Source organism: Lissotriton helveticus, chromosome 5_1 (genome assembly GCF_964261635.1).
Source record: "Lissotriton helveticus chromosome 5_1, aLisHel1.1, whole genome shotgun sequence".
NCBI lineage: Eukaryota > Metazoa > Chordata > Amphibia > Caudata > Salamandridae > Lissotriton > Lissotriton helveticus.
In genome coordinates, this window is record NC_136065.1 from 388,533,886 (window position 1) to 388,678,064 (window position 144,179).

The 144,179-nt window shown below is 43.3% G+C and overlaps 1 protein-coding gene across 1 annotated transcript; it reads left to right on the forward strand.

Annotated features, from left to right (window-relative positions):
• The first annotated feature begins 32,024 nt into the window (after nt 1-32,024).
• On the forward strand, nt 32,025-115,112 carry SH2D5 (SH2 domain containing 5). The gene is made up of 10 exons (XM_078642574.1): nt 32,025-32,154; nt 71,679-71,914; nt 83,109-83,189; nt 87,613-87,687; nt 93,387-93,533; nt 96,682-96,912; nt 100,161-100,332; nt 102,250-102,367; nt 105,414-105,573; nt 108,117-115,112. The coding sequence occupies exons 2-10, from the start codon at nt 71,837-71,839 to the stop codon at nt 108,327-108,329; spliced, it is 1,275 nt and encodes a 424-aa protein (XP_078498700.1). The 5' UTR covers nt 32,025-32,154; nt 71,679-71,836; the 3' UTR covers nt 108,330-115,112.
• Nucleotides 115,113-144,179: the final 29,067 nt, after the last annotated feature.

Here is a 144,179-nt window from a genome sequence, read left to right on the forward strand (position 1 = left end):
GGTGTCGATAATTCCTTTATAAAGGTTTTAAAAAACTCGATTGGAAATCCGTCCTGCCTGCAGGCTTTCGCCCCTGCGGAAACTTTTATAGAGTCTACTCTTTCCCCTATACTAATTTCAATCCCAAGTTCATAAGCCCGATTGGCCGAGATCTTCGGGATTTCTATGTTAGAGAAATACTCCACTATTTCATCCTCCCCCACCGGATATTCGGTGGTATAAATACTACCAAAATGCTCTAAAAAAGCCTTTTGAATCAGATCATTATTCACTAATTCTTGGCCACTCGTGGGATCCTTAATTTTAGCTATCGAGGCTGACTCCTGTCTCTTCCTCGTGGAATTAGCCAGGAGCTTGCCCACCTATCCTCATACACCCTCTGCTGGAAGGTTCTAGAACTATTAATTTCTTCCAGGATAAAAAAGTCTCTTAGCTCTGCCTTTGCTTGTACCAATTGATTTGGGTGTAGACGGAGCTGAAGGGCGTATTCTTTATCTACAGTTTTTTTGGAGCATAGATATTTTTAATTTCCTCTCTTTAGCCAAGGCCGATGTAAAAGATATTATCTGACCGCGAGCCGCGGCCCTAAACCCCTCCCAAACCGCAAATGGTTCAGCTGTATCGTTATTGATTTTAAAATATTCCGCAATCCATGCCCCGAACCCAGTTACCCACTCCTGGGTCTGAAGCAGAGTACGATCCAGCTGCCATCTGGATTGGTCTCTGCTTCCTGCGCTAATACTAACTTCCAATTCTACCTTCCCATGATCGGAAAAGGGATTGCACCCAATAGATGAATCTAGGGTCTGGATGGATCTAGATATAAAAAAAAGTCAATCCTGGACGCCATCCTGAAGCGATGAGAGTAGCAAGTAAAGGACTCCCCATCTGGATTCAACAGGCGCCATGGGTCAATAAGTTGGTATTCTGACATTAAGGCGCCTAAAACTTTTTTGGTGTTAGGTTTTAATTGTTTCTTGTTTTTATTGGAGGTATCCTTTTTTAGATATTGTATAAAGTTAAAATCTCCTCCCGTAATAATCTGCCCAGGAGCCCCTCTCAGAAAATCAAAGATTTCTAAGATACTGGAGACTTCATCGGATATCTGCCCATAATAATTGATAAAATTCATCACCTTTCCATGTAATCTGGCAACAACCCATAACCATCTCCCTTTACGATCCCTTTGAATTTGTATAACTTCCCAAGGAAGTCTTCTGGAGAAGTAAATGGCAACACCTCTCTGGGCGACCCCTGCTGCTGATGCAAAAAAAGCGTGGGAAAAGTATCTTGGAATAAATAGATTAGGAGCATTTGATTTTAAGTGGGTCTCTTGGAGAAATAACACATGGGGATTTTGGGAAACTGCCCATTTTATAAGAGCGCCATATTTCTGTTTGTTTAAGACACCATTGGCGTACACTGATAGAATACCACATGTATTCATTTCCAGAAAAGACATTTTCTCAATTTTACATTCTCGTATATGAATAAGTATAAACCCTGCCTGCACCTTCTGCTCTTTTTAACTACTTTCCCCCCAATCCCCCGTGCCCCCCAACCCCAGATGGATCCCCACCCCCCCCTGAAATGTGGAGCCTTCCGTCCCCCCCACGCTAGCCACATTTCACCCCTTCCTCCTGACCTGGGCGTCTTCTTGTTACACCCTGCGTGACCCTGAAACCCCCCCCCCCAACCCCCTCCAGCAAAAGTGAACTACATCCTATTTTCTATTATTCCAATAGAAGGGTGAATCAAATACCTAATACATAATACGTATATAATCAAACTTCATAACACCCTCCTAAACAGAGCTATATACTTGCTCAAGCATTCGATCCTGAAGAGATCTCCTTGAGGAGAGATTGAGCCTCCTCTATGTCAGAAAACATATAAAACTTTCCCTTCACCAGGACCTTTAGTTTTGATTGATGAGCAATTGAAGCCTGCGCCCCCTGAGATTTAAAAAGATGAAGTATTTTGACAAATTCTTTCCTCCGCCGTGCTGCCGTGGCAGTCATGTCCGAGAAAATTCTGCATTTAATTGTCTCAGTTGCTGAAAATTGTCGCTGTTGGAGCGCCTTTGATAGGATTTTTTCCTTTATCCTGTAGTCTGCTAAATTCATCAAAATAGTTCTAGGACAAGTCGAGTTTGCGAATCTCTGTGCCTGAACCCGATGGGCTCGCATGATTGTTAAGTCCCCCTCGAACTCCGGTAATACTTTTTGGTGGATAAAGGAGTTGACCCATGAGAGCATATCTGACCCTTCAAGACCCTCAGGGACCCCCACTATCCTTAGGTTGGATCTACAAGAGTAGTTTTCTAACTCCTCGAGTTTATTCTCAAGTTTGCTTTCCAACATACTCTTTTTACTGGCTGTCTCTTTAGCTTCTGCTCTGGCTTTATTTATATGGTCCTCCAGAGCCGAGATCCTTTCCTCCGCCTCAGGTAGTCTATTAGGAAGTCCTGACATCGACTCTTCAAATTTTTCTAGTCGGGAATGTAGGGCGGCTATTTCAACTTGCTGATTTACTTTTATCTCGCGGATCTCATCGAGAATTAAGTTTAACATCTCGCGAATATCGAGCTGGTAGTTAATTTCCTTATCCAAGCTATCACCTTTCCCCTTAGCCTGGACTTCTGGAGTTACAGATGTAACAGACGTAGATGCCCTCTCTTGCTCTGATATGACTAAAGGAGATTCTGTAGCTATACGCTGACTTCCCTCCTCATCTGAGCCCAGGGAGCTTGGAGCTGCCATTAATGCCCCCTCAGAGTTATCTGGTGGGCATAATTGAAGAGTTTTTGACTTTAGCTGTTTTGACTGTGTTACCCTCTCGGGCGATTTTGGCGGAGAATTGATCTTATCGTGCACTACCCCAGGTGGGGGGGGGGCGAAACTAGAGAAAGGGCTGATGCTCCAGAGTCTTTTTCCAGCTGGACCATGGATAGTTGAGGAGCATGAGGAACCTTTTTAACAAACAAAGGAAACAAGAGATTCTGCCCGTTTTGAGCTGGTTTGGGCAGAGCTGCTAATGGAGAATCTGTATCTGCCTCTATTGTTACCACGTCTTCCTCCACATTTTTTGAAGAAATTGTAATATTTTTAATTTCCTCTACACAGACACCAATCTTTGCAGTTTCTCTAGCCCTTTCGTTAGATGGAGAGGTTAAGGAGACGTGAAGTTCGTCTTTTGAACTTTCTTGCGTTTCTATCGTTGTATCTTGCCCCAGAGCTGGTGAAGCCTTGTCTCTCTCTTTAGCTGCCAGCCGTGCTGCTTTTCTAGCCAAGGCTAAACGAGTTTTAGTGTTAAGACGTGTCGCTGTTTCAGCCTTGGTAGTTTTATTAGGCTCCTCACTGTCCTTTACTTGCTTCCCCATTATCCTGACAGCAGGCTCAAAACTGGCAAAAAAAATTGCTTTGGCAGTCTATAAAGGCAAGATTTAGCGATAAGGGTGATGAAAGGGGCAAAAAAAAGACGAGAGGAGAAAAAAACACCCAATGCCCCCTTTATATCGCCCCTCCTTGCCTCACCATGCTTTCTTAGCAAAAGTCCAGCCCGTGTTATCTCACTTGCCAGGATCCTTTAGGAGTTTTTCCAGTCGAGAATTAATCACTGGTCCTTATTGCTCCAGATCCAGTCTCTCGCCGTCCCTCTATCTCACCACTGCAAGGCGAGGCAGGAGCCGCTGGAGCACTCAGTCAGCCGGACATCAAAGCGTGTGGGCTGCCAGATTCTCGCAATTCCTCCAGGGCGCAACTGTGCAAACATGTACTGTGAGTTCCCCCTCATGGAAGGAGTTAGGCAGGGGTGGCATGCGGCACCAATTCACCATCGGCCCTCCCGCCCCCCAACCTGCTTCCTAGAATTTTTATCAAGTTCCAGATACTTGCGGAGTCTCCGAGATGATACAGGGAGAGGTAGTCCACAAGAGCTCTTTGAAGACCATCTGTAGTTCATCAGCAATCAGTCTCTGCAACTGTAAATCAGGGGCACCCCTCCAGAAGACAGTACAGGCTATGCAGGCACCCCTTCCAGGTCCACACCTAGACATGGCATCCTAAAGGTAGAGTGCAGTGTAATCACTGGTGGGGTGAAGCCAGTCTCTTGCTCCCCCTCCGAGTCTGTGCTAGGGGAGCTTGACATACAGGAGCCCTTCTCAGAGTCAGAGTGTCTCAATGCCGCAAAGGCATTAGCAGTCTCGATGGCCTCCAGGTGGCCCTACAGTGCCAGCGCCTTCATGGGTTCAAACGCCTGCCACAAGCTGCAGCGTCTGGGTCTTTTCCTGAGGCCTGGGGCGAGTCAAGGGGGTTTCATTCGTGCCTGCTCTGTGGGTCTCCAACCATTCCTATAGAGCTGGTGGGGTATCAAAAAAGAGCGCGTTGTCATCCACTAGTAACTTAAGACGAGTGGGGAACAGCAGCATGTAGTAAACATTCACCTCGCAGGAGTGCCGTTTTTCCTCCGTGAAGGAGGCCCAGCACCGCTGCACCACCATAATGTAGTCCAGGTAGATGGCCACTGGCAGATTGTCCACCTGAACCGTGCCTGCTTCACGAGAGTGCTGCAAAATGTGTTTCCTGGCCCGATAATGCAGTAGTTGAGCCACAACTGGATGCAGCGGGCCTGTTGTTGGCGTGGCCAGCTTGGCACATGGTGCACCCAATCCAGGGTGAAAAATGGTAACAGATTCAGTGGAGACACAGCTTACACAAACTAGGTCTCCAGAAAATGAATCATATCCTGTCCCTCCACCTTTTCAGGGAGGCCAACTATCCTCATGTTGTTCTGCCTGCTGCGGCCCTCCGCATCCTCTACTCCTCATTTAAAAGTGCCTGCCCTCCTCATAAGGTCTGTCAACTGCGCCTTCGGAGCATCCAAGTAGGGAGGAACCGATGTCACCGCCGTCTCAGTTTCTGCCACTCTGGTGCTCAATTTACGATGGTCATCACGCAAGATCCCCTGAACCACCACGAACGTCTCAATCTTGTGTTCCAGTTAATCTCTAGATTTATTGATGGCTTCAAGGATTTGAGCCAACCTGGTGTCTGGTGGTGTCTCCATGGCTGGGGATCTCTGCCGCCCCACCCGGAAGGCCTTCCTGCAGTGGCCCGGGCACTGGGCCAGGTCCAGCACCCATAGTGGACTTGCGCAGTGGTCGAGTGCGCCCTCATCTCAGCCCTAACCGTAACCCTGTGTGGCACCCCTCTATTAGGATGAAGGAGAGGCTCCATCGCAGAGGCAATGGGGGAGTCTGGCCCCCACCCTTGTCAGACCCAGACCCTAGAAGCAGGAAGTTTGGGGTGCACCGGCTTGTCACAGTCAAGCTGAGGTGGGCTCAGGCTCACCTGCACTAGCAACCCTCGTACAGCAGGCAGTCAATCAGGGTCCCCTGGCCGCAATTTCCCTCCGCATTGGACTCCAACGTGGGCCCCCGTGTGTACAGGAGGCGCTCCGCTGCAGATGTTGCTCTCCTGCAAGGTCTGCACAGGGTTCATGGTTGGGGAAGACCCCTCAGTGTTTATTTGTTAGGCCTCTAGTTGGTAGCACTGCAGTCCACGACCAGTGTCCCATCTACATGTCATTCACCATCTATCTCAGGGGCCCAGAGGGGTCAAGCAGACCAAAGCCCCAAGATTTGAAGGAGGGGCTCCTCACTCCTTCAGTGGAGCCCCCTCTGTCTCCGTCACAAAACCGGCCCCACAGTGGGCCACCTGCCACTCCCCCAGGCACCTCCATGCGGGTCTCTGCCTTCCAACTAGGGCCGCTCTTCGGCGTCGGCCCGAAGCAGCTGGTTGCCACTTGCAGGTCACTGTGTGTCGGTACCGGAGTCCCCCACTCTCTCTCAGGGAACTCCGCCGATGCCTCCAGCCTCCAGCCTCCAAGGCACGTGCGCAGTCACTTGCTCGGGTTTGAACCCCAGGATGAGGCTCAAGTCACCACTGGGCCCCTTTGCATCTTGTGGCCTCTGCCATCTTGAGGACTCACATCTCTTGTGGAGGGGTGTCACCTTTTCCTCTGCGCGCGCTCTCCGCTTCTCTCTAGGGGCTCTGCTACCCAGGAGAGATGTCAGAGCCCCTCCGCCTCTTCGCCCGCCCCTGTTGGACTGTCCGGTGCTCCCGATGCTGGAGGATTCAGAGCGGAAAGTGTCTCTATGGTGCAGCCATCTTGCGTGGTCACTAGCCATGCCCCCTCCATGCCACACAAATCCACTCCACTCCACACACTTCCACTCCATGCCACACAATTCCAATCCATTCCACACAAATCCACACAGTTCCACAGCCCACCAATCAATTCCACTCCACCTCATGCCACACATTTCAATTCTAAACAAAGCCACACAATTCTACCCCACACCACACAATACTACTCCCCTCCATGCAATGCCATTTCACTTGATTAGAATTGTATTTGTATAACGCTTACTACCCCCAACAAGGAGTTGAAGTGCTTTGCGACATGCCACTTCACTGCTACACAATTCCACTCCACGCCCCACAATCCCACTTCAGTCCACACAATGTGAGTCCACTCCACACAATGCCACACAATTCTACTCCACTGTCCTCAATTCTACTCTACTGCACTCCAAACCATAGAATGCCACTCTATTCCAACAATTCCACTCCACTTCATGACACCCAATGCCACTTCACTCCATGCCACACAATGACACTTCACTCAATTTCACACCATGCCACTCAATGCCACACAATTCTACTCCACGCCACACGATTTCAGTCTAACTCATGCCACACAATGTCACTCCACGTCACACACAATGCCATTCCACTCTACACAATTCCACTCCATTCAGTTCCACTCCACTCCACCCAATTCTTCTCCACTCCGTGCCACTCCACACAATGTCACTCCATTCCATACATTGGTACTCCACTCTATTGTATTGTATTGTATTGTAATTGCATTTATATAGCGCTTACTACCCCTGACGAGGCGTCAAAGCACTTTTTCGTCGGGTAGCACGCTACTCCGGGACCCATAGACGATTAGTGTTGAATTAGTATAGTGAAACATGCAAGTACATTTTAAGTGGTGGATAGGTTAGTCAGTTATTTAGATTTGGAATGATAGCAGAAGGATAGAGGAGGACAGAGGTTTGTATTTATTTATCACTTATTGACGCATTCAGGAAGCCTATAAAGGATTAGTGGTGAATTAATATGGTGAAATATGAGGTAATTTCAGTGGTGGATATTAGTCTGTTTTAACACACAGGTCTTAGCACAGAGCAAAGGAGAAATTTGAAGGGAAAACAGATTTGTCACCAAGGAATGAGAGGGACAAACTACAGAGGTTGGACTGCAAATCCCACAATTCAACACGTTAAATGCAAGCAATCATGGGCAGGGAAAACCACAAGTTTAAAACACAAAACAAGTGATAACATGCAATCACAGGCAGGTCAAAACTGCAATTTTAAACTGTAACAACCACATGCAAAGACAGTAATCACAGAAAGGGAAAATCGTTTTAAAACAACTTTTGTTTTGGGAAGAGACAGCACTAGTCTGTCTCCTTACCACTTCCTGGACACTGCTCACTGCAATCTGGGGCACAGGTAGGCTGCAATTCACATGATGGAGGAGAATGATTTGGGGTGCACCCAGAAAGGCCTTGAGGGGCCTGGGCACGTGTGAGAGGAGGGCTCACACTTGCCTGGTAGCTGAAAAGCTAATGGTCTGCTGGCCTGGGGGTGGGGGCTGGGGAGCTGCTTCTCCTGTTCAGAATCTCCTAGGAGACAGAGAGGCTCAATCCACACTTTGGACTTCTACAGGTAAAAGCTTCACTAACTCGAAATCTAACAATACTGTTTGAATAGAACTTTACTCCCCCTGCTGGCCAAAAAACGAAGTGCACAGGCCCTAGTAAATACAGTTTAAACAGCTCATAGAAGCACCCAATGATGTAGAAAATCCCTGTTGCTGGGGGGGGGGGCAGGGGGGCTGGCCTCACTGGCTTGTGAACACAAAATGGTGGCTGGGGGTGCACTGTTTTAACACAGAGATCTTAGCACAAAGGAGAAATTTGGAGGGAGAACAGATTTGTCACCAAGGAATGAGAGGAACAAACTGCAGAGGTTGGACTGCAAATCCCACAATTCAACACGTTAAATGCAAGCAATCATGGGCAGGGAAAACCACAAGTTTATAACACAATACAGGTGATAACATATGTAATCACAGGCAGGTCAAAACTTCAATTTTAAACTGTAACAACCACATGCAAAGACAGTAATCACAGAAAGGGAAAATCGTTTTTTTAAACAACTTTTGTTGTGGGAAGAGACAGCACTAGTCTGTCTCCTTACCACTTCCTGGACTCTGCTTACTGCAATCTGGGGCACAGGTAGCCTGCAATTCACAAGATGGAGGAGAATCTATGAACCTATATATCTACCAAGCTATATATCAACCTACCTATATATCTACCTACCTATATATCTACCTACCTATATATCTAACCAACCTATATATCTAACCTATCTACATATCTAACCATCCTATATATCTACCAACCTGCCTATATATCTATCTACCTGCCTATATATCTACCTACGTACCTATATATCTACCAAGCTATATATCAATCTACCTACCTACATATCTAATGAACCTATATATCTAATCAACCTATATAGCTAACCAACCTATATATCTACCAACCTATATATCTACCTACCAATATATCAACCTACCCAACTATATATCTACCACCCTATATCTACCTACCTATATATATATAATCAACCTATATATCTAACCAACCTATATATCTACCAGCCTATATATCTACCTATATATCTACCTACATATCTACCTACGTATATATCTACCCCCCTATAAATCTACCTACCTATATATCTACCTACCTATATATCTAACAAACCTATATATATAACACCAACCTATATATCTACCAAGCTATATATCAACCTACCTATATATCTACCAAGCTATATATCAACCTACCTATATATCTACCTACCTATATATCTACAAAGCTATATATCAACCTACCTATATATCTACCTACCTATATATCTAATGAACCTATATATCTAACCAACCTATATATCTAACAACCTATATATCGACCTACCTATATATCTACCTACCTACGTATATAGCTACCTACCTATAAATCTACCTACCTATATATCTACCAACCTATATTTCTAATGAACCTATATATCTAACCAACCTATATATCTACCAAGCTATATATCAACCTACCTATATATCTACCCACCTATAAATCTAATGAACCTATATATCTACCAAGCTATATATCAACCTACCTAAATATCTACCTATATATCTACCCACCTATATATCTAACCAACCTATATATCTAACCTACCTACATATCTAACCATTCTATATATCTACCAACCTATATATCGACCTACCTATATATCTACCTAACTATATATCTACCTACCTACCTACCTATATATCTAACCAACCTATATATATACCTTCCTATATTTCTACCTACCTACATATTAAATGAACCTTCTTCTTTAGTCTTTATTTTTCACCATAAAAGACATTACAATGATCCATTAAAACAGTTAAAACATAATTATACTTTACAAGTTCGTTCAGTTCATTCAAGGATTTCATCACATTATTATATGTTATGGTCACTGGGCGGCCTTAATACATTTTGTCCTCAGAAACCACACGGCACCTAAGTACTTAGCTACTGTAAATACGATATGTTTCGACAAGTCTGTTTTGAGGACTCTAAAAGCGACTAGACAGTCTGCAAATTCCAGGTTTCTGCACAGAGGGGCGATCCATTTCTTGCGTATCTCACGATATACCGGACAAAAAAAGATTATGTGGAGCTCAGACTCCTCAGCCAGTTTGCAAGCTGGACAAACACTATTTAGATGTTCGCTCCACTTACTTGTAAATACTCGAAGTGGGAGGGACCCATGTCTCCATTGTAGGTAGAGTTTCCTAAGCAAGGAGGGATATAAGTTATCTAACATTGGCTCAAAGCTGTAGATGTCCTTGGTGCATAAAAATGTCTCTGTTAATGTCCCATGGTTTTGGCAACGGTACAGTGCCATTAGTTTGCTATCATAATATACCTTTGCCAGTGTCTTTTTGGGGAAGAGTTGGCAGGTGGATAAGGGGTCAGACCACAGTTTCAAAAGACCCAAACCCTTCAACTCTGATTTAATAAATTTCAACCATTTAATTTCCCCCGCATTGGGCATTGCAAGCACCTCCTGGAGTCCTTGTCTGTAGCTGATAAGTTCCGGAACTGACCATAACCTACACCAGTATGCCAGCGGTCTAAAAGCCAGTTCTTCGTCAAGGGGTCGCAATCCACCTTTATATCTAACCTACCTACATATCTAACCATCCTATATATCTACCGACCTATACATCTACCGACCTATATATCTACCTGCCTATATATCTATCTACCTGTCTATATATCTACCTACCTGCCTATATATCTACCTACCGATATATCTACCTACCTATATATCTAACCAACCTATATATCTACCTACCTACCTATATATCTAATCAACCTATATATCTACCTATATCTCTACCTACCTACCAGTATATCTACCAACCTACCTATTTATCTACCTACCTACCAATATATCTACCTACCTACCTATATATCTACCTACCTATAGATCTACCTATATATCTAACCAACCTATATATCTACCTACCTACCTATGTATCTAATCAACCTATATATCTAACCAACCTATATATCTACCTATCTACCTATATATCTACCTATATATCTACCTACCTATATATCTAATGTACCTATATATCTAATCAACCTATATATCTACCAAGCTATATATCAACCTACCTATATATCTACCTACCTATATATCTACCAAGCTATATATGAACCTGCCTATATATCTACCTACCTATATATCTAATTAACCTATATATCTAACCAACCTATATATCTACCAAGCTATATATCAACCTACCTATATATCTACCTACCTATATATCTACCAAGCTATATATCAACCTACCTATATATCTACCTACCTATAAATCTAATGAACCTATATATCTAACCAACCTGTATATCTACCATGCTATATATCAACCTACCTATATATCTACCTACCTATATCTCTAATTAACCTACATATCTACCAAGATATATATCAACCTACCTATATATCTACCTATATATCTACTTACCTATATGTCTAACCAACCTATATATCTAACCTACCTACATATCTACCATCCTATATATCTACCGACCTATATATCTACCTGCCTATATATCTACCTCCCTACCTATATATCTACCTACCTACCTATATATCTAACCAACTAATATATCTACTTACATACCTATATATCTAACCAACCTATATATCTACCTACCTATATCTACCTACCTATATATCTAACCAACCTATATGTCTACCTACCTACCTATATAGCTAATCAACCTATATCTCTAACCAACCTATGTATCTACCTACCTATATGTCTACCTACCTACCTATCTATATATCTACAACCCTACCTACATATCTACCTACCTATATATCTACATACCTATATATCTACCTACCTACCTATATATCTAACCAAATTATATATCTACCTACCTAGTTATATATATACAAACCTACCTACATATCTACCGACCTATATATCTACCTACCTATATATCTACATACCTATATATCTACCTAACTATATATCTACCTACCTACCTAACTATATATCTAACCAACTTATATATCTACCTACCTATATATTTACCTACCTATATATCTAACCAACGTATATGTCTACCTACCTACCTATATATCTAATCAATCTATATATCTAACCAACCTACATATCTACCTACCTACCTATATATCTACCAACCTACCTGCATATCTAGCAACCTATATATCTACCTACCTATATATCTACATACCTATATATCTACCTAACTATATATCTACCTACCAATATATCAACCTACCCAACTATATATCTACCACCCTATATCTACCTACCTATATATATAATCAACCTATATATCTAACCAACCTATATATCTACCAACCTATATATCTACCTACCAATATATCAACCTACCCAACTATATATCTACCACCCTATATCTACCTACCTATATATATAATCAACCTATATATCTAACCAACCTATATATCTACCAACCTATATATCTACCTATATATCTACCTATCTGCCTACATATCTACCTACGTATATATCTACCTACCTATAAATCTACCTACCTATATATCTATCTACCTATATATCTAACAAACCTATATATATAACACCAACCTATATATCTACCAAGCTATATATCAACCTACCTATATATCTACCAAGCTATATATCAACCTACCTATATATCTACCTACCTATATATCTACAAAGCTATATATCAACCTACCTATATATCTACCTACCTATATATCTAATGAACCTATATATCTAACCAACCTATATATCTAACAACCTATATATCGACCTACCTATATATCTTCCTACCTACGTATATAGCTACCTACCTATAAATCTACCTACCTATATATCTACCAACCTATATTTCTAATGAACCTATATATCTAACCAACCTATATATCTACCAAGCTATATATCAACCTACCTATATATCTACCTACCTATAAATCTAATGAACCTATATATCTACCAAGCTATATATCAACCTACCTAAATATCTACCTATATATCTACCCACCTATATGTCTAACCAACCTATATATCTAACCTACCTACATATCTAACCATTCTATATATCTACCAACCTATATATCTACCTGCCTATATATCTATCTAACTGCCTATATATCTACCTACCTACCTATATATCTACCTACCTACCTATGTATATATCTACCTACCTATATATCTAACCAACCTATATGTCTACCTACCTACCTATATATCTAGCTACCTATATATCTACCTACCTACCTATGTATCTAACCAACGTATATATCTACCTACCTATATATCTAACCAACCTATATGTCTACCTACCGACCTATATATCTAATCAACCTATATATCTAACCAACCTATATATCTACCTACCTATATATCTACCTACCTACCTATATATCTACCAACCTACCTACTTATCTACCGACCTATACATCTACCTAGCTATATATCTACATACCTATATATCTACCTACTTATATATCTAACCAACCTATATGTCTACCTACCTACCTATATATCTAATCAACCTATATATCTAACCTACCTACATATCTAACCATCCTATATATCTATCAACCTGCCTATATATCTATCTACCTGCCTATATATCTACCTACCTACCTACCTACCTATATATCTACCTACCTATATATCTAACCAACCTATATATCTACCTACCTACCTAGATATCTAATCAACCTATATATCTAACCAACCTATTTATTTAACCAACCTATTTATCTACCTACCTACCGATGTATCTACCAACCTACCTACATATCTACCGACCTATATATCCACCTACCTATATATCTACCTAACTATATATCTACCTACCTATATATCTAAACAACCTATATATATACCTTCCTATATTTCTACCTACCTACATATTAAATGAACCTATATATCTAACCTACCTACATATCTAACCAACCTATATATCTACCGACCCATACATCTACCGACCTATATATCTACCTGCCTATATATCTATCTACCTGTCTATATATCTACCTACCTACCTATATATCTACCTACCGATATATCTACCTACCTATATATCTAACCAACCTATATATCTACCTACCTACCTATATATCTAATCAACCTATATATCTACCTATATCTCTACCTACCTACCAGTATATCTATCAACCTACCTATATATCTACCTACCTACCTATATATCTACCTACCTACCTATATATCTACCTACCTATAGATCTACCTATATATCTAACCAACCTATATATCTACCTACCTACCTATATATCTAATGAACCTATATATCTAACCAACCTATATATCTACCTATCTACCTATATATCTACCTATATATCTACCTACCTATATATCTAATAAACCTATATATCTAACCAACCTATATATATACCAAGCTATATATCAACCTACCTATATATCTACCTACCTATATATATGCCAAGCTATATATCAACCTACCTATATATCTACCTACCTATATATCTAATTAACCTATATATCTAACCAACCTACATATCTACCAAGCTATATATCAACCTACCTATATATCTACCTACCTATATATCTACCAAACTATATATCAACCTACCTATATATCTACCTACCTATAAATCTAATGAACCTATATATCTAACCAACCTGTATATCTACCATGCTATATATCAACCTACCTATATATCTACCTACCTATATCTCTAATGAACCTACATATCTACCAAGATATATATCAACCTACCTATATATCTACCTATATATCTACCTACCTATATGTCTAACCAACCTATATATCTAACCTACCTACATATCTAACCATCCTATATATCTACCGACCTATATGTTATGTTATGTTATGTTATGTTATATGGGACTTTTATAGCGCAACGGCTACTCCAAAGGAGTGTCCCGGCGCTTTATGCTCCAGACCTTAAGAGAGACTAGAGAACATAACAGTAAAAACAGAAACCAGAAAGGGAGAGGCACACTAACCAGAGAACAGCCAGGTCTTTAGACCCTTCCTAAAGACAAGTAAGTTAGATGTGGCCCGCAAAGACAGTGGTAGGGAGTTCCATAGCTGGGGGGCAAGGAATCTAAAGGACCGACCGCCCAGTCGGGCCCTCTTTATACGTGGCACCACCGCCAGAGCCAATGACTCCGATCTTAAGGATCGTGCAGGCCGGTAAAGGTCCAGCCTCTTCTGGAGGTATTTTGCACCATTGGCATGCAGGGCTTTATGGGCTAAGGTCATAGCCTTAAACATTATCCTCTTCCGTATAGGAAGCCAATGGAGGGATAGAAGTAGGTTTGAGGCACTAGTACGGCGATGCAGGCCAAAAATCGCTCGTGCTGCAGCGTTCTGGGTCACCTGCATGCGCTGTAACAAATATTCTGGCAGACCCAGATACAGAACATTTGCATAATCCAATCTGGATCCAATAAGTGCCTGAACAGTTATCCTGCGATGTTCCTCGGAAAGTAGGGGAAAGAACTTTCGAAGCATCCTGAGGATCCCGAAACACGTTCCTGTAAGAGTAGCCACCTGGGATTTGAGCGAAAGCTCATTGTCAATTTTAACTCCCAGGTTCTTAGCCCATTTAGATGACTGAGCTGGGGGGAACATGTCAGCGGGCCACCAACCATGCCAATCCGGTTCCGATGGGCATCCGAAGAAAAGTATCTCGGATTTATCCGAGTTGCACTTGAGGCTGTTAAGTTGGAACCAATTAAAAACAGCCCCAAGGCACTCACGGATACTTTCCCCATCGAAATCTTGGCTCTTACGGCAGGTGAACAGAAGCTGGGTGTCGTCAGCATAAGAGACGATCCGGGCCCCATAGGATTCCGCCAATGTCGCCAGAGGGGTCATGAGGATGTTAAATAGAGTAGGGCTCAATACTGAGCCCTGAGGAACTCCGACTCCCAATGGCGGCATTTCGGCAGATCCAGACGGGACCCAGATCGTCTGTCGGCGGTTGGCTAGAAAGGAGCGAAACCAATTGAGCACCGTCCCCCCTAGACCGATGTCATGTAGCCTAGTGAGGAGATCCCCATGGGGGACGGTGTCAAACGCCGCCGACAGGTCTAACATGACTAACATCACCCTGCCTCCGGTGTCCAGCACCTCCTTCACAATCTCAGAGACTTCCAGGAGCGCCGTCTCGGTGCTTAGGTTCGATCGAAAGCCCGATTGGGACTCATGGAGCAGCTCATTAGACTCCAAGAAGTTGGAGAGCACGCTGTGAACGTGTTTCTCTAAGATTTTGGTAAGTGCTGGAAGAAGCGAGATCGGCCTGTAATTGGATGGCACTCCTGGGTCCAGGTTGGGCTTCTTAATGAGAGGAATAACCATAGCCTGTTTCCAAGGAAGAGGCAAAGCTCCCTGACTCAGGGAGAGGTTAAGAATGGGATTGGCTAAGGGGTTGACAACATCTGCCATTCTCGCTAGAAATTTTGCTGGGCACGGATCACGCGGTGAGCCCGATTTAAGGTTCCTCATCAAAGCTAGGGATGCGGATACCGTAAGGGGCGGGAAGTCTAACAGGACTGGGCCCGAAGTCGACAAAGGAACTGTCTCGATCGGCAAAATCTGAGGATCGTCTATTGATCTAGGAGGAAAGGAGTCCTGGATTTGCCTAATTTTGGTGGTGAAAAAATTAGCAATGGTGTTAGCCCAGGTCTCGGCCGGGGCATCCTGAGCTGAGGGTAAGCGCGGAGTGGTAAATTCTCGAACAATTGCAAAGATCTCCTTGCAGGAGTTTGCTGCTTCCTCAATTCTTTTGGCCAAGTAGCATTTCTTGCCCTGAAGGATTAAATCATGATAGGATTTCATCATGGATTTATAGATCTGTTTAGCCTCAGTATCATAATGGGCTCTCCATGCCCGTTCGGCGACTTTACATTGTCTACGGGAATGGGCCAGTTCCTCCGTAAACCAAGGGGCCGAGATCCGTTGGGTAGCAGATCTAGGTGGCTGTAATGGGGAAAGTTCATTTAATCTAGCTAGGAGCCAGGATTGCAGACTCTCAAGGTCATTATCCAGATCACCCATGTAGGACATATCTACCTACCTACCTATATATCTACCTACCTACCTATATATCTAACCAACTAATATATCTACTTACCTACCTATATATCTAACCAACCTATATATCTACCTACCTATATCTACCTACCTATATATCTAACCAACCTATATGTCTACCTACCTACCTATAGAGCTAATCAACCTATATATCTAACCAACCTATGTATCTACCTACCTATATATCTACCTACCTAGCTATATATCTACAAACCTACCTACATATCTACCGACCTATATATCTACCTACCTATATATCTACATACCTATATATCTACCTAACTATATATCTACCTACCTACCTACCTACCTACCTACCTATATATCTAACCAACTTATATATCTACCTACCTATATATCTAACCAACTGTTGTGCTTTATGTTATCTCCTTGCTTCCTGCTCAGCCAGTATGTATGTGATGTCTGTATGGAATGTTGAATGTTGGATGACAGAGTGAATAGAATGTTAGTGTGCCTGGTGTGGATGTGGAATGACAGTTGATGAGAGAGGGCTGAGCAGTGACCATCCTGTTCCTGGTGGGGTTTTCCTCCTGTTCATCTTACTTGAAATAAAGAGCTTCAAGAATCTACCTGACCATTTATCATTTCATACACTACATTTTGGCGACGATTGAAGAACTCACAGCGTGCTACATCCTATTTACAAGGTACCTTCAAGCAATACAAATCTAAAGAGAAGAATTCAATTAAGGTAACGAACTTTTAAATTTCTGCAAAGAAGTAGACAGATCGAAAGGAAAGGGAGAGAGAAAAAGGTGAAAAGATAAAGGAAGCAAAGAACCAAAGTAAAAGGATAAACCATAATACATGGCACATATTCCCTTTTCTTCACAAAAACTTAAAGTGCAAAAACATAGAGAAGAAACCTTACTGCATTATACATATAAACCTTACTGCATTATACATATAATGGGAATGCACAACTTTTACAAAGTAAACTCAATGCTTAAGCTTATCAATAATAACGCTAATGCGTATTCATATCTGTACTACGTTTTGTAACCTGTACTTTAAACTTGTACTTATCAAATCAAAGAACAATGCATTCTAATACCTGTAATGCACCATAAACTTGTACTGTATAATAATTCGAGAAATAAAAGAATAACGCGTTTTAATACCTGTATAGCACCATAAACTTGTACTGTATAATAATTAGAGAAATAAAAGAATAACGCGTTTTATCACCTGTATAGCACCATACACTTGTGTTGTATAACACTTAAAGAAATTGAAGCATAACGCGTTTTAATACCTGTATAGCACCACATACTTGTACCTTAAAACATTTAGAGAAATTGAAGCATAACGCGTTTTAACACCGTATTAACTAAATATTAAAGTTTGCACTATAATACTTGTAATGTAATCATTAATCTAATACCACATACTCTTAATACCTGCGCTTAATTAACAACATCAAATGAACATGCGTAAAGGGTGAAGCAAGGTTAAAATAAACATAAAAGGTAGAATTAGTAAGTAGGCGTGCACACCTATACTGAATAGAAACAAATATAAGGAGACCAGCTCCAATACTCGCAACTGAACTACCCTAATGATAAAACTTAGTACCCCTTAAAATGTTTAGATTGGCCAAATCTAAACATATAACATGCACTAATCACCCACTTATGTGATGGAGAAACTATGAATAAAAGCGCCAAACACAGTAAACATAACTGCAAAAAACATAATACTAGCAAATACAATTGTGGTGTATCTCTAAAACTGCCAATATTCAATGTAATGTGGTTTCAGTATAAACCTTGAATAAATTATTTCAAGCATATTTAGAGTAATATGTAATCATTATAAATTAATATTCATGTAAGAAGATCAATAAACGTATGTAGAAACAAATCATGTGTAACGTCCATATTTTAAACAACCTTTGCTGAAATAGATGTATTTTACCATTGTCAGCTATGGACATGTTTAGCTCATCTTGTAGGAGTTTAGTATCTTGTGGCTGTCCAAGGGTGGATGTGTTCGCTTACCTAGACTCTCGGTTAAAGTGTTCCACACATACACGAGGACATGCTTAAAACGTTCTTTGAAAATGAATTCCATTTCTTGTAACACCATTACCATTGAAACAGGATGATCACAAAATGGATGCTCACGTCGCGTTGTGACGTCTCCTTTTTGCGCTGACAAACAGGTTTTTTCGAAACACTGGAAGTAGATAAATAAATACATTTGTAAATAGAGCAACCAACGGCTCCTTTAAACTTAACAAACTGAACGCCTCTAAAATATAAGAGCACTAAATAAAGTGGTTCAGCACAGTACTAACGCTTTTAACACAATGAAATTTCTGAAAAATGGCTAATCCTCGGATGCAAACCTTATACATAAAATCTAGAAGCAGTATAATTCCTCGTATAACACTGCATAACTCCTTGTATAAATGAACATCTTCCGCAAAATAGAGCACAGCACTGCTCTTAAAACTAACTTGAAAAAATGGAGCACCTCAAAATTGAGCACAAAATGTGGCTCCGCATAATACACATCCAATAAATCTAACACTAGGACAACTAATTCTCTGAAAAGAACACCTCAAAATAATTTGAGCACATTTGTGGTTCACAACAATAAAAGAAAATGCATGACTCCTCTCAGTAACATATATGAACCCCTCTAAAATTTTAGGGTACTCAGTAATGTGGTTCATTAAAAGTAAGAAATAATGAATTTGAACACCTCAATGGAAATTGAGCACCTAAATGGTGGTTCTGCACAAGAAAGCACTATGGCTGATTTCATAAAAGAAATTAAATACCAGAAAATTGAATTAAAAACAACGGGGCACCTCAACCTAAGTTGAGCATAAGAATGGCTCCCTCCATTAAAGATACTAACTCACTGTAGTATTATCATCAATATATAAGCAAAATTCAAAACAACTGAGCACTTCAATGTTAATTGAGTATATAAATGGCTCACTACCTTAAAGAAATCCAACACACTTGTATACACTTGAAAATGTTTGCACTATAGCACACATGTAACAAACATGTGAGAATTACCAATAGCGTAAAATTTCAACATAAATTGTGCACTCCTTCTAAAACGCATACCACCTCCCTCAGAAAATGAAATACAATAAATTGTTAATTTCCTTTAAGTAATCAGATGAATAAACAAACTCCGGTGAGCGATCTCTCACCCGGGTTCTGCGCAGAAGAAAATTAATAATTCATAAAATGTCACCTGTTGCAGAACACAAGAAATTGCTGGCAAAGTTACTCTTCATTACGCTGCATTTGTGTTTAAAACACAGCACATATACCACAAGACTGATAGTGACTCTTTGTTCCGTACATCTATAGTTTTCACTTATTCCCCTTTTTAAAAATTTTTTTTTTAGAGACCGAGCACAGTTGTTATCATCAAACTGATTAATGTGCTCTGTTTATAATTACAATGTTACTATAATACAGTTTTTCTTTAAGTACAATTTTACAATATTACAATTTTACAGTATTGTTTATTCCCTTGAGATAGGGATATGTTTTATTTACAAGGGTTTATTTTGCTTTACAAGGCCTCTACACAGGGATGAGTGTATCACATTACTTGAATATTTGAGTGAGTTTATCTCATTACTGGAATGATATTATTTACGAGTTAGTACTTATATATACAGGTCCTTGTAATTTACTTTTATATGACAAGGTTAACATTACAGTTTGATGAGTGTATCTCATTACTTGTATGTTTCGGTGAGTGTATCTCATTACTTGTATGTTTCGGTGAGTATATCTCATTGCTTAATATCTCATTTCTTGATGCTTTAATTTTACGGGTGAGTGTATCCCGGTAATTGTTATTTATGTGAGGTGTCTTCTTTGTTGAGTACTTGTTGTCACGCATACATTTTTACATTCTGGTTATGGTCCAGTCAAGTCTCAGCGCCGGTTCGCTGTTTACTTAAAGGGCTCTTGTTTATCCATCTTTCTTTTGTTGCCAATGATTAAATCTCTTACACATAGGCGAGCCTGAGACGTCAGATGCACTTATGTTGTGCGTGTGTTTCTTTTCTTCTTTCTTTTTGCTTGTGACTTTTTGTCTCTTTCTTTGTGGGCATTTTCTTGGCACAGGTCTGGTTTTACCTTCCTTTGAGAGAAATGGGGATGGTGTACGTGCCATTAAGTTGCTTATATTTCGTTGTGCTCTTATGCAGTTGAAAATCAATAACACATATACTCAGAAATTTCGAGTGAAATAAATGAGAGGTAAAGTGCAATGGGAACTGTCATTGAAGTTCAAATAGCTCTCGAGCTAGCATGCGTGAAAGGAATGGCTTAGAGGAAAGGATATTGACAGCGCACGCATCTCTCTACATTTAAAAATAAACTATTCTCGTTTTGCAAGTTGCGCACACATCTCTCTGTATTTGAAAATATAAACTAACCTCCGTGCTCGTCACGTACTGTCTCTGGCACCTGTTAAGCCTTCGGAAAAGTCAGTTACTCTAGGAGCTCCTTACCTGGCTGTCTTCAGAAGGTTATGATGACGCAGTGGAACACTCTGAGGGAGTTGGCGATTGTGCTGCGTGCATCATCGGGAGACAGTCAGTGATTCTTTCTAGTTCTGTCAGCACGTCATCTTTGTGCGTGTAGATAACGTCTGGATCAGAGGTCAGAGTTTAACTCTTTGTAAAACATGGACATTGCCTGTCTGGAGCTATGGAAAAGAGAATTTCTACAATTTTGGGACCTTCATGAGCAGTTTTCACGTAACAGTGTTTAGAAAAAGGATAGTTTATCTCTTCCACAGAAAAACGAGTCATTTGAAAAGTGAACAGTATTGATTCACCAAACAAGGTTATGCTACCATCTAATGGTTTATTTTAGTATTTAAATTTTATTTCTTCATTGACTATCCCAAGGTTTCCTGGAACTTCTACTGTTTTAAACACTGCACTTATTTAAAAGCTGTACTGCTTATGATAATTTTTACAATATTGTACTGCTTATATTAATTATCCATGCAGAAATTTGTGTAAGTGAGACTGCAGTCATGTTTACATATTTATACAGCAATACATTTATAATGTTCTACATTTATACAGATATTTAAGTTAGGCAGTAGTGTTTGAATAATTTATACAGCAATTCAAATAAGCCTGTATTACGTTTTATGCTTTATACAGCGATTCAAGTCTGTATTACTTTCAATGCTTGGTACAGCAATTCCACTAAGTCTGTATTACTTTTAATGCTTTATACAGTAATGAGTCTGTATTGCCTTTATGATTTAATTAATTGTTGTTATTTACATGGTACGAATTTAGTGATGCAAATTTAGCTTCATAATTGGTGCTTCTTGTGATTGCTGGTACTTTAAGATTAAGGATATTCTTCGTAAGGTTGTTCAGAGCTGGTCTCTATACTTATTCAGTATGGAGTGTGCGCGCGCCCTTCCTACTATTTTTACCCTACCTAATCTTTTCACTTAGCTTCAACTGTACCTTCTTTGCAGTTAATTTATACATACATTGGTACTATTGCATTTTACAATTTCGACACCAACCTATATGTCTACCTACCTACCTATATATCTAATCAATCTATATATCTAACCAACCTACATACCTACCTATATATCTACCAACCTACCTACATATCTACCAACCTATATATCTACCTACCTATATATCTACATACCTATATATCTACCTAACTATATATCTACCTACCTATATATCTAACCAACCTATATATCTACCTACCTATATATCTACCTCCTATATATCTAATGAACCTATATATATACCGCGCTATATAACAACCTACCTATATATCTACGTACCTATATGTCTAACCAACCTATATATCTAACCTACCTACATATCTAACCATCCTATATATCTACTGACCTATATATCTACCTGCCTATATATCTACCTACCTACCTACCTATATATGTACCTACCTACCTATATATCTACCTACCTATATATCTAACCAACCTATATATCTACCTACAGTTATATATACCTACCTACCTACCTATATATCTACCTACCTATATATCTACCTACCTATATATCGAATGAACCTATATATATATACCAAGCTATATATCAACCTACCTATATATCTACCTACCTTTTATGTCTAACCAACCTATATATCGTTATGCGTTATCAAAGCTTTATTCGACATCAGTCATAAAAGCACTTCCTCCCTAGTACTATACATAAAAAAGGCTAATCTATATACACAATGTTAAAACAAGAATTATACAGTTATAAGTCGAATACAATAAGCTTTTAACAGAGTTTGGATCATCATTAATTATACTCATAATTGAAAAAACTTTGTGGGTGCAAACTACAAATCTTCACAGCGTTTTTCCTAGCAAGGTGCGTGTTCGGATGGCCCAGGCCCAGCCCAAGAACTTTGCGACTGCAATTGCAAATAATGGAGAACCATCAGTCTCCAGTATTCTAAGTGCTACCACTTGGCTACTCGTCCCCATATTAAGGCAAAGAGGTCTTATCCATTTATGTCTTGGATTTACATATAAGGGACAGCAAAACAATATATGGGAGACGTGCTCAGATTTATCTTTACAAAAGTAACAATGTTCATCCCATGCTGTGGACCATTTCTTTTTAAACATATTTACTGGGAGAGATCCAACTCTAAATTGGAAATACAGTTTCCTGTCGTATGGTTTCTCGATCAAGTCCCAATAAGCTTCACACGATGGAATCATTTTTAAATCCAGAAAGCGTCTCGACAATGAACAATTATTACCATTGGCAAAGATTCTATAGTACGCCATCTCCCAATACAGCCGTTTTATCTCGATCTTTGAGGGAAAACAAGACACATCAGGATTGCCCCACAGGTGGTCTAAATTTAGCTCTGATAGTAACCCTCGTAGGTCTTTTAACCAGGCTATTTTATGAAACTCATCGAGCGAGACAACATCTAACAACGGTGTAGCGTAATGGGCTAACTCCGGGGTTACCATTAGCCGTCTCCAATATAGCAACGGGCGCAACTTTGCTATGTCCACAATATTTTTCCTACCAAGGTCCAATTTTAGAGGTACAGTAGGGGTACTTTGCGGTGCTCCCACCAGACCCCTGAGGAACTTGTTTTCTATTGTGGTCAAGTTTGCTAGGTTGCCAAAACCCCATAATTCTGAGCCATATAGACTGGCGCTGATAGCTTTCATTTGGTATATCTCAAACACACAACTTATCGGTTTCGTTAGGGAAGCTTTGTGTTTTAATAATAATGCTCCTGTTATTTGGCTGAACTTTAGGGCTGCGGTGTCTAGGTGAGACTTCCATTTCATGTTCCCCTGGAGTGTTATTCCCAAGTAGGTAAAGGCATCTACTTGTTCAAGAGGTATACTTTTGTAGGTGATAACCCCCCTGAATGTTGTTCGACAATTCATACACATAAACTTTGTCTTGCTGGTGTTTAATTCTAGGCCTCGCAAGTCGCAAAACTCCCCAAAAGCATTAACCGCCTTTTGAAGGCCGCTTGGGGTGCGAGATAATATCAGCGTGTCGTCCGCAAACATAAGGACGGGGACACGCGAGCCAGCAATTATTGGGGCATCTGAGGGGGACTTTTTCAAAAAGTCTACTATTCCATTTATGTATATCGAAAATAATGTAGGCGCAAGGACGCAGCCTTGTCTCACCCCACGCTCTACCGGAAAGGGCTCGGTTACTTCTCCCTGCGACCCCCATCTAATTTTAGCATAATTGTTTTCATGCAGTCGTACAATAAGTGTGAGAAGTTCCTGAGATATCCCTTCATCGGCCAGAACTTTCCAAAGCTTGTCTCTGGGGACCAAGTCAAAAGCTGACTTTAGGTCGACAAAGACAGCGTACAGAGGGCCATTTTTTAGGGTGACGTTCCTCCAATATAAAGTAATGAAATAAAATACCTGGTCTATTGAGCTTGTCAGGGGACGAAATCCTGCTTGGTATGGAGACAAGATGTTGTTTTCATCAATCCATACTTGAAGTTTGTTCTGGACCATACGGCCCATCAGTTTCTGGGCAGAGTCTATGAGACTGATGGGTCGATAGTTACAGGGGAGTGATTTATCCCCCTTTTTGTACACAGGTATTATTTCTGCTCCTTTCCAGGACAGTGGAACCTCACCACCCAATGCCAATGCATTGGCAAGACAAGAAAAGTATTTACACCATGAGTTCCTATCGCTTAGGTAGACATCAGCCGGTATACCATCCATGCCAGGCGCTCTTCCCCTTGTTACACAATCAAGGGCAAGACTAACATCGTTCTCGTTGAAAACATTGTGCTTAAAATAAACACTTAGTGGTAGGTTATCACTGGGTAACAGTTGGTTGCGAGCATATTGTGGTTTAAAAAATGCTATCCAGTCATCGACGGCAACATGGTTTTGAGGAGAGGCAGCCTGCCCCCCACAACCCCACTTTACCTTGGACCAAAATGATTTTGAATCTTTAGCCGCACAAGCAGTTCTAACCTCGCACCAGATTTCCTCATCCCACGTCTTCTTTGCCTGCTTTTGAGCACGTCTGTAAATATCCCTAGCGTCTCTTACTACTGCTGCATTCCCCAACCGGAGTGCTCTACTAAGTTTATGGCGTGACTGTCTACAGTTTTTATCATACCACCCCTGGCAGATTTGATGGTTTTTACCCTTATTGCTACTTGCTGGTTTTAAAAAGAAGGTTTGTAATCTAAAAAAGAATTTGTTATGGGCCTCCATCATAATATCGCTAAAATTGGTGTTACATAAAAATGAATTTATACGATCTACTTCCTCACCTACTACTTTCTTAAGTTCGTCAAACTTCCCCTCATCCTCCACTAGCTTCCCCCACTTTAGGTGGCGCTGATTGTTAGAGCTTACTAAATCCAAGGTCACTCTCTCATCCTCTAGACTACCCCCCCCTTCCCTCTGAGTAGGGCTTGAAATCCATACACAGCGGATTATGATCGCTTTCCAATCTTTTCACTACGGACATATCTACCAGTTTACTCCAAACCCTGATATCTATCAGGAAATAGTCGATTCTACTGGATGCCCGCCCATTATCAAACGTGTTGTTTCCAACCCGATCAGAAACTGTGCGACCATTTGCCGCTCTAAGCCCCCTGGCTAAACAAAGGCTCTTCACTTGAATGGCAACTGTACTCCATTTCTTAACTGTAGTGATCTCAAGCTGTGGGATGCCCCATTTGCAATCCTCTTCTTCGGCAAGAAATTTATCCTCCTGGCCCAGGGGTTCAAAGGTGGTATTTAGATCCCCCCCAATAAATATAAACTGGTCTGTGGGCAAGGTTTCTAACTCCTGTTCAAGGACCTTTACTACTTCTGAGGGCTTTCCCCCTTTGACCCCCCTAGCGTATATATTAAAAAGGGCAAGTTCTTCAACATTATTCCATTTGATGATAGCTGATAAAATATCCCCACTTGGGAGCATTTTTTGTCTGGTCGTGCAATTCAATGATTGACGAATCCAAATCAACATGCCTCCTGAAGGTCTACCTTTACCATTTGACACTGCAGGAATGAAGAAATTGAGATACCCCACCCGATGGACAGGGCTTACTGACCAAGTTTCCTGAAATAATATGATATCATGCAGATCGATAAAGGCACACCATTCAGTAGATGACATTTTACTCACTATCCCCGCAAGATTCCAAGAAATAAAGGGCAGCGGTGGACTATCATCAGGTGAGCCAGTTTGGGCAGAACTTGAGCAATTACTTGAGGATATAACTTCTGAAGGTACTCTAAAAGGGGTAGTACATACTTCATCTAATCGGAGTTCAGATATTGGGTCACTGCCGTTACCCCGAATTAAGTTACTATGCTCTTCAAGGTCAACCAATCTCGCCCCACTTTTCCTGGTATTATATGTTAGCTTACAATTGCTACGGTGTGCCTGGGCTGGTGGACCCTCTGTTATAATGGTATCATTATCTACTCTCACTTGGCTGTAATGTCCTGTCCCAATATATTGCTGTGTGAGTCAATCGCACTCATTTAAATTTGAAAGGGCGGTGAATCTGTTTTCTAGGTTTATGCCCCAATCACATCTCCGGGCACCACCAATCCCACTGCCACCCCCACCCCCACCACGTCTACGTGACACTGTAGTCCATTTTGTCCTTAAAATACTGGGTCTAGCAATAAGACCTCTCCTACTATAAAAGAAGTCGAGTGTAAGGGGGACAATTTCCGCTGTTCTGCGTTGGGGGGGCAGAAGATTGGGTAAGATTTCAGGCAACACCTCCGGGTCTCTAAAATGCAGTACAACACAGTCGCCTGCAAATCTCTTTGGGCGGTTGCCTATCCATTTTACCCTTCTCGCATTTGACAATTCCTCTGATAGTATATGTTTACCCCGATCAGAGATGTGCATGTTATTAGACAACCAATATAGAGCTTTAGTTTTAAGTGATTGAGGAGACTCTATCTGGCCCTGTTTCAAAATTGGTACATTGGCTAAAACCAGGATTAAAGGGGAAGCTTCAACAATTAATTCCATTGGTCCTATTTCCTCAAGAGGGTCTTCATTGGCCTCTTTACTAGTCAATGAATCTGGATGGAGGCCGTTATTTATTGTTGGGGCTGGGGAAGGGATGGGTGGTTGTATATGTACCAAAGTGTCCCCATTTCCTTTATTTCTATCTTCCCTAAAATTTGTGTGCTCTATTTTGTCTACTATCTTGTTTGGCAGTTCCCCCACACATACATTTGTGTTTGTCAAAAGGTCCTCCAGCTTGTTAACCTTATCAGTAAGATGGTCGATCTTAGATAAAAGTGACTTGATTAGCCCTTTCATTTTCTGATCAAACATGCCTAATAGTTTTTTAATATTGGCTTCATCCCATTGCATAGTACCCTCGTCTTCAGCCCCCATATCTTCTATACTATTTTTACGCGGAGGGGTTAAGAGTCTATTCTTGCCAGAGCGTAGACCATCGCGCCTGGGTTTATCCTTCGTAGGCCCTTTGGCCACCCTTGGTGCCGGGACTGGAGTGGGGCTTATGGTATTAACTTCTACTAATACTATATCCGGATTTATGCCGCCTTGGGCAACCTCTTCCACTTTGCTCGATGGAGATGATGGGGAGGTATTATCAAAAAGGCCCTCGATAGTATGCTGTGAGAGTGCAACTATTTCACTAGTGTTTTCTAAATCAGAAATGTGTACTTGGGATGGGTCAATTAGATTAGTACTAGCAGTTGGGCTCATCCCCAGGGAGGCCCTTCTATTATTATTTATTGTAGTGACTACTTGGAATAAATAATTGTCCATGGTGTTTGCGGGAGCAACAGCTTGTTTTTGTTTGGACATACCAGTAACAGCTATAGTCACAGACTACGTTGACCCACCGCATGCAACAAACCACCACTAACGTCGGATTACAATATAGCCCTAAAGTCCTTCAAGTGTAAATAATTGTCTAGGAATTTCCGCCTACAGCGGTAATGACTTACAGGTAATATGGGCAGCGTTCCTGGCCCAGTCCAGTCTCTGTCGGTCGCGGACTGTCGCAGACTGTCCCGCCCTTTTCCCGGGCTTCTCCCGGTCGCTCCCGCGCAGCGGGCTGGTCCCTCCAATATGTAGAACTATGGGTAAAGGGGAGGGGTAGGCGGGGAGAGCAGCCCAGGTGCAGCTGGTCCGGCCGGCGGTGCTTCTGGGACAGGTAGTCCCTCGCCGGCAGTAGCACTCCGCTCGCAGCTCTGCCTTTCCCTCGTTACGTCCAAGCAGCAGGCAAACAGGAATCCCGGTAAAGTTGATCCAACGAAGCGGGACCCGCGCAGCGGGTTCCGCAAGGAGTAGGCAAGAAGAAAGGCGGTGAGTTAAAAATTGCCTCACTGCACTGCGACCTCACAAAGCAGCAGAGCGACCCAACGTGTACTGAAACTCTCAGCTTTTACATCCGATGGGGAGGGGTAGGCGGGGAGAGCAGCCCAGGTGCAGCTGGTCCGGCCGGCGGTGCTTCTGGGACAGGTAGTCCCTCGCCGGCAGTAGCACTCCGCTCGCAGCCCTGCCTTTCCCTCGTTACGTCCAAGCAGCAGGCAAACAGGAATCCCGGTAAAGTTGATCCAACGAAGCGGGACCCGCGCAGCGGGTTCCGCAAGGAGTAGGCAAGAAGAAAGGCGGTGAGTTAAAAATTGCCTCACTGCACTGCGACCTCACAAAGCAGCAGAGCGACCCTATATATCTAACCTACCTACATATCTAACCAACCTAAATATCTTCTGACCTATATATCTACCTGCCTATATATCTACCTGCCTATAAATCTACCTACCTACTTATATATCTACCTATCTATATATCTAATCAACCTATATATCTACTTACCTACCTATATATCTAACCAACCTATATATCTACTTACCTACCTATATATCTAACCAACCTATATATCTATCAACCTATATATCTACCTACCTATATATCTAACCAACCTATATGTCTACCTACCTACCTATCTAATCAACCTATATATCTAAGCAACCTATATATCTACCTACCTATATATCTTCATACCTATATCTCTAATGAACCTATATATCTACCAGGCTATATATCAACCTACTTATATATCCACCTATATATCTACCTTACCTATATGTCTAACCAACCTATATATCTAACCTACCTACAACTCTAACCATCCTATATATCTACCGACCTATATACCTACCTGCCTATGTATCTATCTACCTGCCTATATATCTACCTACCTACCTATATATCTACCTACCTACCTATATATCAACCTACCTATATTTCAAACCAACATATATACCTACCTACCTATATATCTAATCAACCTATATATTTAACCAACCTATATACCTCCCCCCATATATATCAACCTACCTACTTATATATCTACCAACCTACCTACATATCTACCGACCTATATATCTACCTACCTATATATCAGTACCAGTCCACTCCACACAATGCCACTCTACTCAATGCCAATCAATCCCACTCTACCTAATGCCGCTCCACTTAATGCCACTCAACTTCACTCGACACCACACAGTGCCACTCTAATTCACTCAATACCACTCCTTGCCACAAAGTGCTACTCCACACCACACAATGCCACTCCTGTACACACCACACAATGCCGCTCCACTCCATTCAATGCTATTCCACTCTATTGTAATTATATATATTTAAAACACATACTACTGCCCCTGACAAGGAGTTGAAGTGCTTTGCAAAATGCCAATCCTCTCCACCCCACTCAATGCCACTCTACAAAATGCCACTCCACACAATTTCACTCTACTCCACACAATGCCACTCCACTCCACACACTACCACTCCACGCTACTCCAGTCCACTCAACACCACACAATGCCACTCCACTTTATGCCACTCAATATCACTCTACTCCACTCAACACTATGCATCTCCACTCCACACCATAGTGTCACTCCATGCCTCACAATGCCACTTCATACCACACATTACTACTCCACTCCATACAGTGCCACTCTTCTCCATGCCACAGAATGCCACTTCACGCCACACAATACCACTCCACTCCCCGCCATGCCACACCATACAATGCCACACCACTCCACACAGTTCCACTCCACTTCATGCCACACAATGCCACTCCACGCCATGCCAGTCCACACAACTCCACTCCACCAAAGTTAATAGATCGCACATAGGCGAGATCTATTGGCCTTGCCAATGCTTGTTATCAATCCTAGTCTATTCCTCTTCCTTTAATATGACCTGCACAATAATCTATTCTACTTGTCTCCTTGTGCATACCATTAGTGCCAGTGCTGTATTGTTATGGCGCAGTGTGCATCTGCCTCAAGGTCAGAGACGTTTTAAGGCATGGGCAGAGTGGGCTCTGGCCCAGGGCCCCAGTCTTTCAGGGACCACCTTGATAGAGCCAGCTCTGTTCTGCAGAGAGTCTTGCCCTGATAACCTTGAATAATTAATCAGATTGTTTTAAATACTGATATGCTTAAATTTATTTTTTATGTGGATAATGTGTGAGAGCCTATTTCAGACATTTTGCAGAGAAATGTTGGGGCAGATTTACAAGAAACTGACGCATTTGTATAGATGCTTCAGTTTCCCTGCGCCAGCCTGTGATACCCTTGTGCCACGATAGAAGCGCCGTATTTACAATACGGTGCACCATGGAGCAAGGATTGACAGATGCGTCATAAATTGTGACGCATCTGTTGCCACAAAAGTCACTTATTGCTGAAGTTGTGTCCCAAGCACGACACAACTCCAGCAATGCATGTTTCAGCCTATTCACACTACACTGCGTCACTCCTTATGCCTGCTTTAAGCAGGCGTACGGTTTTGACGAAGTGGCATCCTAGAAGTGATGTAGTGAAATCTTGTAGATTTCACTGCGTCACTTTTACAAGGCTTTCCTGCGTGGGAACGCCCACCCTGCATTCATTACACCCGACGTAGGCATTTTTTACACCCCCGCTGCGTCACAAACGTGACACAACCTCGGCGCAAACGTGTAGCAAGGGGCTTGTAAATCTGCGCCGTTGTGTTTATGCTTCATGCAATATCCATAAAAAACGATTCTTTTAGATAAAAACAGGATCTCACATTTCAGAATTGAGAGTGTCACAGAGATTATTTGCAGTAATGTTACTGAGCTGCTGCTGTGTTACATTATTGAAAACCTAAGTCACTAACCCTGAATATTAGATTTAAACACATTTAGAATTTGGACGAGTGTGCCTGTGCACTGTCAGTGACCTGGCCAAAGAGAGTATAAAAGAGCTGAAACTGGATCATAAATTCAAAGCTGTTTTGAACAGGGGTTCCCAAAATACGTTCGGCCCTGGGCCCCCCATAAGTCTCAAGTTGTCCCTGCTCAAGGTGCCTCACAAGAGGACTCCAAATGACAGCAAATTACCCCAAAAATGTCCTGGTTGCTAGCGTAAAGGACGTGCCAAAAAAGAAATCTGAAATTTTGCCCGGGGCCTCGGAAATCCTTGCACTAGAGATATGTAGAGCGTCATCCTATTTGACAGACAAAAAAGGGCGTGAGAAGGGAAAGTCATGTCTACCTAGGTAGGGGCGGGTTAAAGTAGGAGGTGGGATGTCGGGGGGCGTTTCCACCCACGGCTCTGACTTCCATTTAGCTGCCATTGCAAGGGTGAGCCAGCCCTTCCCCTTCAGGGAAAGATATCTCAGGTGTACGAACAGGAGGTGGAAGAACCGAGGCACAGAATTTACAACGGCAGGTAACCTTTCTTATTTGCTTGTCGGGAAAAAAGCATCAGCATGCCAAGGGTGGGCATTTGAACTTGGGCTGAATATTTCTTTCAGAGGGATGAATAAATATTCTCAGTGCTGTTATTAGGCGGCGTTCCTTGGTGAGTTATGTACTGTTTTTTATGTAAAGATTTTCGAAGTACTGCCACTCTTACCAGAGCTGATGATTGTCAGAGTGCTTCACCGGGAAAGAACTCAGGATAACAAGTGTTGCTTACTTTTTACATAACAATGCTAAATAAAATTCAATGAACTATTGTAAAAGAAACGCCCGTGGAAAGGGAGCGAGAACAAACAAAAGTAAAAAAAATATACGAATGCATTTGCCTATACAAAAAAGTAAAAGTGAATCGTCCCGACAAAGGCATGAGAAATAGGTTAACGTAACAAAGAATATTTTAGGAATAGCAGTAGATTCAGAATTTGAATGCTTTTTAGTTAATTCTGAAACTGGAGGAGTTGAGCGACAGATAGAGGTGCGAAGGGGTTCCTCCTGCATTTCACAGGTTTGAGTTGTGATGACAGACTGCCTTCACCCTCTAAACTGCTGACTCTAACATGTTTATCCTTCAGAGGTCTATGAATTGAAAGCATCTACTTGGGGAATATTTGTATTTACAGCACTGTGAAGAGGCAATGGCTGCTGTAGCGAGAGCTATGTAAATTAGTAACACCAGACTACCTAGCTGCAAATGTGCCTCAAATGCGGTTGTATACGGTAATGTAGGGAGTGCTGGAAGCTTAATTCGTTGCTACTTCAATGTATGTATAGTGTGGGTTTGCTCTTCAGGACAGGGGTCGCATTGTTGAGCTCAGTATTGTGTGCAACTCGCACTGCCCAGCTTTGTGCGCATGTGGAAAAGGGTTCAGACTTGGTGCCCATACGATACCAGACCTCTCTGCAGACACTGCATGTGCAATGGTAATTGCAGCGGCATGTCATTATTCATCTTCGCTCTCGTGTTTATCGGTTCCAGTAGTATCTCAGGTCCATACTGATGTAAACGCAGTATATCGTGATGGGATTAATAACACTTCATTTTAGATACATTTAGAACGTAAAGGGCCGCGTTACTAGTTCCCAGAATATACATTTGTTGGCTAAAACGTCAGGGCTGGTCGAAGGTCGTCTACGGTTTGATATCTACTTGAAATCCTTCACTCAGCAGACGGCGCGAGCGCCCGGGTGCAGCTGGCTCATCCTCGTGGCTGGCTGGGCTCCAGCATGTGGTCGCGCGGTGGGACAAGCTCCAGCGCGTGCACCTCGTGACGTCTGAGCAGCCCACGACTTCCGGTGCAGCCAGGGAGAGTGCGTGCAGGGGTTGGGATGGGTTCCTGCGCCCCTACCACCACTCCCCGATGACGGCGGGTGAATCAGCTATGGTGCCTGACACCCCCGGACAGGACCCGTTTCCTTGAAGTGTCCTACTGTGCCGCAGGCGGGGTGGTGGGTAGGGGGTGCCGGTAATTCATTAACCCTTTCTGTTTGCGTTCTGACACATTATTGTAACAGACTATTTGTAACGGGAAAAAACTCCTGCTCTGTACAGTGGATGCCTCACCCTATGCGTGTGCTTTGCATGGCACAGATACTGCATGTTTGCAGGGTTCAGTTACACTCCTCTCTCCTCTCTTTCTCCTCGAGCTTCTGTTCTTCCAGGGCCTGCCGGCCACAAGGAGTAACGCGCATAAAATCGATGACCTCGCAGATATTCTGTGGACTCTTAAAGCCCTTTGTGTATTTTCTGTTGCGCGTTGCATAGGTCATTTTCCATATTTTTACTTTGCATAACATTCAAATATTGTGGCATTTTCATCATCCGTAGAAGAATGAGATGCGATAGTAGAGCAGGAGGCTCTGTCGTTTGAGAAGGAGCAGTGTTTTGAAGGTGGGAATGGCATTGCAGATAAGATGTTGTATGAGGTTATAAAGCATACTTTAAAGGTAGGAGAGCAGAGTGGGTCTGGGAGAGGCAGTTTTTAAGTGTGAGTTTTGGTGATATGTGAGGGTAGAAGGAGTAATTCAAAGGTGTTGGGCAGTTTAAATATAGGATGGGTTAATAGAAGGCAGAGATAGTAGGAGTATGGAGTAGTTTGGGTGTTGAAGGGGTAATTATATTTGTATGCATTTACTGATCTAGCACGTTCTAAATTCAGTACACTTGTGAACAGGTTTACCTAGATTCACGCTATGCAACTCTGTGCAACAGATCTCCCTTGCACAACCAAAATTAGCATTGCATTGTATTTACTGCCCATTGTGCCACAATGATGGCATCAGCCACACACATGGAAATAACTCTGTTATTTGTGACAATAAAAATGATTTTTCATTTATGCAAAGACAGAGAAACAATACTTTGCATGAGTTTTGTGTTTTGAGTAAAGCTTTGAATACAATCTTTCATGCAGACATCCTTCTAAGGGAAAATTGGGCACTGTGTGTAATTTTAACAACTAGTAGCTTTGAAATATTTTTGAATTTCCCATTGTTTGTGCTGGGCTACGCTGGTTTGTATGGCTTTAGTTTAGTTGATATGACTTTGCTTGGAGTTCTAGGCCTGTTGGTGTGGTTCCTACCCCATTACACCCACTTTGCAAGAATTCTAAGGGGTTTTGTGCTACGCGACTAGAATTAGATTACTCAACATTATGTTGTAAATATATATTATAATTTTTGAAATAATAAAAAGTAAGATGAGGGAGGGTGAATTCCAATGTCAGTAAATAAGACCAGTTCTAGAAATCCTTGGTATAGTGAAAGGGAAGGGTCATGGGGTATTGAGGCTGACATTGTGACATCAAAGATTTGCTCAGGTAAAAAGGGTCATGCTGAGCGCGCAGGGTAAATTGATACTGGTAGACTGAGTGTGGTAGTAGTAGGTAGGAAGTGGGGACAGTTTGAAAGTTGGAAGTATTTAGAGGTCAGGAGGGATGTGACAAAATATAGAGTAGCTTGGGTGCTGGAGAGGAAGTTGGAAGGGAATAGTTTAAAATTGGAGATCGTTTCAGCATTGGAGGGGTAGTTTGAAGGTGGAGTTCGCATGAAGGTAGGGGTCATTTGTTTGAAGGGCTGAATTTGTTCTAGAAGGTAGTTTAAAAGTGGGGATACTTTGACTGTAGGCAGTTCTTTGACAATAGGGAGTAGTTTGAGTGGAGGGGTAGTCTAAAAGTATGGGGTAGCGAGAAGATGGAGTGGGTTTAGTATAGGAAAGGTTGTTTTGGTGTAGATTGGGTGAAGGAGGCTAAATTGAAAGGAAAGGGATTATTTTAGCATAGAAGTGCTAGTTTGAAGGTAGAAGGGGACAGTGTGAGGGGAGATTGAGGTATCTGATGGTTGGGATAGTTTAAGGGGCAGTATGGGGTAAAAGTGCAATAGCCCTGGCTGTGCATTAGTGCTTTTTAAAATGAGTTTTAGCCACACTGCAAAGCATCTGCGCTGCTGTAAAGCATGGCTACTAAACATTGCCAAAGCAATAGCTCTCATAAGCAAGACCTTTTGGCTTTGCCTGTGCGTGTTTTTTTATTACAGGTTCAGCTCAGCAAAGTAAGTCTGTACTGAAGTGGACATTTACAGCTGAAGTGTGAATGTGGCAGACAACACCAGTGTGTTCTTAGTAACACACATAAAAAGAGCGCAAGGGTGATATGAAGGTGCAGAGACCTTGGCATCACTCACGTGCTAATGCGAGAGAGATGTTTGTGAGGAGAGGCAGATGCCATGATTTCAGGACTCACATTCAATTACTTTGCTTTCTAAACTTTTAGGAATATTGAAACGAGGCACCTCGGGTGCAGTTTATTTTAATATTACATTAGGAAACTTCTATTACTATACTTTCCACTATTCCTTCCACAGATTTCGTGGGTTATCCCTTCCTAGTCTACCCCCCCCCTAAAAATATGAAATATTTCTGTAGATTTTCACATATTTTTTGCGGGTATGGGGCTGTCTCTAGTGACGGATGCAGGGTCAAGGCTGTCTCTGTGATGGGCCACAGGTCAGATCCCCTTCTGGCCTGGGTAGGTCAAAACTGCATTTTTCACATTCTACTGCATTCTCTGGCCTGACACTCCAGCTTTTTAATATGCTTTCCGAGCACTGACAGTCTTTAAAAACTCACAATACTATACTGTAGTGACCATAGGCGACACTGAGTTGGTGTTGAATGCTCTGTGTTGGGTGGTAGGTAGGAGTAGAATAATCACATTGCTCTCTCCTGGGATGAGGAGGGGGGGGGGGGGGTTCAGGTTATGCAGTACCTCTGCGGCTGGGGCAGTTGAGGGCTCCTTTGCTCTCTCATGGGAGGGGCATGAGGGATGGTTTCTACTGAGCTCTCATGGTGGGCTTGGGTGGAGTGAGAAGGCTTCCACTGCAGGGGGGGGATAGCTTTCAGTGATCTAGTAGGTTGGCTTCTAGGGCTCCGTCCTGGGGGTTGAAAAGATGGCTTCCCCAGCTCTCTTATTGGTGGGGGAGGGGAGGATAGCTTCCCCAGCTCTTCCCTGGGGCAGGTGTATCTATCACTTCTCTGTCCTGGGGCAGAAGAATCTACCACTGCTCTCTCTGGGGCAGGGGTAGCTACCACTGCTCTCTCCTGGGGCAGGGCTATCTGCCACTGCTCTCTCCTGGGGTGGGGTATTTATCATTGCTCTCCTGGACAGGGGTATCCATCACTGCTCTCTCTTGGGGCAGGGGTATGCTCTCTCCTGGGGTGGGGTATCTACCACTGCTCTCTCCTGGGGTGGGGGTATTTATCACTGCTCTCTCCTGGGGCAAGGGTATTTATCACTGCTCTCTCTTGGGGAAGGGGTATCTTTCACTGATCTCCCCTGGGACATGGGTATCTATCACTGCTCTCCTGGGGTAGGGGTATCCATCACTGCTCTCTCTTGGGGCAGGGGTATGCTCTCTCTTGGGGCAGGGGTATCTCCCACTGCTCTCTTCTGGGGCTGGGGTATTTATCACTGCTCTCCTGGGGCGGGGTATCTACCACTGCTCTCTCCTGGGGCAAGGGTATCTATCAGTGCTCTCTCCTGGGGCGGGGAATCTATCACTGCTCTCCCCTGGGGCAGGGGTATCTACCACTACTCTCTCTTGGGGCAGGGGTATTTATCCCTGCTCTCTTCTGGGGCACTGCTCTCTCTTGGGGCAGGGGTATTTATCACTGCTGTCTCCTGGGGTGGGGGTGTCTTTCACTGCTCTCCCCAGGGACTAGGGTATCTATCACTGCTCTCTCTTGGGGCAGGGCTATTTACCCCTGCTCTCTCCTGGGGTGGGGTATTTATCATTGCTCTCCTGGGGTAGGGGTATCCATCACTGCTCTTTCTTGGGGCAGGGGTATGCTCTCTCTTGTGGCAGGGGTATCTCCCACTGCTCTCTTCTGGGACTGGGGTATTTATCACTGCGCTCCTGGGCAAGAGTATCTACCACTGCTCTTTCCTGGGCCGTAGGTGTCTATCAATGCTCTCTCCTTGGGTGGGGGTATCTATCAGTGCTCTCTCGTGGGGCGGGGAATCTATCACTGCTCTCTCCTGGGGCAGGGGTATCGATCAGTGCTCTCTCCTGGGGCAGGGGCATCTATCACTGCTCTCTCCTAGGGTAGTGGGTGGCTCACTCTGCTCTCTTGGGAGGGGAGATGACTTCCACTGTTCTCTCCTTGGAGGGGTGGTGGTGGATATTATTCATTGCTCTCTCTTGGAGGGGGTGAGATGGCTTCCACAGTTCTTTTGGATGGGGGCAGTGGTAGCTTCCACTGCTCTTTGGGGGGGGGGGGGCGTAGTTTTCACTTCTCTGTCCTGAAAGGGGGGTTAGATTGCTTCCACTGCTGCCTCCAGAGGGGCGGGAGGGGAGAGTTTGGTGGCTTCCATTGCTGCCTCCAGATGGGCGGAGGGGAGAGTTGGGTGGCTTGCACTGCTGCCTCCAGAGGGGCGGGATGGGAGAGTTGGGTGGCTTCCATTGCTGCCTCCAGAGGGGCGGGAGGGGAGAGTTGGGTGGCTTCCATTGCTGCCTCCAGAGGGGCGGGAGGGGAGAGTTGGGTGGCTTCCATTGCTGCCTCCAGAGGGGCGGGAGGGGAGAGTTGGGTGGCTTCCATTGCTGCCTCCAGAGGGGCGGGAGGGGAGAGTTGGGTGGCTTCCACTGCTGCCTCCTGAGGGGCTGGAGGAGAGTCTTGGGTGGCTTCCACTGCTGCCTCCAGAGGGGCGAGTGGGTTGGAAGGCTTCCACTACTCTCGGTATAAAGAAGCCAGGAGCACCTGGACTTGCAGAGATGAGGCACTTAGACAACAGGTTCAGGCAATATATGGAGCTAGGTGCACATTGCCAGGCGGTGTTTAGGTAGATTGTGGATTAAGGACAGGCTGTAGAGCTTGAAACATATGGACAGACTGTGCAAAGAGCATGGAGCTGAAGAGAAGCTTGGTCCACACAGTGTGATGAGTTTGGAGCGCCTTCTGGATAGACAATTAGAGGAGCTTTGAGCACCTGGACAGCGAGTGAGGGGGAACGTAATGCACATGGACAAATAATGGCTGATGTTGACGCTAGGTACTGTTACCAGGCATTTCCAGGGTTTGGCTTTGAAACAGACAGTACCATGTGAGAGGGGTACAGAATTAAAGAGAATAAAACCAGAAACTTTACTTATGAAAATGGAACACAATCAGAAAACACCAGCTATGCTTCACTAGAAGCGCTTGCAAAAAACACAGTTGAGGGACAGAATGTAGATTTGTTCAAACTCTCCATCCATCATCCCCTTTTGTATCGCTTTGTTCGCCCTAAGTGTGGCAGGGTATACTCAGACGTGAGTCCCTTGTTCACTTGGCCACTGGATTCAAGATAGCCTGGCTGATGAGGATTATGAATCCGAAACCGGTCCCAGGATGCTTGTTTCCGGTCCAGGGAAGACATGGCTTGGCAGTTCGGGCTGGACTGTTCCCATAAGGCACAGGGTCAGACTGATTTGCATATAGCCATGTATGAACTGGGGTGGCTGAGTGAACTAAAGATTGGTGATGGATTAAACCCAGATCAGTTGACTGGGGGTGAGTGTTTGATTTGTTCAAACTCTCCGTCCATCATCCCCTTTTGTATCGCTTCACTAGAAGCGCTCACAACCTGTTCCCAATGGTCTGACACCGCAGTCTCTTCCAGGAGATTGTGGGACTCCATTGATGTATATCTACAGAAAAAGAGCCCTCCATGATCCCCACTCTGAGATACCTCCCTACCACCGTTTGCATCTTCACAAATTGCTTTCCTCACAGATCCTCCTACTAACAAAACTTGTTTAAACGGTTCCAATTCGCCTTGAGCCAACCATGCCTTCCTCTGCTATATCCCCCTATCCTTATTATATCTTTTGTATCCTTTACACAACTATCTCTATTCCTCTCTTAGTTTTAAAAATTCTTTATCAGTTGTTATAGTCGGTAGTAACTGTTCCACACATGTTTAATAGTTTACAGGACATGCTTTTCTTGCACAGTGCTTGATTCAGTTGTGTATAAGCAATTACACCTAGGCTCTTCCAATGTAACTCTTATATGTCTTTACTAACGAATTTGGCTTACTTTTGGGACTTATATCATCAAAATCAGCTATGATGTTTTGTACCTATGCTAGGCTGTAATTCGCTCAATACATTTGTTTTAAATAAAAAAACACTCACATGGTAAGACTTATTCATTTTGTGTGTGTTTACCTAGCATTAACAGTCTGTCTAAAGTCCAATCTGCGGCCCTTACCTTCAAAGAATACAATAGTCTGTTTCATTGATTTTATTTTTATTAGGCAGTAGGGCAAATATTTGTTACAAAGTATACACATTTTTCCTTGTCATTAAAGCACAATTTGTAACTGTTTTCCATTATGTTTATTTGTGTGCCCCCTAAAAGACCCTCACTACAAATACTAATATAACAGTGTGAATTTGAAGTGGAATCCGGGAGCTTCTCTTGGCAGAGCTCTGTAGTCATGTAAGAAAAGACTCGTGGAATGTTTCATGCAATTTTACATATTTTATTCTGAAAGAAAACAGTTCTTCAAAAAGGCCTGTTTGGCTCATCTGTTCCTCCATCTGTTACTGAGCTTCTGTTGCCTCAGATCAAACGGGCGCTAAACTAAATACAGCTGTGATCTCTGAGCTTCTTCCAAAAATCTATACATAGCCATGGAAATCTGTGGAAGATGGGCTGTGTGTTTTTGCAATTCCAGACAGTTTTAAATCTATCTATCTATCTATCTATCTATCTATCTATCTATCTATCTATCTATCTATCTATCTATCTATCTATCTATCTATCTATCTATCTATCTATCTATCTATCTATCTATCTATCTATCTATCTATCTATCTATCTATCTATCTATCTATCTATCTATCTATCTATCTATCTATCTATCTATCACCTACTGGTGGTCGCCAGTAGGTAGTTATAGTTAGAACCTAGTTTCCATAGGAAAAGCGTGTGTTTGATTTACCAATAACTTTGGCGCTGTTTGACGAATCTTCACGAAATCTTCAAAACTAATTGTTCACTCAGGTCAGCTCCTGTCTTGATTCGTCAAGGGGGGCCGAGAAAAAAAGGGAGGTCCCAAAACATGTTTTCTCCATGTTAGTTTCCATAGGAAAGTGTAGACACCGATACAGCCTTAACTGCTGAACGGAATTACCCCAAATTTGGCAGAGGGATAGCTCTTGGTCCAGAAAGCACGCTTTTTTAAAAATGGTGCAATTCCGGTCAGTAGTTTTTGAGATATCTAAAGATTTACAGATATCGATATTTGAGGATTGTGAAATCTGATTGTCTGAGCCCTCTGAGCATAAGCTTGCCTCTGATTGTCTGCCAACACTTCAAACTAGGAAGTGTTGGCAGCCATCTTGTGCCTCGGACCGAGGGAGAGGGAAAAAGGTAAGAGAAACATAAAAAAAAGAGAGCAGGGTAGAAACACCCTTACCCCCCAGGCCTGCTCAGGGGGGTCCCACAGGGACCCCCAGGCCTGAAAAAAGCAAATGTGTTTTTTTACATTTTCGGCCGGGCCGCGCTGGGTGCAAAAATGAAAAAAAAATGAAGCGCGGGCTCTTGCACTTCGTTTCTAAAGCCCCCAGGTGGGCCAGGTCACGGGGGCAATCCTTAATTCTGTAGCAGGGACCACCACCTTCCCGGCGCTTTATCATTTATTCGCGGAGGCACACGGCCCTCCGCAGTCCCGGGGACTACCAGCGATGTCATCAGTGATGTCTTTTGAGATGTCATCACTGATGTCACTGACCATGTCATGTCATGAGTGATATGTGATGTCATCAGCAGTGCATTGCGCCGGCGCGAGTTATAGTTAGCTCTACTAACTATAAAAGCCACATTTCTCTATTTTTTTTACGATTGAAATGTCCAACTAACTATAACGTCCCTGAAACCTGTGTTTTTTTCAGTGAATTTCTAAGGTTTTTTAAAAGCTAATTTCTAACTATAACGTCCATGAAACCTATGTTTTTTTCTGTGAATATAGCACCGCGTCAACTTGTAAAACAAAAATGGTATGGTTTCGAGAAGAGACAACGCAGCGCCCCCCTGGATGGTTAAGCAATACTCACCTGAGTGCGAGACTATGCGGGGAGAAACCATGCGGCGGTCTGTAATGGGCCGCTGCGTGTAAGTGACTCAAGCTGTAATTTTTAAAACATCGCTGCCTTTGCACCATGCACATCGGAGATAAATGCCTGCCACCACCAGACTTCACGTTTGGGACACCACTTGGTGTTGGAGGAAGCAGTTCACTGTACCTGCAGTCCCAGTGGGAGACATGAAAACTCCGACATGGATCACCAGATGGATGGGCGGCGGTGCAAGCCAAGGACAGTGGGCCAATCAGAGATCACCATGCTGACCTGTTAAAATCACGAGACCCTTGGCTTTATGTTATTCAGAGCAAAGCGGGCACTGAAGAAAGCCATTAGGATGAAACGCGTCTGCCCCAGTGTTTCGCTATTTGTCAACAACAGAGCTGCTTGTAATAAAAATGAACTTGAGTCACCGAGCATGTGTCGGACCTGTCCTTTTGGGATAGGAGTTTGGTGTGGAGATGTCAGACGGTTTGCAAGTACCGTCTTGCCGGCACGCCTTTCGGTCAGGAGCACCGCGTCAACTTGTAAAACAAAAATGGTATGGTTTCGAGAAGAGACAACGCGGTGCCCCCCTGGATGGTTAAGCAATACTCACCTGAGTGCGAGACTATGCGGGGAGAAAGCATGCGGCGGTCTGTAATGGGCCGCTGCGTGTAAGTGACTCAAGCTGAAATTTTTAAAACATCGCTGCCTTTGCACCATGCACATCGGAGATAAATGCCTGCCACCACCAGAATTCACGTTTGGGACACCACTTGGTGTTGGAGGAAGCAGTTCACTGTACCTGCAGTCCCAGTGGGAGACATGAAAACTCCGACATGGATCACCAGATGGATGGGCGGCGGTGCAAGCCAAGGACAGTGGGCCAATCAGAGATCACCATGCTGACCTGTTAAAATCACAAGACCCTTGGCTTTATGTTATTCAGAGCGAAGCGGGCACTGAAGAAAGCTGTTAGGCTGAAACGCGTCTGCCCCAGCGTTTCGCTATTTGTCAACAACAGAGCTGCTTGTAATAAAAATGAACTTGAGTCACCGAGCATGTGTCAGACCTGTCCTTTTGGGATAGGAGTTTGGTGTGGATATATATATATATATATATATATATATATATATATATATATATATATATATATATATATATATATATATATATATATATATATATATATATATATATATATATATATATATATATGGTATTAAGAACTCCCTGCTGTACATTATAAGAATATTGCAAGTCATCGAGGAGTTCCATAGCCATATAGAGGAACTCCAAACTATATGTTTGTGTGTGTTTTGATACTTTTAATGCACAAAAATAGTGGTCTAAAAAGCAAGCGCGTAGCTTCAGGGGTGCTTGTAAGGGGTGAGATACCCCTTAATCATTTCTTAGTGAGGTATTGGACTGGAAATATCAGTTGATCAGTTGTCTGCAGCACCAATGTCATTAAGTCAGTTTTGCTGCAGACCGGGTAAAGGTGGGTGAGCTAATTTATTAACATTGATAGCTGGGCCATAACCAAGCCAAGGGAAGGCTTAGCTCTAACAGCCCGTGAACAAGCAAAACAATGAAAATAGTTGTAATGTAAATCATGCAACAAACATCAAGCAAAAAACGTTATAAAGTCACTTTGAAATAAAAAAAAGTGTATTTCTTTATTATGTGGACGTGAATCATTCATATTCATTCATATATTCTTTATTTTGGTTCAAAATAAAACCATAAAAGATGCATCATCAATATACACATACAATTGTAAAATACATGGGACAATTCCGTATATAAATAGTAGCACCTCAACATGGTAGGGACTGAAAATCTGAATCAGTAATACATTTTCTGTACCAAAAAATACTATTAAAATATTTAAATACATTAAAACTTAGACATAGAAGTTTTTAAAGAATTAATAAACTGTGCACATAAGTCATTATTTGTTATTCTAACCTGAACATGTGTATGGTTATATAAAATGTCAATGTTATTTCCACATGGTCATACCAACTCAAAATACTTTTCTATGCAAAGATAAATTCATAGTTTAATTTTAGCATTAAGGCCATAAAGTGTATGTGCGTATTTACAGTCAATCCAACTTTAGCTCTTATAAGACTCACATTAAATAAAAACCTACTGACACTAAAAACAATTTTTGGGGAAGTGTCTGTTTTCAATATTCTTCCGTGTCACATTATTACTTAAGAGTGTATCACTGCATTGAGAGGCATTTATAAAAAGGGATAGTTGTAAAACTTAAACTTAATGATATCCATGCCTGCCCCTGCTCTGACGACAATGGCACTTGTGAAATCAGAGGCAAGTCAGTTGTCATGTGCACCCTGTATGTGGGTTAAACAGAAGGTTTTTGTACTGTGAACTACCTGAACTCGTGCATTTGAAGGTAATAATATGTGATAACAAAAGAAAAGGACACTGAAATCAAATATTTGCCTAGGATCATACAGTTTGTTCAAGCGGGGAAGCTGGGATTAGCCCCAGATTTTCCGATTTTCCATTGTGCAGTTCAGTTACAAGATTGATGACTATTTCTCTTACCTGTTTTACTTCAAAGGTCACTCCTTTATTTATTCTTGGCACAAGAGGTTAGTATGTGAGGGCATGCAGATTTCACATGAAAGGTACGCTTTTTTTGGGCTCCAGAGTCCAAGAGGACCTCGAGATGAGCCAGAGCCAGGCATCTGGCTCGCGTTTTAGTTACTCACCCACCTCTAGAACTGGACCAGGGAAAACAGAGTGATCCACAAAGATGTTTTAGATTTCGAGGGAGGGCTTGGATCTAATTTTGGCCTCTGACCACCATTCACTCTGTATCAGTGTACCACCTGCAGGTTTTTAAGTGGTTTGGGACCTGCCAGTTCTCACATGTGGCGCTAATTAAAATATGTCTTTGAAATGGGTCGCGATTTATTCCTAAATTAATGCCCTTTACAGGCAAAAACAATGTTTGAATTGCCAACAGTGACTGTAGAAAATCTTGAGGTAATCCATAACGGCGATGCAGTCCCTTTTTTCGTTTAATCTTCAATTTAATTTGCATTCCCTAAGAGTATTTGTCTTTTTCCATTTGTTGTGTTTCTTTAGTTTTTTTCATGCTACATAGTATTATTTTATATAAAACGTTTTGCCTTTAGGGATCTGGGTGAGTCCTGATTGAGGGTGTGTGTTCATGATGGGACACAAGTGACAACTCTGGGGAGCAGTTTTAAGGTAGTGTGGATTTCTCACAGTGCCTGTCAGTGAGTCATAAAGGTGATCAGACATCATCCACATGCAATCCTTGGCCTTTCTGCAGAGCACTCGGAACAATGGTCGCATATGAGCCAATAGTAATTATGATTTTATTGGAAAGTGAGTGCAGGAGGTAGATTAAACCTTCTACATTCACCAACACTAAGAATGCCACCACAGCCACATAATTAGGAAAGGTAGATCAAAATTTAACAGCCGCTAGACGCCGAGCAATGGACAATTGTACACACCAGAAGAACAAGACAAATTGCAATGTTCTTCAACACACAAATCCACACGCATAATCTTGATATTTTTTAATTTGTGATATAATTTCTATTAAAAATGAGAAAGAATCAGGGATTACTGGTTCCTTGCTGTGTAGATCACCAGAGTGTACAAGGGCTTTATGTTACAGGTAGTTTCAAACTTTCTTTTCCTCAAGTTATAAGTGCCTTATGTCATTACACATTGCTAGATATTCTGCAGCATTTTCTACTATTTTGCAGTTTTCACCTAGCCTGCTCTCCCTGATTCATCTCCACAAGTGTGGTCTGCTGCAGGATTAGGTATGGGCAGATGTTACCCTCCTCTCCTGGGCCTCCCTACTCTAAATACCTGTGAGAAAGAACTGGTCTAGAGTGGATAATATTGCGGATACTATATCACCGAGTCCCTAAAATGGCTGGCCTTATTTTTCCACATATGTGAAAACTAATGCCCCCAACCTAATTCATTACCACTGTCCAGTGGCCCCACCTCACTGTCCTTTTTAGTTGGGTACATCTCATTGCTTGTTGGATAATCTCACACTACTCTAACATTGTTAACTAAGCTATGCTGCAGCTAAAAAAGCGTTTTCACAGGGAACCGTGAAACATAGGAAATATTTATTTTTACCTGTGAGATGTAGAAAACATCTCATTGTTATCTGTGCAAAATATGGATTTCAAAATCATAATGACAGCTCTCAAAACCACTCTGCAGAGCTTCACCACTAGCAGCGCCACAGCAATCTGTTTGTGACTAGGCCCCTCGGTGTTCAGGGGATGTCTGTTTCACACCTGCTTTGGTCAGATGCCAAGAGTAGAAGGAAAATAGATGCTGGAATGTTGATACCTTTTATAAAGCTCCGCGAATCACTGAGGTCGACTCAGAGCGCCTAGGGAAATCTGGAACCATGGAACAGAGTGACCGAAGAGAAGCAGGAGGGACTTGATAGCAGGAGAGAGGGGGATCCCCAAAGCACAAGTTTCCGGTGGATGGAGGGCCAGCGCGTGGTCGGTGGGCGGTGTTGGTGTCTGAGACAGATACGGTAGGGGGAGTCAGACTGGAGGAAGGGTGGTGGCGAGAGGCCGGGTGACGGTAGAAGGAATCCTGTATACGTAAAGTGTGTGAGCCAGTAAATAGGTTATGGGTGTCTATAAACCTTTATTATGTTATCTGATGGCCGAATGCTGGCGTCTTTACAAGGCCCCAGTTTCCGGCGCGTATCCTGCTGTCCCAACGAGTTTCTTTTCATCGTCCGGCCTTGCTCTCCTGAGGGAGGCCGCGCACGTCACGGGACGAGCCGCAGATAAACGGTGAGCCAGAGGGGGCGTTAGGATCTCCCGATGACTGAGACCTGGTGGGACGGGATTATAATCCCACCTGTCCTTCTCGGACTAATCCCGCACAGTGTAGACTCCGGACCGGACCGGCGAGCGTCGCCCTTCGGTCTCTCTCCAAGGTACAAATGTCGTCATCTGGAGGACTCTGGGACAGGGTGTAGCGCCGAGAACGGACAGGCAGGTGGAGACTTCTAGTTTGAGGGAAAGTCAGTACATCATTCATTCCAGGCCGAACTGTTTTTCAGGTTTATTCAATGTTTATGTTGACTTCCTGAACATATGTAGTGCTGCACGGCAATTGGGGGACAAGTGTAGTAATGTTGCAATTTCAAGGACAGTTACTCGACTTTCTCTTTTAGATGATTTTCGCAGTTTGGGAGGAGAGAGGTGGATTTTTATCAGAGAGATCTTATATTATAGTATTGATTACATTTACAATGATGATTGATATCAGGTCGATTGTTTTGGAAATAGCACAAACTCCTCTAGGCTCTTGAACTGTGTCCCCCTGTGCAGTAATACTGGTTTGTGTGGAAGGCGATGGCTATGGAGATAACCCTTAGTGCATCCATTTAACCCCCTGTCCTGCTGAGGGCCCCCTTCACACCAGGAGTTAAAGCAGCAGTTCTTCCTGTAGTCTCAAATGCAACTTTTCTGTTTTTTTACTAACAGTCCAGTTGTACCACCTCCAGATTTTTAAAACACATTTATTAGGCCATTCAACTTGTCTTTTATGTTATTAATATGAGGCAGCGCGAGCAATTCTTTGAGTAGAGGCTGCACCTTTAAAGTGGCAGGGCAAACACTTCTCACCATGCAGTGAGCAGACCACGCTTCAAACAGTACCAGCACTTCTCAGAATGGCTGCTGTACCTTTAATGTGAGAGTCAGGACTTTAAGTGGGCGAACAAATTGAAGGATCTCTAAAAGGGGCATGGAAAACCTGTGAAAGTGGCATGGGCAACACAATTAGGGCCATGGCCTAAATCATGACAACTAGAATTGTGTGCTTAATACATTCATAAAGTCACATTCAACAAATGGTAATAAAATAACAAAAAGGTATATTTATTTACTATAAACAATAAAAACAAAAAAGCATATACAAATCTAGGAATATAAATGTTGCATTAAGATACCTTTATGGTTAACTGGCAGCCGTGCTGGGGTGCCTGCTCTCTCTCTCTCATCAGAGCTAAATTGATGGCAGCCTTTTCTGAGTCCATGCTGCCTTTTCTGGTAAACTATCATTTGGAGCAATGTCCTATGTTTTCTGTAGTCTTCCTTGTTCGATGCCCAGGTCCACATTCGCCTACAGTTGTATCTTCAAGAGCAATCTGTTTTTGTTTCGTGTCGGTAGCTATCCGCTAGTAATGGGCTCCATAGATCAACTAAAGGCATCATCGAAGCACTTTTCTGGGAGAAAGCTGGGGGTAGATTAGGGTCTGTCTGTAATTTGCGGGTTCAACTGTTTGGTCCTGCTTTAGACAAACTGGATTTACACACTGAGTGGTAATCATACGGACACTGATGAGAAATGTAGTTAATTATCTGAGCTGTGAGACCTGACTTAGATAATAATAGGAGAGGACAAAGAAAATTGGCAAACCATTAGGTAGTGCACATTGTCTTCAGAATAAAAAGTCCAATATGTTTTATTGTGTTTACAATACCAACGTTTGCAATTAAATTACCGCTACTGTAAATAAAATGTACACTACCAGCTTAGAATATCTCAAATTGTAATTTTTTTTTTGCAGGGGGAAACAGGTTTTCACTCGGCCCCTTCCTCACCACCTCTACCCTTTCCTTAGTCCCTTCTCACCATCCTCTCTGCCACAAGACCTCCTGCCTAATAACGGCATTTAGTCCTAATTGCTGTGAAAATGGTGCCTTTTCTTGACTCTGTTTTGTTCTGCAGTGGGTGGGGTGGAAAGGCAGAAGGCAGATGTGGAGGGGGGGGGGCATGCATAGGGAAAAGAGACAGGGGGAAACAGTTGGTCCGCACAGGACAGTATTTGTGGCCCCCAATGAGCCCTGGCAGTAGAAATAAGGTGCTACATTTGCCCAGTGACTTGCATAAGAAAAATACATGTTTTAAGATATATAAAGTAAATAAAAAGAGAAACGTCAACTTTTGTGGAAATGGTCGGAAGCTTCCTCCCTAAATCGGGGAAAGTTGGCAATTGTTCGTACAACTTATCAACTCTTTTCTGATGGTTCAAATGCATATAGGCTACTCACAATAATTTTGGAATCATATAGTGGTTAGAGGTCTGCAGCTTCCAAGCACTGTATATCATGGATACTGTTATTAAAGATGTAAATGCCCATTTTCCATATGCAAATCAGTCTTGACCCTGCTCCCCATGGGAACAGTCTAGCCTGGACTGTCAGGCCAGGTTCTCCCTGGACCAGACACAAGCATCCAGGGAACTGTTTCTGGGTATCAACCCTTATCAGCCAGGCTAGCTTGAATCCGGTGGCATAGCGAGCATGGGACTCATGTCTGGGCATACCCTTCGTAGTTAGGGCAACAATTTAAAAAAGCACATGTGATGGACAGAATGCTGAATAAATCAGTCATTCACCCCCAGTCAAAGATCTGGGTTAAAACCATTGTTTTTTTTGCTTGCCATGCCATTCTGTGACTGGGGGTGAGTGTCCCACTCAAATAGGAATTAGTAACATAAGGTGAAGAGCTACTTTTTTTAAGGTATTTTCTAAAGGAAGCTTCTGATTGTGCCTTTTGGATTTTTAACTGCAATATAATTCAGATATTGGCCTTGGGAACCAGGTAGCTGAGAGAGCAGCCTCTAATTTTGGCTTTGTGGAATTTTGGGACCAGAGCTAACATAGCATCAGATTGTCTCAAACTTTTCACTGGAACATCAGGTTTAATCAAAAAATGAAGATAGCGTTGACCAGAAATTGACAGAGCCTCGCAGCTATAGCAAAGGGGTTTAAAAGCAATTCCCTTCTTAATCGGAAACCAGTGCAGGTCTCTCATGCAGGCCCTGAAAGAGGCATATCTAGGGAGTTTCAGCAATAAAAATGCAGCAGAATTTTTGATGCTCTTTAGTCTATTGAGTCTCGCTTGTGAGAGCCCAAGATAAAGGGCATTGCAACAATCCACCCTCAAAGTAACAATAGCCTGGATGACAGTTTTCTGGTCCGATAAAGGTAAGAATACCAGAATTTTCTTAAGGACTTATAATATCCCAAAGAATGTTCCAGCTGGAAGATTTACTCCGTGGTGAAACAACAACTTACTATCTAGCCAAATGCCAAGATTTGTAACTTTTTGTTTTGGTGACAGTAAAGGGTGCATACTAGTGGGCCACCATGCGGGAGACCAAATATCAGGCTGATTGCACAAAATCAGTGCCTCGGTCTTCCTGCTTTTCAACTTTAGGCAGTTTTTGTCCATCCAATTAGCTACTTCCGAAACACACAGATGCAGCTGAGAGACAGTATTGCTCCTGTTGTGAGAGAGAGTGATGATCAACTGCGTATTATCCGCATAAGTAATAATGGTAAAGTCGAAGGTTTCATTGACATGAGCCAAGGAGCGGCCATAAACATTAAAGAAAGTTGAACTCGGAGATGATTCCTGAGGGACTCCATGATGCAACGCAAAGATTTTTGAATTAAAAAGTTTATGAAAGACCTGAAATGATATGCCTTGCAAATAAGAAGCAGGCCAGAGAAGAGCCTCATTGCAAATTCCACATTCCCACAGTCTTTTTAACAGAATAATATGGGATACTATATCAAAAGCAACACTGAGGTCTAGCATGTTAACTACCGTATAGCCGTCTGAATCCGGGATATAGCGCACCGATTCAGTGGCCAGTAGTAGAGCAGATTCAGTGCTGTACGATGGGGGGGTGGGGGGGACCGACTGAGTCCAGTGACACACATTTTTACTTTCTAAAAAGTTGGAAAGTTTCTTATTTGTGTATTTCTCAATATTCTTAGAGAAGAGAGGTAACAGCGAGATTGGCTGATAATTCTCAGGCTTAAGATGATCAAGAAAAGGTTTCTTTAATAATGAGACTACCATTGCATGTTTCCAACTCTGGAGTACATAGATAGTAGGAAAAGAGCAATTCAATAGGTCTGGATAGATCACTGTTTGACCATGCTCCAAAATAAACGGGACACAGGGTCTGGGGGTTCCAGATTTAACAGAAGAGCATAAAGAGTCTATATTGGCCAGCTCAATAGCATCAAATTTCAAAAGCCTAGCGGTATCATCAGCTGTAATGACCCAAGAACTCAGACCTGGAGAGTTAGTTGCTTCCGTCGGAAGCAATTAACATAGATGTTACTTACTTTTTCAGATAAAAAGAGAGCCAAGGTATTGTATCTCTCATCCGAAGGTGTAAAATGGCAGAGGAAACTGAAGAAGGTGAGGTTAGAGACTTAACTATAGAAAAAATCTCTTTCAAGGTGTTGGTTGCCATTTGGATTTTCATGGCAAAAAATTATCTGCGAGATAAGATTACCTAATTTAGTGATGGTAGACTTTTAGGGCTGCTAGATAATATAATTTAAAAGTTGGCTCATAGGATTCACGCCATAGACTCTGAAGGCATTTACATTTCCTCTTCATAGCGAGTAAATCCTTCCCAAAGCAGCAGTCCGAAGGCCTCTTTCTGAGAGATAACCACTTAGTAAGAGGGACGGTTTGGTTTAAGGTTCTGATAACCAAGCTATCAATTGCTTTGCTGGCCTTGTCCATATTCTGGTCTAAGGAGGGTTATCTATTATCGAGCATTTAACAAAAGAACTCAGGAACAAATTTAGTCCACTGGCTCGATCATACTGGCAGAGGGGCAGAGCCAGCCGGAGCCCCACTAAGACGTACCATGATAGGGATAGCGGAGTGATTTGACCAGGTCAAAGGAATAGAGTCAGTAATCTCCAAAATGTCTAGATTAGAAACGACCTAGTCAAGAATATACCTGGACCTATGAGTGGGGCAGCACACTTGTTGAATGAGTTATATACTCTCTAGAATCCCCCATCAACATTTTTACCACCGGGAAGCTAGTGTAAACAAAGTTCAAGTTGAGATCGCCTAATAGTATAACATTAGAATATTGGAATGCTAAAGAAATTATAGCATCAAGTAAAGATTTAACAAAAATAAGAAGAGAACCCAAGGAACGATAAGTCAAGGCCCCTGACAAGGTAACGTTTTTGATAAGTTCTAGTGAGATAGAGGTTATTCCGCAACCATCAATGTGCAGCTCAGAAAAGAAGCAGTGTATCCCCTGTTTAAAAATAATAGGTATCTCGCCCCCAGTGTTGGCCGATTCGGGTGATAAATACACTAGCTTGATTCCTCATGGTATTTGTTTAGTTCTATTACCCATAGACGACAACTCGGGTTTCGTAGATTTAGACTACGTCATTTAAATTTCAGGACATTACTTATGACTGACAGTGTATTAAAATATATAAGTTACTGATAGTTTAATATGACTATATTATAAACTTGCTTAAAAAGAATACATTGTAAAGCAATGTGTTTTAATGTTTTTTTCCCTTGCTGTGGTAGGCTGTGCCTAAAAGGAGTATATTTGAATCTGAGATAACATCACGTCAGCAGGGTTTAGTCCCTTCACTTCTCAGCACAGCCTCCAAACTGTACATGGGATGCTACCTGTACTGGTCCATAGTGCTGCTATTCTGTTAATGCAAAAGTGACCACACTTTTAAGCGGCCCTTGTCTGCTTTCAGTGAGACAGTATCCCACAACCTATTCTCTGCCAAGAGACTTTTTAAAATGTGATATTACCACTTGTCAGCAGAGCTACTCTGTTTTACTAGGACAGTTAACCCCTTCGCTGCGGGGTGTTCCCCCCCGCTGTGTGGGGGGAGGGGAGCCGCGCGCAGCGCCGCCGTGCCTGGTGACGAGCTCAGCTCGTCATGAGGCGCAGCGGAGCTGCCCTCATAACGAGCTCAGCGCGTCACGGCCACATCCGTTTTTAGAACGTTCAGCACAGCTGGGAAATTAGCCTCGTGTGCGAACGTTCTAACGGCCGTGACGAGCTCAGCTCATCATGAGGGCTGCTCCGCTGCGCCTCAAAATAAATGCGCCCAGGGTCTGCCACAGGCCCACTTGGCCGGCGTGCCCTAATCATTAAAAAAAAAATAATGCCCCCTGGATTCATCGCAAAGCCCCCTGGGTGGCAGTCCCTAATCATTTTGAAAAAATGCCCCCAGGGCCTGCCGCTTGCCCGTGGGCGACGGACCCTAACCATTTACAAAAAATAAATGTCACCTGTGGCTGCGGGCCCAAAACTTGATAAACATGAATGAACCTGGGTGCCACCAGAATGGCGGGCACAAGGGTGCAATATTCTTTATCAAGTTTAGGGCCCGCCGCCCACAGGGCACGCGGATGCCCAGGGGGCATTTATTTTTTCATCAAATTTTGTAATTTTACGGGTACTTTTTAAATAAGTGCGGGCTTTTTACAAAACTGCCAATTTTGCCATTATTTAGCAAATTGCGAAATCCTGAAGGGTCTCAATAGTACTTTTAATGGGCCTGTGTAGTACTTTTACTGGGACTGGAAACCGATTTACGAACAGCCCAGATAATGTAAGCACTTCCCAGCAGGGCTGTCATACGTTTGTTCATATAGGTCTATAATGTATCAACAGGGCCACTATACTTGTAATGCACCACCTACTTAGCAGGTCTAATACACCTGCTAACAGGACAGCATCAGCACTTCACAAAGTGACATATCGATGTTTACTAGGATAGTAGCAGTATTTCTCAGGTGTACACTGCTGCTTTGGGGCAGAGGATTCTTGGGCTTTTTCCTACACCCTCAGTACAGTTAAACTGATGGTTGGCTCACTGATGTGTTGCATCACCACGATCCGCCACAGGCTCGAATCATGGCAAGTCTGATTCACCCATCCATCCTTCTGAGGTCTGTAAACTGAGTACCATTAAACTAGGCAATATTAACATCTTTTGTTTATTGTGCTATACAATGGCAGAGGTGAACTATAAAGTGCAAACTAGCTTCATTTTGAAACAGTGTTTAAGGGATGTCATCTGTTGATCAAGGACATTATTTCAACTCTGATATTCGTGACCAGCGACAAGAAGAGGGGTGGTGAGACCGAGTAAGGCTGCCTTGCTGTTTTTGATCTGAAAGTAGTGTTTTTCTCACTTCCCCTTTCCATGTGAAATGAGTTTTTTGACATCACTATTAGACCGAATCACAGGAAGTGAAAGAGCGAAAGTCGCACCTGTGTGAGACTGCTCATTTCCAGCCAACCAATTATACCCAGACTCTTCATGCTCCAGCTTTACCACTGTTTTTGCTGCAGCTTTTATTGGACGACTCAGTCATTCTTTGTATTTTTTTTTACTATTTTGGATAATATCTGTTCTGCTGAAACACTTCCTGTTCTTTCTCTCTCCTTATGTGGACACGTAATTACTATTCTCAATTCTGAGCCTGTTCAGTTTCATCTTGTATCGGCCATAGTACAATATTTCCATCTTTCCCATTTTCTCAGTCCTTCCCTTTCTCATGTTTACATCCTTCCTCTTCTCATATTCCCCCATTCTGCAAATCTCATATTCCCTCTCATGTCCCTCATCCTTACCATTCTGATATCTTCCCGTCCTTCCCACTCTCATTTCCTCGGTTTTCTCTTTCTCATTGTCCCCAACCTCCCCTTTCATATATGCCCCATTCTGCAATTTTCATATTCCCTCTCCTTCTTGTATCCCTTATCCTTCCCATCTTCATATCCTACCATCTTTCCCACTCTCATATCCCTCGATTTTCCCTTTTTCATAGCCCTCAACCTTCACCTTCTCATGACCCCCATTATACCCTTTCTTATATGCTCTGTTCGTCCTATCACTCACTATCCTTCCTTTTCTCATTCCCTCCTTCCTTCCTGGTATATTATCACTCTTTCCCTGTCCTTTCCATTCTACTATCCCCCATCCTTCCCACTCTAATATCACCCATCCTTCCTATTCACATATCCCCATCCTTCCCACTCTAATATCCCCCATCCTTCCCACTCTAATATCCCCTTCCCTCCCATCTAATATCCACATTCTTCCCATTCTAATATCGCATTCTTCCCACTATAATATACCCATCTTTCCCACTTAAATATCGCCATCCTTCCCACTCTAATATCCCTATCCTTCTCACTCTAATATAGCCATCCTTCCCACTCTAATATCGCCATCCTTCCCACTCTAAGATCCGCATCCTTCCTACCCTAATATCCCCATCCTTCCCACTCTAATATCCTCATTCTTCCCACTCTACTATCCCCATCCTTCACATTCCAATATCCCCATCCTTCCCACTCTAATATCCCCATCCTTCCCACTATAATATCGCCTTAATTTCCCATTCTAATATCCCCATCCTTTCCACTCTAATATCCCCACCCTTCCCATTCTACTAGCCCCATCCTTCCCATTCTACTATCTCCATCCTTCCCACTCTTATATCCCCATCCTTCCCACTCTTATATCCCCATCCTTCCCACTCTTATATCCCCATCCTTCCCACTCTAATATCCCCATCCTTCCCACTATAATATCGCCTTAATTTCCCATTCTACTAGCCCCATCCTTCCCACTCTACTAGCCCCATCCTTCCCACTCTTATATCCCCATCCTTCCCACTCTCATTTAAAAAAAATATCTTTATTGCATTTCTTTTTTTCTTTGGTTATACAAACATGTAAAGGTTATTCAGAATTGCACTGAGTCATATATGGACATACAGTGCTAAATGGTATATATGGTTGGGGTTCGCAATACAATTACAAATGCAAGGCACATTCATTTTTTTCTTTATACAATATTGTAGTGAGAACAATATCGCAATATGTCCTTTGCATCCCTTGTCACTTCTGTAGTCACAGGTAGTGTCGCCAATGTGCCACACAGTCGTTAAAAGCACGGCTGCATCCAGTTACAGTGGTCAATGCTCAGGTGTATATTACTTTGGGGCGGCTCGTAAAGGGTAACCTCCTCTTGCAACCAAGGGGTTTTAGGATTGTGCTAGTAAGATATGTGTATTCCAATCTATCAAACTATTAACTTAACTAAAACTGCCATCAAGAACTTATCACAGCTGGGTCGGGGTATGTACGGCTTATACATGTTGCGATCCAGTAGCTCGCTGGGGTAGCGTGTCGGCTCGTGTGCGCAGTCAAGATCCTAGATCAGCAGGTGTGCGATTAATACCATGGGTGTTGCTCATGTCTGTGAATGCTGGCTGTGCCATAGTAGTATTATAAGTCACAGCTGGTGCATGAGATATAATACATCTACGTGTCTCTGGCTGCAGTATTCTCATTAGCTTCCTGTGAGGAGGCAGTGCTGTCTACTCTGCCTCCTTGTGTGAATGTCGTGAGGATGGTGTCCCAGGACTGCGCTATACCTATTTATTTTGTCTGCAGAGAGATATGCCCTCTGTATTATATAAGTTTGTATGAGTTTACATTTTGAGCTCCTTGGTATGTATGAGGGGCTGGCGAGTATTATGTTCCATTCCTTCTCTGTCCATGGTTGTCCTCTGTCTGTTTCCCACCTCTCCTGGAAGCTCTACATGGGTTTGAGTGTATGTGTGAGTAGAGCCTCTACTAGCCAGTGTACTATATGCGCGCCTGCACCCATGATATGCAGGTACTGCGCAAGCAGCAAGTGTGTTTCTGGCTCAGTCGTTATGTCTCCCCACACTATTGTCTAGGACCTCACAATGGAGTTATGTAGAATGAATTGTCCTGCTGGTAAATCATAGTCCGCTGTCAATGTCTCGAAAGAGAGAAGTGAGACATTAGTGTAAAGGTCTCCCAGTGTTTCTAGGCCAGCCCCGTGCCAGCGCGCGAGCGCCCCGTCGGGAGTGTCCGTCCTCCCCCTGGGCATCCCTGTGAGCGGTATCAGTAGGGCATAGGGGATCACACCCCGGTTAAGGTTTAGACCTCCCTTATAGCACCTGTGCGCCAGCGCCAGGTATATCTGGGGTGGGCGTGGGAGACGAGCAGTTGGGTGAAACAAGTGGTAAATCGGAGATTTAGACGACGACTGCTGCGTGTCAGCTGTGTCATCCAACCCTGCCCCGCTTAACCATCTCGTTACCCACTGTAGCTGGGCCGCTAGATAATACAGTTCCATATTTGGAACTGCCAGCCCTCCATGGCTGGCGGGGGCATATGATTTCCACAGCACAACCCCGGGCCTGCCCTTATTCCAAATTAGGTCACGAAACAGGCATTCCAATTCTCGAAATATTTTGGCCGGGATATAGACCGGGAGGTTCGAAAAATAGTATAGCAGTGTTGGTAGTAGTATAATTTTTGTCAGTGTTATGCGGCCCATGACACTTAATGGAAGGATCTTCCAAAAGTGCTCCTGAGCTCTAACCGCAGAGATTGCTCTAATTAGGTTTCCTTCCAATATATCAGTGGGGGACCTATACATAAAGATGCCAAGATAACGGAACGTGGTTTTGTGCCAGGCATGGGTGGAGTTATTTATAGACACGTTTATTTTTGCTGTACTATCGCTAAATGGGTAAGCTCCCGATTTAGCCCAGTTTACCCGCAGTCCTGACATTTTCTCAAAGTCCTTGAGGGTATCTGCTATTGTCGTGGGGATAGCGCGTAGGTCTTGTATGTACAACAGTAGGTCGTCTACATATAAAGAGACAGCAGGTATTCCGTCTCCCAATCGTATGCCCCATTCGTCACCAGCCTGTCGGAGTACCGTTGCTAGTGGTTCCGTGGCTAGGGAGAAAAGTAATGGGGACAGGGGGGAATCGTGTTGCGTGCCACTTCTCACCTGAATAGTGTCTGAAATAAGGCATCCTGTCCGGACTCTGACAGTTGGGCGTTGATAGAGTAATTGGAACATACTCATGTAGTGACCTCCTAACTCGTATTTACTTAACAACGTTGCCAGGTAAGGCCATTCCAGGTAATCAAAAGCCTTCCTCAAATCTAGCACTAGACAGCCGGATTGCGGCCATCTATGAGGCGCTTATTTCTGTACCCTCAAAAACCTACGGATATTGAGGGATGTACTTCTAGTGGGGACTACACCATTCTGGTCCGGGAGAACCAGCGTTTTTACCAACGGGGCTAGGTGTTTGACTATTATTGACGCAAAGATTTTATAATCGGTGTTTAAGAGGACTAGTGGACGCTAGGATCCTAGGGATTCAGGGTCTCGTCCGGGTTTGGGGTGAAGGATCAGCAGTGCTGCGCTTTGTGTGTCAGTAAGAGTAGAGTCGTCTACAGAAGCCTCATATACCTTCAGCAACTGTGGTGCTAGTATGTGTGCATAGGCATTGTAAAACTCTGCCGGTAGGCCACCTGGCCCCGGCGTCTTACCGTTTGACAATGAAAATATGCTCTCCCTAACATCCTCAAGGAGAATAGGATCATTCAGTTCCGCTCTCTGTTCGCGAGTGGTGTGTGGTAGGGCAATCTCCGTGAGGTAGGCCTGCACGTTAGTTGAAGTGGCCTGCATGTGGGACTTGTCGGCATAGAGCATTGTGAACTTGCGGTGTATGTTCTGCTGTGCGTATACTGTAACACCCTGTGGAGTGCATAGTGATGTCACCGGCGATGCCGCCTCATCTTGGCGTATCAGCCACGTCAGTAATTTTCCCATTTTGTCCCCCATGTGGTGCGCCCGTGCTGAGTGCGCTGCATAGTTGAGGCATCGGAGCCGTTCTAACAATCGAGCAGGTTCCTCCCTATTCTGTGTTAGCAATCCAGCGAAGCTCTCGAACGCCTCCCTCTCACTAGCTGCCAGTTTCTTCTCTACGATGGTAAGATCTTTTACTAGCTGTAAATGCATTCCTGCCTGTGTTCCCAAGCAGTGTCCCCTTGTGACCACCTTGAAAGCGTCCCACTCTAGTAATGGTGCTGAAGCTATGTCTGCATTTTCCGCAAAGTACTGTGCTATTGTAGTTGCCAATAGGTCACGGAATGGTGCGTCAAGCAGGGTGTCAGGTTGTAGGCGCCAGATAGGTATCGGCGGCGTGCCGCCCACCCAATCTTGTTCCTGCACATGTGGGTTATGGTCCGAATGTGTCCGTCCCAGATGATGCGCTGCCGAGACATTCGATAACAGGTCGTCAGAGACCATGAATCAATCTAAGCGTACATGGCGGCCATGCGCTCCTGAATAGTAGGAGTACTTTCTATCTTGTGGATTTCTATGTCGCCAGGCATCTGTCAAGTGCCATTGCGTTGCCCAGTTATTTAGCACTTTCATTGCGGCATGTGTGGTTGTGCCCGGTAGGTGGGGGGGAAGGAACGGTCTAGTGAAACATCAAGGACGCTATTGTATTTGCCTCCCAACACCATGGGGGTCTCATGCCAGGCGGCCAGCTTATGTGACATGGTTAAGTAAAAGGAGGCCTGGTCAGATTTTGGCGCATATAATGACGCAATGACCACCGGCCTGCCATCCAAAATGCCTTTCACTACCACATAGCGTCCCTCTACATCTATTAAGGAATCCATGATTCGAAAGGGAGTCCCTGCCCGCACCCATATCAAGACTCCTCTAGCAAACGCTGAGTCGCCTGTGGCATATAGCTGCCCTCTCCATCTCCTGTGCAGTTGCATCACCTCTGACTTAGGCAAGTGTGTCTATTGGAGGAAGGCTGCTTGTATGTGATGTCTTTTGAGGTATGAGTAAACGAGATACCTGTGCGAGGGACATCCTTCCCACTCTAATATCCCCATCCTTTCCACGCTAATATCCCTATCCTTCCCACTCTAATATCCCCATCCTTCCCATTCTAATAGCCCCATCCTTCCCGTTCACATATTCCAATCCTTCCCACTCTAATATCCCCCATCCTTCCCACTCTAATACCCCCATCCTTCCCATTTTAATTTCCCCATTCTTCCCATTCACTTATCCCCATCCTTCCCATTCTAATATTCCCATTGTTCCCACTCTAATATCCCTATCCTTCCCATTTTAATATCCACATTCTTCCTAGTCAGATATCCCCATCCTTCACATTCTAATATTCCCATCTTTCCCAATATAATATTCCCATCCTTCCCACTCTAAAGTCCCCATCCCTCCCACTCTAAGATCCCCATCCTTCCCATTTACATATCCCCATCCTTCACATTCTAATATCCCAATCCTTCCTATTATAATATTCCCATCCTTCCCATTCTAATATCCCCATCCCGCCCACTCTAAGTTCCCCATCCTTCCCATTTACATATCCCCATCCTTCAGGTTCTTATATCTCCCCTTCCTTCGCACTCTAATGTGCCCCATCCTTCCTGTTTTCTTTTCCCCATCCTTCCCTTTCTCATATGAAATTATACTTCCTGTTCTCATTTTATTTTATTTTTATTTGTGTAATTTTATATAGTGCGGACATGGCCCGAAGGTATCAGAGCACTTTACAGCAGTAGCATGATACAAGGGTACGGAAAGTTACAGTTACAATAATAACGTTCAGATATATTGCATCGGTAGCGGCGACCACGACAAAAGCAGCTTTTGGACAAGAACGTACACAGTTAAAGCATTGATTAAGATGGCCTGCACACACAATGAGGGTAGTTCAGCTCCTGGATAGAGTACTTAGATAGGGTCTAGGGTGATTAACACAGGTGTTCATCAAATAGGAGGAGCTTGAGGTCCTTTATGAAGGTGGCTATTCAGGTTGTTAAGCGGAGGGCGGGAGGTAAGGATTTCCAGATTCTTGTGGCATGACCAGAGAATGACAGGCTCATGTACTGTTTTTGGCTGAAGGTGGGGGGTTCCAGGAGCAGGGATTGGGCATATCCCCCTTTGTCTTATTCTTCTCTATTGGCCTATCCCCCTATCTTTCCCATTATCATATACCCCATCATAATATCCCCCGTGCTTCCCTTCCTCATATTCCAATCTCATATCCAATTCACATGTCTCAGTCTATTGCGTTCATGTATCCACCATATCCTCAGACCTCCAAACTTAGAAAAAAATCATTATGTGAAGAGGGGCGGATCATCACGTCAAAATCCGTCTGAGAGGCACTTCGACTCCCCTCGCCCCCCACAAATCTCACTGGCATTTCTACTCCACTCACCCCCCACAAATCTCACCTGTTCCACCCCCCATTAAAATAAAGGCTTGCTGAGGCTGCCACTACTGCCCTGGGGTGTGTTAGAGCCTCCAAAGACCAGTCAGAAACCCACCGTGTTGGATTTTCCATCTCGCCATCCCTGTCACTGTGTATTATCTAGGGTCGGGCTGGCCTTTGGGCAATCAGTCAGTGCCCAATGGGCTGGTCTCACAGATCAGTGTGTGGGCCTGTTTTATGGCCAGGTATTACGTTTTTTTCCTGTTGATTTTCCTGTTACTGCCACTAGTATTGCTTGCAGCAGACACAATGGATACAACCTCCCATAAGTTGCAAAGTACCCAGACAGCGTGCCTTGATAAGTTCAAAACTGGCCTGCTTTGCAAATGTGGGACACTTTTTCAGCTATCTGGGTACCAATGGGGGCCACTTTTATTTTGGTGTCCAGGCCTATTTTTCGTCTCAGTCCGACGCTGGTGATATCGGCCACATGAAGGGAGCCAAAATCGTGTGACACGGTGTCTCGACTTAGTTTGCAGGTCTACATCCTTCCTATTGTCATCTCACACAAGCCAACCCTTTCTTGTATCCCCTATCTGTTCAGTCCTCACATCCAGGATGCCCCCTATCTTGAATCCTGCAGCCCTCACTTACTCTTCTCATACCCCTATCCACTATTTGTCCCTGTTTATTTAGATTAATGGTATTGGTTCAGTCCTGTAACTTGAGGACTCTTCTGCTATTGCCCAGCTCTCATGTGTGGGTATTTAAAAAACCACTAGAGAAGTGGCTCCTCAACTCAAAGTCTGATTTAGAATATCTGACGTCCTCCCATCATGACTCAGCGCCTGGATTTCCTCATGGGTGACAAGCAACGCTTTACAAACACACCTTAAACAGCTGCCTTCTGCTAGCCCTTGTGGCTGTTCAGCATTTGCCATCCGTATGCTGCAAAGGACCGAGGGGCTTATGTACAAGCCCCTTGTGCCACAGGTGCATACTTTTTCCCATATAAAAAGTGACGCACCTGCGGCGAAGGGGCTTGAAAATAAGCCCACAAGGGTTTTAGATTTCAGGTTCTGCTGAGAGTCCTGAACCACTACTAAGGAAATCAGCGTGCCTATATATAGGATATGTATAGAGCCCAAATAGAGTCAAACAATATTAGACAACACTGGGCTAACAGTAGGACATAATCATAATAATTCCAAGGATGACATAGTTACAAAATGTCTATTTTTTTATTATTGTCATTCTTATAGTCCATTAAATGTTATCAAGGTTCACAGAGTGAAATACATAAATAGATGAATAATACATAACAAGTATATATACCTAGGTCCCACGCAGAACATTCAATCAAACAACACTCATTCAAGGTTCCAAAGTTACATACACCTTCATTCGTCACTTTCAATCAACAGCATTCTAACAATCATACATATTGCTAAAACAATCAAAAATGCTATACAGCCAGATGTTATAAGTATTGAGGGCTCTCGTGTATCCTCCCAATTATGGATAGAGGCTGGATACAAATACACAAAGTAATTCATCACCAATGCGCGTTTCGGTGTCACGCCAGGGGGGGCTACACCTTCATCAGGGCGATAAATATATAGAGAGTGTGGGACACACAAGTAGAACCTTTGTTCAAATCGTACACTGAAGGTTTTAAGGAAACATACCATATTGAGACCAGCTCAATAGGAAAATATCCAAGAGAATGTATGGGGAGCAGGCTCCAGACGTCTCAGAAGATATCAGACTCAGGAAGGAGCAAGTGCATAGGGAAGTCATCAATCAATATGCTATTCTGTGTGCGTTTTAAATAATCCAATAAGGCTCTACAATACCAGGATATAATCCATGCAATGCAGTAGATGGGGGTTCTCCAGCGGCAAACGGGCGGTAGGCTCCCGGATACCATTTGTGGTCCCCCTTCTTATTGGTTGTGCTGAGAGTACTGTCCAGGCTTAGTTGACCTGGGTGGAATAGGAGGGGGGGTTTACTTGTGGATTTTAACGCTTGAAAGGTTTGTCCTTGCAGACGTGGCTGTAGTGGGCCGGGTGGTGGGTGCCCCGGTGCCCCGTGGTTGTACCGCTTTGTTCGCCATAAGTTGGCAGGGTATGCTCTGACGTGAGTCCCTTGATCACTTTGCCACTGGATTCAAACAAGCCTGGCTGAAGACGGCTGAAATGCCAGAAACCGGTCCTAGGAAGTGTTACAATGATGGAAGGTCCAGAGGTGGTAGGTTTCAAGTAGGTATTTATTGAGATACAAGGTGATGTTAAAGCCAGGATGTAAAGTAGGTTAGCAAGTATCCTTGTAAATATGCCCCACCAGGAGCTGTCCTCCTGGCAGCTCAGCCTTCAGTCACCAACTGAATCTGTACACTCATCCAACATTCTATGACATGTACAAGATTCTACACAGGGAGCAGGGGAAGAAAGAGAATAAAGAAATACCCATACAACAGGAAGCTTGTTTCCGGTCCAGGGAAGGCATGGCTTGGCAGTTCGGGCTGGACTGTTCCCATGAGGCACAGGGTCAGACTGATTTGCATATGGCCATGTCTGAACTGGGGTGGCAGAGTGGGCTAAAGAACGGTGATGGATTAAACCCAGATTTGTTGACTGGGTGTGAGTGTTTAATTGGTTCAGATGCTCCGTCCATCACCACCCCCTTTTGTACTGCAAAGAGAGCCCCGTTGCGTTAAATACACGCACACTGGTTTAGTGGTTAAAGGCAAAGACTTCAAGTGGTCGTGCGGCCGTTTATTTCTCCCCTCCGGGGTGATACAGAGTGCAACTTAGTATAGTGTGGGCCGGGTGGCTCTCCCACACTATAGTGGTCAACTGCTTCTTGTAGCCATTTTGGGGGCGACGCGAACAGCTAGAAGAAAACCTCGCTCGGTAGATAATTGTATTGCTCAAAATAGTGTTGATGAGTTATCTTCCGGGACATTTTTAATCGCTTTTCTTCCGGGCTACTTTGTTTTTTTCCCCAGCATTGAATGTGGCTGGCCGGATGACACGTTCTACATGTTCACTCCTGTTCTGTCTCCTTTCAGTATGAGATTCGTTGCGGTACAGAAGTTTTACATCACATGTCCCATCTTTTAGGCAGCCTCTCTTTAAGTAGCGAAATACATGTTTCCGCCATGAACCCATGGGAGGTTCCTCTTATAAACTGTTGACATTCACGAATGTATCATTAACTTACAATCACTTCTACCTGTAGGAACAGTGAAGTCTGACCATTGTGTTCTGAATGCTGATATTTGCCCATAGACAAGCGAGTGCAGCCTAATATGCTCACTTGTGGTAATATCGCCACCTTGTGGATAAGTACGATAGGCATAAAATGGTGGCCATTATGTTCAAATTCTCCCTAAATCCCAGTTTGTGTCAAGATTCCATTGTACTCCTAAAAATGCTGTCAGAGCAGGTGTATGTCACGGGGGACCCCCACATTCTGTTTTTTAATGTTCCAAATAATTTTTGGATCGAATTGTGCCAGTTGGGGATTTTTAAATAAACTTGGTCAGTAATGTTGGTAATAGAAAAGCTTGAGGAATCGTCTCAGGAAGTTCTTTTGAAAAAATGATAACAAATGATGAATTTTAAAACTAAGGAGCTTTGGCAAAAACCTAATTATTGTCTTTTAAAGTACTTTTGGCCAGCAACAAAGGCTGAAACGTGAGGGGAAATTATAATAAAGTGGGGATCAGATTAACAAAGGAAGCAAAAGTGCGGGCCTGCACGTACATTTCCTACTTTTTGGAATTCACGAATGTTCAAAAGAGTACGCATGTAAAGCTGCACCAGAAACAAATTTCCAGGGGTATACCTAGGAAGGTCACGTGATCAGAATTTGCTTGTCTCTGTGGGCCTCTATCGAAAGCACGAACGGAAGCATGATTCGTCAAAACAGTGTTTATTGAAAACCCAATGCATTTCGGGCTTCTTGAGCCCTTTTTCAGGAGTAACTGCAATAACTGTAAAGCAACTCTATCCTCATCGCTTGTAGCGAGAAAATGTGGAGACCGTGCAGAGCTAACAAGAGGACGACACTCACTGACGTGGCCCCAGCCCTACAGGCCTGTCTCCCCTCAAACCTGTTCCTGCGAAACCCCGGCGTGTCCAGCGGACAGCAACTTCAAAAACCCCGGAGGACCTGCCTGCATTCACTTTCCAAGCTGTTTCTCCTGTGAACACTGGACATGTTTAATTTGCAGCCTCTGGTGCCAGCCAGAAACCGCAAATCCAGCCCACTCTGCACCCGCCGACCCCGGCCCGTGCTTGAGTGAACAAACACCACAAGGAGGTCCCCCCCGGCGATCCTGACCCGAGATCTGGGTACCCATGACCTGGCGCAAGCCTCCAGATTACGCCTGCAGCCTCAATCCATAGGACCACCCCCTACAGCGACCAGAGCATGTAAGAAAATCCGACGTCCCAAGGCACCTCTGAACCCGACGCCCCACGGCCTTGTGTGCCCAACCCAGCGGTGCCTAACCAACCCTCTACATCCCTACTTGCCCCTCGAAGTGTTGGTCGCTCCAGGAAGATCCTGGTCCCCGAGCCTGCAGTGGTTTTTTGTCCCGGAGAATCTCCATTGAAATCAACAGAGCGCCCGACCTCCAAACAACACCCTGCACCCCTGTTGTGCTAACTTGGTCCCCCACTTGCCCTGAGCTTAACCCTAGGATCTTTGCTCCCACACCCCTTGTGGCCTGCTTGCCAGCAGCTACCAACAGGAGCCCCCCTATCCTCCATAGGATAACATTGGGTCTCAACACTCTGCACCCGGCCGTCCGAGTGCCGCTGAGGGTGCAACAACAGTGCATCATTTACCCTGGGAGACCCCTGAGTCTAACCCCAGAACACTAACTCAAAAGACTGATTACTTACCTCAAAACCGATAACTCATTTTTCCTCAAAGGATAACATTGACACTTTTTCTCCCAAAACGTTTCTAAGTATCAACTTTTGAAAACTACAAATATTCCTTAAAAATCAGCCAAATAACCAAAACGCATTTTCTTAACTGTTTTCAGGAAATGTCCCAGTGCTGAATCCAGGATCCAGCACTGAGTAAGAAAAAGTAATGATAACCTAACTTACCTGCTAAGTGAATTACCTCCCGTAGGATAACATTGGTGATTCATTGTGAAAAAGTTTCTAAGTGTCAACTTTTGAAATGCAATAATATTCCTTAAAAATTGTTCCTTTAACCAAAACGCATTTACTCATCTGTTTTCAGGAAATGTCCCAGGGCTGAATCTAGGATCCAGTCCTGTGTTAGCAAAAGTAATCTGAAAAGTAATTCACTCTATTTTGCTTAAAAAGCCCATTCAATTGAATGTACTATAACTGCAATGTGTTGCAAGCTGCTTTCTTAAAACTGTAACCAAAACCCGTACAAGTTACACAAATATTTTCAACTGTGTTCATACAATTATTTACTCCTGAAAAGTATGTTTATGCTTACCTGTAACAGGCTCGCTTGGTTCTAAAAATAAAACAACAGTATACTTTTTTTTATAAAACAATTGACCTGGCTACCACTTTAGAGAGTAAGGTCCTATCTAACTTTAGCCTCTGCCAAACCTCTGGAAACCCTTGGACTCTATACACACTGTACCTCACTTTGGTACAGTATATATAAAGCCAGTTTCTTGCACAGATCAGCTGATTTGTGGAAAAGTTGGTATGGTCAGTAAAGGAAGGAAATCCTCTTTCTCGACTGTAGGCCATCGGATTAAAGACACAATCACATTCGCTTATAAGAATTCAGGGTGTGAACTTCCAGCAGATTTCAGGCTTGCTTTACCAGAGGGATGGCTGCTTCATGTGCAAAATGGGATGATGTCCCAATATCATACATTTGTGCAGCTGCTACCCAGACAAATTATTTTACGTTTGTGATATTAAAAGATTAAGAAGCAGATAGTAACAGATTAAGAAGCATGACCTTGTTTTCAGAATTTTCTTCAATCAAATGGTTTGCTGTGGCATTCCTGCAGTGGTTAGGAACTGGGCAAGGAGCGTTAATGAGGAGGTAATGTCTGGATTACTTACTGGTACTCTTTACTTACAATAAATCCCTCTCACCCAAACGTTTAAGGAGAGGATACAGGGAGCTTGATACAATCAGGATTTTCGTATGGTCAACTTCCTTTTAAATAGTTAAAGAGCAGGAATAAAAAAAAAGGTTTGTTTTGAACGGAGGAACATGGAGGAGTTTCTTGTTTGGTGGCCTCCCATCTGCAGCAGTAAGTACTGGGACGAGGAACGTGAACTTAGAGTATTGAACATTTCTGGTTAGTAATCCAGACATTGCCGGGAAGTCTTTACAACTGATCCGCTGGTTTAGAGCACACCTACCTACCTTTACTCGCTTTTCTATTTCATGCTGGATTACCTTTAAAGACTGGAGCTCTTGGCTGCACTGCTGTACATCCTTCTAATTGCTGGGACTACAAACCATTGAACCATTGTAGGCAATCTATTCTCTGCATAGGTCGAATTTTCTGTACTGTTGCTGCCAAACCGTAAGGTTAAAACGATCGGAGGTGGGCAAGCCAGAGAATCAGGCGCGGTGCGTCCATTGGGGCGTGGGGGCATAGACCCCCGCCCGCAGCCAACTGCAGCTCCCTCGCATTTATGATCTGAACTTACTTAAGTTCAAAGACGCGAGCCAAGGCGGGAGAACTGACAATCATATCAGTCAGCATGTCGTCAGACCGCCCACCCCCTTCAGAGGCTGAAGGGGGTGGTCGGTCTGGCGTCATGTTGATTGACATGATTGTCACCCGGCAGCAACACAAGTGTGCATGAGTGGGGATGGAGGGTGAATTTTTTACCCGTGCACACTCATGCGCACTTGTGTTTGTGCTTTTTTGCGCATGCCCATTAGGAGCCCTTCGGACTCCTAATGGGCGTGCTGCGGGCGAAAAGTAACCTGTGCCCCAAGCCAATCCTGGCGCTGCAGCAGCGCCAGGATTGGCTGAGAGGGGCTGCCAGTCCACAGTCCAGTGCCATTTGTGAAGTGATTGAAGGCGCCAAGAAGGGGAGCAGAGCAGGTGGCGTGGTCCCGGACCGGCGGCCTATGAGGTAAGTTTTGTTTAAATTGTTTTATATAATTCTCCCCCTCCCCCCCGCGTGACATTCCCCCCCTCCCCCCGCGAACCACGACTGGTGAATTGTAGAAGAAGATGTACATTGACGCCGCGTGCAATTCCTTCCCCCCATCCCCCCATCCCCCCATCGTGTATTGCGAGCCGAGAGTTGGGGCCTTCATTCTGCGCTAACTTTTGAGATTGCTCCATAGGTACTGATTTTACATAAGCAGGTTTGGAGAAGGCCAAGGTGGGGTCATGACTCCTTGTCAAAAGGTTCCCACCAGATTAAAGAAACAACAAGCGATCGATTTGTAGCTGCGCCACCTGCGTTTACAAATATCCATTGTCACCCGAACTAGCTGTTTGCGCTTAGAGAAGCAAAAGTAAAGTTCACCCATGGTGTGTTTGTTCGTTTGCTATTTGCTGCTGCTTCTGGTGTTTTTTTTTTTTTTTAAATGTGTGTGAAAGGTGGTGTGCACAGGACGCATACATAATACCCGTCCATTAAAAACTGACAAATTTATATTTTACGCATGTAGGCGAATAAGGTTGAAAACGCAGAGCACAACCCGTTGTTCTCCCCTTGCCCAGCCTAGCCTGCCTTCCCTGGTGTCTCATGTCGGCTTGGTGGGGAAGTTTGTTAAAAACCGGGTGTTGCATTACGCAGAAAAAATATTATAGAGTCACTAACTTTTTCACAAACTAGATTTTGGTGATTTGAGGTTGGTGGGTTTTTGGTGCCTTCCGTGGAAGTACAGCTCGAGATTTATTTAAAGTCTTGTCACAGTAGTGCAGTGCAGAGCACAGATTTCTGATGATTAGAAACGTAGCTTCCCTCTGCAAAGACCCACATAAAATTTATGACATTGAATTAAATTACATGTGCTATTTACACATTTGGAAAAAAATACCCTCATTTACGGCTGCCATTGCAACAATAAGCCCCCTCCCACCTGTTGCATATTGATTTGCAGCTGGCCGTGCTGTTATTTCTCAACACCAGAGCAGTTTAGCGGCAAAGCAATTCCTGCAGTGTTCGTATATTGTTTTTTCTGTCTCTCTCCCCCCTCTAGGCCCATTTTATTTTCTGGAATGCCCTATGCATGTAGTGACCTCTGATCTCAGTCGGCGTTGAGACCAACAACATTCTTGTCTAGGGAGGCCTTCAATCTGAGGCCTTACAAGAGGTTTACAAGTGATGTCTCTCCCCCTTAAGCAGCCTCCATTAAAGCTGCAATTTGTTTGCCTGTTTGGCCAGGAGAGATCCCCCCGAAGGTGTGTCTGCAGTGTTCCATGAATTACCCGGCGTGCACCTTTGTACTTGTGGGTTGGACATACTGGGCCTCATTTATGAGGCTGTGCGTCACTTTTGCGCCGCCGGTGCGTCACTTTTTGTGACGCACCAGTGGCGTAAAAAATGCGCCTTGTTGCGCCATATTTACAAAGTGACGCATCTAGGTAGATACGTCACTTTGTAAACCCCTGCGCCACATTATACCTGCGCCAGGTATAATGTATGCAGGGGGGAGTATTGACGCAAGAAAGGGTCGTAGAAGTGGCGCAGTGAAATCTATAAGATTTCACTGCGCCACTTCTAGGATGCAAATGCGTCAATATCTTACGCCTGCCTCACAGCAGGCGTAAGACTGACGCAGGCCCTTTCACATGGGGCTTGCCCCATGTGAAAGGACGCATTGCTGGAGTTGCGTCACTTTTGTGACACACTCCAGCAATGCGTCACTTTTGCACCATACAGATACGTCAGAAATACTGACGTATCTGTACCTCCTTGCGCAATGATGCGTCATACTGTAAATATGACGCATCATTGGTGTCGCAAGGAGGGTGCAATGAAAAGTGACGCATCGCTGTTTTCGTGCAGCGATGCGTCACTTTTTATAAATGAGGCCCACTGTGCTTTTGTAAGTAACAGTACTGAGTCATATTAATCTTAACTCGTTGCTATGGTTGGCTCTCCATTACCAGCGCTCCGATCAGAGCCGCCATAGTTCAAGCTAAAATGGATGGGCAGGCCTGGAAGATAAACATGCATGTTGTCAGCTAGTCCTTTAGACGAAATCACTATAGCTAACTGTCCAAATTGATAACTATTACAGAAAATAATTGTATGTCTTTTCATTCTGCGCAGCCTTCTGTGCTCTCGACTTGTCTTGCACGTCTCAAGTGCTGTTTTTCTCATTGCGCTCGCTCGCTGGTGTGCAGCATGCCAATAATTTTACGCCTCACCACTTTCAAATGTCACCAGCCACCACTGCAGAGAACTCATAAGAATGGACGAGCCAGAGCCGAGTTGGGGGACCAGCTTGACAGTAGAGTCAAAACACAAGCCCAGCCAGCAACAAATATCATAAAGTCAACACACTTTCACTTTCTTTCTGCCTCCATGTAGCTATCTGTCTGGTCTTTCTTTCTCTTTTTTTCTTCTCGATTTCTCCCTCTGTCTCCTTTTCTATTTCTCCTGCTGCCTCTATTCTTATCCCAATCTTTCCTCTTTTTCTAGCTCCCAGCGTCGGCTAATCTTTCCTTGATCCTGGGCAAATCAGCGAGTGGAATCTACAGAAAATAAACAGGGGCCGCATAGGGCCCGTTCACTTTCTTTTCCTACTGTTGTCTTCGTGACCCCTGGGACCATGGGCAGCAAGGGCAGTGCCAATTGCACTTAACAGCAGGCCTAATTCAAGACCATCAAAGATGATGGCTCTGGTACATGTCACAACAGGCAGTGCAGTGCAGCGAGAATGTGTCCAAATATGGCGCGCTCACATTTGGGATGCCTGTTTTTCCTTCAGCAATGAATAGGCAGACCTAATGTTTCGAAATATACACTGTTCGCCTGGGGTAATATATTTTCTTATAACAGTAATGGTGCCATGTTAACTGATTCACCCTGTTTGTCTAATTGAACCCAGAGGTTCCTTGCATGAGCAGGGACATGTTTTCTGGATGAGTTTAACATTCGGGAAATTAGAAAAGAAGAATTTTGGCAGGATGGATACAAATCCTGTTCCTGAGCCGTGTCTGCTCTGGTTGGAGGCCTGGTACGCTCTTGCGTCATACTACTTTTTGTGGTGTATATACAGGAAATTTGAAGGTCTGAATTAGAGCACACTGCCATGGGGTGAGGGGTCACTGCTACTGTAACGTTCGGGGGTGCAGGATTGAGGTACAGTGGCTGAGTTAGCTGTACAATCTCACAGCAGAAGCCTGGTGCTTGGGTGAGCAATTGGGTGAATGGGTAGAGCTCTGTTTCGGTCTCTGAACAGCAGGGGGCGGTGCAGATCAGATTGTATATGCTTTTACAAGAGTTGTCCGGACCGTGGCCTCTTAGTGCAATCTCCAGGTGTAATCGCAGCAGGCGTTGTGGGTTAAGGGAGGCTGAGGAGAATTAGCAGATCTTTTCGGATTTAAGAATTGGCCGCGCCTGTGTGTGTCTGTGAAGGATGTCTGTTTGTCTTTAGTGTCTGTCTTCCCGTAAGTCTTCCTGTGTTGGCCGAACTCCAGCAGGCGGGCCAGAGGGGGCTGAGAAAAGATGGTCCCAGAGGGCCGACCGTGGGCCTATTTGTTACTCCTTCCTTTAAACGGGTAATTCATAACTGGTTGTCGAAGTCCTGCGTGTGCACCTACGGCAGGTAGACCACAAACAAAATGTGTGTGTAGATTAATCGTAAAAATTGCATAACTATGTTTCACCGCTATGGTCCTGTCCTCCTCTTTTCAATCATCAGGCCAAAAGTCGTGTGACGTCAAAGCTGCCGTAGGAAGTGGAGGCCGTTGCGTGACGTCAAAGGAGTCGTGTGACGTCCCCAGAGATATGTGACGTGGAAGCAGTCGCGCGACGTCGACGCAGCTGGGGCATGTTGAAGTAGTCGCTTCGCACTGTAGGATGAGGCGGAAGGCCGGGAGTGAGTGCAACGGGAAAGGCCCCCTTCCGAAAGCCCGGGTCGTCACCAAGTTTACAGAGGTAAGTGCCCGTTGTCAGAGACGATTAAGGCATGGGCAAGGTGGGCTCTGGCCCAGGGCCCCAGCTTTTCAGGGGGTCCCCTTATAGAGACACCTCTGTTCTGCAGATAGTCTTGTCCTGATGACCTTCAATAATTCTTAAACAGATTGTAATAGACTCTCGCACATCACCCATATTCAAAATAAATTAAAGGAAAATGGAATTTGAAACAGGCCTTTTGCAGAGAAATGTTGCGTTTATGTTCCATTCTTTCAGATCAAAGCAGGACCTCACATATTCATATGTCACAGAGATTATTTTCAGTCATTTTAGTGAGCTGCTGCTGTGTTACAATATTGAAAACACACCTCACTATCCATAAATATTAGATGTAAACACATTTAGAATATGAACTCCTGTGCCTGTCCACTGTCAACGACTTGGCCAAAGAGGGCATGACAGAGCTGAAAATGGATCCTCAATTCAAAGCTGTTACGAACAGGGGCCCCAAAATACGTTTGGTCCAGGGCCCCCAAAATCCTTAAAATGTCCCCGCCCGTTGTACGTGGATTCTAGGGACACAGAGCCGCCAGAGTGTTCATTACTGTTCAATGTATCTGATGTGCAGTTTGTTGGGATTCTCAGTCCAGATCTCAGACTGCCCTTCACCATCACAGCTGGAAGAAATTAAATATTGAATAGCAGCCTCAGTTAAATATATGCGGACCAATATAGCCTAGGCGTGGAGTCACGCCTCACCTCAGTCTTATGATTAGAGGCCGCTGCCGCTCAAAGGCCGGGGCTGCTGATGTACAGTGTGTAGGGCCGGTACAGCTGCTGCCTTGTCAGATGCCGCTTGTGCGGCCCATGTGGGATTTATTGCTGAGTCAGACAAAGGCAGGCGCTCCTGGCAATCCGGGTCCACGCTGCGGCGATTATTAGACTAACAGTTGGGAACAAATCAGCGAATACCAGCCGAAGCGACTGCTACGGGATTTGCTTCCAGAAGGCTCAAGTTTTATTACTGTATTTCAGGAGCAGCCCTGACAAGAACCCAGGTCAATGTGTGGCGTGCAGCTCCAATCAAACAAGCATGGCCAAAGTCAGTAGGTCTCACCAATGCGAGAGATATTGGCTTTGCCTTTGTGTTTTCACCCATGTTTTACACCAGCTACTGTTCAGCATGGCTAAAAGTTAGTGGCGTAGAGGAGAGTGGCCTGGAATGGGGTGGAGTGTCATAGAGTGGAATGTGGCGTAGAGTGGAGAAGAGTGGTGTAGATTTGAGAAAAGAAGAGTATAGTAGAGTGCAGTGGCCTAGAGTGGAGGGGATTGGAATGGAGGGGAGTACAGTGGTATGGAGTGGCATAGAGTGGAGTGGAGTGGCGTAGAGTGTCATAGAAGAGTGGAGTGGCATTGAGTAGAGTGTTGTGGAAGGGTGTAGACTGAAGTAGAGTTTAGCAAAGTAGGGTGTCATGGAGTAAAGCGTTGTGTAATGGCGTAGGGTGGAGTGGCTAGAGTGGAGTAGAGTAGTGCTGTAGAATGTCAGAGAGGAGTAGAGTGTTGTAGAGTGTCATGGAGTGGAGTGAGGTAGAGTCATGGAATGGCGTAGAGTAGAGTAAAGTGGTGTAGATAAACTGGTGTGGAGTATCATAAAATGGAGTGGAGTAGAGTGTTGTGGAGTGGGGTAGAGTGGAGTAGTGTTTTCCGAGTGGCATGAAGTGGAGTAGAGTGTCGTAGAGTGGAGCAGTGAAGAATGTTATGGAATGAAGTAGAGTAGAGTGGCATAGAGTGGAGGGGCGGGGAGTTGAGTGGAGTGTCAGAGTGGAGTAAAGTGATGTGGAGTATAGTAGAGTGAAGTTGCATAGAATATAGTAAAGTGGCGTGGAGTACCATAGAGTGGCATAGAGTAGAGTAGTGTCTTAGAGTGGAGCAGGCCCGGACTGGCCATAGCGGGCACCGGGCAATCCCCCAGTGCGCTGCACGGGTGGGGGCCGGTTTTGGGCCCCTAGGGGCCGATATTGGTACAGGGCCGATTTAGCCGCAAAATCGTCCCTGTACCAAAATCGGCCGAAAACCAGCCCCGGAAAAGAGCTCGGTGCCCCAGCCTCTCCCACCCCTCTCCCTCGCACCGAGAGTGTGTGTGTGGGGGGACGGGGGCCGAGCGCTTTGCCAGGGCCGGTTGTGGTTCCCAGTCCGGCCCTGGAGTGGAGTATAGTGTGTTAGAGTGACATGGGATAGAGTGGCGCAGAGTGGAGTGGCATAGAGGACAGTAAAGTGGAGTAGAGTAGAGTGTTGTAATGCATTCTAGGAGTTTTAATGTTGGCTTGTTTCAATTAAACTAACACTATGTTTTGTAGAAGCAAAGCACGTGACTAGAACATGGTGTCAGTAGAGCAGCAAGAATGCTATGACCCAGGTGCAAGCAAGGAAAATGGTAATTTTGACTGCTGTTGGGACATGCGCTGCCGCAGACTCAACCTAACAACCGCAGAACCGTTCTCATGGGTTAAGCTGGCCTAGTTAGTGTATATTCTAGGTGGTGGACTTGGGGGCATCTTCAGCGTAACCAGGATCCAGAGCCGATTTAGCTATACGTGGTGGTGGAATCTCCCGCCTGCCTAAGGTAATAGAGCTGCCACCATGTACGGTGGAGTTAACACCATGAAATACCATTCTGGAAATGTTAGTGGGTGTTTAGGAAAAGAAAAGGTCTGGTGTCTTTAACATGCTGGAATATTCCACCCTGCAGACAAGGGAGGTGACTATCTACCTTCACTTTGGAACTTCTATGCACCAACATATGTATTAGCCTGCTTTCGGCTGGGACTGAGTGTCATTGTGGATTTTCCACCAAAAGGGAGGAAATCCAAAACCCTGACAGAACTAAATATGGCAGATTTGTAACCACTGCCTTAGAGTAGGTTTGAAGCCCCCACTGGGGGGAAGGGAACATACAAACCAACCTCAACATCGGACTGAACGTGGCCAAATGATGTGGATGGGTTTTTGTTTACCTGATATTTTCAGGGTCTGTTTTGTTTTTATTCTTATGGTTCTACCCTGCTGACGACATTTAGTCAACGTTGTTGTGTCTTTTAAAAGATCCCAATGTTGGAGAATTGTAATCCAATGGATCCAGCCCAGGCTGGACTCTAATATTTGAACTCTGTTATGGGCATTTTAGGACAACCGTGGGGTGATTTACATTATTGTGGAGCCCGAATCGAATTATTTTAAAGTCCGGGTATTTGCTTACGTAGGAGAATGCTTCGTTGGTTCTGCATGAAATCTCTCTGCAGTGTTCATGTGTTCCTGGCGCGTTTCACTGCCCCTTAAAGCTCTTGCGAGGACTTCCCTGTCAGCAGAAACTATGGTGAGCGGTTTACACCTGCAGGAATCCCAAGACGTGCGACCCCTGCTGGCAGGCTGCGCAGGAGGCGTTTGCGGGAATGTGAGGAAGTCGAAAAGAATGTTCCTTGCTTGAGTGCAGACCAGAAGGCGACGGGCTCCCTGGAAACCTAAAGAACGTGTTATTAGCATGAATATTATATCGAGTCCAGAGTGCCTTGGGATCAGGATGAAAGGGCTGTCACTTCCAAATGCCCAGCCTTTTAACAAGTCAGTCCTCATACCCGTTGTGAGGTTTTTGCCCTGTGTCGGAGGCAGAGGAGTGCCAGCCACCAAATTCACAGCGAGTGCCTAGCTAAAGTGGTGCCTAGGCACTGGTTTGGCGGGCTCCAAGAGCCAAAGGGCGGGCCACTTAAAGACACATTATGTCAGTGCGCAACAGGTGACATGATAAGAATCTATACATTTCAAAATGTATTTTTTGTTATATTTCTTATTGTTTTTAGGTATTTCACTTTAGCACATACGATTAGATTTCTACATAATATGGTAGTTGCAAAAGTTCCTAATTTAAGTTACAAATAGAAAGCTGTATTTAAGATTTCCCTGACAGCATTGCCATAAACGACACAAGAGACAACTTTAGTTCATTGTGAAATTTAGGATAGGGGCCACAATGAGATAAAAGGTTTGCTCATACGATCTCACGTTTTGGTTAAGTGGTGAAGCTGGGATCTGGGCACCGGTTTACCATTCAGAGATTCTGTCATTTAGTGCAATATACCATACCACACCGTTATTAGGCATAAAAAATTGCACCTCTCGTGCCTAGTTTAACAGAATAGGGTATTTATGCGTAGTTGTCTTCCAAGAGGTAAATTAGTACAGTATGTTCAGTGGTGCTGACTGACGGGTTATGCAGTTTGCAAATAATCCCACCTTTTAAACCAGTGTAGCACATTTAAATTGAAACAAAAACAGCATATTGGAAGCAAATATGTTCCAGATTTAGTGCATGCCTAGAGCTGCTCAACAAGTTTGTGCAGATGGAGAAATAAGGCCTAGAGCAGAGGTCTTTAAACTTTTTGATGCCGAGACAACCCTGTCAAAAAACTTTTAGGCTTAATGACCCCCTACTGACAAAAATGTCTAGAACTTGGGCCTCCTCATCATTGCCAACTATCAATAGCCATAAATACCCCCAATTCCCACAGAAAATCATTTCAACATTGGGGAAATACATTAAACAGTGTTTAGCAAACCAAAGGTCAGTGGTTGGGGGCGTGGTCAAAGGTGTGGCTAAAAACAAAAGGCCTAATTTATGAGGCATTGGCATAGGGCAGTGCCACAAGTCTTCTTGCTGCGCTGGCCTACACCAATGTGAAAGGGCAGGAATGCACCATATTTATGAAATGTGACGCATTCGTGTCCTTTTCCCCCTATGTTGGCGCACAAATTGCTGCCTAGCTCCAACATAGGCTGGATGGTTTTTTGCAGGAAGGGGCACCTTCCTGCACAAAAACAATCCTGAGAGGGGTTTTCCTCTTTCCATGTGTTCTGCAGAATGCAGCACACTTGGAAAGAGGAAAAAACAAGGAGAAATGAAAACATTTCCCCTCGTTACGCCAGCTGTGGGGAGGTGTAAGGTTTGGCACTGCCCCAGGTTTACATGGTTTTGTAAATCTGGGGCAGCGTCAAAATCCATGGGCGTTGTGTGGGAGCACCCACTGCAACGCCTATGGAACGCCTACTTGACAGAGTAAGGCAACGCAGCGACTTGCGCTGTTTTGTCTTACTCCATATCTATGGGGCCATGCAAAGCCACACGGGTGACTTTGCCTTGCCTCATAGATGTGATTGAGATGCATGTGCCTCTGAAGCTTAAAAAAAACTGACGCTTCAGTGACGCAAGCGTCTCTTAAATCAGCCCTAAAATATTTTGTTCATTTTTAGGTCTTTTACCATCAGTTAGCTACATATAAAATAATGGGTAGCTTAAATTAAAAATAAATGTAAAAAGTTGTTACTCTGTGGGAAATGCACTATAAAGTACATTATAAAACCTCTATTATTTAATGCACTGCACAGGTCTGTGTGTAACCAGTGAGCCACAGAATAAAAATTGGTCGGTGCAGTGGAAAATAGTGACTTGTGTATTTTTAGTGCTATGAGGTCACAGCACGTGACAGAAAGCACTGTGAATGTGTAAGTCATTATTTTATACTTGCATCTTTTCAGGGGTACTAAGCGCGGTGTAAATACAGTTATCATTAAAAGCACACACTTCACAGCCCAGTTGCTATCCACCACACAAAAAACACATCTTTGCCATCACAAGGCTTGAAGTGATTCGAGCAATTAAAGCCAGAACCACTCCCAAGCACCCTTTACATTTCCAGATTAACTCCTAGGGTACATTTGCATTTCATTCAGGCAAGCAGGCACCCTGGCATGAAGGCTTAGTTGAAGGATTGTTTTACCTGTTTGCTGGGCCTCTTAGTTTTACAGCACATGACACTCAATTAACATCAGCTGAAGCATTTTAACGATCGGGTTGTGTTTGGATCGGGTTGTGTTTGTCCAAAAGGAGGAGCACCTTTTGTATTCCAGGCAGAAGTTAGGTTTGGAAATATGCAACCCCTTCCCAGGACTCCAGGGCCCCCCTGGGGGTCATGCCCCACAGATTGAAGCCTCTGGCCTAGAGAAATTTAGTGATTTGCACAGGTTGACACATTTTAAAAAGTGCGATGCTGTGATTCAAACCTACACCACTTGATACCAAAGTTTATAATTTTACTGAAAATCCATCACTTCGTCTCAGGTAATCTTTCCAAGGAAACAAATCACGACAACAGGTGACTCTGCTATGTTATAATATATGTGTGAGTGCTTCCCTGTGCTTATTCAAGTGAACTAAACTACATGACAAATCCAGAATTGCAATTTTTCAGTATTTCTTCTAAGGTGTCTCCATATTTTTGCAACAAATATTAATTTAACTTGCATAATAAGATCTTAGATGAGCAATATATAGTAAATTAGCCTAATCAGAGGCGTGAAACGGAACTGATATATTTTTTTCTCACTGCAGTTGTTGTTTCGATACCTATGTTATTTTCGGTGCTTACTATTAAATAGGTAAAGCACTTCTTTGACCGGTGGATGGTATATCCAATTTACGAATTGTTTTCTCACCCATTATTAACCCTGGGCGTAGTTCGCGAAGTAGCACTACGTGTAGCTACACGAAGTGCACTTCGCACCATGCGAGCTACGCGTAGCACTATGCAAGCTGCGTAGTGCGCTGTTCGTGATGATTGCACAGTGCCGGATGCTTGTCCGCACTGTGCAGTTATTGAAAACGGCATCTTGCACAGTGCGAGCTGTCTTTTCCTGCCTCTCGAGTAGATTTTTACCTGAGCTGCAGCTTTCTCAACACGGACTGGTAGTTTCTCATCGCGAGCGGTCACGAGCATACGCGACCACTCGCAATGAGAAACTGGACCTCCCCACTTTGAGAAGTTCGCCAGGAGGTTTATTTTTCATGCTCGCGATCGGCAACTTTATGTTGCTGATCACAAACAAGGAAAAAGTCTTGCCGGGATGCCATTTTGCTTGCTCGCGGTCGCCAACTTGACGTTGAGGACCGCGAGCAAGCAAAAAATGACCACTACGCGTGTTTGCACTGTGCTACGTGCAATTCGAGTAGTGCAAAGTAGCGCAAACTTCGCAAACTACGCGAGCCTAGCGTAATGCTTTGCCCAGGCTTACACATTATCGGCAACATTAAAAAATATTTACTAAGTTTATTTTCTAGAAATAAAAAGCAAACAAAATCACAACACAAAATTGTTGCTGGAATTATTCAAATTGTAGGAAAAATGATCCGTTGTTTCTCAAAAATGGGAAAAAAATGGCATAATCATGTCCTAACGATCCATCATATGGAACACCGTTAAAACCCCAGCACTTTTGGTTGTAATCCCTGTTGTGATAACCTAATATTTGTTCCCCTGATTTGCCTCAGTGGTTAGACACATGAACTGTTGAGGTCAGCTCATGTCCCATCTGTCTACGCTAATTTGCACCTATGCTGTAAAAGTGCCCTGGCGCACACCCCCCTATTGCATATGCATCAGAATGCTTGCGTAGGCTAGCAGCTGGGCAAAATAAAGTGCAGGCTACTTTATGCTGCAGTTTGTGCTACGAGAATGTGCAATACGTAATTATCTAGATTCAAGACATAATCAAACTCTTTACTTTGCCTTTGCTACAGTGGAAATAACCTGGTGGCTTCAATGGTAGGGATGTAAATTGATATAATGACCTTACCTGAACTTTTATTTCATTGTAAGGATTTCTTTGCAATGGATGTCCCTCTTCTGAATTTGTTTTCATAACATAATAACCTGTGAGAGACACATGCCCAGTAAGAAATTAGACTTTTTTCTTACCTCTGTGCTGGGTTAGCTCAATCCACTGTAGGGCCAGTTGCAGATTGGTTAGCATCCAAGCGAAGAGGTCGGATTGGTCTTTGATTCCTTCCTTAGAAAAAATGGATTACGGGGCTACTTCTCTTTCTTCAATGAATAACTGCTTGAATTTTGAGCCTTGTTTTGGAGTTACAAGTCCACAATCTTGCTTTTTAGAATCTGGCTACAGACATATGCGGCAGTCTGCTGGCAACACTAATGAATGCCATACTATTAAAGCAAGGCATATGGTGAACGGTGACGTTGTGCATTCAAAAACACTGCATGTCACAGGTGAAGCGCCTACAGCATCTTTCTGCTTTACAGTTTCAGATGTATGCAATAACGGTGCCACCCTGTGCCTACTCTGTGTGTTGTAGGCAAGCCAGATACCTTGGCTTTGCAATATTTCCTGACCCAGGTCTCCCATTTGTGAAGTTGAGGGAATGCCATGCCTTTCTTCTAGGATTGACGTGGTCACTGGTTATTGGTAGTATCTCTGATGGGTACTGTCGCTCACATCTTGCCCGAGGCTTCTGGTGCTATTGCAATCCATTTGGATGATCACGTATCTCTTTTATGGCCTTGGCACGCCAAATGTAGCAGTCAAGGCCTACTCCATGATGCTTTAATAATTTTGGAAATCAGATACAGTGGGCAAACTAATTACACACAAAATCTCAATTCACAGTAACTTTTTTTTACTTCACAAAAGGCAATACAACTTTAATTACAAGTAGGTAAAGCAGATCCGTAAAACATAAGCACAACTAGAGAATCTAAAAAGGTCCATGCTCCTTCTAGACCTAATATTTGACCCTGAAAATGTTTCCATCACTTAGGTAACTAAATCGCAAGCACAATCATTGAGCACTTTGTAAAGCTTACAGTTCTGGCTTTGGGATAGAACAGGGGACTATGTCAGATATGTTAATAACAATTCAGGCAATTCATTTCTCACAGTGGACATCCTGAGTTTTTTCTGTGTCTGTCTGGCAGTCAATCTTGCAACTCTAAATTCAATCCGGTTACTCATTAGACCTAAGCCAGTGTTCCTGTAAGAACACTCTAATTCAATAGTCCCCCAGCTAAAACAGAACTTGATGCCAACCCACACTGTTTAAGGGGCTGCTACTGGTTATCAGAAAGTGAAATAGACAGCATGTCTAGTTCTTGATCCCTGGTTAATGGGGCATTGAGGAAGTTTGGTTTACGGTGTAAGGGTAGGCCGAAGATTTGGCAGTAATAGGTCTAAAATCCAAGTTCAAGGCATCATAGTGCAGTATTTTGTAATAGACAGTCAGTCTGAATTGTCTGGTGGGACCCCCATGAGACTGGGGCCGCTCTTTGAACCAGTTCTCTCCCGTCTAGAGCAGGTAGAGCACTGGTTTAGGATCTGGATCTGTCTTGTCTTTAAATCACAATTTTTCTGGAACCATATGCCTTGGGATGATGGGTCAGATATTGACAAAATTAGGGCCATCAGCCTCACTCAGCAGGACAAAGATGTGGTCTTGGGGCTTCTGTAAATTCAGGCTGGTCAAAGGGTAGTGCAATCTCATGAACAGCCATGTATTCGATGTTGCCAACACATCCCTATCCCTTTGTGTTTGCAGGTATTCTTCAAAGAGGGCAGTGCCAGCTGGGCTGCAGACCCTCGTGGCTCCTGGGCAAGTTTACCACTGTGAGTCATTCACTATACACGACTCAGTAAGTGCTTACAGTCAGTTCGGGGCACCACTTCTCTTGGACAGTCCAGCACCCTGTTTCCCTGGATACATACAGCAGTACTGCTGTGCCAATGTTCAAGTCTTAGTTTTTGGTGGGAGACCAAGACTGACTTGCAGATGGCTGTTCGCTGTCTGGAGTTGTTGCGCAGAGGGCAACAACACATTGTACTGTAATGCGGTCCAATCGATGCAAGTCACTAAGACTTTTCAAAGTATTTCAGTCCATGGACATATGTTGGTTTAATCCAACCTTACGTGGAACAACACCTTCCAAGTCTAGGTCCTGGCGAGTCATATGTTCCTCCTGGTACTGCAAAGCTTCCTCAGAAATTTAGATGAATATGAAATCCTGAATGTAGGTAAAAGTAATGGCAAGCTTGGTCAAATCATCAGATGGGCCTAACTAGATCCTCTTTTAACGGTAGAGGTAAAGGGCCTTTTCTCTTGCACCAAAGATTCAGCCGCCACCAATAAACAGTTTACCTACAGCCTGGTGAGGGGACAGAAGTCATATCAGCTGTGGGTGGCGCAATTTGTGTAGACCCTTGCTCAGAAAAGCCTTGTGCTTCTGCCTACAAAGTCAAACCCTTCAGACACAGTAGGCCAGCAAGCAAAAATTGGTGGAGGGACACGATTTTTCTAACAATGCAAAGACTTTCACCACAATAATAATTAAGGCATCTAGGGTTGTGAGCCTTTTGGTGGCATCTGTCCTCATACATTCAGGAATGGCATGCAAACAAGGCTCTGTCAGCGCTTTGCATTGTATTGTCGTTATAATTAAATATTGCTTCATAGCCTGATGAGTCCCCAAAGCGCGTTTGTGAATTGGCACCACGCTACTCCATATGATGCGCTTGGTTGGGGGATATTTGATGGCTGTGCGACCTATGTGAAAAGCATTTAGGTGTTGTTCTTGATCACCGGAGTAGAGCTTTTACCCTAACATTATTTACTGTGCTTAAGTGTGTAGCAGATCGAAGAGGAGCGAGGGATAGAACATTTGAGGTTTTTGTTGCTGTTATTCTGCTTGTAAGTGTAGAGTTGTGAGTGTGACTAATATGGAAAGTGTTTTGTTGTTGTGCATAATGAGTAGCAGAATACACTTCTGTCACTGCAGTGGTGTAGCTGCTCTTATGTCTGTGATAGAATGAAGTAGAGTGATCAACAGCTGCACATGTGGTCGTGCATACTCTCCTTGTGGAGGGAATAGGCTCCGGTTCTCAGATGGGTTGGGAGTCATCTGATTTTCCATACTTTCCTTGTTTAGGAAATTAGATCTGTGTATTGGATTGTCATTGTGCATCTTCTGTTTGGGAATATCCAGGTCTTTACGGACTTTATGAATTCTAACTTATCACGAATATTTATTGAATTGAATATTTACTTTGCTGTATGCCAAATGAGGTTCTATCAGTGTTTCTTCTTGTATGAAGGATGATTAGCTGAGTTGCTATTCTAGCGCAGGGTTCTGTTGCATGAGTATCATTGGAGATTTACTTGGATGAAGCATTAGCCCTTTCCATGGATAGCTCCATGGATAGCTCTGTAAGTCTAGGTGGAAATCATTTGCTATGCTGAAGTCACCACTGTGTATGTAGCTCAATATGAAAAACAGATCAGATCAATGTGTTCTTTACATGCTGACTGTCTTTCTCCCTCCAGTACGTTGGATCCTTCCCTGTGGCTGACTTGGAACCCCAGCAGAGGGTGTGGATGGTGGAGGAGGAGCTTCAGTCGCTGAAGGTCAGTCGTTGGGTCTGGGGAGTTTGTAGTAGAGGGAGGCTGATGTCCTACAGCTGGTTGGAAGGTCAGAGTTCTGGGGTCGACACTTGCCACAGAGAATGTCTTTGGTGGAGGTTTTTTACGTGATGCCTGATATTTCATGTCCATTGCTTTACATTCAGCTTCCAGCTGAGCGGTCCTGTATCATTTCCTATTCCAGTTGTACCCCTTCGCCCCCATCTGAGAGGCGCTGCATCCCTTCCAATTTCAAAACTACCCCTAGCTGAGAGACACTGCACCATTTCTTTCCTATGTATCTGCTTCCTCTGGTAAGGGGCCCTGTATCACTTCTCACCGAGAAACCCCAAATCATTTGCTATTCCAGCTTTACCTGCTCTGCCGGGCTTTGAATCGATTCCCATTCCAATGCTAATTCGCAGAGGCCAGAAGCCCCTTCCTGTTCCAACTCTGCCTTTTACCGAGATGTCCGTCCTCACTTATCATTGTAACTGGACCTCAGAAGCAGGGCATAACTCCCAATTCCTCTCTACAACCCTCATGAGAGGCCATTTATTGACTTACCATTCCATCTGTAGGTCCACCAATCGCTCCCTTTCCAGTTCTAAAGATACCAAGTGGTTAAGTGGTTGTGTGCTTACAGATAAAGCTTAAAACCAGGCTTAGTTGAATATTTGGGAAGGTGAGTAGAAACTACTAACTAACTAATATATATATATATATATATAGGTCTGCAAGGCTGGTTATTTAACTGCAGCCTCTGCGCAGCACGGTGGTGTACAGAATGGGAAGCGGATGAAATGAGCTGAAGCCCACCAGTGGGCTGTTAAATAATGGCTTGAAATCGGCAGAAACACAACGCTGGCAAATAAATGACTATACGGGAATAGAAGAATTGGTACTTCTACTCCCGGCCTATCTCCTACCCAGGGCACAAGTCCTAAAAAAAGTAGTGGGGGACGCTGACGTCACAACAGGAAGTGACGTCACGAAAGTTGGCTTGCACCATCAGACTCATTGCCTCCCCTCGCTCACCCCTTAGATGCGGTTGCATCAGAGAAGCCAGCGCGTGAGCAGTGTTCTGAATGAGCTCCGATCTCGCCCCAGAGAGGCCAAAGAGTGAATGTGTGGCTCCATTTGCTCCAGTAATTGAGCTCCTGGTAAAATAAGTGGGGGGGACGCCGTCCACCCGCGTGGTACACCGACTCGTGCCCTGCTTCTACCTGAAAGTGAGTGCCAAAAGGGTAAAAGATGTGGAGGTCCGTTTCATGTTTTGCCAACTGCCGCCCTATGATTAAGGTGCTTGCAGCACTGAAACGAGTCAGGGAGAAGGATTGATTGCGTCATTCACGCCGCCTCCATGAATAAAGAGGATGTGTTAACTTACCCTCGTGGAGTGCTGCTTTAAAGATCGGGGATTCGTTTTGTGATATATGTATGTATATATATATATATATATATATATATATATATATATATAAATGCTCCCGGTCCCGCTGACAATCCGAGGCACTCGCGGGTGGGTGCGGCCTGCGGTAGTGGGTTCCCGCAATATCACAATGCTCAGCTCCCAAGAATATGCTCAGAAGAACCGCACTCGTAAAACAAGTAGATGCTCACACATTAGTTTTTAATTCCACAGAGACAACAGACGCGTTTCAGCATCAAGCCTTCGTCAGTGTTAGTCGCACTGCGCGGGCTAGCCAAAGGTATTAATGCAGTCACATGCTTAACTAAACATTAATTATGGACTACTAACAATGCAACTCAGCGCCGCGCCATCTTTAAACATGTAAATATATGTTAAAGCCAGCAATTCAGGTGCATATTTCCATCTTTGCGGTGCGCCTACTCAGTGCAATTTATATATATTCAAGACAATCCTTCTTTCCAAATGTAAAGTAGGCACCGACTCCGTGGGGTAATAATCAAGGATTATTTATTGTATTCCAAACTGCAGACGCGTTTTGACGGTCACTGCCGCCTTGGTCACTACATATATATAATTTATTCATCCTGTATTGTTTCTGTCCTTCACAAAGGCCTGTTCTAAATGTGATTATTGTTCAATAACATCGTATAAAACGTTTTTAAAACAAGTATGATCCTTAACATGTACGAAAAAAGTATGATACCTTTTTCCTGTAGTACAAGTACCAGTGTGTGGATTTGTCTGATTTACAATCAAACAGCAAGTAACAATCTCCTTATAGCATGTTTCAAGTATGAAATTTGACAGTGCTTGAAACTGTGTTTGGTAAGTGTATAGGAAGCATACAGGAACGACCAGAGCATCCGTTATACCTTATACCACTGAGTCCCATTTGAAAAGTGTGTCTAGCACTCACATCCACATAGGACACAGTTAGCCCCAAACTGCTAACTTTTAGAGTCATCGAGGGACGCCCAACAACGTCACTTGAAAAGAGTCCTGTTTTCATAATGTATTTTGATTCGTAATGCAATCGAAGTCCCCCTGTTTGACACTCCACATAGGGATATTTATAACATTCTATTGTAAAGGCGATTTCTCAACATATAATCATAAGATGATGGAGATGTTGGGAATTATGTAACGAGCATATTGTCTTCGCGGAGTGTAAGCTTAGAAGACAATGGAAAGTTGCAGTGATATTTATAGTTAATTTGTACCTGACCTGAGTGCGGTAGAGAAGATGGGAAGCCCTTTTCTCTCTCATTTTGATCAAGTAACAGCAATTATTTATTAATAGCTCAATTATGTGTTTGTGAGAAAGTAGATTTAATATTTTGTGATAAAAAGTATGTACTGTATTCTATGTTGTTCTTGCATCTATAATGATAATAGTATATCTACATATAAGGGGGAAGGTTGCGATTTCACTCCAATCAGTTATGCTGAAATGATTAACCAAGTGGCACTACCGTTTGTAGAGGTCATTAATTAATTGTACAGCTGGGGAAGCTAGCTTTTGCAGTGTATTTAACTGCACCTCCCCCCTGCAGGTTTAGTGGTTCCACTTGTGTGTGTTCCCTGCCTTTAAAATATACATCTCCTTTGTCTCGATCTCCTCTTTCATGTGGTCCCATCTCCCCATTTCTGCCGGTGTCCATTTTCCCCTCTCTGCACTTGTTTCCCCTTCTTTCTTTTGTCTCCATCTAATTCCTACCTTTCTGAGTCTACTGGCCTCGCCCATGACATGGGTCCTCACTCCCCTCAATATAAATCTCTTACCAGCCTGTTACCACCTAAGTCCACTTCCTGCATTCTTGCATGAACTCAAACGTTCGCCATCTTGGAGCCTCCATTGAAGTCATAACATTTGAAAGGCTTGCCATGTGCAGGATCGCAAATCATTTTTTGTGGGTTTTAAAACAGGCATTTTTAAATACAAATTGAGGCAGTTTATGTATATTATATGGGGAAGAGTTCATTTTTTTCTTTTTAAAATTTGTCAATTCAGACCTGAATTGTTCTGAACCTAAAAGAAAATCCTGAAGTTAACTTTGCTGCTATTTTCTTAGCACAAAAAAGTAAGTAAAATGTGGGATTGTATTTATAGGCGGGACTACGCAAATGTTCGTTACTTCAATAACGAATCCCATGAAGTAGAACTAGGATTACATGTCAGTAACCTTTCCTTCCTACCCTATGTAATGAGGATCCTGTGGAATGGACATACAGGTCCAGCTTCAGCTGGCCATTGAAATGAGTTGGACCTCAGTGCTATTTTGAAGGGTCGAAGCAGGACATCCCCTAACTCTCTCTTGATGTGTTTAGAATACCCATATTACAGATTTTCCAATTTTCCCGAACTCTGATATATTATCATTATGCCTTCGGTCTGTAAAGATGTACATTAGCAATCTAGTTGGATTTAATTTTCTAAACATGGTAGTCATAGGACTGTACATGGTTAACAATAGAAGTCAAAAACATAATCAGTGGCTACAAGCAGATAGATTTCATTATGGTAGAAGGTATTACATTCTAACAGTGTTAAGGTGATGGCGAAAGAAAATAGTAGGATCAGAAGGTCAGAGTAGTGGAGGATGACGCGAGAGAGCAATAGGTGTTACAGTCAAAGATCATATTTGGAGGGGACTGTCAGCTTTGCCTAGAAGTTATGTTATGTGCATTTGTGTGGTGCTTTCTGGCATTTGTATTGTCCCCTTTTGAGATGGGTGAAACACCTTCATCAGATATATCTTATTAATGATTCTAGTCACAGCAGTGCATATATTTTATCTTCCTCTCTATGTAACCAACCAAACTGTTCTCTGTTGCTGTGGGCATGCCCTGTATGTACAGTATTTCTGACTGAAAGTCTACTAAAAGATACTTCAAACTTTCTACTAACAATGAGATTAGAGGGTCCCTTTAGAGTTATTGAACCTTCTGAGTTTAGGCACATCTTATAGTGACTGCTTTCTTCATTTCTTACAGGACTGCCTTCGCCGGCAACCTGTTATTTTAAAGTTCAGCCTCCAAGGAGTGAAGATGTACAGTGCAGCCGGAGAGGTATGGCAATCACTCAACCACTGACTTTGGTACTCTTTACATGTTTTCTCTTTTAGCTGTTTTTGTGGAACCAGTCCTGATTTATATAGATGGGCAAGGAACTCAGTTAATCAGGAGCCGGATAGGTATGAGCTAAAACACACCGGGCCATTGATTTCCGGCCACTGTTCCCTGCTGGTTAACCCTTATTGTATATAATATTATAGAAAGCACATGTGTCTTCACCCCACAGAGAGGGAGCACAGCACAAGACTCCACTCTGATCATCACATAAAATAACAAAACATAACTCACACAGTCTACACTACAATGTGGCATCCTTCCAGCGGATGTATGACATTACAACGCATGGTTTTACCACGCATGCCTTTATATCGCAGTTTTTACAACGCATAGCGTTAATGGGTGCTGGATAGTGAATAGTTTAATTTACTATTCCAACTCCAGTCCCCGTGGATAGTAGGGAAGGTGTTGGATAGTAAATTAAATCTATTCCCTATCCTAGAGCGCCCCCCAGCGCTATGCGTTGTAATAACATGCGTTGTAATAGTTGCGTCGTAAAGGCACTGCGTGGTAAAAGTTGCGTTGAAAAGGATGTTCCCCCTTCCAGCCAACCGCATCGTAGAGTGTATTGTGTGACACGTCTACTACTGCATGTCGGTGCCTTGTTAAGGATTTGGAGCTCTTTACAACCACAATACATTACCTGTTTCCCTTACCTACTGGCAGCCACTACAGTTGAGTCAGAGCTGGACTGAAGTGTTCACAGGTCACCTGGTGAGGAAACGAAAAAATTGAAGTAGGTTCTTTAACACCCACATATTAATAAAACTGGGTTGGGAGACAACCTTTTATCTAGGGACTCTATTTAAAATTATATTCTGTTTTAAGCCCCATGGCTTTGCTACCTGTTATGGAGCGGTAGAGTTAGTGTGGGGGGTGGGGGGGTCAGAAGTGGTCAGCCATAACTTTTTGGTCCATAAAGATGTGCCATTAAACGTAGCTACAATTTCAGTTACAGTTACATTAAACTTGAGTCAATCGTGACATAGCCACCCTTCTCCTACACAGCAGCAAGATTGAAAGTCATCTATCCTAGAGACTCCCTACATCTTTTCAGCACAACTTGGATGTCATCATTTTATATGATTACACATCGGGCCTCAAAGAGTTGATGAAGTGTAGCATGGTTGCAAATTAGATATTAAGGAAAATAGAGAATAAAGCAGAGCCCTGCAAAACTCTTCACATTGACTAAGGTTGACGTGAGGAGAGGGATGCAATCTTTTACCATCATTTCTCTCATTCTCTTTTGTCCCTTTCTTTCTTCGTTCCATCCTCCTGTCCTTCCTTAGCCCCTTCTTTCCATCCTTCTTTATATTATCCTTCTATTTATTAATCTTCCTTTCTCTTATTTCCTTCTATCACCTTTTAATCTGTTTTTGATTTCCTTTTTCCATTATTTAATTCTACTTTCCTGCTTTCCTTATTTCTCTTTTCTATTTGTATTCCTTCCTTCTTTTCTTCTTGCAACCATTTTTTCCAAACGTATTTTTTTATTTCCTTCCTTCTCCCTTACTTTTACCACTTCCATCCTTCTTTCCTTCCTTCTATTCTTTTTTTGTACCTATATTCCGTCCTGCTTCCTTTTAACTTTCAGTTGTTCATTCCTTATTTGGATTTCTCTTTCCTTCCTTTGTGCTGGCTCACTACATTTGCCCTCTTTAAAAACTTCCCCGTCGCCAAACAGCTTTGGGCCTAGTTTCTAGATGCGACTTCAGAGCGATTTTGGGCCTGGGAAAGTTATCCATAGCAGCCGGACCCAATATGAAATAGGCCAGAACACTATAATGTCAGCAGTAGTTTAAAAAAGAATTACCAACCTACTGTTCAGCTTCTGGAAATGGATTGCCCCTCCTCTCCCACAGATTCAACAAACAAGGTGCTCGCACCTCTCAAGTCTGGTTCTGCAGCTTGACTGCTTCCTCCTCTGTTTCCCTGCTCTGCTTTCTGCAATAGAAAAAACGGACTTTTACTTCCACAGTGTAAAAGTAAGAGTCTGTTTTTTTTTTTCTTTTGCAGTTCGTCTTTTTAAACTTTCTGTCCCATGGTAATTTCTGCTATCTTTCCAACAATAACAGATGAAAAAATTGAAAACTGCCTAGAATAATACATTTTTTGTCCTTAATTCTATGGTTTCCGGAGTAGCGTGCTACTCGCTGAAAAAGCGTTTCAACACCTCATCAGGGGTAGCAAGTGCTGTATAAATGCAAACCCTTTCCCCTCTTTTACCCCTCCACTATCCTTCTCAATTCAAATAACTAACACCCACCACTCAAATTACTTTCAAATTTCACTATACTAATTAACCACTAATCCTTTATGAGTTCCAGAGTAGCGTACTACTTGCCGAAAAAGTGCTTCAACACCTCATCAAGGGTAGCAAGTGCTATATAAATGAAAACCTTTTTCCCTCTTCTATCCCTCCACTATCCTACTCAATTCAAATAACTGAATGTCCACCATTCACATTACTTTTATATTTCACTATACTAATTCACCACTAATCCTTTATGGGTTCTGGAGTAGCGTGCTACTTGGAGAAAACGCGCTTTAACGCCTCGTCAAAGGCAAGCACTATATAAATGCAATTGCAATACAGTACAATACAATATTGAATATGCACTTAAGGACAAACAAAAAATATATAATTCTAGGCAGGTTTCTGTTTTTCCAACTTTGTCCTATTCTGACACCTTGTGGTCGAAACTGATAAGGCAGCCAGCTATTTCCGCTGTTCTTGTTAGGAATAATGCTTTGACTTAGAGTAATCAGTATGAAGCAGAGGAGGCGTATTACAGTCTGCGGGCCAGATAAAATCTTGCAGCCACGCTGACTGTGCGGGCCGGATAAAATCCTGCAGCGGGCTGTATTCGGTCCACGGCCCCGTAGTTTGGAAATTAGGACTACTTTTGCCAACTTGATTTTCCATGTAATATGCCATGTTATGTTTATTTATTAGTGTACTGCTTTTCCCCCTCAAAGACTTAAACATGAAGCATTCACCTTTGAAGTAAAGCGGGAAAGGGATGCCCATCTGGTGGATGAATCGCACAATTTGAAACCAGGAAAACTTTTTTTTGCTCAACCACGGCTTCCTCACTCGATCAGCTGGGTAATCCTAGGTATTACTTGAAATACATGAGTTCAGGATGTGCACTGCATACAGCACTTTCTTGTACCTGGTTTAATAGATTCAAATGTGCCTCATCTATAATACCGCCCTTCCCATACATAGGGGGCTCATGGCACCTGCCTTGTCTCACATGGTTCTCTAATAGCATTGTCATCAAGGCAGAAGGGGTTTATTTTTAAATTCATCTATAGAAACTCACTTCTAATAATTACCACTCAATGCACTGACATACTCTGATGTACTAAAGTGACACACTCCAAGTCTTACCCTATATTTACATGATGTTGGTGGCATGATTTACATGCCAAACATGTTAATGGCCCGGCTTGTGCTCTTACTTAAAGCCAAGCCAGACAACTAGCTTGTCTCCAGCTCAGCTCTGCCTATTAATGTGCTGGTTCTCCCACCACCATGAATCAGTGCTACCATGTCACCAAGGTGAGAGTCGCTTCCCCGCTGTTCCCCCAACCGACCTAGGGCAGCGGAATGGCGGGTGTTTTGGCCTTCCGTCTCCGCGCCATTGTTTCGCCTTTTTCACATCACCACAGACTCAAGAAAGACAGGAGAATGCCAATGACAGCCTTTCTATGTCAGTGAGGGTCACAACAGACCACAGGATTCCAGGTCATGCTGACAGTCATTCTCCCACTGCACCACTCGCCCAGAATGTGGCTTCAAGTGTGGAGGGGGAGAGACGCTGCAGAGGGTGGTGGGAAAAGTGTGGAGGGGAGAGGCCCTGCAGAGTGGTGGGAGAGATGCCACAGAGGGTGGTGGGAGAGGTGTGGAGGGGGAGAGACACTGCAGAGAGTGGTGGGAGAGACGCTACAGAGGGTGGTGGGAGAAGTGTGGAGGGGAGAGGCCCTGCAGAGTGGTGGGAGAGATGCCACAGAGGGTGGTGGGAGAGGTGTGGAGGGGGAGAGGCACTGCAGAGAGTGGTGGGAGAGACACTGCAGAGGGTGGTGGGAGAGACGCTACAGAGGGTGGTGGGAGAGGGTTGCAGAATGTCAGGTATTGGATTGTTTTTAAAGGTATTGCTGAGGCAGCGTGTCTAGGGTGCTCTGAGAGGGTGGTTGGATGCTAGGATTACTCTGTGCATTTTGGAGGGAGAGGGTGGTGAAGGTGGGTGGCTCGTCACCAAGTAATGTTATTTTCAAAACACAATTAGGGGGAGGGGCTGACTGAAGGGAGATTAGGCTGCATATGGTTTCTCCATGTCGCCTCTTCCCCTCTGTTGCATATCCAACGGATCAGCAGCTCAGACTCTTGACCTGACAGTAATTGACCACAAATTGACCACAAATGCTGCAAAGTTATCATATACTTCTTCACGCAAGATGAGATTTGCAGGGCCTGTGGCTTGGCACGGGAGCATGAAGTTGAGGAGGAGGTTTGAGGAAAAGTGTGAAAAACCGAGGATACGTTACTGATCACTATCCTGACCTGAAGGTCTGCCATTTAGAGATGATATCTGTGGCTGGGCAGATGGAATCTATTATTACCTTATGAACATTGGCAATTTTAGCTAAATTTGGGAAAAAAGAGAATCTCCATTCATCTCTGTACGTTTAACTTCTGATCTAATTTTCCAAAATGCTTAAAAATTCAGCATTTTTCAATCATTTCTAAAAGTCTTTGAAGTGAATCCTAAATCCTGTGTGCATTTGGTTTAATTCCCATCATATTTTAGTCCTTTTTACTACGGATTATTTTGCAACTGAAACTTATTATTAAATTGCAGTTTTGTGAATACTGAAAAAGAGTAAACTTAGACAAACTTGTGAGTTTGCCTTTTTGGATCAGGCTCAATACATTTAAAAGTGAGTTTGATATTGTCTCCTGTTTACCAGTGATACTAGCTTTCACAATTCATAATTTCACATGGCCTTTAAATCCATTTTACTTTCCGGTCCAATATTACTGACCCCATTGTTTAAATAAAATCACCAATTCCCATTATCTATCCTTTTATGGTTGAGATGCCCCTTCCCAATAAACTGGTCTTTTACATGTTACCAGTGTTATTAGCAAAGCGTGTTTTAGACTGCACTCTTTATCATTCTATAATGCTGTTGGCTATAAAATTGTATTAACATTCGACCATATTCCAGTCAATGTTACAGGCTATATGCACTTTCAGAAAACCTGCAGCCACATTCACTACTGACATTTAAGAACAACAAGCAACCAAAGATTTGCAAGTACACCTTCTGTAATTAAACAAAGGTTATTCATTTGTTAAGGAAGGGTTGGGTAGTGACTAAGGGTCATTGTGGTCCTCGGCCAAAAAGCTATATTTTTTGCCCCTGTAAAAAAGTTTGTGAGTAGCCATGTTCTAAATAACCATTAACAATAAATTGTTATTTTGCTCCTCTGTGAGTGGTTTAGATGTTTCTGTCACCTGAAGCAATGACAGATTGGGGTTGTGTTGTGTTTTCTCCCTTTGGAGATTATTTTACTCATTGGGGCTGTCACAAATGTTTCAAGCTTTTCTTTTGCATCGCAGACTCTCTTAATGGCCCACGCACTCAAACGCATCCTCTATACCACATGCCGACCAGCAGATCGCCAGTTTGCTTTTGTAGCTCGGAATCCACAAAGTCCACCTCAGGAGGTCTTCTGTCATCTCTTCATTGGTAGCCAGCCTAGTGAGGTGGGTGATAAAAGTTTGTGTATGTCTTATCTGATGTAGCTTATGCATTGCATGTCAGTTGCTCCAAAACATAATATATATGAGTGCAGAAATCTTGGCCTGCGTACTGTCACGGTGACAGTGATTCATTTGACTTCTAGGCTCTGACTCAGAACAAAGAGCCGAGGCCAGAGTTAGCTGGTGCTCAGAAAAGTAGAGCTTTGATACCGAAATTTCCAGGAATTAGGAAGGCAACTATATGAGTGAAGAAAAGCTCAGATCCCGAAAGTGTGACTCTCCCCTTCCCTTTGTTACACCAGAGACATGGGTGCTGAATGTTGTATGGGAGCAGCAGACCAAGAGAACGGATGTTACGAATCAATAGATGAACGTTGAATTACTTCTGGTGGGGAGGCTAGAGGAGATCTACACCTCTGAATCTACCCTACCTGTCCCTCCTGTTAGACTCCCCTAACAGGAAAGCTGGGAATCCTCTAGTAAAATCAACATCAACGTTTTAAGTGCCAGTGTTGGCTCTTTCCCATCCCGTCTGCATCAGCACATGAGAGGTGGAAGTCACAAGTGAAGTATTGTACCAGTGAGGCTGGGAGAGAGAAGAGGAATGGAGATATTCTCATCGCATTACCAGAACTGAATGACCAAGATTTTCTAAATATTTCAATGCTCACAAGGTGCACACACGCCGAGAATTGTGTTAGAACAATAACATATAACACTGGTTGGCGGAAATTTGCTTCCTCATATAAGAGCCTATCAGAACCGCCGGGTCCTGTGAGGGGTTGGGACCATAGCAGCTGATATTGCTTTACAAAAGGACCCAGCACAAGTCATCTCAACCCGGAGGAGCTGGCTAGTCGGGATGACCAGGGTCCCCCTGGCCTTGCAGTGCTGTGTGGTTTCATGGCAGAGGTTGGAGAACTAAAAGTCATCTTTAAGACTCGTGGTGCTGTTACCAAGAACGACAAATGGGAATGACTGAAGACTCACCTGAGGAAGTGGATCTGTCAGGGAGAAATACAATGTTGCTTTGGCTCATTAATGCAATGCACACTGAGTTAGCGGTGAAGAAAGGGTCAATTGAGGCAGCTTTTAAGAGTGAAGCAAAAGAAATTGGCGTGCTTGAGGGGGTTGGGGCTTGTGGTTGAACTGAGATTTGAATCTGAATGTTGCAGGATCTTGGTGCTCAATAACAAGCAGCAGGAGCCAAACCCGTGCTGAAAGACATGATTGATTTCAAGAACTTAGCCATCAACACGGTGTTAAAACTAAATGTGAGAATTAAAGTGCTAGACAACCTTATGTGCTTAAATCGAGCGGACGGACCTTCAAATTGGTGGTATGCATACTACATACTGCCAGTATGTAAATTCAGCCCTTTATCTTTTGGATGTGGGTGTGAACGCTTTCCTGACTGCAGGCTTGTATCTTGGAATGGAAGGTTCCAGTGCTTCCTTACCACTCCTGTTTCTTGTCAATGTAGCCTAAAAGAAAAAGTCATTGTTTAAGGCTTGTGGGAAGTGTAGTCCAAGGAACCTTTATGGGGCATCGTTAAGTGTCAGAAAAAACCCAACATCAGCATCATCTAACACCACAGAGTCGATGGAAGACAGAATAGTGAACGCAGGCATTGTTATGCCAACTTTTCTATCAGCCAGACCAGTTTAGCTGCCAAAAAATACTGGGGCCATCTTCAAACAAATAAACAGGTTGGGCAAAGGAAAAAAGAATAGAGAAACAAATCAAGAAACTGAACTTGCACAGCAGCGCTAATAGTTATTAAAATCTGTAAATATGTGCTTGCCCAACAAATAAACATGCTTAATAAAGGAATATAATTTATTGCTACCTAAAAATGAAATCATCTGGAGACAGACATTGATTTATTCAAGTTCATGCGAAGTGTACATTCGAAATATTTATTTTCAACTATGCAGGAGCATTCATGAACAAACGAGGAGTTTTTGAATATAGAGTTCAAACCAGAGAGCACATTCATGCCTGTGATAGTGCATAACCTACTAGATACTGTTGAGATTATGGTCAGTAATAATCTGAAAGGACTAAACTATCATCAAAACACCTTTAAAAACCTGAATAAGAAAGATTCAGGTTTGTTAAAATCATTGGCTATTAGAACGGAATTAACTTTGCAGAAGGCTAATAAACTAGGAGGCTTGGTATTGATGGACACAGAGTACTATGCCAGTAAAGTCACAGCACATGTAAGCGACGACACAGTATAGATGATCACACTGGAACCACACTGAATTAAGCCTTTCAAAAAAGTCTTGATAATATTTTTGAAAAAGCTCGGGAAATGGATTGGATTACAGAAACAATTAAGAAATATCTTCAAACACCATTTCTAAGGAGTTCTAAAATATACATGTTACCAAAAATTAATTAGTGCCTAAATGACCCGCAATTCCAACCTATTGTATCTGCTTGCGTGTCTTTACAAGAATCATTAGGCAAATATCTGGGTCATTTCTTGCAACCTGTTGTCCAAGCTATGGAGTCTTACATAAAAGATACCACAGCTTTTTTTGAGGAAATGTAAAAATATTGAATGAAACAAGCTACAAGAAACTTGGTTGTGTACCATTGATGTGAACTGTTTATGCTCCTGGATACCACACAGGGAAGGCTTACAGGCAGTAGAATGGACTCTTATGAAACAGAATTAAATAGGAGCAAACAAAGCATTTTGTTATAGCTACTGTATTTCTAGGTTGATAGGAGTATATGAATTTTGTTTAAGTGATTTATGTTTACAGAAATCAGTGTCTGCGTAGTTCATTGGTTGGTTTAGTATCAGGTTTTGGCAGCAGTGTAATATATGACTTGTTGAATGCATTTGCAGGGTTGATTAGCTGGGAAATGATCCTTATCCCGAGTGATGGTTTGTTAGGTTTGAACAAATTTCCAATGCATGCTTTGCCTTTGAATGAGTCGGCTCATACATTTTTTATTGCATTAGAAATACATTATTGACTGTCAAAGAGTTTCTATCTTTCTACATCGGATTGATTGGAGTTTATTAGTGTTAATTCTGTTACATGGGTTTCGGACCTTCGCCAATCGATTTGTGTTTTGCATCAATGCTTGTTTATCAACTAAAACAGTATCTCTGTTCTGATTTGTTTAGGTCCAAGTCCTGAACCTGTTGCTGAGCCGCACCTTCCAGCTCCATTATCTCTCCAGCCATCGTGAGGAGCAGGAGAAAACATTGAAGAAGCGGCCCAAAGTAGACCACATCAAGGCTCCTACAGTTGTTCGAGAGCCTCTAGATCCAGAAATGGTCTCACAAACCGTCAATGCACTAATCTCCTTTCGCAGGATCCCATTTACAGGAGATGTGAATCACTGTGAGATCAAGGTAAGAAACCTCTCCTATGTTTTCACTCATACATTTCTTTTCTTTAGTCTCATTTAATATTTCAGAAGCCCTGTTGGAAACATCACTTTGCAGTAGCTAATATCATCGAAGGGAGTAGGACTGTGCACGTACCCCAGGGTCGTCGCCTATTTCGAATGGATGAGTCTCAAATTAGATAGGCAGAACATTTAAGTCTGTAGTTAGCTTTAAAGGCAAGCACTACTCTTTTGAAGCTCCAACTCCTCAGATGGCAAACATTACTTATAGATGTTAATTTAGATACTGTTGTGTGAGCTGACTTTCTGTAGATTTCAAACTAATAGTAATCATAACCGATCTTTTAACAAGGCCAACTTACAGAGGTCACGAAGGCTTGACAACTGCTTTAACTATTACCTCAGCTCAATGTAGCTTATTTTATCGACTAAAAAGAATAGGAAGCTGAGTCAGAAGGATAAAAGGTAGTCTCATGCAGCATGTTCTAAAGATCACTGGCATATGCCCAGAGCTAAAGAACAAATCTATCTTTCCACGAAGCATCGCCTTGGGTCCATGTTGCTGAGAAAAGCTGTGGATTTTAAGTTCTGTAAACAGATTCTGAACACAGCTTTTATCTGTCTGAAGGTAGTATGTCTTCACTCTGAAGGGCAGAGTTTTTAGACTGTTTCACCCTTTCACAGTCAGTGTGGTTAAAGTGATCCATGATTTGTTGCATTAAAATAATATCTAAAATGCTTTACGAACACTTTTGGTTAAAGTGTTAGTGCCCACCTGCAAGCAGCACAATATGGAGATTGCATCAGAAGTTCAGGGTCAGAAAACTTTTGAAGCTCCTGTACCTGGAATTCTGGATGTGCAGCCCAACAGGGTCACACGAGAGGCCTCTTAGCTTTCATGACACTTTTTTAGCTTGAGATGAGGAAGAGAAGATAGAACAATGTGGAGCGAGAAATGTTAGATGAGTGTGCGGAGAAAGAGGGTTAAACAGAAAAGGAAAGAAGGTAGAAGATGTGAGCGTAAAGAAGGAAACATAATAAACCAAAGGAAAAACACACATTACAGAGACAAACATTAGAGAAAAAAGGGAAACAGAAAACACTATAGGGAAAGAGTACATGCAGCCTAGACAGAAGCAACCACACTGCTGGGTGATAAATTGAGAGAGAGAGGGACTGGTGAAGAGGGATCAACTAACTTTCCAAGCTTGTTCAGCTGAAGGTTTTCAAGGAAGAGAGTTAAACAGGACAGCCAGGTTTTTATGTTTTTGTGTCAAGGTACTGGTTTCTTCAGGGCAGCAGGGCCTAGTGAAGGGTCAGATGGTGCTTTCTGTGTCACCCTTTCCCATCAGCAGAGTTTTGGGCTTGTATAAATGCTGTGATGTGCATGCACTTTACATTGGTTACTCCTTTTGTTTAACTAGTCAATAGAATCTGGTCTGCAATCTGCAGTTTTCCTTTCTATGTACTTGATTAAGTATCATTTGTCCGTCAAGTAGACCGGACAGTTTTAAACTTGAATTGTGGCGACTTAAGCAGGTTTCTGCAAATAGTGCCTCTGTTTTAGTGCGTGTGAGGCAGATGTTTGTTGTCTGAAATATCAGTTAGCTGATTTGTTGTTTATCTGTATCATTGCCCATTAAACATACTCAGTAATAAAGGAGAGACACACAATAATGACATGTAATCGTGGCAAAAACATCCTCATTATACAAATAAAAACAGAACAGAAGATCACTTCTGTTCTTCTACTTTGTAGTAAACAATAATTACCTCAAACTGTTGACAGGTCCTAACTCCCCGTGGATCTATATGCAAACCCTTTCTTCCTGTCTTCAAAAATGCCTCCCTTACGACAGAAGCCAGTAGTAAGCAGACTTTCTAACTTGAGGTGCTGTTAAAAATGTTTGTACTCTACAACATTAATTACATTGCCACCAACCATCAGTCATGCCATGACCTTGACATGGGGGTGCGAGTTATCCGTGTTAAAATGTATCTCACTTTAGGTGAGCAGGGGCAGTTCTGCTTAGGCACAGCCTGTACAGGCACACCCTGTACTAAAAACATCTGCCAGGTGAGTCGGGGCACAGCTCTTCTGTGCTGGAAAAAATCTGAGACAGAAATGTTGAAATTAGGAGGGGATGTATAGAACTAATGTGCCTCGGATTTTCAACCCCACAGCTGTTAACAATTTACGTTTTATGGCCGACGATTAAAATAGTCTAGAGTCTCTTTGATGCCAAACTCCCTCAGCTGAATGACCTTCTTCTTAAAGGTTTCATTTCCATAAGTTCTCTGGGCAGATTTCCCCTTATATTCACACAGCCTCAAACACTGTGATTATTGGCAAGCATAATTAAGTGCAATTGTTCATTCATTTGGTATTGTGGACTGTGGCTTTATTTAAAACATTCCCAGTACTAGCTTTCTTCGAAAAGACTTCTGTTGAGCACCCCAGGTAGCTGGAGCTGAGGTTTGCTTGTCCTTAGTGGAGCAAAACACCAGTTGGAGTGTAACTTAAATCTCTGCCGCTGTTTATTCCTCAGTGTTAGGTAAAAATTTCCCACAGTGTATTTTTGCAGGGAGACTCCTGCTTTGACAGTGTGCATGCCCTTGGATAATATCAATGCATACATTAAAGTCCTCCATCAAGAGAATTTGTGTACCATGGTCTGAACACATAGGAGAACGTTGAGGATTTCAGTGCAGACAGTGGTACACCACGTGCTGTAGTAGACCTTTGCTGTGATGGGTGCCAAACAGTGCACTACAATGGTGCTCATGTTTATAACCGAAGTCTTAGAAAGGGGTGATAAAGGATAGGGGTGCCCACATAAACCATATGGTCTGAGAATAAAGTTTCTATTCCAGTGTTGGAAAAAACAGTTGCGTGGTTCTGGAAGCTTATTTGGTTATTTAATGCATGATAGTGAAAAGTGATAAAAAAAGACCACTCGTGAAAACATGTCATTGCAATGCTTGGGACCTTGCCAATTATCATAAAAATAAGGGTTTGTATACGTCCTATAATGAAAATCTTACCCCAGTAGGATTTTGGGTAAAAAGTGACATCTTGATGCTTGTCCATTCTTAGGCCTCTCTTTCTCAACCCCACTGCAATACCTTGTTCACGCTTTAAAAACCATTGATAATGCTATGTTAATATTCTTCCGCGTTGGTAAGATCCTTCTGAGGAACCCACAGAGGCAAGCAATAACAGGAAAACAACTGCTGTGGTTTTCATTTTAGGAAGAAAAGCAAGAGGGAAACAGCAGGAAAAGCACCAGTGACTCTGCACAAGAAAATCCTTTCGGCTCCCCCACCCTGGTGCGGAAAAAGGCAATCCGTAGCAAGGTTCTTCGTTCAGGTGCCTATCATTGTCACAGCTTCGAAACCCAACAGCGGTATGATGGAGAAGCTTGTAAGTAACTCTGTGTATATACTGAGAATCCTGCCATGCTCCTGTGCGTCCTTTTAGGCCCAATGCACTGCTTTTACTGCACCCTTACACAGTAAAACATCAGGAGAATGATGTGAACAATGCACTGGGACTGTGTCCACTCTTTTTCCCCACTCCTCCTGCTATGGAGACTGTCATCACCACACTTTACTACAGTGCACAATTGTTTCTCCATAAGTCCATTGATTTTTAAACGATCACTACAACTTAACTCAGTTGTTTGCACCACTTCTGTTCCTTCATAAAGACATGCCAGAGGTGAGGCAGGAAGGGGAGATGCTGTGTAAATGGCATACAGATTAATTACTCCTGTGCCCTTCCTGAACAATAACTTTTATCTACTGAACCAGCACCATTCGTCTTTGATTTTGAACAATGTATCGCTCCTTCAGTTCAGCAGACACTGTCATCACTCTACGAACATATGTAGCCTTCTGTTCTGCCCCGACGCGCCCCCGGTGCAGTCAAAATGCAGGTCGTCGCTTGTAGCTCTTTGTTCCATCAGGATAGGACCCAGAGAAGAGCAGCTGTGCTGGCATAACAAGAGACAACCATCGGTCATGAGTATCAGCCTGTACAGTGCAGGGCTCCAATGGGCAGTATCTGTTGTCCAGTCAATGCAAAGTGCCTTCACCCACTGTTTGTATATCTAGGAACCGGATGGTAAAAGACATACCCCATCACCCAAGGACCACAGACACAGGATGTGCTTGCCAAAAACTCATTTGTTCATGGGGAACAATCTGTGGGTGAGATCTGCCGTATCACCTGGGGAACACGTACCATCTGTAGGATGTACCTACCCAGAAAACAGGTGTGGATCATGCAGCAGTAAATCTGGGTCGCAGACATAGATATGAGGCCTGATAGCTTTGCACTGTTGCCCACCGGTCCTTGCAAAAGATATACAAGATAATTTTCTAGTCTCTGTATAAGTTGGACCCTGAGCCAACTTTATGCTGTTCCTCTAAATTCTCATACCCCGCCTGACACCTTTCTCATGACCTGGAGAATGTGATATTAGTGTGCCTTGCTCCTGTGGTGCAGGAGGTGCAGGCACAGGAAGAGGGGATCACAGCGTTGGTAGGGGCAGCTGAAATATGGGCATGTATCTGGGCCAACAGGGTGAATTATGTAGGGTCATCTTCTTTTTGCTGACTTTAGCACTTAACCTGTCTCCACAGAACTGCAAAAGCTTGATAATCTCCTTGGGTAGTTTGGCACTATGCCATGCATTTGAGGCAGGGCCCCAGGTGGAAACACCCAAAGGGTCTCTTGCTCTATTTTACATGGTCAGGGAGTATTTATTCCGGAGTGCATGTGTATCCTCCATAGTCCTGTATGCGTTCTTGAGCACCATGCACCTTCAGCTGCACACCGTACACTTCTCCACCAAGTTAGTTTGTTGTCCAGTCTAGAGAAACCAGTTGGATGATGGGTCATATGTGCATTTCTAATATAAGCCAGAACCCTTTCATCATCTGCGATCACTTCTTTAGAACAATCCAAACCAAATCAAGCTATGGCTATGACCTCAGCGGGATTCCCTTCTTCTTTTAATCACACTTTGAAGTTTTCCCCTGCACCACTCTCTTCCGCCTCCTCTACAAATAACTGAACATGTGACACATGGCCCACTGCATACCTGCTTTCTTTCCACTATTATGTTGTTTGTCACAGAAACCCCACACTTTGTACCATTGATAGTACAGAGTTAGACAACATTTCCACAGTAACATAGTGAATACTAATAAATAAAAATATGGTCTCTGAAGAGCGCAACTTGGAGGTTACTAAATTCGGAGTCATAATATTCTATTTTTACTTAGGATGCCCGAAGCTCTGGCTCGGTTTTGATGTTTCCTTTTTTACCTGCAGACCGACCAAGTTGGGTCCCCGCTGCTGTGGGAGCCTGCAGCTGCGGCAGGACGGCCCACCTGCCAGAGAGTGAAGCTGCACTCAGCGAAGTCGTCTGGTCATTTGCCGGTATTCGCAGGTTAGTTTTCAGAGCTAGGAAAGTGCATTGTTCAAGGTTTTGTTCGCAGGCGTGTGAGGCCTTTATATCACTTGCACGAATGTGGCAAAACTCAGATCGTAAGTAGGGAGGTCGATCCCTGGGAATTTGGAGAATGACTGTAGGGTTGGGATTGAGGTCGATCTTGATATATGTTTTTATGCAACGGGTACGCAGACTAGAGTCTCATGCTTACTGCCTTGAACCTAAGCAAGCACCTCACTGATGAGGCCCAGCAAGGCCAACACTGAAGGTGCCCAGCAAGGCCAAAACTGATGAGGACCAGCAAGGTCAAAAACAGTCAGGAGTGTCTTCTAAACTTATGTAGGGGGACTGGTCCTGCCATTTCCTGGACTGTTCTTATTGAAGCAGGAGCTAGGCTGGTTTGCCTATGGTAATATTGTTGGTAAAATAACAATGGTCTAGAATGCGGATAGAGTAATTACCAGCGGCTGCAAAGAATTTCACCCACCTGCCTTTTGTTTCTCTAGTCCTGGTTCTTGTGAACAGAACCTTCACAAGTCCTTAACCATATTTTTGTGTTTGTGGTGCGCTACCCCAGTGAAAGCATGTGAAGAAACCTAGTGAGAGCTGGCACTTGAATAGGAGCTCACCCGCATTTCAGAAACGTCTTGATGATACATTATCTACAGAATATGATGGAAGTATAAGATATCCCTTCCCCATTGAATTCCTTTCTTGATGCAGGCAAAATAGTTCCTTTTATTACTATCATTCAATCCTTTAACAAATTACAACCCTACTTCATTGAGGCTGCTCTACTGGATGTGGAATTGTCCGGCTGGAATTTACTGTTCTTGTGTGTACCAAATAAGTAGACCTGCCTATACCTCCGTGAGTGGGTTTTCCTCTGTAAAGTGTCTTCCTGTTCTTCCAGGTAATTTAAAGGCAGAAATTAGAACTATTATTAAGGCATGGGTGTCAAAGGCTCATGTTTGTTGAACTAAAACTAGGTCCTATTAAGAAACACAAGCCTGTTATTCTGTAATAGAGTATACGTATTGGTAATTTGCAATTAGGGTATTGGGAATTTTAATTTGAGATTTCTGCAACTTAACCCAAAAGTAACAATAGCAAAATGTAGTATATGATGAAGAAAATTAGGTTCCAAGTACATTATATCCTTACGTAAATCTATAATATACCCCACCTGGAACAACAGTTCTGAGATGCTCTGTCCTCTTTGTGTTGACTTCAACTGACACTCAAATATCTCTCGCACAAAGAGCATTAGAGACATCTTGAAGGAACCTTCACCAAGACCCATAGAGAGATACTGCAATAATACATGGAATGGGATACCATGCACTGTGAAAACATAAATAAATGTACACTTGACTAAAACCTTAAAACCTTAACTACACATGTGGTAGCTTATATATTACGTGTTGTATAGACAAGGATTAATTGAGACTGACTTCAAAATACCTTTTCCGTAGTAAGGCAATGCACTTCCCAAAAGGATGAGAAAGTAAGAATTTGATTTAAACCTCGACACATATCCGCCTGCGTCTTTTCTAAAACAATTTGAGTGTTGAAAAATCCCTAAGGTTTTACTCTGATTTTATAAAATCCTCCTGGTCTTCGATAGGCTTTTTGTCATCATTGGGGCCCTAATCTAGACATAAGGGCTTCTAAAAGCCTCACAGCATTTTTTTGGATTATAGACCATATACTCTCAGTTGTAACCCAGATGCTGTTATATCTAACACATGAAAATATTCAAAAAGTGATGGATGAAATGCTTGAGATAATCTCAGCCACAGGAAATCACTCGGGCTGCATCCCAGTCCCTTGTTATTTTGTATACCATGCCACCACAGTTTGGACCCAGCCGTGTACAAATCAGTCTTCTTGACCCTGCTCCAGTGGGAACAGTCAAGCCTATCCAACAGGACAGGTCCTTTAAGAACTGAAACACAAGCAACCCAGGACCAGTTTTACCCTATTTAGTGCTCATCAGCCAAATAGAACTTTGGTTCCAGTGACACAGTGTGCATGGGGCTAACACCTGGGCATACCATTCTCATTTAGGGTGACACACTAAAGTATTCAAAAAGGTGATGGATGAAATGGCCGAATAAATCTCAGTCACCGGTAATCCCTCAGGGCTGCATCCCAGTCCATCATTATTTTGCCCACCATGCCACCTCAGTTTGGACCAAGCCATATGTAAATCATTCTTGACACTGCACCAATGGGAACAGTCCAGCTCAAACTGCCATGATAGGTCTTCCCCAGACCTGTGACACAAGCAGCCCAAAAGTCTTTCCACTGCACAAAAATCCTGTTTATGCATGGATTGTAATTCCAAATACTCCATTAATTACTGCATCCCCACAATGTTCCTCGGATTAATACTGGCTGGTCAAAGCAGCTGAAGTTTACTCAGTAAACAATATATTCTGGTATGCGTGGGATTTTGTGTGGGAGGAAAGTTTGCACTCAGTAAATACCGCACCCATGAATAGTACAGTAGGCCCAGTAGGCCAGAAGCACAATTTTGTCAAAGTGCTGAAAAATACCTTTGGCTACTAGATCCTTGGATTTTCTCTAAACGCTGCATCCCCTTATGGATTTCGAGGTTATTTGAAATCTTCCCATAAAAAGGTGGAAGGGGGGCATGACAGAAGAGTAAGTACAAGTTACTTATTATCCCGATGACTATTTTACTAATAGATGCACACAGTGTTACTTCCTTCATTAGCTCATAGAGAGAAAAGAGGCTGAGATAAGGAAGTGTATGGGAGGGTTCAATGTGACAAGCCACTTGCAGGCTTGCATGTGGTCCCATTTTTGCAATTGTCAGTGGTTGCACACTGCTCATAAATATGCTTCTGTGCCCTCTCCATCAATAAGAGGCATTTTAGAAATGGGAGGAATTACGATGAAGAGTGTTGCAGTGATTTCACAGCCATGATGGGGGTGTTCAAGACTTTCATTTAGTGCATAAGAGGATCCAGTGCATAGAAAGAAGAATGATTTATGCTGTTTCTGTCCTCCACAGGGATTCGGGAATCTTGCTGCTGAGGAAAGATGCTATAGGTTCCTTCCTGATGCAGGCAGAATCAGGTTCCACAGGCAGGTGGACACTAACCATCAGGACCCAGTGTGGGGTTGTTTCTCATCAGATCCTACAAACGGATCATGGAACATACTGCTTTGAGGTGAGATTGCAGCTTGTGTGGATGACTTAGGGAAGTCACAGGGAATGTGTAGGTGAGGTTGGGGAAGTATCAGTGAGGTTGAGAGAGGTAATGCTGTGAAAGTGCTAATGAGGCATGGTGTTTGCCAAAGTAGAAGGAAGGTAGTTCAATCTCAAGTAAGAGGATAGGGAGTAAGAGTGTGTCGAATGGGCTGGACAAAATGGAAGAAAAGTGTGCGTGAGGCAGGGTGAGTGTATAGGTGAAGTGACTGTTGCAGCTTTGGTTTTTCATCTGGCTCTTCAGATGTAGTGATTTGTTTCTGACTGGAAACAGGTGTACTGCTGTGACTGCTTGCATGTGATGCAGCTAGGAGATGAATCGAAAGAGACTTGAAGTGGAACCCAATATAGAGCAGTCAGGGATGGAGTGATGAGGTCTCTTCTGAGTTTTTTTATCTGGGATGGTTTGACTTTTCAGAGGAGTGATAGCTTGCACCATGCTGTTTTGGTTGTCTCAGAGCAGGTGGTCTTAAGGTAGAGTTTGCACTTGAGGATGGTACTGTACAATTTGTTGTTTGTGGCAAGTTGTGGTGTAAATCTAACTTCGTATCAATGTACCATTCTTGTATTTGGATTTTCCTGGTGTTGCTGTTGTGGAGAAGAATTTGTGTTTTGGGTGCATTTCGTTTCAGGTACATGCCTCTGGATGTTTTTGATGGTGGAATCAGAATTGATTGTCAGCTGCTAATTGGTGAATTTTGATTCTAGGGTTGCAGAACTGTACTCTGAGTAGGTTGATGGACAGATTAAAGATGACCTGGGAGATGGATACATGAGAGACTCCACAGGTGACTAAAAGCCATTGAAAACCTGATGGTCCTATTAGGATTTCAATGGCTTCCTCGTGATGTACCCTGAAATAGGAGAAGAAATAGCAGTGAATTATATTAACGTTTGTGTTTTTTGTTCGGATGTTAGGCAGGCCACTGTGGTTGATGGTGTGGAATGTTGCTGAGAGGTCTTGTGGCTGAGATCCCCCTATGCTAAAAGTATAAGAAACATTTAAGAGTTTTTTTAACCTTGAAAATAATTTATTACAAATATTTTTATGTTACCTATTAATTTAAATTAATTGTATATTTATTTTAAATGTAGAACAGAATAAGAACATGCTAGAGCACTATTTATTGCATTTTGAATTAAATGTTTAAATATATTACATTCAATTAAAACTATCAGTTTAAATTGAAAAAATCCGACCTACAGTAAAAAAAATATTAGTATTATTTATTAAAAATACTAAAAGTTATGTATAGAATTAATTGAAAGTAATTTAGTTATGAATAAAAAAACAGGTAACAATAATCATTAAATTAAAAAAATCTTATTAAAATATTTTAAAATAAAATAATAAATGTTTTATTTTTAGATGTGTTTTGCATTACATTACATTTATTTATATTCATAACTAGTTTAAATAATCTTATTTCATTTAACATATTTTTTATAGGAGTGTATCGCAGTGCCTGTGTTTGGCAATGTGTGGTGTTGGACCTGCTCTAGTTCTGAGCTGGAGTACATGTACTACTGTTTTAGATCCTTTCTTGGCTGTTGTAGTTGTATAAGTGCAGCTTATGAATAGATATGTGCTTACTCTTTTGTGGGTGGGTGAATTCCACCTAACCCTTCCCTAAACCATTTCTCACTCCTCTATATGCCACTCCCATTTAGTAGTAAGTATGCCTTTTTTTGCTACTCCCCCGTACCATCCCACATTAACTACTAAGTAATTAAGTCATAAACATGTGTGGGGATCTCCCTTTAGAAAATATAGGAGAGGTGTAGATTTACAGTGGTAGGTTTATGAATGGTATTTCGTAGTAAGTAAGTGGCATTACTTTAGTACTTCTTTACGTGCTACAAAATTAAGTTTGTGAATCGGCCCTGAGTGTTTTGTGTTCCTTAGAGTGCAAGGCCAAGAGGTCTTTTGGGCAACATAACGGCCTCCTCTGGTCTTGTGTGTATAGTTGATACTCTAAATGCTGTGGAGTTTTTCTTTTTTTCATCTTTTGTCTCATTCTCCTCATCTCCCTCTGATCTTTGCAACTCACATACCCAGTATGTCGTATTCTCTCATCGATTTTCCTCTAGTCTTGCCCATCAAAACACACACATCAATCCCCAGCTTCCTGGAGTACTGTCCTCTCAAGTTCCTGTCTCCCTCTTTTCTGTGCCCAGTTCCATGTCAAAGACCAGACTTGAAATAGCTGAAAGGCAACATAAAAGGAGTAAAGAAATATAAGCATATATGACATGGGAAAAGGAGTGAAATCAAATCAAATCAAGCTTTATTCGGTACATTAAAAATGTCCATAAAAGCATACTGTAATATAAGAAACGATACGATGGGACATGGAGTAACCCATGAAGCACATTTCGATACTTTAAAAGCCCTCTTAGTTTTACAACATATGAAAGGGACTCCTCAGGATGAGAAGAAATGACTTAGCCTAAACCAATCTTTGGCCTTGGAGTGTAATATTCTTTTCTTTTGCTTGCTTTTAGCATTTGAGCAAGGAGTTTACCAGCCTGGCCTCTCTCGTGGCACATCACTCTGGGAAGGAGAGTGGACTCTTTCAGTGCCTTGTTTCTGGGCGCCTCAATCCTACTTACGAGGATCAGGACTTGTTGGGCTGGAGCTGGATTCGAAGGCCAAACAAGCAGAATAAACAGAAGATCATCCAAGAGCAGGTGGCACCAACAGAGCTGGCTGGCTAATGAAATGGGCTCTGTCACCCTGGAAAAAGACAAGACATCTTAGTGGTGGCCTGGTGTTATGAATGAAATGCTCACCATGGTGTTCGGACCTCTGAGCTCCTATTTCCACCGGAGACGTATTTTGAGGGATTTGCACCTGAAGTCAATGTGTCAACTGTGAAGATTTGATCCATTGGTGTGACTATCGCGCAAAATGAGCCAGGCCTGTTGAGAGTGGTCAGGAGTGATGTGACTGAAAGGGAATTTGTGTCATAACTCAGGGCCTGTAGGAGCTTGCCACAAGAGCAGATTGAGTGACAATGGGTTGCATGAACTTTAAAGCATGTATGAGATACTGTTCATTAACCAAGTTACTAACACACACTCAGGCGAGTCAACTTCCTTCCAGTGCAAAATCGAGGGAACAGAGGTACATCTCTTAGCTGGTTTCTTTATAAGAGTTTCACTAGAAAATACAGAATTCTAAAGAGATTCACGAAATGACTGAAGGGATGCTGAAAATGTAAGGCAATGCCATGATTTGGAAGGTTCACCTTCTGTAGGTATGTATTTGTAAGAAGAAGATTCTTTTTTGCTGCGAACGAGACAAGAACTTTGCTGTGTTGCAAGGAGTTCTTGGGTTTCCACAATGAGGGTCTTGTTCCAATGAAGGGACTTTAAAAAATGTTCTGCATTTCGAAGTTGAGAATGGATGCTCTTTATCAGTAGCTGTGGAAATATGATCTGCATGAAAGGACTATGAAAAGATTATCCGTAGCAGATACATTAGATGGAATATATAGGTGGACCATGGAAGGATGATATGTATTATTAGGATACAGAAGTTTGCTCTAGATCAGGGATACTGTGGAAAGAGGTTTTGTAATGTAGAAGTTTGGAAAAATGTATTGTGGAACTTAAAAAAATACATTGTTTTGTGGCCCTGTGGAAAGCGTTCCTGTGCTGTGAATGGTGGAAAGAAGGTCTGTATCCAGAGTTCTGTCAAAGGTGCTGTCCATCAGAAGGACTATGGGAAGATGTCAATGTACGCGAGTCTATGCTAAAGGAATTTGTATTGTGAGACAATGGAATGTTGTTCTGTAGCAGGGAGGTCTGGATGATCTGTATAATGTGACTCTTGATATGAATGCTTTTTTCAAAGGGGTGCTCTGTAAACAGTAATTGCTTCAGTAAAGAGAATTGCTGGGACTTTTAAGTGATGTTCATCTCATGGCTATTGGAATTACTGTACGAAGGGTGTTGGTAAAGCTTCCCAGTAGTGCAGAACAGCTTTATGAGTTGTGTACTCTGTGGGAAAGCATCCTCTTGTAAACACATGAGATACGATTCAAAACGAGCTGGCCAAAGGCCTTTGTAGTTAGACGCAAAAGTGAACTAAAGCACTTCATTAGTTGTCCTGATGAGTGCTCTACCACCCTTTGGTGTGGCATGAGCAAGGGACAAAACATCCCAATCGGTCTGATTAAAAGGGAGAGTTACCCATAGGCCTATCCACCGATGGCTTGAACTCTACATTGGTAAAAAAAAAATCCCAATGGCATTTGGTCACTAGGCCACTATATGCACATTTGGGATACCTTAGCATCTGCCATTTTTCCATTCATGTGTGCTCATGTGGCAGTATGTCCTTGCACGTTGGATATGTCCTTATAAGTTGCTTTAAATTAATGTGGGCATCTCACTCAGCAGGAGATTGTGCTTTAGGAATGTAGATTTTCCTTTATACGTTAGCAGAAAAATCTAGATTGTGTCATATACAGAGGTGATTGCTTTGCTTATCATTCCTAAATTGCCAGCAGATAGCAGCAAAACCACAAACACCACTGAGCCACCAGAACCAGTTGGAAGAGTTGTCAGTAAAACAAGGAAGACAGAACATTCTCAACCAGTCCATTTCTCCATGATTCCTGCAGCACCACTTCTATCTTTGCTGACTACATCAAACATTCATGTTCCTCTTCATTGACACATCCCGCAATCTTTGGGAGCTTCACAGGCATGTATTTTGTAGCCTGATGTGTGGCATCCACTCAGAAAATCTGGATGAAATATAGGAGGTTCCTGCTCAGACTGATCTCCATGGGTGTCTATTTTGTATGCAGTCTCGCACTTTCTTGGTGTGATTGTGGGGCCTCAGTGATCTGGGGACTCTCAATGCTTGTCAGGAGTACACCCTGCGATCGGACCAAACCACCGGTAGCAAGACATCACATCCTCTCTGGAGGAATTAGGCCGGCGCCCCGGGTGCGTTTCCTCCTTGATCAAAGGTAAGGATCCGAAACTTGGTCTGTTGTTTATTAAGGCTCTTTGGGGCTTTTTGAAAGGAGATTCACGCTATCCCTGGATTTCTCTCTTCCAGTCCATGTGGCATACTGTGAGAGCTTGTGCCGTTGCATCTCCTTTTCGGTGCCTCTGCATGTGCCTCTGAATACTCAGGGCATCTCATGTGACTGATCCTGACCTGCACAGTTAGCACTGCTACCTTTTTTGGACTGGCTCCATAGATGTCAAAATCACAGAACCACTTTCAGCTCAGGGAAAACAGTCTCGGGCACCATGAAGCTTCAGGTCTACACAAGTTCCTTTTCAGGGGCTAGCAGCAGACTAAACACATTCAGGTAGCTTATGCACTGTGTTCGTCTTGTCAGAGTCTGTCTCAGGCCTCCTGAGGCACTGACAGGCTTTCTGTGCTAAAGCACTTCACGCAGAGCCACCTAGTATTTGTATGCAGGGCGGTAGGGTTCTCAGAATAAGGCCGGGTGATGCCTTGTGGATTTCTGAATGCATTGTGCAGGTGTCAGAACGTTTTGTTTGTCTTATGTGCTGACAGTGAAGGACAGATGCAAGGGCCTTCAACTGGTCAAAGAAGGCACAAACTGTTTAACATGAACCACTCCTTGTCCAATTTGCATTTATTGTCAGGTTAAAAGTTGGCCCAGGGCCTCTGTCACGGTTCCATCTCCTGAGTTACCAGTAGCTGTGCAGTGCCAGGACCTGAAAACCAATTCAGTCTATAGGAGGCAGAAGGTGGGGATGAAATTGGAAAGCCAACTAAGGAATGCCTTCACCAATGCTTCCCACACCAGCATCCAGCATATATGAAACACACTGGCAATTAGAAATACATTTGTTAATCTAACTACACCGCAGAAACTGAGGCCCATATTTATCTTGGGTTTGCGACAATGGGGCACAAGGGTAAAACAAAACCTTGAATAATATTTACCAAGTCATACAAGGCCACCTTGCGTGGCCCTGCGTGGCTTGGTAAATGTGAAGTAATACAAGGCAACTCAAGTCACTGCCTTGCTGTACTCTGATCCAGGGAGGCGTTACATGGGTACAGCGTGGGTGTTCCCACACATCCACCCATGTATTTTGGTGCGTTCCTAGATTTACCATTAGTGGTAGAAAGTATCAAAATGCCACGACACCCCAGGGGGCATAACAAGGAGAACATTTTTTATTTCTCCTCGTTCTTTCCTCTTTCTACGTGGGCTGCATTTTGAAGCACATGTAGAATGAGGAAAATGCCTCTGAGGATTGTTTTTATTCAGGAAGGTACCCCTTCCTGCACAAGAACAATCCTGCCTACAACACAGGCACCCTTGCAACATGGTGCACGGGTACCTGCGTTGACGCTAGGCAGCAGTTTGTGCACCAGCATTCCTGCCCTCTCCCTTTCATGCTGCATTGCACAACATGTACATTTGATAAATATGCCCCTGAGTGTCTTAGCACTCTGGATCTCATTTTGGAGTTGGAAGAGGGGGGGTCCATGTCCTAAATCAGCTGGACTCCTACCCTTCCAAACCCACCGTTCTTTCCCTCCCCTGTCTATTTACTGGTGAGGGAACAGCCATGTTCCCGGCACCAAAGCCTCTGCCATTTTGGCCCTCAGAGGACCTTGATGCCGAAGACTGTTTGCCACAAAGCCACTGCGTCACAGTGGTAGAAGCCCCAACCTAATCAGCCCCGGGCTTCTGCAACTGCTTTTTCATGCCTGATTCTGCGCTGTGGGGTATGTCAGCAGGAAAAGACAGAAGTACAATGAAGAAAGGGGAAAAACCCAGTGCTTGTCATGGACCTCAGCGTATGCCACAACTATTTATTTCATCCCTAAGTGGGCCTCAACAACATGGCTGCATTAAATTTTGCCCATTGGGAGATGCATCTTCAGTAAAATAATCTTGGCAAAACGATCTCGCCAACACTGCAATGACCTGTAAATTGGACAGATGTTCTGTAACCAGGTGTAGCAGAGACAAAGGTGAATGTAAGTGCTGCAAAAAGGAAAAATGAGGGTTTTCAGATGACTACAAAATCATTGCTTGTGTCCCTGTGAGTAGTACTGGAGAAGGCACCTCTCCTTTTTAGATGGAAGAAAACGGACTCTTCCAACTCTCTTGCAAAAACCTGTGTGACAGCTGTATTCCAATGGCTCTCCTCTGTGCAATTAAAATGCAACGAGGATAAGTCAGAGTTTCTCCTTTTTGGGACCTTCCCCCCCTCAGTTCAGGGAATCGCTCTGGCCAGCGGAATATCCCATGCCTAACTCTAACTAAAGATTGACGGTAGTTCAGAATGCAGCAGCGAGAACTCTTATTAATATTCCCATAAGAACTAGCGCAAGGCAACACCTGCGTGATCTCTACTGGTTACCTGTGGCAGAAAGAGTAAAGTTCAAAGCCCTTGTCTTGGCTCACTTGGCCCAGTACGGACTTGGTCCAGTCTATCTAAGGAATCGTTTCAGGTTCTACGTTCCTGCTAGACAGCTGCGTTCAGCGACGCAGATTCTTGCTTAGGTATCACGTTTTTGCCTCAAGAGAATTGGTGGAAGTTCTCTTGCTTTTAAGCAGCCTCTGCATAGAATTTGCTTCCTTTGGACCTTTGTAGTACCCAGGACCCTAAGCTCTTCAGAAATAGACTGAAAACTTTTCTCTTCATCTAAGTGGTCCTCCTCTTCTCCCCCCACTTGTCTCACGCTGGGACACTCCTTGAGTAGCTGTGCGTGCTATAATTGGCAATAACATATTAATTGGCAATAACATAATATAACGTCCACCATGTCAGGCCAGAAGCATTCTCAGGATAAGATGAGTAGGGAAGGGCTTGAACCAGAACATAGTTAGTAAATCGGTCTCTAATAAAGGCAGGCCCAAGCATTGTGTAAAGCCCAATGGTACGTCAGAGCTTATTACAGAGGGCATACTTCAAGCACACTGAACCAGAGTCAGTCGAGAGCGATCATGTAGGACATAATGTGAGATCCTTTGAGCCACAAGATTATTGGAGATGCTAAAGTCTGCTAAAGTCATTGAACTAGATACTGTCAGAGAAATTACAATAAACTTGTAACATTTCAGTAAAGTAGAAGGAGGATCTTAAGTGGTTAAAAAATAGGTACACATATGAATGTGATCCTAAAAAGAAGGTTTAGAGTTAAAGATAGTACCCAGGTTGCATGCAGAAGTGACTGGTTCCTGGGTTGTGTTAATATCACAAAACCATCAGGCACCTGATCACATATTTGAGGGTTTGACAAAGATAATGACGTCTGCCTTTCCAGAATTTAACCGCAGAGAGCTGGTATTCTTCTATATGGCAATGGATAGCATGCAGTCTTTGAGACACCATTAAGTCAAAAAATTAGGTTGGTGACATCAGATTGGCGAGAATTGTGAGGCCATATGAGCTAACCACAGTGGCTTGGATTGCCTTATCGGACATGGGCTGGTGTAAAGCCAACTCCTCGGGCTCCCTGCAAGAGAGATATTGCATTCTGATCTGAAGGCGGAGAAACTTGAGAAGTTGCTTAGAAAGGAGCCAATCCAGTCTAATGATCACTCTCACACTTCCACTTCCCAGACAATGAGACAGGAAGATGGAGTGAGAGATCATGTCTATCTACTGCTGACATTTTCAGGTTCTATAAAACCATCTTTGGATGAAGCTAAGAGTTGCTTGCTGGTCCCCAGTAAGAACAGAAGTTTGTTGACTGACAATGCTTTCCGTTATTCTTAGCAGGAAAGCATAGGATGGAAATGCTTCCTAAATTGGACAAAATAGATGGGCCAGCGGTGGGCTTTTTGAGAAGTCAGGCAACATCCCCACATAGAGACTTATAACACGTTGGGTTAAGCATAGACAAGAGAGTAATTTAAAGCTTAATGACCCACATAGGGTGGGATAGGTGATGAGAGCCAGTATAAATGGACAGGATTTTCATTAACTAAGTACTTATAAAATGTACAAGAACAAATTGTTGACACCCTGAAAAGCCAACACTTTAATGCTCGGCTGTCATGCCGTCCAAATAGTTTCTCCTGCTGTCAGCAACAAAGAGGAGGTGGTGCAGTAACCTGAATCAAGGTACAGATGCCCACATGCCGAATTATTGAGACTGTGTACCACTTCATAGTTTTTCTGTAAACTCTTCCCTGGGTTACTTGGCTAGGTACTCATTCCGTGTTCTTTGTGGTTTTGCTGCTCTCACTTAGTAACTAAAGTAGGTTAAGAAAAACGTTCACTTCCAATAATGGCATCCTACCTGCACGAGAAATGTTGAGGGGTGCCAAGTGCTGAAAGAAAATTCAGAGCTTTGAACATACGCATAAACGTTTGACAGTGTGTGCACTGGAGCAAAGAACTAAGGACCAGCCTGTGGTTCTCATTCACTTTATTACCCTTACCTTACAGTTGTTAACATTTTATTTTACAAATATTTTTATATGTAAAAATGTAGTGCACATTAGGAATAAAAATTGTATTTTTCAAATAACATCCTTATTGTAGGTGTGTGGTTATTTATTAATTATACTATTTCAAAGATGCTCTTGGTACTTTGTGGGGGAGGGTCAACATTTTGGGGATGGGTGGGATTGATTGTTTAAACACTTAAGGGTCTATACATTGTGAGACATCGACCACCTTAGTCAAGATGTCTAAGAACAATTTCATAATTTAAAGTAAGTTCAAAAGTTCTGAAAAAATGAACCATTCAAACTTAACCTTCAAGTGAATTTTAAGGGTCAGCGTATGAAGAATATTAGACAAGCATCTTCTTCACTGAGTGGATTCTAATGACACTTACATGTTGTGACCAAAGATGACTTTTATCTTCAACACTGCCAGTGCTCTTTAGTATCTCAAAAGTAACATGCATCACTACATAAATGTTCCAAATACAAAAATGAGTGACTACTTTATGTTCTTAGGGTCTATGCCGTCTGTTTCTGCATTTCCATACCATGTTACATTTATCCCTCCTTTTCTAGCTTCAATTTTTTCTATTCTCCATTTTCTGTGTGTTTAGTCTTCAGGCTTGATCTAAAACATCCATGTTTTTTTTTGTTGAGATTTCTGATTTCTGCTGACCTTTTTTGGGAGAAGTGGAATAGTAGAACCAGCATAGATAGAGCTGGGGGTTGTAGTCGACATATTGTGCCTGTGCAGAGGTGCCTGCTACTGCCTCCCTGCCTGTGAAATCTCAGCCCAGTGATAATAGTCAATCATGTTCCTAAAACATTTAGACCAACCCTACAAAAACTCTGCAATATTTCTCTAAGCACAGTACCATCCAAATGAAAATGTTCACTTAATATCCCTTTACTGAAAACCCTGCACCAGATCCCGCAGTTCAGAGTAATTTTCGACCAATAACCACGGTCCCTCTTCCTATCAAACTTTTAGAAAATGGGTGGCATGGCTATGAGCCCAAGCAAGATGGTGGCTCCCTGTTGAGCTCCGGCAAGCCTGCTTAACCTATAACACCATGGCACCTTCCCCCAATAAGTTTACGAGGTTTGGACATCGGTGGTGGCTGTAAGGAGTGGTGCGTGCCTGACCATTACATGACGTCACTCCTCTTCTAATCTCTCTGCCCGGCCACGAGGCATACAGCCTGTTCTGACTATTCCATAAAAATCGGACCCCAAAGTCAACTACCGGCCAGTGTAAAAGCCTATCTACCTGACTTACTCCACCAGTGCTTTTCCTTTGGATCGTCCTGCTGGTTCAAACCCATCCTACCTCTCTGCTCATGTGATCGACATCCTGCTCCATTGGCCTCTCCGGCGACAACCCTTAACTGTTTGTCTTCATCTGAGACATTCTGCTCAATTTTTCGCAGCATGCGTAAAAAATTTCACTGTACATCAGTGGTCTGCTTTCCACACGGGAGCTACAGCCTGGTACTCACACCATCCTTGTGTTTAACCCTCATCAGCTGTCATTGCTTCTATTTATATTACTCTAGAAGTAGCGGTAACGGGTCAGTTGGCCTCCCGCCCTCTGCCATATAGCCTCACAAGCTTCCTTGTCACATGGATTGTTGCACACATTGGCTGAGATTTCAGAGCTCTTTAGTCTGAGACCTGCTCCATGCGTCTGCAACCTCCACACTTTACCTCACCTATTCTGCTTAGAGTCAGCCCACGACTTGAAGGTTCTGTATCCAATTATACAGCCATACCACAGTGTGCTCGGGGAAAAATGGCGATGCTCAAGGACCGCAAAGACTCTTTAGCCTAGAAAGATTATAGAAAAAAAGAGCAGAAAAGCAACCTTAAAAGGGCAAAATAAAACCCACCCATCCCAGACTCATCGATCAAGGACAACACTATCTATTTCCAACCCTTGATATCCTACTCAAAAAATTGAACTTAGTTCATGACATTGCTCAGGCTACAAAAACCAACACAGATCTACTTCAAGTGGAAGTGGCCTTAATAAGGAAGGAATTGAAGGTGCTCAAAGTAAGAATTTCTAATGCTGAAGGTAGGCAGGATCAGCTCCTTAGAAGACTTGAGCAACCTTCAGTCGAAACGCCTCCAAAAAACTGCCACAATGCTGGCCAGCTTAAAGACATACTTGACTGACTTGGAGGATAGGAATAGACAAAGTAACCTCTAAATCTTTGACCTACCTGAGGATGTTGAAAATGTTTCTCTGTCTCCCATCATCTTTATCTGCAAGGATTCCTTCGGGCTTGGGTCTCTCCTTCAATAAAGATTTTGAAACTGAACAGGCGCACAAGGTGCCATCCGTTAAACCCCAAAATGCCACATCTCCCAGACCCTTCATTTTTAAATCACTGAGACATCAACACTGTGAACAGATCCTTGCGCACATGCATAAGATCAAAGCGCTCTCTTGGAGAGGTGCCAAAAGCTCCATCAGCCAAGACTACGCTAAAGACACTGTAATGCGATAGAAAGGCTTCTTAGCACTGTGAAAAATACTCTTTGTGAACTCGATTCAAGGCTCCTCCATTGGTGCTTTCAGATTTTAAATCTCTTTTAAAGACAATCGTATTCTCTGAGCCATCAGAACTGGAAACTTTCCCGGAGAATAAAACGAAGTCACATATGGAAGAAGACTGGTCTTCCTCACTTCCTAGCCCCTAACAACTCTCAAGGATACCGACTCATGGCGTTATACCCCTTTTTCAATTCAGATTGCTCATAAACAGTTACGTTTGTTGAAGTGTGTACTCATCACTGTTTTGTCTCTAAATGAAGCCTACCTTCCCTAATGAGGCTTGGCACCAACTATGTGTGCCGTATTTATCCACTACTATTAGTATTGTTTGTTCCAGATCTAATGTTTCCTAGCATATGTCATGCCCTCACTCAAGCATAGGAGTCTTGTTATACCTTAACAGCAGTTTGTTGTCCCACATATGCTTATTTTCCTCAATTGATCTTAACACTATTACCATTCCTGCTTGTCGTGATATACTTATCTCAACAGCTGTACCTCATTATACCTCTGGTGACAGACGCTAGCTGTATTGCTCAGCAGTACTACCAGCTTGTTCGCTGTTAACTTTGTTAAATTATAACTTGTGCCCATCTGTTATCTAGAACTTACTTTCATGTTAAGTATGTCACTACTTCCTTTAATTATATCATTCCCCTCCTAATCCCAGCAATGGGCTCTGCTTCATTTTGTGTTCTGAAGACACTCCCATCTCATATGCTGTACCACATTTGCTAATACTATTAATTTGCTTACTTCACTTATTCTATCACCTGCTCTAATACCTTTAGTCCGAAGATCTCTTCTATAATTACTGGACAGCTAGAGCTGTTCTCATATAGGAACAATTTGCCCTATTTGTCCCGCTCCCTTTGAGCTCCTACAACATTGACTCATTCCTATCTGATGCGGGTACCCTTGTCCTTGTGTCTTCGCATGACCCTGCATCCATCTCTAGGCATTTATGTGTTTTACACTCTAACTCTTTGTACTCTATCTGTTGTGTGTCCCTCTTCATGCCCCATTCTTTTCTATTATCTCTCTAAGCATATGCTATTAGAAGTGCATAGGTCTGCTATGACCTGGTCTTTGCTCAGTATCTGGAATCCCTATCCTTGGTCATTATCACTACCCCACCTCCAAATGCTGGATAGTTTTGTTGTTCTCACCAGCACTACCAACCCACCTTCCCAGCTTACAGCCGTCTCAGGTATACATAGTACCTGTTCACTCACCCCACTTTCCTCTCACTTATAAATGGCCTCCCTAACAGTTATTTTCTTAACCACTAAGTGCCTCAAACACACAAATGCCGTAAACTATCCTACTATTCTCACAAACTAACCGTAGGCATTGTTTTACTCCAATAAACCCAAATAGGCTACAAAATATCTCTTGATTAGAGGTGGCTGGATCAATGGTCTGGCAAGATCTGAGGACGCCTCAAAAAAAATGGGGTTATTACACTTATTTTAAGGAACTCTGGCCTGTCCCTAATCTCAGCCAAACATGATAATGAAAGAAGGTGCTTAGGGCTAGATGTAGGTAACTCTAATTTACCGACTCATAAATACCGAATTTTACCGATTCGGTATTTATGAATCGGTAAATTAGAAGGAGGGAGATGTAGGTAAATTTTTATTTTGAATTACCGAATCTGTAACATTCGGTATTTACCGAATCGGTAAATACCGATTCGGTATTGCCCATTGATTCCTATGGGCCTTGAAGCCCATAGGAATCAATGGGCAATACCGATTTGGTATTTACCGATTCGGTAAATACCGAATCCTGCAAGGGTGCAGGGGGTGTCACTTTGACACCCTCTAGCACCCCAAGTACAGGCATGTGTGACATGTGGCACACATACATGCCCTAAGTGCATGTCTGTGTGTCACATTGCACAGGTGTGCATGCACAGATGTGCATGCACACCTGAATTCGGTATTTTACCACCCAATAGGATTGGGTGGTAAAATACCGACTCTTAAGGGCCTGTGGCACTCTTAGGAGTGTCAGCTACATATGAATTTACCGAATCGGTAAATATACCGATTCGGTATTTTACCGATTCTGTAAATTTACTGATTCGGTAAATTTACAGAATCGGTAAAATATAGGCCCCCTACATCAGAAAACCCTAATACCGGTCGGTAACGGCCGAATTCGGCCGTTACCGACCAGTATTAGAGCTCCTACATCTGGCCCTTAATCTCAAGACTTTAATGCGGTGAGTCAGAATTGTAAGCTGTAAACATCTATGCACCAAATGGTGACATTCCTTAATTTTGGCCATCCCTTACTTCCAAACTATCAGTCCTTCCGCCCTCGTCATGTATTATTTGCGGGGGCAAATTAAATCTACCAATGGAGCCATTTCTAAATAGAGACTCGATTTTCAAATTCTGCCCACCAAAGTCACATAAAGCCATGTGCAAATTCTACACCGCCCTCCACGTAGAGGACATCTTTAGACTTCATAATTCTGGTGGCTGGGCCTTCACTTTTTTCTCTTACCTGCACCATAGCTTTTCAAGAATCGATTACTTATTGTCAGATCCCTCTTTTCTAATGCACATTTCCTTTATGAAAATATAGCTGATATGTATCTCGGACTATGTTTCCATAACCCTTTCTCTCTCTTAATGCCCTCTTTTAGCCCCATAACTAGATCATGGAGAATTAATTCCGAGATCATCAAAGATCCAACAGAACGCCAATGCCTAGCTAATGTAACAGACCTGTTTCTATGAGAGAATGTTGGCTCGATCTCCTCCCCAATCACTCTCCGTGCCACATTGAAATGTACAATACGGGTTTACATTATAAAACGTATGTCTTGGAAGAACAAGGAGATCTCATGTACCACCAAATCCCTCTCTAAAGAGATTAATATCCAGTAAGGCACTCTAGAGGCCCCCAGATCCTAGAATCCCTGAAAAAATGAAATATGAATGTAACACGATTATAAGTAAAAAGGAACTTCTCTGGACCAAGGAGGTGAAAAAGTCACCTTGCTGTGCTGCTCGAAAGGGCAGGAATGCGCCATATTTAACATTATATGGCGCATCCCTAACCTTTCAATGGGCGGGAGCAAAATGTGCTACCTTGTGCCAAGGCAGGCACTATTGCGTCTTGGGGCAAGGGTGCCTGCATTGTGGGCAGGATTGTTTTTGTACAGGAATGGACACCTTCCTGCACAAAAGCAATCCACAAATGCATTTTCCCCTTTCTAAGTGTGCTGCAGAATGAGGAACAAACAAGGAGAAATAGAGATATTTCTCCTTGTTACGCTTCCCCCTGGGGAGGGATAGCATGGTGCAGCACGCATGCAAAGTCAGGAAAAAAGAAGAAATAAAAACATTTCTGCTTTTACTGCCTCCTTTCAAATGGCGTTAACTTTTGGCGCTAAACTCTGTCTACTATTGTTTGTAGATAGGGTTGTATGTAAAATGCACTGGTGATTGCATGGGAACGCCCATGTACCACCCATGTAAGGACCCCTTGGCTCTAAATAACGCAAACCAGTGTTTTGCACTGCTTTGCATTACTTACAAGTTTTGCGCTAGAAAGTACATCAGGAAAAAAACTATTTGGACTGGTTAATGTAACTTTTGTGACGCTAACCCAGAAAAATGTTTTATAAATCTATCACAAAGTGTTTGTAAATCTGACCAAAAGTTCCTTAGTTCAAGGAGGGCGCAAATCTTGTTCAGATGCAATCTGCTGAGGGTTGCTGCCCATATCATTTTGCCACCCGCTAATTACCTTAGTGGCACCTGCGAAGAAGGCCTTTTTTTCAGATGGATGAAACCGTACCACATATTTCTAGTGCTATGAAGCTGTTTCGTCCGTTTACACCTACTAGTGTAGGTTGATGAGTTAGTAGTGCAGTCTGATGCTGCCTGGCATATTTAATCCATCATGAGGCCCTGTTTGAAGGCCTGTGGTTGTGTGACTCTTTTTGCCCCTATAAGCCAGTCTTTTGCCTGTTATTTTGGGCCTCATTTATGAGTTTTAGCCATAGGGCAGCACCGCTGGCCTTCATGCTACGCTGCCGTATGGCAAAAAAAAAATCGATCAGATACGCCGCATTCCTGTCCTTTTTCCCTGTGCTGGTGCACAATGGGCTGCCGTGCACCAACACAGGCACCTTTGCACCATGGTGCATGAGGGCCTGCGTTGCAGGGGTGTTTATTTTTGTGCGGGAAGGGAAACCTTCCTGCACAAAAACAATCACAAGAGGCTTTTTCCTTTTACTACGTGTGGTGCAGGATGTAGCCACACATAGAAAAATTAAAAACCGGAGAAATAAAGATATTTCTCCTTGTTGTGCCTCCCTTATGCTTTCCCTGGGGAGGCGTACGTTTTTGGCGCTACCCCAGAGTTACGATTTCTCGTAAATCTGGGGCAGTGTCAAAAATCCATGGATGATGCTAGGAACGCCCCCAGCAACACCCATTGCACGCCATTTTAACGCAGAAAAGTGTGTTAAAGGGAACGATATTTATGAGGCAGCATTAAGCCCAAAAAAGTGGCTTAGTGCTGCCTGGTAAATATGGAATAGGCTCCTTTGCCACTGGAGCATCACAAAAAGTGACGCACCGGCAGCATGAGGGGCTTATAAATAAGCCCCTTTATTTCTGACAGTTAACACAGGAAGGACACTCATGTATTTATACGAGATTACATACAAAACTACTTACATTGCACATTAGAAACACAGAACGTAAATGATTAAAATATGATATTGCAATGACATTTCGGATCAGAAAATTGAACATAACAATTGATGTACGTAGTGCCATTCCATACAAATACAAAAAACTAAATATAGCTAGAGAGACAAAGTTAGTATGTATAACATTTTACAAAGGAAGGTTGAAGCTGTAATACTTTTACTACTCTACTACAACGCTCCACTGTTGTACCTGCTGAGAGCCATCGTCATACTTCGTCATTGATAGCACACCTCAGACATTGCTGGCTACCCAACAAAACACAATTTCGAATATTTGATTTAAGAATTTAGGGGCATATTACCAAGCAATAGCGATAATTATCGCTATTGCTTGGTTAGAGACAAAATTTTACCGCTGAGCTGCGGCGATTTTTATCGCAGATAAACCTTGGTATTACCAAGGTTTATCGCAAATGCGATAAAAAACGGCCGCAATGCATGAATATCGCTGAAAAGTCAGCGATATTCATGCATTACCGAGCTAATGCTCTTAGCCATGTTATCCACCTCCCATTGGATAACATGGCTAAGAACTGCTCAGGGCAGGTGTTAGCTTTTGGAGATATTCGCGCTTAGCCCGAATATCTCCAAAAGTTGGTAATAGGAGATAGCGATGTTAGCGACTGTTTCCAGTCGCTAACATCTTGGCACGCCCACTTTGCATGTCATTAGTGATAAATATCACTGACATGCAAAGTGGGGCCCAAGATGGTCGCTATCTCCTACTAGCTGTCGCTAACTGGTGTTAGCGACAGCTAGGTAATAGGGAGATAATTTTATCTCCGCTTTCTTGGCTTTTAAAGCCAAAAAAGCGGAGATAAACCCCCTTGATAATATGCCCCGCAGGGGCATATTAACAAGCGGCATCGATAAATATCGCTGACCGCTGTTAGCGTGAGAAAATCTATCACCGGCTATCGCTGGTCGATAATCTCCATGTTAGCATTGTATTAACAACGCTTAACACCATGGATATAAAAATCCCAGCGATAGCGGGGATTATCGCCGTTTTCAATGGAATATCGCTGGTTTTCCAGCGATATTCTATTGAAATTGGCGATAACCTTGTTGATAGAGCAGGGTAATTTTAGCCATGTAATCCTCCTCCCATTGGATTACATGGCTAAATCAGGTCACAAGCAGGCATTAGGAAAGTAGCGTTAACTGTGGTTAGCGCTACTTTTTCTAACGCTCTGCTTGTTAGCATGTAGCTTGATAATAGGAGAAATGTCGCCTAGTGACATTTCTCCTATTATTTTGCTCTGGAACACCCACTTTGCATCTCATTAGAGATGCAAAGCTGGGCGTTGTTGAAAGGCTCGCTTAAATCAGCAAAACATGCGATAGCGTGTCTTTGCTGATAAGGCGATTAAATTATCGCCGCTTTTCGGCCGAAAACGGCTGCAAAAGCGACGATAATTTCATATCGCCTCCTTGGTAATATGCCCCAGATTCACTTAGATGATACTACAGGGCAAAAATCTACATTCAGTGTTATTCATATAATATAGCTTAAGCATCATGGGCAGTCCCTGCTTATTACTCACATTTATTCCATGTGACAATCACTTCTAAGGAAAATAACGTATCCCATTCTCACAAGTTCTATTTAATAAGACCAGGTTCTGGTTTTTGTTTAATGCCTTTGTTTATGTTTCATACATCTCAAAATAGTTTGCCATAAATTATCAGTGCAGATGCACCGAGAGTAATACGGTATTTATTAGCATTGTTGAGGGAAGGAGGGGCATGGTGCCACACTCGAGGCTTTGTATCCATACTTTACACTTGGCTCATCTGTGTAACTAATATGCATTTTCATGATCTTCTGCTCTCCATCGAAATGACTAGTGAATGTAAACAGATAACTGTTTTACTTTAGCCATATTCACGATTGTGTCTAGCTACTGTGATCAGTTTTCTTGTATTTTTTTTTTCAGATTGTAAAAGAGCATCTCGGTTAAACGCAGATGAATGGTTTTCTGCAGTTGATGTTGAGTTCTGGTTCCTGATGTTCTCCTGTTCTGTCACCTTCCAGTGATTTCGCAGCTTCTGGTATACCAGTCTTAACTTTTATATTTGGATGTAGGACGTTACAACGCAGGCTATTACAACGCCTGCCTTTACAACGCGGTTTTTACATTGCAGTCCATTACAACGCATAGCGCTTTGGGGTGCTGGATAGTGAATAGTTTAATTTACTATTCCAACTCCAGTCCCCGTGGATAGTAGGTAAGGTTATTGGATAGTAAATTAACCTATTCCCTATCCTAGAGCGCCCCCCAGAGCAATGCGTTGTAATAGTTTGCGTTGTAATGACCGCGTTGTAATGGTAGTGCGTTGTAAAAGTTTTGTTGTAAGTGTTGTTCACCTTATATTTAGGTCTTGACGAAAAGACCATTCCTTCCTGAATAATCGAACACATTCTGCCACTCTTGGCACCTTGCCCTTAACCAGAGATGTTTCAGTGAGCTCTCCTAGTTCACACATTTCTTTAACATGCACACGCGTGGACCACATCGATAATCTTTTTAAGATGAAAGTAGCAATCAAAGGCCAATCCGATTGAAATGCTTTAGAAAGGTTACTGAAAAGGGTAATGCATTTTTAACCATTGCCTGCCCGTTAATGAGTCGTCAAGGAGAGTGCTCGATGATGTCTCACAAACATAAGTCGTCCTTTCGGGGACTCAGAGGAGTTTCCAACAGAGTAAAACCAAACAAAGGGGAAAATTATAGGTACCAACTGGACAAGAAACTACTTCTGCATGCCCATCTGCAGGGGCATCAGCTTCATCATTTAGAGAAAAGTCTCTTCCTTATCCTCCCTGAGTTGAAACTCAAATTATGCGCCTCGGTCAATTTCAAGCTAGACAGTACTCTAATGCCTTGCCTACAAGATGTTCAGGTAAAGTAATGTATCAGCTATACCACATCAGGAATGTGTTTCATGAATCAGCTTCCAAAAGCCCCGAATGTGCTTGTCGAATCCACTTTAACAAGTCTAGAATGAGGTAGCTAAAGACCAGAATGTGTTGAGTGAGCTTTAGCAAGCCCAAAATGTGGAGGTTGAATCAGCCATAGACAGTCTGAGGTGAGATCCAAATGGAGGTAAACAACCTTTACAACGCAACTTTTACCACGCAGTGCCTTTACAACACAACTTTTACAACGCAAACCATTACAACGCATTGCGCTGGGGGGCGCTCTAGGATAGGGAATATGTTTAATGTACTATCCAACACCTTCCCTACTATCCACGGGGACTGGAGTTGGAATAGTAAATTAAACAATTCACTATCCAGCGCCTAAAAGCACTATGCGTTGTAATGGTATGCGTTGTAAAAACCACGTTGTAAAAGCATGCAATGTAAAAGCATGCGTTGTACTGTCATACATCCCCAAATGGATGCTGATAGCTCTCCTAGCTTCTTCCCTTACTACAACGGGTACCACAAGGTAAATCTTCTCAAGTGTAAATTTAAAAAGATCTTGTACAGGCCGGGCTCATCTCAGTGCCCATATCAAACCTCTGGAGAGGAAAGGACCAGGTCTTTGGAAACATTATCCTGCAGCCTCACTAGACTGAGCTTGTACACTATCCCTCATTCCAAGAGATGGCAGGACCTGGTTTATTGTGCAAACATGAGACTTGTTTATGATTGGAGTGGCACAAAATTGAACAGAGACTATCAAAATGCTATTAAGTACAGAAGCTTCTGATATGCTGCTAGTTGCTTACCTGTACTATCCAAACAAGTGATGCCCAAAAAGCATTAGAAGGACATTGGTGCAAAGAAGATTCTTTTGGGAAGGCACCGGGTCCTGCAGTATTGACATGAGACCCTGAAACTGGTGATGTTTGAGTGAAGAAGTGCCCTACCTGGGATTGAAGAGTCAAGATAAGAGGCGTGAGTCATAGGATGCAAGCACTCTCCGTGTGCCTGCAGTGACAGCATGGTTGCTGAGGAAGTGACAGTTGTTCTGCCAGTCTCAGCGATAGTGGAGAAATCTCAATGTTTTCTAATAAGGGAGTCAAATGAACCCTGGCAGAACAGGAGTTATAGAACTGTGCAGAATTGGACAGATGAGCCTTGAGTGGGCCCACCAGTCATTGTAGCAAAAATCAAACTGCTGGTTGGTGGATGTGCAGTGGTGGAAAGTCAAAATGTCCAAACAATAGAATCAGTGCAAGAGCATTCTCACTGCATGGAGTAATTAGAGTGGATTACTGTAGGAAGGCAATAAAAAAAGACTTGACCTGGCAAAAAGAATGTTCCAAGACAAATACTCCACTGCAGCATGCAATAAGGTAGATGAGGAAAAAGGAGAATTGGATGCTGAGGTCCTTTTGACAGTCAACCAGAACACAGATTGGCCATGTTCCAAAAGACTAAAAGATGCATTCTTTCATCTGCGTCTTCTGCAGAAACACAGGAAGTACCTCTGAATTGCAGTAAGAAACCATCACCACCAGGGGCTTTACTACGATCTTAGCACTACTGGCTGACTTTCAGTGGTTTACAGCCTGGAAGATTGTCATATCAGATCAGTCTCAAAGGAGGTAGTCAGTGTTTTGGCTTGACCTTCAGGAAAACGTTCTTCATGAGGATTCACCTCACTGGGGCCATTTTAAACTCCAACCTTCTTTCTGCAGAGAGGGTACCAGCAAGACAGTAGACCACTTGTTGGACAAGGCAGCTTTGTCAGTATGACATCTGGCAAGCCTGATGCACTTGCTTTGGCCTATTTGGAGCCCCAAAGTCTTTTGGGCCTTAATCAAGTTCTAGCTAGATAGAGGAGTAAACCTTCTAAACACATATACTCATGGGTCATGAAGCTCCTTCCATGGAGGACTTCTTTCTGGTGGCCATGATATCAGCCACGCGCATAAGTGAGCTGCAAGCCGGTTGTGCCTCAGAACCATTCACAGGTTTCCTCTGGGACAAGCTAGTCATCAGTTCTCACCCTGCCTTTGCTGTGGTGATTCTGTCAGAATTCCATTTCAGTGAGATTGTCCTCACAACATTGTTCCACGTGGTCATGCTTCACCAGAAAAGGAGACACTACAAATTTAAAGCAGACAGTCAGACTCACCTTACACTACGTCAGCAGAACTAGAGATTTGCGTTCTACTTACCGACTAATTGTGAATTTCGTTACAAATAATGCTTCCTGAACAGCTGCTGAAGCCACCTTTGCCAGAGGGATTACACCCTGTGTCACCTAATTCTGCAAGGGGCCAAATCTCCATCTGGTGGCTGAGCACACCCTTCCAGGGTTAAAGGGGTTTAGGTACCATTCTCCATGCACAGACATATGCTGAGTGGCTATGTGTGCAAGTCATGTGCATTCAGGTGACGTTACGCTCTCAAGGCTTTTCCCTGGACTGATGCTAGGTTTGGAAAAAAGGTTCTGGATAACTTTTTTGCCTATAATTGAGCTGTCAAGTGCTGCCTTCTTTCTCCTCTTTTAATATTTTTTGTAGCTGTGTAACCTACCCACAATGTAAAGAAAAGAAGAGTCAGAGCGTAAGAGTAGGATAAAGTTACCTTTAAGGTTACTCCTTTATTTTCAGTCCATAAACTCTTGCACAGTCCTCAGGCAAAACACAAACAAATGATCTTACTATTATGTCCTGTCATTTGGAGACATGGAGTCCACATTGTTAAGAATGGATGAAGTCTAAAGCCCAAGAGCAACAGAGTCCCCATAAAACCCCACTATTCCCCATACGTACTGTATTAGCTCCCCAGATCGCATTTGGTCTTAATTGTTCTCATTAAACTCATAACGCTGCTCAATTTCCTCCTGAAGTACTGAAAACTTTGGGGTTCCTAAGAAAAGATTAGGGTATGATAAACCTCCTCTCCTTGTCTTCTAGATTCGTCCATTCCAAAATAACAGAAGAGTTATCTGATTTGTGTCTAGACTCAATTTCACCTGTATTAATTTGCAGAGGCTCTTCCACCTTTATTATTTTTACGAAGCTCTGCAAAAAACGCAACATAGAGAGTCACTGTATTACATTTCTTGTTGTAAAGAAATCATACCAAAAAGTCAATATTCAATCAGGATTCATGCCTAAAAGAAGCACCCGCCACAATCTACGGTGACTTTATGGTGTGCTCCACCTCACAGACAGTCCAGAGGCCCAGCAGACGGCTGTGATGTCATTAGATGCCTCCATGGCATTTGACAGTATAGAATGGCCCTACTTGTTTGAAGTCCTTTGCGAACTGGGCTTTGGCCCCAACTTCAGTCAGTGGGTAAGATTACTATAGGAGAGCCCCAGTGCGCAAGTATGAGTCAACGTTGTTCTGTCCAGATCCTTTGCGCTGGGTAGGGGCACTAGGCAGGGCTGTCCCCTGTCTCCCCTGCTCTTTGCCCTCGCACTAGAACCATTAGCGCACTGGATTCGGAGAGATCCAATGATCTGGGGTGTAGTTGCCCCCGGGGGGATGGGAGGAGCGCATCTCGCTCTATGCAGATGATATCCTCTTTCACCTGGCAAGACCATATCACTCAATGGCGAGGTTGCACCACATCTTTGAGCTATTTGGTAGCTATTCCAGATACAGTATCAATTGGGCCAAGTCGGTGATATTCCCGCTTTCGGGCCTCCCGCCCAGGGTACCAGCCAGATGTCCCACCCCGGTAGTAACAGAAGGCTTTAAATATCTGGGCATCTGCATAACGAGAGATCATGAAGGGTTCATGGGAGCAAATCTTGAGCCCCAACTGGAGAGCCTTACCGCAGACGTGTGCCACTGGCGTACCCTCCCGCTGTCCTTGATGGGCAGGGCAGCCCTGTTTAAAATGGTGGCCCTGCCCTGCCTTCTCTATGTTCCCCAAACCACCCCATATCGAGTCCCCCTGCCAACTTAAAAAAAAATATCTCAGGAAGTCAGACTGTTACTGTGGCAAGGGGGAACACCTAAAATTGCGCTCACCAAGATGCAATGAGGTGTGTATGATGGGGGAGTGGCGTCCCAGATTTTAGACTTTACTATTGGGTTTCTCAGCTTATGGTTATCAACGACTGGGTATATGCCGATGAGAAAGAACCAGCCTACAGGGTCAACAGAGCCTGTTATGCCTCACTCCTATACTCAAAGAATAGAAAGTTGGGGTGCCAATCGCATACAAACGTAGTAGTGGACTACTGGAGGGAGGCAAATAACCAACAAGGCACGACCGGTGAGTTGACTTCTCAAACCTCGCTGTGGGAGGGCTATCTCCTCAAGGAAGTAGCCACGGTAACAGGCTTCAAGAAGTAGAAGTTGATAGGGATTGAACACCTAGGCGATGTATGGAGGGGAGAAGCACCACTCACCTTTGAAAAGTTGCACCAGGAGTACGCGTTGCGCCACACGCAAAAATACCACTATCTTAGGCTAATGCACGCTCTGCAGCGACACATCCAGCGTGCCACCCCCATTCCGGAGTACACGCCTCTGGAAGACAGACTGCTCCTTGACCCTATTATGGACAAGCCCACTTCCACAATATACCGAAAGTTGGTAGACTGCATGCCGGACCCTCTAGTGATGCTTAGGCCAGCATGGACAAATGATCTGTGAAATATGGACAACACAGACTGGCAGGAGGTGTTGCAAAGTCCACGAGAGATAGCAATGAGGATGCAATTTAGGTTAATACAACTTGCGTCAGAGGGTGTCAGCAAGAAGGCACCTTTTTTCATATCTTGTGAGAATGCCCGAGGATTGCTAGTTACTAGCGGGAGGTTACGGAGGTCCTGTCCAACGTCTCAGGTATGCTGGTCCCTATGGATGCAAATGGCTCCTCCTGATGATTAAAGGTGACTTTGATTGGCCCCGGTACACAGAAATCTGGCTGGCCCTAGCGGCTAGGATAGCCAAAAGGATCATTGCAAGGAGGTGGGGTCGCCCTTGCCGCCCACACTGGGAGAGTGGGAACGAGATCTGGATTGGTGCCAAAGGGCAGAAGAGACAGTCTATTAAGGAAGAGGATGCCCCAAAAAGTGGGAGGGAAATGGTTATTATGGTGACAGTATAGACTGGCCTTGGATGTTGAGGACCATCACCCATGAAGACATGGATGTGCAGTTCTGTTTTTGTCAAAGGGGTGACCTTGCCGACTGTATGTGTAAGCTAGTAGGGGTTGTACCTCCTGAAATGTATACTTTTGATGTTTTTATGTCCACCCAGGAGCATATGGTTGTAAGCCTGAAGGGTCAACATGGTAGAAATTACTATAACTACTGTCATTTATGGTCGATTGAGCATACAGTTAATAAAAAGCTGTTTAAAAAAAAAGTCAATGTTCCTTCCTCATACCAAAGTGGAAAGGGGACATATGTAGGCAACGCAGGGGGTGGGGGCAAAATAGGGCAAGAAAGAAAGCAAAGAGTCAACTGGATCATCTGTAAAAGGAAGACAACGTTTTAACCCTCAGACACTATAAAATCAGGCAAGGAATAACATCATATCAGTCTAAAATCACAGTTCTTATGGCACAGCCTTCAGGATCTCGATGATGGCATTCTCTGCATCTGTAGTCCAAACAAATTAAGTCAGACTGAATGTGTCTGAAGATATGTGAGAGATACCACCCCGCCTGATTACGAGTTCACTGGATGCCTACTCGCACCGGGCATTTCTCTCTGGTTTTCCGCTTACTGATTCCTTCGACACAAAGCAGGAGGAATACAAGTGTGGAGAGAGACAGTATCTGGACAAAAACATGCAGGAAAGACCCTGGTAGTTCCGTCCCTGCATGGTAATCTTCATTATCGCTCTAAATGCCGTAATTGCACGGTACTTGGGCAGATGTACCAGCTGAAATTTAACATTTTGCACCACTGTGCGAGTCAGTATTGGACTTCAAGGCTCTGCGCGTCTCCACTGGTCGGAGCCTGGCCAAATATTACAATAAAGCTCAGTTGTCATCTAACCAAGGTAAGGAAACGCAGGCATTTTATATCCTCTGAAGATAAGGCACTCTCTTTGGCTACAGCGTGAATGACCAACTCAGTCTATGAAGAGTTCCTCAAGGTCACAATGATAGCTCTTGCACCACGAGCCCTCAGCACAAGTCCCCTTCTGGTCTTCTAGGAAGGCAGTGGATGTGTGTCTCTCCAGCAGGACTGCCAGATCAACAAGGGTAATATTTTCCTTGAGGGAATTAAGGGGTGGACTCTATGGGAATGTACACTCTGGAATGGTGGTAATCCAAAGTTATGGAGCCTGGAGGCCCTCACAGCATTTTCAAGGCGTTCACTGTCACTCTCCAACCCTATCATGGGTGTCATAGATCCTTCTTTAGAGGTTGTTTAAGGCTGTAGTGCTTCACGGTGGGTTTGTGGTCTGGCAGAAGGTGCAATCGCATTCTTCTGAAGTGCAAGGGCCTGAGTTTCTGTCCATGCAATGCTTGACGCCAGCTCCTCTCTTTTTTCCATTTTGGGCATTCAACAGTCTTTGTTCCCAGGTCTTTCAACAAATCAATTAGCAAGACTTACCATTATGTTAGATGGGTCACTCTGGTTTTTTCCCCTCCTCTTCAGGCTCGTCAGCCTGGAGTCATGCTGTTGACTTTTGCAGGCAGAAAAATATTGTTCATCTTTCAGCATTTTGTCTCTTTAATCAGCATGGTTTGCAAGGAGGCTATTCCACCCAACATTTTAGGAGAAATAGCTTGAATTTGTATCTCTTTACAAAGTGAAGATTTACCACCATTCAGCACTCTTTACATCAACAAACATAAGCAATTAAGACACCAAAGAAGGCCATCCCTCATAAAGTTCTCACTTCAGCCAAGAATCCTAATAGCTTCTGTTGCCACATTAGGTGGATATTAGAGGAAAAGCCCCGGACGACTGGACCACCAAAGAGCCTCTAAAAGATCAGATCTGGGTTTTCACAACTCTCTCTCTCTGTAGATGTGATGGCCATATTTCTCCTCTGCCATTTTGACTACTTCTGATTGCAAGGCTCTGGTACCAAAATGGCAGACCAAAGAGAACGAGTCACTGGAGCACTCTGTTTTTCAGCTGGAGGGGACAAAATTCACTGGTGAATACACACCCCAGTCGTGCCCCTTAGACATATGGTGCTGAAGTTCAGCCCCAGGTCCTAACGGGCCCACTCAGTCTCAACCTTGCATTGAGAAGGAACCTTGCTAAAGCCTTGATGAGAGACCTTCTTTCAGCGCCTGACTGTCTTTTCACTTTGGTGTATGAAATGATTGGATAGTCAATGTTTCTTGACTGCTAAATATCTAGTTATTGCCTCTTGCCCACAAAACACGATCTTTGTCAAAATTATTATTTGAAATTTAATTTAGCTTTTCTCTAAATAGGCCATATTTCTCTTGCTTAATATTCTTAAGAACATTGATATTCCATGTTGTAATCCTAGATTTCAGAATGATCTATAGAATAATTTTCAAACAAAGAGAAATTGACTCAGATTGTCAAGAAGTGGGGCCGCTCTTATACTGATCAGCAGATTTACTGAAATTCACACAGTATAAAGTAGGGCGGAAGCCAGTTAGGTTGCATCAGCTAACAAATTTAGTATCTCGTCATATGTACCATGACATCATCCGTGGTGCAAACACAAGCAATATCCTGTCCCACGAAGCAGTATGTTGCATAACTTGAACTTGAAGCCTAACTTGAACTTGAAGCATAACCTTGAGTTCAATTATCTTTAGCCAGACAATCACCCAATGGTAAGCCACGTAATATATGTACATTTGGTGCTTATTGCATGTTGACAAAAAATCACATAATGATTCACCTCAATTCTTGCCCATTGTTTATTTCTGTTTTGATGGAGAGTAGATATTTTATTCAACACTAGGTCCACGACGCAGCCTGCTTTCACCTCCAGTCCAAAGTGACACAGATTGTCCTTGTTGCCAATGCATATCAGCTCAAGTCCTCGCAAGCACCAGCGGCTTCGTCAATGCAGCCCAACACCAGCACCAGCCCAGTGCAGCACATCTTGTCCCATGTGCTGTTGCATTGCAGCGCAATTCACTGCAAATGTAAATGTAAATGTAAATGAATTTATATAGCGCAAATCACCAAGCGGTTTCTAAGCGCTTGCTTAGGGAACCCGTCCTGGTATTCCCCTGTGAGATAACCCCGGCAAGGTATCCGCAAGGTGAAAGCCAGGCATCCCGCCGCGAGGGGCCGTTGTGGAGATTAAGCAAGCTATTGCCCAGAGTCGCAGAGTGTGAACCTGTGAATTGAGTAGGCACCGGAGCGAGAATTGTCGAGTCCATGGACATTTTAGGACTCAAGACCCCGCCGAGCCGGGAATTGAACCCTGGTCCCGGGCTGACCTCTGCTTCCAGGTCTGCCTCCTCTAACCAGTGAGCCACACTTCTCCACTGCAAGCCCGACTGACTTCCTCAACGTCGACGCAGGACCTCACATCACAGCTCTTCATTGACGGTCATCGACTCCACTGCTGTGCAATGCATCTCGACTCCAGACCTCGCATTGCAGTTCCTCGTCGACAACTCTTTGACGCTGGCTCATACTTCTCGATGCAAGGACTTTGCATCTTGACGCCCAGGCCAAAGGGTACTTAATCAGCGGACTGAATGCAGTCCTATAGACAGGCAGTCGGAGCAGGTAAGTCAAAAATGGTTTTGCACTATGTTTGTGAGTTGAGTGTGTATATGCAGGCGTATGTCTGTGTTCTGAGAGTGTCTGTGTGTGCCGGTATGTCTATGTGTGTGAAGGTGCATGTGTGCATGCCTGTGTTTGTAACTGTGTATGTGCATTAGTGCATGTTTGTGAGGGCATCTTGCGTGTGTGTGAGGAGCAAGTGTTTGCTTCCACTCGTTAGATGCTGGACTTGACACAATAGTGCTAATTCCTGGCAATCTGCAGGCCCTGGCACACTGAGGTATTCCCTGGCAACATGCAGGCGCGGGCACAGTGGTGGTGATGCCTGGTAAAATGCATGCCCTGACACAATGGTGGTTACACATGGCATCATGCAGGGCCATGACACTGGTAATCAATGCCATTTTGTGGGCCGCCAACGCAGAAATAGGATCATTTAGAATACATTAGAATCAGGCAGGCTCTGAGAAGAGAAGAACGAGTACAAGGGATTATATGTTAAGAGGTATATTAGTTTACATACTTAACTAACATCTCCAAAATCCAAGACAAATGGCTTTGCCTGGGTTTTGAGGAGAGAGTTGTACAAGGCGAGGCCTATTGCATTCATAAATACTAGTTTCGACATTGACATCTCATGCCTCTAACCAGCCTCTTCAGAGCATGGAGACTTCTGTGTTTTCCAGGTCAAATTCTGATGCCTCCTCTTCAAAATCCTTGGATGCAAAGTCCAGAACACCAAAAGTAAAAAAAGAACTATTTGTGGTTACGCGAGTCTTACTCCCTAATCTGCAAATGTCACCGCTGCTCTTCAGAAGGGAATGGGTCGAGGCTCATCATTTGAGTCGCCTTTAGACAAACAGGATCAAGATGCAATTGAGTAGTTCCTTTTTTAGTTGCAGAAGACAAAGAGACAGCCCTTGTAGCTCCTGCAGGTCATGAGTTTGTGTGCATGGCCATGCTTGGGTTTATATATCTTCTCCATATCGAAATGTACGGATCTACCATTTGATGGAGGATTTGTGTGCTTCTCATCAATGGATGAGATGCTGGAGAAATCTAGGACTGGGTGGGAGAGGGCCTTAAGTATGAAACACTTTTGTAGACACACATCACACAATTCGCAAAATCACATAGTTTGCATCCTCCAAAGTGTGTTTATTTTTTAGTGTACTAAACACCTTTTGCGATTCAAAAAAGAATTCTGCAACTCATTTTAAAATTGTAATTACTGCCTACAGTCACTAAATCTGCATCAATGCTTCTCTAGGGTGCCGCACCCTTTTCTGGTGGCATACTTGGATCACATATGTCCTTACCTTTTAATGTGCCACTATAATATTGTAGTGGCCAATGACTCATCTGCTGGACTCTAATGGGTTTAGCCAAAGCAATGTGCTGATACTTGGAGTGTTGCAAAGGATAAGTTGGCCATATTAGCTAAGGATGTAGTTAGCATATTTAGGGCAGACAAAGGACCAGCTTTTCAGCATAAAACCCTGGTTGATTCCTAGTTACCGATGGGTGCATTTTTGCAGTTCTCGCACTTATTCCAGCCATAAACTGGGACATTGAAAGGGGCCATAGAACCCCGGCTTTTACGAGGCAGTGCCTCAAAAAATCATGACAGAAGGCTCAGCGATCCTAAGGCGATGTGCCTAGTGCGTGCTCCAGAATAAAAACCCATGCAATCTCATGCTTGGAACTCCTAGGGGCTCCTGTTGTCCAGAAAATCCTATCATGATCCGCTGCAGAACCTAAGACTAAAGAAATATCGAAGGACTCACAGGACACCTTTAAAGCAGGCTGCACCTGCATCTGCAGACAGTGCAGGGTGAATAACCAGACATACTTGGTGCAGGAAAGAATACAGAAATGACATCTATGTGGTGCAGACCTCAATGGAAGCTTTCTTTTTCCAAGACACTATAGCCATCATCCTGCCACTCCTCCTATGGTCGAAGAAGACTTGTCTTGCATCCTACATCTCAATGTGATGAGGGATGACCAGGGCTCTTGGATGCCACTGAATTATCAGCTCAACATGGCACTGGAGATTCATCGCCTTGGGCCTCAAACACCAAAGGAATCAGTGACCATCCTCAATGCAGATGTTGAAAAGCTACAGTTTCAATGGATGGTTAGGCTTGTCTTCCAGAGAAGCACCTCAGTAGTTATATTTTGATCTTTCACTTATCACAATGAAGTCCTTGTACATTGTTGGATTCCACCCAGCCCGAGCACTGCAGGAACGACGCATGCACCAGTCCCCTTCTCCTGCCCACTGGCCACTCACAAGATAACCACTATGAGTGAGCCAATGAACCTGAAAAGAGGGTGGTATTGGAGGACCCACCAGGTCTTCCACCCTTATAGAACGATAGGACACAGCTCCCTCCTCCACGCTTCTGCACCTATATAAAACAAGAAAACAACACACCCCACATAAGTATAAACTCCACCCTGCACTGTCCCAACACCAGTGACCATGTCATGCCACAACATACACCAGATCTCTTACCAGTGGGCAGCGCAGGCTTTGCTTCATGAAGGTACTGGCCACAAGGAAAAAAAATAAGCAGAAGATAAATCAAGATAGCAACTCTTGAATCATCAGGCCAAGCAGGAGCTCATTAGGGATATGTCCTTCGTTTCTTAACGTTTTTGTTATACTCGTACAAGGGGAAAAAGGACTGAGACAAACTACGTCAGATACCAAAAAACCCCTTTCGGTTCTAAAAAAGGGAACAGGGATCAATTGCTGGCGCTTGAACACACCGGGAATCCCAGCGTTCGAAAAAGCCCTTCGCGGAATGACCCAAAGCGTCACTTCCGCCTTAACGATGTGGAGAACCGTCTAAGCGAACTCACAAGGGAACGGAGACTGGGCAGGGGAAAGCAATAACAAGGGCAAAAAACACTCTTCTCACGAGCCCGTGAGAAGAAAAGGATAAGAATCTCCAAAGCAGCAAGTAATTCTTTCAGCCAGCAAACAACGATCAGGAGAGCAGGATACCAGAATCCATCAATGGCAATAACAAGCAAAGAGACAAAGGTAGGACCAACCTTTATCTCACTGCCCACAGGTCATGTTATGTCATTACATGGTCACAAAGAGAGGACTAGCCCCAATTCCTAACATACATCTGCTGAACTCCTAATCAGGCTCAAAGTCTCTGCAGGGATGGTCACTCAAATGTCTGCACATGGGGACACAGTACTGCCAACAATGTTCAAGACAAAATATCTCTGTTGTATCAAGCATTCTATCTTAATCTTCATTTGAAACCACCCCCTGTGTCAAGTAATGACTATCGATTTAGCCCAGTTTTAAGGTAGGAAAGGTAGTTGGGGGTCTTTTATTGAAACAATAGAAGACACTGTCACAATGCATCACTTGAGGTCACAGAAAGTGAATCCGTAACTTATTTATCCCTTAAAATCCCTTATGCAACCATCACTATCCACAAAGCATACAGAGAAGCATAATTAAGTATGTGCTAGAGGGGAGACGATCAGTGGAAGGAGATGGGGCCAAAAGATATACCTTTGTGTGGCAGACTTTATGGCTCTTCGTTATGCTCTTTATTATATGCATCCCAGCAGGTGCATATGTCCATGACGTCTGCTATTTACTGTAGACTCTATTCAGAGGATTCCAACAGTCATTTGTGAATGCTCATTATTACTCAGGCAAAGCGGGCACCGACAAATTCTCATCCTGATGGTGACATCTGAATACCGAATTCTCACCTTTTGATCATTCTTCCAGACCTCAGACTGGATCTGGAAAATCTTTAGCTGTACCCATGCGTGCCAACAGGTGGTACCAGCAGCTCAGAGGCCAGAGAAGGCGCTAGGGTGTCATTGTGTCTCCAGGTCATGCTCCCGAAGTCGTTCCACTTCAGAACCGATTCCACCCATGTCCCATGGCAACCTGAATTTATAGGGCTGTTGGCAATGCTGAAGAAGATTGAGGATTTTCGTGAGACCATGCTGCTGCTTTTTATCATGTTACCAGCTCCCTCTGATCTTCCTCGGAGACCTGAACTTTCACCTCAAGAACTCCAATGAGAGCAACTCCACCACCCTGCTCGACAACCTCACCAACCTCGCCAACCTCGGACTCAAACAACTCGTCACGACTCCCACCCACTCCGCCGGATACACGCTTGACCCCATCTTCTCCGCCAGCAACCACGTCACCTTCTGCCACACCACCGAACTCCACTGGACTGACGACTGCTGCGTTCACTTCACCTTCGAGAAGCCTACCATGCACCACCATACACAAAGGGCCTCCCACCGCACCTGGAGAAAAGTCACCGAAGACCAGCTAGCCACCACCCTCACACAAAACCCACCAACGGAGAATACTGACACCAACTCCGCTGCCCTCAACCTCAGGCAATGGATCGACAACTGCGCCAACACTCTCGCCTGATCAAGAAACCCTTGAACAGACGCACCGACTGAAAAGCCATCTGGTTCACCGCCGACCTCCAGGCATCCAAGCAGGCCTGCCGTAGGCTCAAGAAGAAGTGGCACCACGGACAGACACCAGACAGCAACACAGCCTACAAGAGCGCCATACGCAGACACCACCAACTCATCCAAACTGCCAAAAGAACCTCCTTCAAAGAGCGCATTGACAACAACGCACACAACAGCAAAGAGCTCTTCAACATCGTGAAGGAACTCTCCAACTCCAACGACATCCAGCCATCACAAGACCTCTGCGACTCCCTAGCCAATTTCTTCCACCGCAAGATCGCAGACATCCACAACAGCTTCATCAACCAGGCCCCCCAGACAGACACAGACACCTCAGACGCGCCGCCCCCCAGCTCATTGACCCCCTGCTTTCCTGGACCCACGTCAATGACGAAGACACCATCAAAATCATGAACACCATCCACTCCGGCTCACCATCTGACCCCTGCCTGCACTACATCTTCAACAAATCAAGCCCCACCATCGCACCCCATCTCTGCAAGATCATCAACAGTTCCTTCGAGACCGCCACCTTCCCGTAGAGCTGGAAGCACACCGAGATCAACGCCCTACTCAAGAAACCCGAGACAGACCCCAAGGACCTTAAGAACTTTCCCGCCTCCCGTTCCCAGCGAAAGTCATCAAGAAGATTGCCTACAGGCAACAGACATCCTTCCTCGAAAAGAACAACATCCTGGACCCATCCCAATCTGGATTCCGCAGCAACCACAGCACCGAAACAGCCCTCATCGCCGCCACCGACGACATCAGGACCATGCTGGACAGTGGAGAAACCGTTGCCCACATCCTCCTGGACCTCTTGGCCGCCTTTGACACCGTCCGCCACTACACCCTCTGCACTCGCCTCCACAACTCAGGGATCCGCAACAATGCACTGTACTGGACCACCTCCTTCCTCACTGGCAGAACCCAGAGTGTCCCCCATTCCACTCTAAAGACACCAAGATCATCTGCAGCATACCCCAAGGATCATCCCTCAGCCTGACACTCTTTAACGTATACATGGCACCGCTCGCCAACATCGTCCGATTGCACGACCTCAACATCATCTCATACGCTGATGACACCCAGCTGATCCTCTCCCTCACCAAGGCCCCCACCATCGCTAAATCTAACCTCCATGAAGGAATGAAGGCCATCACTGATTGGATGATGAACAGCCGCCTGAAACTGAACTAGGACAAGACGGATGTCCTCATCATCGGATCCCCCCCCTCCGCCTGGGACGACTCATGGTGGCCGGCCGCACTGGGAGCTGCACCGATGCCCAATGACCACGCACGCTATCTGGGAGTCATTCTGGACTCTGCATTGTCAATAACCCAGCAAGTAAACACCGTCTCTTGCTCCTGCTTCAACACCCTCTGAATGCTCCGCAAGATCTACAGATGGATCCACACCGGAACCAGGAGGACGGTCACCCTGGCCCTGGTCAGCAGCAGAATGGACGGCAGTGCTCTCTACGCAGGAACCTCAGCCAAACTCCAGAAACGACTATGAAGCATACAGAACGCCTCTGCACGCCTTAGCCTCGACATCCCCTGCCACAGCCACATCACAGCCCACCTGAAAGACCTGCACTGGCTCCCCGTCAATAAGAGGATCACCTTCAAGCTCCTCACCCACGCACACAAAGCACTACACACATTTTTTTAAAGTACTTTTTAAGTATTTGTGAATCACGCTGGATGTTAATTAAAAGTGACTGACATATCTACATTTTCATATCACAGATACCCCTGACGAAGGTTGTTACCGAAATGCATTGGGTGTGATGGAATTCTTGCATAATTTGGAGAACTCGAGATTCAAATATTGCTCATGTTTATGCCTGGATAGGCAATCATGAAGTAACTAAATGCATACATTTAAATGAGTCACGTGACTTTGGCGTGTCAATAAGATTTAGAAAAAACTTGGAAATAACTTTGGTGAAAGTGAATTATTTTGAATACTAAAGTTCATACAGCTGTGCAACTCGCGGTGACCTGCAAGGCGCGGGCCATCATTCCTTATGAATGTTCAAGCAGTAGCAGCATCCCCGCCCCCTCACGGGTAAGTAGTGCGCTCTACAAATGAACTGATTTATTGATTGATTGATTGATTGATGCACCTTTCTGGCACTAAGGAGCTGAGAGGCCTCCCAACTGGACTCCTGCTGGTGGGTTTGCATTGGCACCACCTGGACCCTCTGGTTGCTTTCTGGCTCCATAGATGACAGCCAACCTATAGGACTGTCTGATGCTGAGCCAGCGCCAGGCTGACCTTGACTAAAGCTGCCCGCTGCTTTAACTAAGTCAGAGCCATTCATCCAGCCTCTTGACTATGACACTGTGCCTTTGCCCTACAGAAGGCTTCATGTAATAAATGAACTATTTGGCACAGATTGATTGCTACAGTGGTGGCTATGATACTGGGGATGAATTTGGCCAAAAACACGAAAAGGGACCTCTGGGATCAGCATTACTGAATGTAAGTAACTTGCTCTTCTTGTACTTGCATTTATCTTGAAAAACTTTTGGAGCCAACCTACAAGTGAAGAAATTAGCAGATATCTTCATAGATGATTATAAAAGTTTTGAGTATCGTTGGGGCCCGCTCGTTTCCTTTCTCTCGAGTGGCCTCCCATCAGCAGTATGCCAACCTTCGATAAGAGTACTTCACCTTTTCCAGCTTTAGGATGGTTTCTCACCCTTTTCCAGAACTCTTTCAGATATACGTCTAGTCCCTCTTGGCCCTGCAAGACTAACTTAGGGCATGAACCTCGGTTCTGAGGCAAAACCGACTACTCATTGCCACTCAGTAAGAATATTCACCACCACCAGGGAAGGAGAGGCTGGGGTAGTGAGAGGGGTCTTGTTTACAACAACGTGGGGTGGTTTTTTTTCTTTTTGTTTAGGGTTGCTTTGGTAAAAGGGTCATGACTCGAAGACAGAGAGGGAGATTGAAGGGCATCACATATAGAGAAAATGAACACTGGTTAGATGTATTTGAATGAACGATGTCCTATATTTGCTTCATGCTCTCATCACAATGTAATTTATTGCTTTCAAGTCATGCTGAATAAATAAAACTTTGAAAAAAAAAGTTATTTTGTACATTTGCTCCTCCCTTACATTGATGTGTTTAGGAAACAAGCACTGGGAGAGGAAGATTGTGTATCACCATTGCCCGATTGTTTCTTGTCTTTAGAGGAGTCTCTGTTTCTGCTCATTTCCTTCCAGGTTTCATTCTGGTTCTTTTGTTCTTTGAGTGGCTACAGATTGGATAGAAGTGAGACAGTGATGTTTGTGTTGGTATCATTTGAAGTGCTGGATAGTTGGCACTGCTTTCATGGGACTATGGTACCTCCTATTAAAAGTATTCAACATTTGCAGATTATGGTGTCAAAGTGCGGTTTGCCAAATATTTAAATATGTCATTCGGCCAACAAACATCTCCCAAAGGGTCTGATTTAGAGGATAGTGGATGTCTGTCTGCTGCCCTCATCATTCTCTTGGGTGAACAGACATAATATCGAGTTGTTAATTTCGACTAGACATAATATCGAGTTTTTAATATCGACTAGACATAATATCGACTAGACATAATATAGACTACAAAAATATCGACTAGAGTAGCCAAAATATCGAAGTCAAAAATATAGAATGACATAATATCGACTAGATAGAATATAGACAACAAAAATATCGAAAATAAGGTAAGTTAATATTTTTTAATTTTTGTGTAATATAATTCTGTAGCGGGTTGTGGGTTTATAGGGGAATAGGGTGGGAAGTAATTTAATTATAATTAATTTACCATGTTATTTAATTTATTGGTATTTATTTTTAATTAATTGTTAATTAAAAATTAATTGGTAAATAATTAAAATATAATTGGCAATTAATTTTAATTGATTAATTGATAAATATGTTATTTTAGTAATTTATTTTCTGTAGCGGGTTGTGGGTTTATAGGGGAATAGGGTGGGAAGTAAGTTAAATATAATTAATTTAATATGTTATTTAATTTATTGGTATTTATTTTTAATTAATTGTTAATTAAATATTACTTGGTAATTAATTAAATTATAATTGGTAATTCATTTTAATTGATTAATTGATACATATGTTATTTTTAGTAATTTATTTTCTGTAGCGGGTTGTGGGTTTATAGGGGAATAGGGTGGGAAGTAATTTAATTATAATTAATTGAATATGTTATTTCATTTATTGGTATTTATTTTTAATTAATTGTTAATTAAATATTAATTGGTAATTAATTAAATTATAATTGGTAATTAATTTTAATTGATTATTTGATAAAAATTTTATTTTTAGTAATTTATTTTCTGTAGCGGGTTGTGGCTTTATAGGGGAATAGGGTGGGAAGAAATTTAATTATAATTAATTTAATATGTTATTTCATTTATTGGTATTTCTTTTTAATTAATTGTTAATTAAATATTAATTGGTAATTAATTTAAATATAATTGGTAATTAATTGTAATTGGTATTAATATTTCTCTTAATTATATTTATATATGAAGTATTTAGTTTCCCTACTGTTGCACTCACTGGAGTGGGAATAGTAATTTATACCCCTACGCTATCCAGCGCTTTCCCTACTGTTGCACTCTCTGAAGTTGGAATAGTAATTTTAACCCCTACGCTATCCAACACTTTCCCTACTGTTGCACCCACTGGAGTGGGTATGCAACGTTTACAACGCAACTTTTACTATGCACTACCATTACAACAAAACTTTTACAACGCAAAAACTTTTACAACGCATACATTTACAAAGCATGTTTTTACAACACAGATACCTTTACAACGCATACCATTACAACGTAAGTATTGGTAAGTATATAATTATTTTTAAAATGTTATATGTTTGGGTTTTTGGGTAAAGGGGTATTTTTAGGGTTCAGGGTCAGTTTTCAGTTTCTGGGGTAAAGGGGTATTTTTAGGGTTCAGGGTCAGTTTTCAGTTTTTGGGTAAAGGGGTATTTTTAGGGTTCAGGGTCAGTTTTCAGTTTTTGGGTAAAGGGGTATTTTTAGGGTTCAGGGTCAGTTTTCAGTTTTTGGGGTAAAGGGGTATTTTTAGGGTTCAGGGTCAGTTTTCAGTTTTTGGGGTAAAGGGGTATTTTTAGGGTTCATGGTCAGTTTTCAGTTTTTGGTTAAAGGGGTATTTTTAGGGTTCAGGGTCAGTTTTCAGTTTTTTGGGGTAAAGGGGTATTTTTAGGGTTCAGGGTCAGTTTTCAGTTTTTGGGTAAAGGGGTATTTTTAGGGTTCAGGGTCAGTTTTCAGTTTTTGGGTAAAGGGGTATTTTTAGGGTTCAGGGTCAGTTTTGGGTTTTTGGGGTACAGGGGTACTTTGTAAAAATAAAGTAAAATTACATTTAAATTAAATTAATTAAATAAAATTAAATAAAATTAAATTATATTATAATGTTTTTAATTAATTTATATTCAAAAAATTATTATATACTTACCAATACTTACGTTGTAATGGTATGCGTTGTAAAGGTATATGCGTTGTAAAATCTTGCGTTGTAAATGTATGCGTTATAAAAGTTTTTGCATTGTAAAAGTTTTGTTGTAATGGTAGGCGTTGTAAAAGTATGCGTTGTAACGTCATACATCCCTGGAGTGGGAATAGTAATGTTAACCCCTACGCTATCCAGCGCTTTCTCTACTGTTGCACCCACTGGAGTGGGAATAGT

Coding starts and splice junctions, on each gene's coding strand:
- SH2D5 (XM_078642574.1), top strand. CDS start 71,837: ATGAGGCGGAAGGCCGGGAGTGAGTGCAACGGGAAAGGCCCCCTTCCG. Junction 71,915..83,108: donor TCGTCACCAAGTTTACAGAG/GTAAGTGCCCGT, acceptor TTCTCCCTCCAG/TACGTTGGATCCTTCCCTGT. Junction 102,368..105,413: donor TCATTTGCCGGTATTCGCAG/GTTAGTTTTCAG, acceptor TGTCCTCCACAG/GGATTCGGGAATCTTGCTGC.